Source organism: Nuphar pumila, chromosome 12 (genome assembly GCF_984573655.1).
Source record: "Nuphar pumila chromosome 12, dmNupPumi1.hap1.1, whole genome shotgun sequence".
In the NCBI taxonomy this organism is placed as follows: domain Eukaryota; kingdom Viridiplantae; phylum Streptophyta; class Magnoliopsida; order Nymphaeales; family Nymphaeaceae; genus Nuphar; species Nuphar pumila.
This window is the reverse complement of record NC_143260.1, coordinates 83,976,198-84,120,376: the sequence shown is the minus strand read 5'-3', so window position 1 is coordinate 84,120,376 and position 144,179 is coordinate 83,976,198. Positions and strand designations below refer to the sequence as shown.

General features: G+C 36.8%; 3 protein-coding genes across 8 annotated transcripts; 2 read left to right on the top strand and 1 right to left on the bottom strand.

Annotated features, from left to right (window-relative positions):
* The first annotated feature begins 5,491 nt into the window (after positions 1–5,491).
* Positions 5,492–16,759, top strand: LOC149821099 (protein trichome birefringence-like 34). Of its 2 annotated transcripts, XM_089983783.1 has the most exons (6): positions 5,575–5,659; positions 5,750–5,976; positions 8,142–8,313; positions 10,846–11,045; positions 12,089–12,247; positions 16,246–16,759. In XM_089983783.1, the coding sequence occupies exons 1-6, from the start codon at positions 5,603–5,605 to the stop codon at positions 16,604–16,606; spliced, it is 1,176 nt and encodes a 391-aa protein (XP_089839909.1). In that variant the 5' UTR covers positions 5,575–5,602; the 3' UTR covers positions 16,607–16,759. The 2 variants fall into 2 exon arrangements, with proteins under 2 accessions (XP_089839908.1, XP_089839909.1); XM_089983782.1 differs by having other exon boundaries at positions 5,492–5,976.
* LOC149821098 (protein trichome birefringence-like 35) lies at positions 16,312–20,620 on the top strand. Its single transcript, XM_089983781.1, has 6 exons — positions 16,312–17,097; positions 17,191–17,500; positions 17,612–17,783; positions 18,250–18,449; positions 18,820–18,972; positions 20,222–20,620. Exons 1-6 carry the CDS (start codon positions 16,893–16,895, stop codon positions 20,550–20,552), a joined length of 1,371 nt encoding a protein of 456 aa, XP_089839907.1. The 5' UTR covers positions 16,312–16,892; the 3' UTR covers positions 20,553–20,620.
* A 13,263-nt stretch (positions 20,621–33,883) lies between these two features.
* Positions 33,884–110,227, bottom strand: SLP1 (Calcineurin-like metallo-phosphoesterase superfamily protein). 5 transcript variants are annotated; one of them, XM_089983398.1, is made up of 10 exons: positions 109,721–110,227; positions 108,847–108,947; positions 74,129–74,242; positions 72,726–72,938; positions 48,546–48,681; positions 47,878–48,050; positions 47,678–47,766; positions 47,490–47,559; positions 35,755–35,860; positions 33,884–34,078 (listed from the first exon to the last, which is right to left on the bottom strand). In XM_089983398.1, the coding sequence occupies exons 1-9, from the start codon at positions 109,974–109,976 to the stop codon at positions 35,774–35,776; spliced, it is 1,239 nt and encodes a 412-aa protein (XP_089839524.1). In that variant the 5' UTR covers positions 109,977–110,227; the 3' UTR covers positions 33,884–34,078; positions 35,755–35,773. The 5 variants fall into 5 exon arrangements, with proteins under 5 accessions (XP_089839524.1, XP_089839523.1, XP_089839525.1 ...); XM_089983397.1 differs by lacking the exon at positions 33,884–34,078 and adding an exon at positions 34,085–34,431; XM_089983399.1 differs by lacking the exon at positions 33,884–34,078 and adding an exon at positions 34,085–34,329.
* Between the last annotated feature and the right edge of the window lie 33,952 nt (positions 110,228–144,179).

Here is a 144,179-nt window from a genome sequence, read left to right as displayed (position 1 = left end):
TAGACTAAAATTTTTCCTCAGTTTTAAAACCTAGAAAGGTTTTTGGGTCTGACCCAAAACACCGAAGTTTCAAATCAGGATCTCAAAAGTCCAATGGTTATGAAAATGCTGAGTTTTGAAATCAAAATGTTGAGATATGATCTAAATAGCGTAGACAGGTCAATAGAAAATAGTAGGAAAATATATTATTTTCTCATTTTTTATGAATTATCAAAAGCCTTAGATGCAGAATATGAGTTCACATTGAAAATGAGATATGTAGTCCCAATTGTTTATTTTCCAACAACACCTAGAACATGAGAATACGACTTATATATAGAGAGATATGGCATTGCCAATAGGGCAGGTCCAAGACAAGATTGGATTTTAGATCTAGGGTAGATCCAATATCCAAAAATACTAAAAAAAGGTAAAACTGACCTTGCAGCACTAAAATCCCAGATTTTGTTGATCTCTAAATTTTGAAAAGAAAAAGTGGGTTATCCAAAAAACAAGTTTGGATTTTGAAAATGGATCCAAATTTAAGATGACAAAGTTGTGGGTCTTTCCTCCTTTGCCAATCAAAGATTAGGCGCACCATAGACTCAAAATCTTTAACGTTTAGGTTCTTTAAAAAGAAGTGAGCTTGATCGTGTGAGCCACCACCATGAATCGAGAAAAACATGAAAACACAAATATATGTGCTAATATTAAGAAAAATCCACACTTATAATGATAAAATTCAAGAAAATAAAAACACAAAAAGTTGAATCTCACATTAGGCTTGGTAATCCTTTCTTATGACCTAGACGAATGTGGTGAGACTCTGACTAGGCGTGGGCTCTGAGAAGCTAAGTGAGACAAGAGATCTAGAGCCTAAAATGTCTTAAGTGGGTTCAACTGAAGTGGACCTACCTAAGCAAAAATAACATACTGGGCTCTAGGTAGGGTGAGTGTTAAGTGCGACAAGGCATCAGTGTTCTTAGATCTCGAGTGCCAGATAATGAGTTAGGGAGATCAGGGCCCTATTTATAGATTTTTTGGTGGATATGAACTTTAATCCTATATATTCAAGATCCAAATATCCAAATCTGCCCACAGGTAATATGGAAAAATCTTATTGGTTGAAGGGTTTTAGGCTTCTTTCTGATTGGCTAAAGGTTTCTATCTTAAGAACTAAGAAATCAAGATGACATGATAGACAAATAGGTTTTTGGGAGTTCCAAAATGAGATATAGGTTCATTGCTCGAGTTTTTTAGATTTTGGGGCTAAGAATGGGAAGGTTACGCAGGATTATCCCTTCCCCGCATGTGAGTCTACACCAAATGCGTCAAATGTCTTGCTAACAACACTAGGTATTAATGACAATGGTGCTAACAACACTAGGTCAATGCTGACAATGATCCCATTTTGGATAACTTCTAATGACATTTTGCAAATTCTAATGACATTCCATGGTCTGCTAACAACAATTAGTAGTTTCTACCGACATTTCTTATGTGTCGTTAGCAATTGAGCTATGATAGGTCTAACATGTTGACTTGTTTTGACTATAACTTTTTATCTAAATGTCAAATCAAAGAGCAGTTTGATGTATTGGAATAAGATCCTGATCTTTTGAGTACAAAACCAACTTTGATCATTTTAGTAGTCAAAATCTTATTCAAAGTAGTCCTACTTGAAAAACAAGGTTTTTACTAAATAAATCACCTTGTTTTGGTATTGAAATATTAGGTTGACCTGATCGTTGACTTATTTAAAAGTTAAAATCCTCTAGTTTATTTCATCTTTTGGGCAAAAAACTTTTGAAGATGCAATTTTAAAGGTAAAAACAAAGTTAAAGTTAGAACAACTATGAAATAGGTCGAGACATTATACTCTGACATAAAATGATTTTGTCAAAATTGAGGTGTCTACACACTTAAGTATGAGAATTTCTTATTTAGAGTCCAAGAATGACAAAAATTATAGAATTAAGACCAATTTTTTAATTACACCCAATTTGTCCATGCAGTAAGGTTGCCAAAAAAATCTATAATTTCCCCTTAAAATTGGAGTAAAAATGAGAGGTTGATTAGCACTGATGGAAGGTTGAAGCCCATTTTCGCTTAATCGGGAACTTCTTTTATTTGCTATATACTAAAGTGGATTAAAGACAACGTTAACTAAAAAAAATTGTACTTTCATATTTTTTGAGAAAAGTGGCTCAAGACGACAGCCACATGCAACTTTTTAGTGAACCTAACGATTCAGACTTAATTTCCTTGAAATGGGAAATGTGCACATCTTATCTTGCAATTGCAATAGCACCTACAAATGGGCACCAGTCTGGTAAGCCTGCTCGGGCCTGAGCCTTCATTTTAGACCCAACCCCGGTTAAAACCAGGCTTATAGCTCGGCTTGAAGTGAGCCAACGTGATATATATATATATATATATATATATATATATATATATTAGAGGCTATCAACCTATCAGAGCTTCCTGTGAGTGAACAAGGGGTTTTTGGGTTGCTTTTCATAAATCTGACCCTGCAAATATGTTTGACATAGTCGATTTGCTTGGAAACAATACTTGGATTATGTTTTTTTGATAAAAAATATTTTTTAAGCATTGAATAACTAAAATATTTATAAAAATTTTACACCAATTTTCAAACCTCATAAAAACTTGCCCGCATGTTAGAATTGGACAATGCAAGAGTCAATTTCTACATAATCAAGTATGTAGAACACATATGTATAGTCAGATTTAAAAAAACATGTAAACTAAGTCTTAAAAAACACGGAAATTGCAGTATGAATTAGTGTAGGCAGCTACTCTCTCTCTCTCCACTCTTTATATATATATATATATATATATATATATATATATATATATAGGGTAACAAAATATGTAAGCTGATATGCACCAAGATTTTCATAGTTTTTTTTCTAAAATTTTACCGTACAGATGTGATTTAGATGCTATAGTTTTATAGAAACAAATTCTTAGATCATCCAATTACATTGTTTAAGAAGGATCTTTTAAGGCTTGAAAATCAATGGCTTAGAATTTTTGTAAATATTTAAGCATACAAAATCATATTTTTTGATCTAATTACAATGATCCAATAGTCGATTTCAAGCAAATGGACTATTATGCTGAATGCGTCTGCAAGGTTAGATTTGCAAAAAAAAAACTATGAAAATCTTAGTGCATACTAGTTAACATATTTTGTAGGTTTACATATTCTACTTTTCATATATATATATATATATATATATATATATATATATAAAACAATGGATGGAAAATTCCTCCATTGTTACGTTGGACAAAAAGAGCATTGGCCATCGTGTGTGTGATCAACAATGCAAACATTTTTTCATTGAAACAAGCATTTACTAGCGGTTGCGACTTCCACTAGAGACCTTTTTTACATCCAGGTCCCTAGCAGCAGTCAAAGACATCCACTAAAAGTTGTTTTTTATAGTATGCGGCACACGATTGTGCACTTAACATTTTACCCGATGTTAATCTCCTTCACACACACACACACACACACACACACATATATATATATATATATATATATATATATATATATATATATATATATATATATATATATATATATATATATATATGTGTGTGTGTGTTATATGTGTGTGTGCAAGGGGGGGATTAAGATTTGCTATAATTGTTTCTATTTGCAATGGACTTAGAAAATGTGGTGGTACCCCCTTGTTTCATTTTTTTCTCACATCTAACACCATAGATTTGATCTATATATTTTGCTTAGTGGGAACCGACTTTTGGATAGCTGGAATCTGACCTACATATAGGTTTTTCCAATAATCCATAAATCAATGGCTACAAAGGTATTGATTTTTTCCTACTAATAAAAACATGTTTTTTCATCGAAAAAATATGATCCAAGTGTTGATTCATACTAAATCAAGCATATTGAACACATCTACGAGGTTAGATTGTTTAAACAAACAAGCATGTTGAACACATCTAGGATCACATTTTTTATGAGAATACGATGATCCAATAGTCTATTCCAAGCAAATAGACCACGTTGAAGCATCTGATGGGTTAGACTTGCAAAAAAACCCTATGTAAATCTTTGTTCATACTAGTTTACATATTTTGCTGGTTTACGTATTCTAGTCTTCCTATATATATATATATAACAATGCACGAAAAAATCCTCCACTATTGTTACATCGGACAAAAAGAGCATTGTTGATTGTGCATGCAATCAACAATGATTTTTTTTCACTGAAACAAGCATTTACCTACAATTGCAACCGCCGTAAAGACCTTTTTTTCGCTCAGGTCTTTAGCAGTGGTCAAAGACATCCACTAAAAGTTGTTTTTTGTAGTACACGACATACGATTGTGCACTCCACATTTTACTTGTTTGACATCGATCTCCTCCACACACACACACATATATATATATATGGGTTAAGATTTGCTATAATTGCTTCTATGTGCAAATGGGGTGGTATCCCCTTGTTTAGTTTTTTCACACATCTAACACCATAGATTTGGACTACATATTGTGTTTAGTGGAACCGGCTTTTGGATGGCTGAAATCCAACCTACATACAGGTTTCTTTGGTAATCCAAAAATCAATGGCTATGAAGGCATTGATTTTTTTTTACTTTTTTAATCAAAAAAACATGATCCAAGTGTTAATTCTTACTAAATCAAGCATGTTGAACACATGTATAATGTTAGATTGTTTTAAAAAACTTGCATCATGAGATTGAAAGTAGAGGGTAGATACAATCGATTGTACCCAATATAAACCATATATATATATATATATATATATATATATATATATATATATATATATATATATATATATGAAACAGTGTATCATCTAACATGATATTAGATGCAATGTGCACCATTGATCGCAGCGCTATCAACTACACACATTTTGTTTTGCTTCTAGAGGCTAAAGCTTTCAGAAGAGAAAAAAAAACATCAGGTGCGCTAGGGGTGTCCGATGGATGTCGGATGAGGAGGGGGTCCAATGATACCTCTCTCTCTCTCTCTCTCTTTATATATATATATATATATATATATATATATATATATATATATATATATATATATATATATATATATATAACATTTTCTACTCTCATGGATAAGAAAACCCTTAGGTAAGTAGTCCCTCTGTATATGGTTCTGTTCTTTGGAAAACAAGAAAACTAGAGACCGTGCACATGACGCCTTCACATATTATGACCAATGCAACCGTCACCTAACGTTGTTTTGATGCTTGCCTTACAATTTGGGCATGCCACCTTCGTCATATCCACGCAAAGGTACTTGTACAGTTGTACTATCACCTGCCTCCCTTGAGATGTGCTTCCCCTCGTTGGATTAAGAAAAATCCAAAGACTTAACCGCCCTTGATCAAATTCCAAAAAAGACATTTTACCCTTCAACGTATCCCAAAAAAGCATCGTATATCATGTACTCAATTGTCAACGAATCTTTGCAGCGTTGGACTGGCAAAAACCATAACCCATGTTCCATATTTGCCGTTAGGTGTGACTTCCTTGTAGAAATATGGTCATTAACAAAGAGAGAAGGTGAAGGCAATGAGAGATGGCGATTGCCAAGAGGTTGGCGATGAAGTGGCCAGTATTGCTGCGCATCAACAAGGTATGGGGAGTAAAAAAAGATCTCAATTCTCTGCTTATCTTCCTCATCATAGGTGCTGTTCTTGTCATAGCTAGCACCATTTCTAGACAGATTACAGCCGTGCCGGGCAACTCACTGCCTGGAGAACGATTGAACCGGTCACGCCGGACATGCGACCTATCTTCCGGCAGATGGGTGTTCGACAATCAGACCTATCCTCTGTATCCTGAACGGCGTTGCTCTTTCATGTCTGATCAATTGGCTTGTGAGAAGTTTGGAAGGAAGGACTTGAATTACCAAAATTGGAGGTGGCAACCACATGGATGCAGCCTCCCCAGGTAGGATATCCTTTGCATAGTTCATGTACGAGAAGCAGTTTTGTGTGTCTTGTGTTTATGCCAGTGTTTCTTGGATTGATAGGCTTAGATGGTCATTCTTTCCCCTTTTTCCCAATTGAGAGTTTGACTGTACAGGCACAGAACACAAGATTGGTTTTATTTTGAGAACTCACGAGGCCCGAGGCCCGAGGCTACCGTCAAAGCTGCCTTGGAAGCCGTTCATCCATGTGATGACAGCTACAACACCATGGATGAATAGGTTGTTTCTGAGATGGGAGTCAGGGTTTTTTTTTGAGAGCCATTTAAGTTTTAGATGAACGGCATCTACAGCGCAAAAATGATTGGTGCCCTAAACATAAAGAAACGAGATGGTGCTCTGGCTACCGTCGATCAAATGGATGAATGGCATCCAAGGCAGCTCTGCCTCTGACCTGATGCGCTCTCTTTTATTTTTGTGTGCTTTCCACTTTTTACATGTATACCATGGCTCCAAACTCCTATTCAGGGGTTTGACATGTACGTTTAAGCTCTGTTTGGGCTCTTGCATTGAGATGGAAACACCATTTCTCTGTGTTGTAAATAGTTTTGCCATGATGTGATGGAGTTGCAAAAAACATCTTGTTAGGGCTCCCAACTCCATTCTCAATACAGTGTTTTGGCAACACTATTGTTCCCAAACAGCAGATTTCCTGAGAACTTTGGTGGAAACTGCAACACACATCCAATTCAAGATTCCAAGATGCCTCTGAGTTGTTTCTTTTTCTGCAAAGCCAAAGTTGGGGGCTCCACTCGGTGGGCAGGTTGTCCCTTGGAGAGGTTTTAAGCTGAAGTCATCTAGAAACAAGGATTGGTAAATGATAGTACCTGCCAATGACCAGAAAATCAAGGGTTTTCTCTTCGGTTGTCCAACCAAAAAAAAAAACAATCAAACACTTGTTAGCCAATTGGCTCATATCAACTTCATAAGACTTGTCCTCGCTCCGCCCCCCCCCCCCCTTATATATATATATATATATATATATATATATATATATATATATATATATATATATATATATATATATATATATATATAGAGAGAGAGAGAGAGAGAGATGTTCCACCCCTTATCCTCTTTTTCAAAATAAATGTTCTTTTAGCAAATCTGACCACATAGATGTGATCACAATATCCTCTTGAATCAAACTTTTTCCATGTGCATATAAGATTTTACAAAGGTCCAAAAATCAATGGTTATGAAATTTTTTATATTATAAAATCTTACCTACACATCAAAAAAGTTTGATGGCAGAGTATATTCATATGTGTTCAACCATGAAGATCACATTCATATGGTGACATTTGTCAAAAAAAAACATATGGAAGATAAAATTTTGAGAGGAAAGGTCCATAGGTGAACTGTTTAGATGGTGGACCATGCCACTTATTATATATATATATATATTGAACCGGGCCTAGGCCCGCCTGTCAATTGACGGGCTGAGCTTTGATCGGGCCAGACCAGTCAATGCCCCCCCGTCCATTAACAGGCCCATTGTCCACCCCTATCCAAGACCCCTGACAAGAACCATATTTGTATTTTTTATAACATTACGGCCTTGCAATGCCACCGTACATTTGGGACATAAAAATGCATGAGGCCATGATGCTCCCATGGATTTATAAGATGCGGCCTTTAGATGCCATCTATTGTGAGGATGAACAACACCCGCGGCGCGGGCCTGAAATGGCATGCATTAATTCAGTTAAATAGAAATTATGGTACTTATTGTTTGTTTGTTGACGAGGAGCTCTTCCCGAGAGCTGGTTTACTTAATGGGCCTGCCCTCTTGTTAAGTAAACCTCGGGTGAGGTACCAACTGGGGCTCGGGTTGTCTGGTAGGAGCAGCTAGTGCACGTCACCTTGTTTTGGGACGTTGCAGGTTCAAAACCCAAGGTCTTAGTTGTATATAACTGGTAGGGGTGTGCCCAATCCCAAACGGGCGACCCAAACGGGTGCAATTATGGTATTTATCATTTATCATTTTTTCAGCAAGTTGGTTGTATAACCTGACATGATGCATGTGCAGAAAAAGATAAAACTTACTGACTGCTTCAAGGATAAGGTTTGGTTAAACAAGTAGTTTAATTTGGTTTTGTTGTATGGTGGTGCATGTGGAGAGAAGGTTTAATGGCACAAGGATGATGGAGAGAATCAGGGGGAAGAGGTTGGTGTTTGTTGGAGACTCGTTGAACAGGGGACAGTGGATATCAATGTTGTGTCTCTTAGAGACTTCAGCAGACCTTGCCAGAAGCCCCATGCACTCCAATGGCTCTCTGACAACAGTAAAATTCAAGGTACAAATGCAGTTTTTATTTTCTAGTTTCATTTAAAGGTTCATTGCAAATAAAAAAACTAGTTACAGTTATGTCCCTTGCCAAACATTAGTTTAGTTTGAATGTGCATTAAATCAAATTTAGTAGGTCTTCCTTCTAGCAGCTTAACTAAACAACACCTCTATGCCTATAGAAAAAGGAGGATTTTACTGTATAAAATTCATTTGTGAACTCTTGGACCGGGCAAAGGTTGTACCTGCCGTGAGATATTCGATTTGGACTTGTTAAACCTTTCTTTTTTCTCCCTTCTATTGTCATAAAAACATCCAACTATTTTTTCTCTCTGTTTTTGGCTGTCACAGAGACGCGCCATTTTGTGTCTCCCTGGTGACACGAGCAGGGACGCTGATTAGTACACAGATTTGTATGGCGATTATTTTATTATAAATGCATTTTAAGTATTAAACTATCGAGAAATAATTTTATTTATTAAGTAAAGAGCCTCGTATCTTATTCTTCAAAAAAAAAAAATTGTTCATGGGATTCGAAATTGCATCCCGTGTCCTCTGGTGACAGGTTTTTGGTGCCAAATAAGAGGGGGATGGCGCACCCTTTTTAAAGAGTCCGAATCGGGTGCAATCACATGGCACAAAATTTGTGCATTAAGCACCTGATCACCCTCCATCAGGCCTTGGGCCCCACAACTTACAGGCCTATCCCCAAGATGGAGGGTGATCAGGTGCTTAATGCACAAATATTTGTGCAATCATATTGCACTTGATATTTTTCACCTTTTTAAAAGGGTGAGGAATCTGAAAAAAAGGAGTAAAAAGTACACCTTAGCCAAATGGTTGTAACGTAACATCACTCTTGTTTTATAATTATTTCCCCTTTTCAAGGGGACCCTAGTGGACGGCAGATCAAGTGCCATCACATTGCACATTTGAGCGTGTTGCTCCACCTGATCTGACCTTTATCATCTTCTGTTGGCCCATACCCAGAGATGGAAGGAAGCAAGGTGCAGTCACACACTGAAAGTGTGCAATATGATTGCACCTGATCCACCACTATCCTAGCTATGTCACATGGGTGCGGGTGCGGGTGCGAGGATTCGGCACTTCCAAAAAACCCGGGTGCGGGGGTGCGGCAGGGGCCAAAATGTAATATATATATATATATATATATATATAAAGTGGGTTGGAGAATAGGCGGGGTTTTTTTTTTAAACTTTGCAGCTGTCAGCAGCTGTGCGTGAAAACTGAAAAACTTACTTTATGCTAGTAGCATAAAGTTTTTTAAAAAAAAATTCGAAGCCCATTTGGGCAATTTTTTTTTTTTAAAAATGAACATTAATGATCCTGGGTGCGGTCAACGCACCCAGGATCGAGTTGACCGCACCCGGTGCGGCACCCGCACCCGCGTCGAGTCGCGTCGATGCGGGTGCGGCACCCTCCTAGCCGAATCCCTATGACATAGTATCCTAGTGTAGGTGAAGTTATTCGAGGAACAAGTTCATTGACCCCACTGAAAATGGAAAGCTAGGCTTTTATTTTACTTTTTGGTGGTTAGGTGATCTTGTACAGAGAATGGGAGAGTCATTATCAAGTTACCAAGCAACTAAGAAAACACCATGAATTTGGAAACAGGTAGGAAAGCATCAAGTGGATCAGGTCATGTTGTATACAATCCATCAACCAAGTAAACAATTATGTGCTCAATTTCCACAGCACATCTCAGTTGGGAACCGTGCACCTCACATTGGAACTATGAGAGTGGGACCCACGCATATGTCCGTCAAGGGAGATGTGCCAGGTGGGATTGAAGGATAGTTTATATATAATATGACCTTGATCTGCTCTTGGTTATGAATTCTTTCTAACATGTAAACAATTAATATCGAAAGCTTCAATGAGGTAAGAAACACTTGGGAGGTGTATGGCAGCCTCAGAATTAGATCCAAGGGAACTGCTCAGAGATCCCCAGTTCTGAAATCTAAGCATCTTAAAATAGATGGGGGGAGTCCCCAGGGAAGATCAGGTGCAATGTGACCATCTGCTGTTGGGCCCCACAACACAACTGATAAGCTGTATCCTGAAGATGGAGGGTGATCAGGTGCAGCAGCATACTAAAATTGTTCAATCACATTGCACCTGATCCTCCTTCGAGGTCCCCCCTCCCTTTTTTTTACTTAACACTAAAAGTAAGGATCTCAAATCCTCCAACCAGCAGGTTTGATATCCTGCACTTGATAAACCAGGGATCATGGTGTGGTGCTCATGCCATATCAGCTCCCTCCAAGCCAGCTCAGATCCAGGACCTAAGATCCCTCGCTGTTAAACACACCCTTATATCATGTACTAAACTTAGGTAGTTTTTAAGTTTAAGTTCCAATAAAGTAAAAATCTGTTTTGAACAATAATGCTTGATTGATGTGTGGTGTGACACACCTATTTAGCACTCTTATCCTGGAATGTTACTTCTATTAGTATCATTAGAAGGAAAAAAGAATTCAAAGAAATATGACTTGGTTTACAAATGCAAATCTTCATGCAGGAATACAATACATCAGTTGAGTTCTATTGGACCCCTCTATTGGTAGAATCCAACTCAGATGATCCAATAAACCACCGATTGCCGGACAGAATAGTGCGCCTGGAATCGATAGAGAAGCATGCACAACACTGGACAGATGCAGACATCCTGGTCTTCAATTCCTATCTTTGGTGGAGAAGAGGTTCCAAAATGAAGGTCTTGTAAGTTCAATCCACTAAACTCTAATTTTCTTTCTTATTTCATGATTCACTAACAATAATAGCAAACCAATCTAATATTGGAACTTATAAACACTAAGGCCATGTTTGATATATTTGGTTATCTAATCCGACGGATCGGATTTCAGATCTTCGGTTTTGAGATCCAAGGATCCGTGGCCGGTGGCCCGGCCTCTGTGGGTCAGGACAAAGAACCATGAATAATTAAAGCACAAATATGTATCTTAGATCTTCAAAAAGTGAGGACCTATGATAGGTGTTTCATTACTTTAGATTTGGGCTTGAGGTCTCTGCCACATCAGCGCCTCCCCACCACGTAAGATCCTTGGATCTGAGATCTGAAGTCATCAAAAACACCCCAAGAATGCATTTGATATCCTTAGATCTTGAGATCCGAGGCTCCTACTCGGATGAAAAATCTGAGGATCCGAGGTGGTGCCCCAAAGGTCAGATCCCAGATCCCAGATCCTCTCCTCTCTCCTTTATGTTTCATAAAATAAGGATCTCAAATTCGATGTAACCTTGGATTTCAGATCCGAAGTATCCTTGGATCTGAGATCCCACATTTGGCACAACTCAGATCTTGGCATGCATGGGGCATGTACCACATCAGCAGACCCCATGCCACCTCAGATCTGAGGAGCCGAGGTCTGGACCAACGGTGTCTAAGGCACCCTAGTCTTCAAGAAGGGAGGATCAGGTGCAATGTGATTGCATGCTTTTAGTGTACTACTTCACCTGATCACCATCCATCTTAGGGATACAACCTGTCAACTGTGGAGCCCAACAACAGTTGATGGGTGATCAGGTACGGCAGCACGCAGAAATTGTGTATTCACATTGCACCTGATCTTCCCTTCTCTCCGTGAATATCTTTTAAGACATGATTTCTCTGGAGTAAGTCATCCAATAAAAGGTTTTCTCTTTGTAGTCAATCAGGAAGGAAGGTTGGCATAATGGATTACAATGATGGCTATTTTGGTTACTGTATGAAAGCCCTAAGCTAGGATCTTGTTTCCTATCAGGTGGGGGTCCTTTGAGAGCAACGACAAGGTATATGAAAAGATAGAGATGCTAGCCAGCTTTAAGATGGCACTCAAGACATGGGCAGACTGGTTGGAAGCACACGTAGACCCCATCAAAACCCATATTTTCTTTGTGAGCTTGTCACCGACACACCAATCGTAAGTCTCAATCTTTATCTTCACTGTTACCATGACTCTTTATCATCCTTCGAGCGGATGAGGTGAAACTGTGGGTGACAATTGGGTTACGTAAAACGCCAACACAAGTTCTGACTAGGGGTGTCAACGGGTTGGGTTTGGTTCGAATCCAGGTAAAAGCAGACTCACACTTGATTGGAGATGATAGTACTAGGTCCAAACCCAAGTTCAATTGGATTCATTATAAGAGAAACCATACCTGGCTCTTATGAGGATTGCATGAACCAGACCTGGACCATACCTGGACCATACCTGGTAAATAATTTTTTTTTTTAATCTTTTTTACATTGAAAAATTGCAGATCTTAGCTGGAACGCAGGTCAGGCCTGGGTATGGTATGAAATTTTATAATCTGTACCTAGATTCATATATTAATCAGTCCCTTGGATCCGAGTCAAACCCGACCCATTGACACACCTAGCACAAAAAGTTAGCTGTGGGACTCATGATTCAGGAAGTGTTGCTTTTGTGTCAAGCGTTTTATGTAAAATATTGTTTTCAGTTTTACCTGATCCCATCTCCATTATCCTGGTTTAGGTACGACCATTTAAAAACTTCTACTTGGCCTTTGCTTTTGGGCCAACATGGTGGCAGTCCTTTGTCCCCCACAAGCCCATATTGAGTGGGCTGGTAAATGGTATAAACAAACCAAACAGATCAGGGTGTTCAAGCATGTCTTACTTTCATGGACAGTCGAGCTGAACTCGAGCTCATGGTGATCCCGAAGCGAGTCGAGTTCGAGTAGGTTTGTTTATAAAAATTGTTTTTTTTTCAAAAATTGAGAAAAAATATAAATTTAATTTTATGCCTACTAAGCGAAGCTTGAACTGACTCATTTACATAATAAATACATTGTCCCAAGGCTGTAAGTAATAGGATTTGAACTCTAAATTATTATTTGTGAGCCAAATAAGTTAACCATATAAACTCTTAAATATGTTTACCAACCAAATATGTTTACAGGTATGAACCAAGATTTTAATAGTTTTTTTGTATTTTTTTTTTAAATTTCAACCTACGATGTGATTTAGACCCTTGGTTTTATAGAAATAGACTCTTGGATCATCCAATTATGATGTATAAGAAGAATCTTTTAAGGGTTGAAAATCAACCGTTTAGAATTTTCATAAATATTCAAGCATAAAAAATTATATTTCTTGATCTTATTATGATGATCCAACAGTTGATTCCTATAAAATAGACCATGTCGAATGTATCTGCAGGGTTAGATTTACAAAAAAACTATAAAAATCCGAATTCATACCAACAAACATATTTTGTTGATAAACATACTCCAGTTTTACTATGTCAATATATTTATTACTAGGAAACGAGCATATACATGCTGAACACTGGTTGTTCATGTTTGGCTTGCCAAGCCTACTTCATGAGTTCAAGCAAGCTCTTTGTGAGCAAAACACGAGCCAAACCATGAGCAACTCGTCTCATTTTCAGGAGGACATCATTAAAAGTGAATTTCCTTTTTTCTCTCAAGAAATAAAAAAAGTGAATTGCTTTTCAGAATTATTAGGCGTAGGGTTACATGGAACTTAAGACACAGACTAATTTGGCTTTAGTTCCAACTCAAAACAAGGTCTAAAACAAGTTCTGTTCTTGGTTCAACTCAGAACTTGACCATATCCTCATTTGTGGGCAGCTCATATCCAAATCCAGATCAGATCTTGGACCTATGACCACTATTGGTCAGATCTAGATCCAGAACTGAATATTTTATAAAGTTGGGTCCGGGTTGGAATATTTGGGTTCAAACCATCCGCCTGTCATACTTTTTATCTTATAGAAACAATGAACCACATGTTTATCCAGAACTGGTGCCACAATGCTCAGATTGGATCCAGACCTGGCCTTCCAAGGTGAGCTTGAAACTGGATATGGATTCAGAGTTAAAGGTTTAATTGTAAAAACAAAAAAAGAAAAAGACAGATATACTGTCGGTTCAAGTAGGTTTCTTTCCATATCTAGGCAGCTCTGTGACAAATATCGCGATATTTATAAAAATATCATCGATATATCATGAGAAATTGCCTGAAAGTTTAAAACGGCAATTTCGTGCAAGATTTTCAAACCGTGACAAATATTATGATATTTATATTTTTAAAAGATATTTATTATGAAAACCCCCGAGATTTTTATTTTTAAAAGTATTTTATTTATATTTTATTATAAAATTATTTTTTTATATTTGTTAATTTATTTTTTATTCCCAAAATTTTGCCAAAAAAATGTGAGATTTATGAAAATTTTCAAAATCTCCTGAGGTTTTTGCCTGCAGAGATTTTGCCGTTTTTAACTTTTGTCACTATGCTAGGCAGATTGGTACTTGTCAAGCTTGGCCCCCTGACTTGGCCTTAGCAATAATAATGAATGACAAAAACTTTTCTCTCTCTCTCTCTCTTTTTTTCCTTCTTATCAAGGCAAATAAATGATACCGAAAAAACCAATTTGCTGATGCTACCAAATTTTTTATCTCAATTGGCATAGCAGTGTAGATTTCAGGTAATGAGTCAGTTTTCACCAAAGGGTAATAAATGAAAGGAAAATTCTCATTTAAGAGCTAATATTTTGCCCTTAATCCAAAAACAGGCCTCACTTTACTGAAATTCCTGATATGGGCCATAGGTTTCATGAAAGTTTATAAGGACCCCAAGTTCACATATACATCTCAGGAGTGCGATTTTTTTTTATTTTATTGTCTTTTAGAAATAAATAAAAAATACTCATTCAACCTTAAGAAAAAAAAGGATGAATATTTTGCACATATGATTATAAGGTTATTATTGACCTTTTCTTTTTACAGTTTGCATAAAACAGCAGCTTATAACAGGAAATTCAGAAATATGAGGCACATTTTAGGAATTACAAGCAAAACGTTTCTCCTAAATGAAAATTTTCCTATGTAAAATGAATTCTAGTTAGTTTTGCAAAAGTAAAGTAGTCAGTTACAAACAAATAAATCGTTGGCTTTCAGCAGGAGTTGATTCATGGGGTTCATCTGCTTAACCAGGTCAAAAGTCTGAGAGGGTGTACTTAAATGAAGAGAAAACATTGAGGGGCGTTTTAGATAATCTGATCTCAAGGCCTTTTGGAGTTGAGATGGGAGGATCTCAAATAGGGATGTCAATGAATCGGATTTTATCTGATATTAGACCCAATTCAATTCCATTTAGTTGCATTTGGTAAGCCAAAACCATATCTGATTATAGTTGGATTCAAATATGGTTTTGATTATTGCTACCGAGTCCGAAAAATATCTGAATTTGATGGATATCCAAATCCATTTACTTGTAAAAAAAGTGAATTTGGTATGAGCTTTTCACCATCCAAGTCCGAATCTGAATTCTAATCCACTTAACCAACATCAGAAATATGGTATTGACCACATAGGATCCAAATCCAAACATTTTACTTCCCTTATATCAAGTCTTCATATTTTTTGTCCAACCGCCACTCATCGGACTAAAAGTATGAGGATCTCATGCCATTTTGAGGATTGAGATCCTATGTTTGGAAGGACGCATCTGGCTTGGACCCCACGCCAGATCTAACATCGATGGAAATGTCCACGGATCTCAAGGTGAGATCCGTGGTATTCAAACGCCCGCTCACGGTTACATTAAATAGGAGCAAAAAGTTTGGTGGTCATCTGAACTAAGATTAGTAGGCTAAGCAAATTAAAAAAAATGGAAAAGTCATATGAAGACTAGCAGACTAAGCAACTAAAAGAAATGGAAAAGTCATCTGAAGACTAGTAGACTAAGGCAAAAATAAATAAAATTAAATGAAAAATGAAAGCTCAGTTTACCCACTTTCCTGCCGTGATTATAGGGGCACAGAAAGCAGCCCAACATTCCCCACCACACAATACCTATCAAATAAAATAAAACAAGCAAATAAATGCCAGCAAATCCAATATGAAACAAGCAAATCTATTGAAACAGGGCCGGAGAGTGGGACCTGCATAGTGAAGGGAACTGTTACAACGAGACCGAGCCCATTACCATAGATGGGTTTTGGGGTCAGGGCTCAGACAGGGCCATGCTGCGAGCAGTAGAAGAAGCAGTGAACCAACTCAGCATCAACAACCCTCTGCTGAAGATCACATTGCTCAACATCACCCAACTCTCAGAGTACAGGAAGGACGGCCACCCTTCCATCTACCGCAAGCAGTGGGAGCCACTCAAACAGGAGCAGCTCTCTAGGCCAACCTCCTACGCCGACTGCATCCATTGGTGCCTTCCTGGTGTACCTGACGTTTGGAACGAGCTCCTCTACGCTGCCCTTTTCCAATCTCCCCTGTAATCAGCAACATCACTTGTTATTAACCACCCCCACATTAAGGCAAGGGTGGGTTTTTTTTTTTTCCTCTTTTTCCTTTTGTAATTTTTTGTTGGTCATTGATGGTTTGTTACTATTCTTGGTGATAAGAAAGATTTGAGGATGAAAATCGCGAAATCTACTTTTGTTACTGCGTCGGCAGATGAAATAAAACACTTGACCATAGTTTAGAAATGTGTTGATTTTTTGTTGTTTTTGTTGGGTACTTAGAGGGAAAGAAGAGGGCGTTTAGAGAGAGAAAGGATAGATCATGCAGAGTGTGAGTGGGAGAACCCCAATTCCAGTGCTTGCTGTGTTTCTCTGTGTTTTTGTTGTTGGGTTTTTCCTCTACAATGAGAATATCAGACGGATCCAGGAAGAGAAGGCTGTTGAGCTTCTGAATAGCCTGTCAATTGCAGTACCCACTGTGGACAGAAGCAGCAATGGCACAGATAATCGATCCAATATGAACTCAGGTGGAGCTTCTCACTCGGTTCTCTCGTTGCCCACTTCTTTTTTTTTTGTTTCTTGAGAGATGAGATCCTATGGTGGTGTTTTGGGGTTTTTAGGTGGAGAGTTCGACTGGTCGAAAGCGTGCAGTTCGATCCGGAACCGCAGCGTTGTGGAAGAAGGGAAGCTTTCTGGACTGGAAGCCGGTGATTTCGATTCGGGATATGAATTCAGAGATCGACGGGCCGGGAATCCAGACGCCTGTGATCTGTTTTCCGGGAGATGGGTGTTTGACAATGCTTCATATCCGCTTTACTCGGAGTTCGATTGTCCTTATATGTCTGATCAGTTGGCCTGCCGGAAGCACGGCCGGCCGGATTCAGCTTACCAGAATTGGAGGTGGCAACCTCACAACTGTAACTTAACAAGGTCAGAGTTTGGAACCGTTTGCTTTCCGGGGTGAAATATTTTATGGTTGTGGTGAAATGGAAAATGTATGTTTGTGCTTGAATACTAGATATATTGATTTCCATTGTGTAGGTGGAATGCAACGGCTATGTGGGAGAAGCTTAGGGGCAAAAGGCTCATGTTCGTCGGGGATTCATTGAATCGTGGCCAGTGGATTTCAATGGTGTGTCTGTTGCAGTCTGTTATCCCTGAAGGCCAGAAGTACATGACGCCCAACGCCCCCCTCACCATCTTCAAGGCTAAGGTACTTTTTCCTGCCTCAGATATAGGTCACAACGACAAACCACAAATACATGTACTTACAGAAAGAGAAATTGATAAATTAACACTTTTGCTAAAGCTATCCTGCATAAATTATAGAACATAAGGGAAAAGAAAAAAAAAACACTTCTAGGTATCTTTGCTCTTCCTATTGTCATTTTGAATCTGCTCTGAAGAAGGTTGGTTACATCAGGCTGGAAGCTGGTTAAAATCTAACCATGTCTAACCACACAAAGATCAATTATTGACAAACATATTGAAAATTGCTTCTTGAAACATAAAAGGTTGAATGCAATAATATTGAAAACTACTGCATTATGTATAGCATGCTATTTAGTGTTTTGAGAACAATATGTTTCAAATCTACTGTGAAAAACCAGAGTGGTCTGAAACTTCATCTAGTTTCTTCAAGAAGAGGTGATCATACTTTTTTCCTTGTGTTTGTGTAGAAATATAATGCTTCAGTGGAATTCTATTGGGCTCCTTTACTTGTTGAGTCGAACTCTGATGATCCAGTGAATCATAGACTAAGCAACAGGATTATCAGGCCTAATTCCATAGCCAAACATGCAGTTCACTGGGGAAAGGCAGACATACTGGTTTTCAATTCATATCTGTGGTGGAGAAGTGGAGCCAAAATAAAACTGCTGTAAGTCTATTTCGCTAAGGTCCTTTTTCTTTCCCCAAGGGTGACTCGGTGCACATGCTTATTCAGAAAAATGGGATGTAGAGCACAACAGAATCCCAACTTATCCCAGTTTTCTAGAGAACTTGATGCATCCGAAGTCCAAATTCCAAACACCACCCAAATGAAAAATTAAACTGTGGATCCAGGGATATGATGCTAGTCCACTGTTAATTTGATTGGATCAGTTATTTGGAAAAACATCTGTAAAAATAGATGTTGGGTCGAACACATTTCCTGGTTTGCCCGCTGAGACGTTGACAGCTCCAGGCATTCAGTATTTCCTAGCATTTACATTATTGGTAATCTAGGTGAAATACCTTATGCCATGCAGATGGAAAGATGCAGAAGATGGAGCTTGTGAAGAATCTGAAGGCTTGGAAGCATTGAAGTTGGCACTAAAGGCATGGGAAGACTGGATAGTTTCAAATATAGATCCTCTCTTGACTAAAGTATTCTTTGTTACCATGTCCCCAACACATCTCTGGTTAGTGCATTATGTCCATCCTTTGTTGTGTGACTTTACAAACAACAGAAGCCTATAACTATCAAAATTTTTAATTAGACCATATATCATGCTTAGAATTTTTCATGCAACATGGTGTTTTTTCCTATAACATACAAAGGAACAACATAAACTTTGAGTCAGGATCTCTCTCTCTCTCTCTCTCTCTCTATCTATCTATCTATCTATATATTTATTTATTTATTTATTTCACCCGATTTGGCACTGGAGGCATGGACAGACTGTTTAGGCTAAAAAATGTAAACCCTTTCTTGGCTCAGTTGTCCTTTTTACCATGTCCACAATGCATCTCTGGTTAACAAACTATATCATCCTTACCACACATAATTTGAGCTTCCTTTTTACCATGTCCACAATGCATCTCTGGTTGACAAACTATATCATCCTTACGACACATAATTTGAGCTTGTAAACTTGCAACATTATCAGCTTATCTCAGAATTCCATTACACAGAAATTTGGTTAGTTGTATCCTTCAAATTATCATAAATATATGATGTGTACTAGTTTCTGGTAATACTTTTGCTTAAACACACAGTTCTCTGATTGACTTTTTTCCTTCAGTAAAACTGCATATATGCAATAAGTTTAAAAGAGTTCTCTAGATTGGATAACCTAATTATGGCCCTTTCTTGATATATATGAAAATACAATTATTTTATGGGTAAAAGAATAATGACATTTCTTACAAAAATATAAAGAAACAATTAGAAAAAAGAATTAAGATATAAAAGAAACAAAAAAGATACTTATAATATATGAAAAAGATGTTTTCTTGAAAATCTCGGGGATACCTCAGGAAAATATCAGATATTTTTGGTTATGGAGATATTTTGAAAATGTTGGCTGATCTTGAAATACTGATAATATCGCAATATTTTCAAAATATCGGCGATATCAGTGACACTGCTGCACCCCCTGCCCTAACATATTTTTGTCTCTATCTAGAAGAAAATTAATGAACTAGCTCCTCATCCTAAACGGTTCCTTGCCTTCTGGTTACCAGCCTTGCCAAACCCAGAAACTTTTGTGCAACAAGATGGTTCTGTACTTAACTATAAGTTAATCTCATATTTTCTTTTTATATTGGCAATGCCTGAAAATATGATAAAAAGAGTGAGAAAAGGTAAAAATAAGTCATTTTCTCACCTATGTAGCCTTAACTGTCAACCCTTTTAAGCATTCTATTCATGTTAAGTGCAACCTGCAGGAACCAAGAGTGGGGACCTAAAAGTGGTGGTAATTGTTTCAATGAGACAACACCAATGGAAATGGAGAATTACTGGGGAAGTGGATCCGACACCCGTATCATGCGAGCACTTGACCGTGTACTTGCCAGGTTGGGATCAAGAGTTTCTGTTCTAAACATCACCCAGCTATCTGAGTATAGAAAGGATGGGCACCCCTCTATCTACAGAAAATTTTGGGAGACATTCTCACAGGAGCAAATGTCAAATCCTGTAAGCTATTCAGATTGTATACATTGGTGTTTGCCTGGTGTGCCAGACATTTGGAACGAGCTGCTATATGCATTTTTGTAAAATGTTCACAATATTTAATTTATTTTTCAATGGAGAAAGATGGTATTTCATTGGTTCCGTGAGTAAAACAGCAAGTTAAGCTATACTTGCCTGCTTGACCTTTCAAAGGTTGCCTTTCTGTCATTCGGCATCAAGGAACTAAGGATGATTATTGTTTAGTTATACTCACCAAATGCATGTAATAGTATCAAGCAGGGTTAATGGAATCTCTGCTTACATGTCAAACTCATTTCTTGGGTTTCCAAAATAAAAAACCAAACATTTCGGTAAACTTGTAAGAATTATGTGAAGAATGCATGGGAGACCTATCTCCCATTGAGTGAGAAACCTGTTTCACATCACATGGGAAACCTACTTTATGTAGCAAACTCATTTCCCGTAATTTGGGAAACATGTTTCCCATATGTTCCTCATATGTTTTCCTTAAAAAAAACTTTTTTCTTCTTCAATAAAACAGTTGAGATACATATGTTATCTAAAACTTTTAATTACTTAGTTGAAAAAAATTATGCTTCTGTTACATATTTTTAATGTCAAGGACGTATAGTGTTGGATGAAATAGAGAAATCTCATTATTTAACGTTACTGAATTATTTTAGCCTTATTTTTTTAATCTATTTGAATGAGAGGGTTATTCTCGTGTGATCGAAACAAACGTCCCCTGTATGTTGCATTTATACACTTTATTTATGGTATTTATATTTTATTAAAAATAGCCCGACCATGCATTCATTTAGGTAAAGACAAACAACTTGTGTGATTGTTTTATAGCTATAGTCAACGTATTCACATATTTTATGAACTAAATTGACTCATTAACTCTTACTAGTTATCATAATAATACTAGTTAAGTTTATGTAACCTTATAATATTATTCATAATTTCATACATATTGCTATATTTTCACTTCTCTCTCTCTCTCTCAGAGAAACCCATAACAGTGGATGAACATTTTGTCCACTGTTGGGTCCAACGTGCACCCGCCGCTGATCGTGTGCAATGCACATGAACAGCTGCGGGCACGCATTAAATGAAAAAACTGTTTTTGTGGTCGTGACCGCTGCTAAAAACAGTTTTGCTGCCCAGGGAATTAACGGCGATCAAGGACTGCGGCTAATTCACTTTTTTGCGCAAAATTGACATGCACGGTGTTTTTTTTTATAAATGACCAGGTATGGCCATGCTCATGCATGGGTTCATGCTTTGAGGAGAGAGGTGAGCCCATTGTCTCTCCAATGCATGAACTGCCTACTCATGGGTCTATCCAAACGAGGGCATATCCGAATATGCTTCATTTGAATAGACATGAAAAGTTGTTACACACACTCTAAGAGGGAAATCCGGAGCATTCCAAAACGGCTGGGCAACAGCTACCTTGGAGAGGCATAGTGATCCAGCCTCTACTCTTTTTGTCAAGAAGTATACAATTTGATATTAAACAAGGATTGGATATCGAAGAAACCCCCTTGAAGCATGCCCTGCACCATTGACAATATTTCGTCCCACTCTTTGCTTGCACTCTCTCTCAATCTCCTTCACTGCTCTTTGCGCATCTGTAATCAATCCTTAGTGGTATCAGAGCTCAAGTCTCAGCGGTGCGTGAAGACTCGTCAGTCGCCATTTGCGGTTGCAGATCGTCGCTCTGAGCCACCGATCGTTGATCGTCGTTCACCCAATACACCTGAAATCAAAACAAGGATAAGCGAAGAATAGTTAAAAGTTTATTTTTTTAATTTTGAGGTTATCACTAAAAAACCAGCCACCCTCTTGCTAGAATCTTTTTTCCTTTACCAGGTAATCAAAATAAAAAATTTATTTTTTTGAAGAAAACCCTATGTCTAAGGCAAAGGATTTTTTTTTTGGTTTTCTACCATCGATTTAGGGAACGAGCAAATTGTGAATCAGAACCCGAGGAGGTAGAACCCCCTTTGCACACGTGCGTGTGTGTTTTTCTGAGCATCAGTCTGCTTCTTAAATCGAAAGTGGAGGACGAAAATACCCTTCGTTTGGCGACCCCTATTGTCAGAAACAAAAACAGGAGATTTTTTTTAGGGAGGAAGCAACTAGAAAAAGAAACCCCTCACCTATTGCTGACGAAGGTGGAGTCATCACTCTCTAGCTTCTTCTCATTGTTTGCCACGGGCATCTAGAAGCACCACCTTCCTTCGCTGCTTGTCGATGTCGAAGGAGGTGGAACCACCATCTTTATTTTCTTTTTTTCTTCACCAACATAAGTCAGACCTAAATCTTGGGTTGTAGAGGAGAAAGGCAGTGAAATCCGCCATTTTTTTTACGGAAAGAGGGGAAGCCAAGGTCGGTATTGGTGGTCCTTCACCATCAGCCTCCATTTTTTGGCTAAAATCCTACCAAAAAACTCCAAGGGGAAGCAGCATTTTTTTAATGAAAGGAAAGAAAAACAAATCTTTTTTTTTCAACCTAGGGTTTCATAAACCCATTTTTCAGTTGTATACCTTTTTTAAGGTTAAATTATTGAAATGCCCTTCTACAAAAATTTCTAATTTTGTATGTCCCCTCTTTAACGAAAATTTCTATTTTTCGCATATGTACCCTCTTTAACAGAAGATTACTTTATTACCCCTACTCAATTGTATTAATTTTGGTTGTATCCCTATTTTAAAGTTAAATTACTTATTTGCTCTTGCAGTTTTTGATTAATTTTATAGTTTAATTTTGACTATTTATTCACTAAAAAGCCTCTTGAATTTTTTGAATATTATAAGACAAATGAGATCAGACCTCAAACTACAACATTTGAAACACCTCAACAAAATGGTGTGACTAAAAGATATAATAAGACACTTCTTGACATGGTTAGATACATGTTGTCTCATGCTTCGTTACCCAAAGTATTTTGGGGAGAAGCTATTTCTACAACATATTCTGAATAGATTTTCATGTAAAGCTATTGTAACGCCCCAAAATCCTGAACTTATAACTTTTCAAAGGAAACCCTTATGCAAAATTATAAAAAAATATGCTCAAGAATGAAATGTCAGAGAAAGAGTGGGATCTTGATATCATCACGTCATCGCACCATCGCCTACCATTCTGACCTAATCATCACTTGTACCCCACAAAATGGGTCAGACTTATAAAAATCTGGTAGGTACATAGATATAAAAATTTATAACAAAACTAACATATATGTTGTTCATCTCGTGATGTGCAATTCAGAATAAGTAAAATAAGCATGATAATCTTGTTTCAATATTAATTGTTTTGAGAGTACGCACAAAAGAAACGTAAAAATAACTGAGACTGCCCAGGGGTTTGTTATTCTATGTATTTTGATACCCCGAACAACTAGTTGAGTCCGCTTCTAAGGAGACGGTCAGTGACCGAGAGAGATTTTTCCAGAGGCATACATGGCAAGGAACGCTCAGGGGTTTGTTATTCTATGTATTTTGATACCCTGAACAACTAGTTGAGTCCGCTTCTAAGGAGACGGCCAGTGACCGAGAGAGATTTTTCCAGAGGCATACATGGCAAGGAATGCATCCAACTTCTGCAGAAGTCTATAAGATCTACTACCTAGGATAATTTTTGGTAGCCCTGTCCCCTAACTTCGATGACTAGAGACATTGAGTCAATTGCTACTTGAGGAGCGTAATTATTAACAACTTGTTCATCAAATTTGTTGTACCATCTCATTCTCTCCCTTGATGGAACCAAAGAGATGAATGGGTATGTCAAGTTTTATTTTTAACTGACGTCTCATTCTACACGTTCTGGTCTTTTAAACCAAATCGAGCATCTTGTATGTGAAGGTGAATTGATGTACTTTTTATGAAATATATTTTAAAGATGTATTTTGATGAAAATTATTTGTAAAAGTTAGTTGGAGATCAATTTTTTTTTAGATTTCAAGTTCCTCTTGGAGGGCTGCAACCATCCTTCAACAAAACACTCAGAAGCCAATACAAGAGAAAGGGGGTTGGCCGATTGATTGTTTGATATTGCTATTCTTATCGCAGGAAGCTCTAGCCAAAAGAATAGTTGTGACGTGTTTTGGTTTCCAGCCATCTGATCTGAGTTTGGACTGGTGAGTATGTGAGGTTTTCATTTTTTTTTTGTGTTTTAGCGATTTCTTTACAGGAATTGCTACTTGAGCATGTATGAAATTTCTGTAGCTTTTAGCATTTTGTGTTGCTTTATTATAAAAACCAACTCTAACTAGTGTGTGAACTAGGTCAAACTCAAGAAACGGTCTTTGATAAGCTTTGTATTCAAATCAATGCTATGATTATTGCCTTAAAAGAAAAATTAAAAGTAATTAAAAATCAACAATTAAATGGTTAAGAGCTTATTACAACCCAATCAAACTCAAATGAACTTAATTACATGTCTTGAATGTAGCCAAAAGGCCCTAATTAACTAGAGATTGAAAAGCTAAAAAATTGATAAATGAAGCTTTCGCCTTTGATCCTTCAATGGAGATCCAAATCCTTTTCAATTCAGCACACTCCACTCAGCAAATGACCTCTACCTGTTAAACACTAAAATAAAAACACGAAAATACAAAATTCTATATTAATGGGGTTAGCACACAAAATTACAATTCTGCCATTCACATTCCAGAATTTTCTCTCGAAACAGGTTTATATAATTTAGTAGAATGAAATACATTTGAATTCGAATCCTTCTAAAAATTTAAATTCAATTTACGAAATTAAAAAATTCCATGTGAAACTTCAGTTACAACTAAATGAACAATAACTAAGAAAAACATGAAATCTACTATCAATTATCTGATAGCTTCTTGTATTTGATTGTTTCAGTATAGCAAACTAAAATGGAAATGGATGAAAATTTTCAAATTGAAACTAGATTCATCGAACAATCCATTCCAATTTACGGATTCAAATTCGAAGTTTAGAATCTTCAGATAATTGAAAAACAAACTACAGAAAAATAACAGAAAACTACAGAGCAAAATTTCAGAGATTTTTTAATATGTCGCCAGAAAATTCTATAACAGACCATGAAATGGAATCAGATCTTACTAAATTTTCTACAAAGAGAAAATAGATTCAAGCAAGAAACAGATCCAATTTACGGATCTCGATTTGGATTTTAGAAACTTGATTTACACTAAAATCAAAATCAAACAAAAAACAAAATTCTAGAATTAACGATTTTTACACTTTGATTCATTGAATTGGATCAAAGAATGAGTAATTCAAAATTCATGAAATGAAATCTAATTCCTAAATCAACTAATGATAAAATTGAAATCACAAAATAAGAATCAAATTATAGAAAATAAATTTAAACTATTTTTGAGATTCAATTGAAGAATTGGAATGGATTTGTGTCAATTCCAACAAAAATCAATTGAGATCTATTATCTTTTTAAAATGAAATGAAAATGCAATTGAAGAAAGAACAATAACAATGCATAAACTGAAAATTACATAATTGAAATTCTAATTTAAGATCTAAAACAAAGATTAACAAGATCAAACAATAGAAATTGCAAATCAATTGTTGTTTTGGAGATTAAACACACGTTAATCTCTAAATCGTCAATTGAGATCTAATTTTCATATTTTTCAATTAAAAATTCAGATCAATAACATAAACAAAAATTAAAATTACAGAATTAAAATGCTGCAAATTTAAAAGAAATAAAAAAGGGGAAGAGAGTGAGTTCACCGGTTTTCCCCGATCCGACAATCTCTTTTGGTCTTGATTGAGAAAAGGGTGGTCTCCACCTCTCTTGATGTGTAGCACTACCTTCAGATCAGATCTCTATGCTCAGATCTTAAGTGAGAAAGGAAGAAGAACAAGAACAAGAAGATAAAAGAAGAAGAGAAAAAAGATGAAAAAGAATTGCATGAAATAGAAGAGTAGATGAAAAGAGGAGAAGGCTAGGCTTGAAATGGGTTGGAGATAACATTCACGTCCCCCCCCCCCCTTTGGTTATTTATAGCCACTTAAAAAATTATAAATTAAGTCCTATTATTTTTTTAATATTCAAAATGCTACCTAATCTACTTGAAAATTAAAATTACAAGTTGGCACCATTTGAGACGGGGTTTTTGGAAATTTAAAAAGTGGATTTGGGTTGGAGTGTTTGCTGAACACATTAGCATTAGATCCAAGATCCAATTAATGTGTTTTGGACTGGATCAAGATCCAAATCACCTCAAAATCTGCTTGAATGCCATGAAATAATCATAACTTCCTCGTTTTAACTATGAATTTTGCAAGATTCGAACCATGACTTCTTTATTCCTGAAACATCATAAACATGAAATGTAAACCAATAAAAGACACATAAATGCATGATTTTTTAATGAATCGTGAATGCATTGCCATGCATTAACATGAATCATCACCATTTATGTGACTTTCTTTTAATAATCGTGCAATTTTATGCTACGAGGTTACCATAAGCCTCTCATCCAATCATCATAGTACTAACATGTCGTGCATGTTTGATAGTACCACTATGATGAAAGGGATATCCGTTTCTTAGAAAGAAACCCCAAGATCATTTAAAATTTTTTAAAGTCCTGTGCTTTAGGCTGGAAATATTCAAGTCTTTTCGGATACCAAAATGAAGGACTGAATGTACCACTTAGGGCTACGTAGTCGAAGCCTTTCTGTTACGCAGGTTTGAGAGAAAGTTTTGGTTGTAAATACGCAAGCGCCAAATACTTTTTTTGCTTTTTGAGACAATGAATATTACGAGCTTTGAAATCTTGCATGTGAAAACTTTTAAAAATAAAGACTTGGCGAGGATGCGCAAATCTGTGTCTTTTAATGTAAGCATAATACAAAGTAGGCAAGAGTATGCAAAACTGTGTACTTTACAAAGTTATATATATTAAAGCATAAGCTTGTGCACATTACAACGTGACAACAAGGTAAATGACATAAAGTAAGGCCCAATGTGCGAAACCACACATTGAGCTAAATAAACCGTGTAAGCGATGCACAATGTATGAAACCATACATCGATTAAATAAATTGTTAAGCCATGCATGATGTACAAAATCGTATATTGGCTAAATAAATTGCATAAGCGATACACGATGTACGAAATCGTACATCGACTAAATAAATTGCATAAGTAGTAGCCTGTGCACATTACAACACGGTGGCAAAGTAAATGACGTAATTTAAATGGACATGAATATGCAAAACTGCATCCTTGAGTTAAAAGCTTATATATATATTACGTATAAGTTAGAAGTATTCTGTCATTTGTTCTCATATGCAACTTTTCCCTACCTTAGAGATGGTCGGACTCGCTGACGATTCTAAGCATAGGTTTTCAAGGGCTCATGCCTTGGTAAGCGTGTTATATCCATTATGTTGATGTGGTGCACTAAAAGATATTTTATTGTGTTGTGAAAAGAACAATATAATAACTTAACAGAATAAGTGACGCTTGTGTCGCAAGGGTTAAACTCGAACCTAGTTTGAGCCAGTCAGACCGAGTTAGGCTCGGTACAAGATGCAGGTAGTAAAGCTCGATTGTGCTAGGCTTGGTCTACTAACTGAGTTGGCCCAGTCTAAAAGCAGAGACCAAGCTAAGCTCGACTGGCTACACGACCAATGGGAGGGGGTGGGCTCAGTGGTCAGGTCGTGCCCGACTTGGTCCCCATCTTGCAACATGAAGGGGGGCTGGCCCTATTGGGGCTCAACTCGGCTGAGAGGGGAGCAAAAAGAAAGTGGTTGTTGCTGCCTTCGGGGAAACAGGGGAAGAAGAGCACAACGGCACCCGCGTGGTGGTGCTGCTTCTGGCAGAGCAGGAAAGAGCGGTGCTGCTGGGAGCATCCCAGCAGACCCACCAACTGATGGTGGGTGGTCTGAGGCAACAATGAGGAGGCACGGGTGCATGTTGCCTCCTTGCCAGAAAACTCAAGGGAAAAGGGGAAGGCGGATGAGGCTCGTTGTCAGGCCACTGTGGAAAGAGGAAGAGGGAGGAGCAGGGCCGAAGGCCCCTGCCAACCTCTAGTGGTGTGAGAAAGATGACGAAACCCAAGTCTGGCTTGGGTTTAAGATGACCGACCACCACTATTGAGGTGGCCGAAAAAAATACCTAAAATCAAAAGAAGGGAAGGACTTTCCCTCCCCTACCCCAACTAGACCACTGTCGATGGCAGTGGCCAGCAATGGCAGCTCCCTGCTGTCATTGCAGTGGTTGTCATGGGAAGCCACCAAAAAACAGAGAGAGAGAGAGAGAGAGCTCACCCGGGGAGGCCGGTGTACCTGAGGGGGGAGAGTCTTCGTGCACCGACAAGAGGGAGAAGACGAGGGGGGAGGAAAGAGGCGAGAGGGAGAAGAAGACGAGGGGGACGAGAGGATCAAGGTCAGGGATCTCTATCATGCGAGAGAGGGAGGCGAGAGGGTGCACCGACGAGAGTCGGGGGGGTGTTGTGACCTGGATCCGAGCCGGATCCAACCTAGATCCAAAATAATTTATTTATTTTTAAAAACATGATTCTTACAGCTATTATCTCTACATCCTATGAGTTATGAACTCGAAGAAAACCAGACATTAACCATATTCATAGATGGGGTTCAATAGCTCATATAAAGGTTATACGACGATCAAGAGATAAACTCGATAGTAGATTCTTAAGGTGTACCTTTATTGGATATCCCAAAGAATCCAAATGATATAAATTCTATCATTATGATAAGAGTTCAATTGAAGGTAGAGATGTTATATTCTTGGATAATTAAGACATGAAATCAGTTATTCCCAAAATAAATAGAGATGATCTATTTGATTTATTATTTGACTCTGATAATTCACAAAAACTGTTAGGTAATGATGAACCAATTGTTAGTGATCAAGAATAGTTAGGTAATATTAAACTAACTGTTAATGATCATTATTCTCATCAAACTCAGGTTAGCTGTAAAAGGTCTAGAGCTCTTCCTTCATACTTGGATGAGTATTATGCCTACTTATCGAAGAAATTATGTTATTCAATAGACCTTGATGATATGAGAGATAACCTGTTATATAATGAGGTAATAAAATCACTTGAGTCAACTGGTTGTGTTAAAGCTCTAGACAAGAAAATTGAGTCCATCGAGAAAAAACAAGTTTAGAAATTGACTGATTTATCTAAGAAAAGAAAAACCATTAGATGCAAATAGATTTTAACGAAGAAATTCAAGTCTGATGGTAGTATTGATAAATTTAAAGCTAAATTGGTAGCTAAGGGATTTTCTCAGAAAAAAGGGTTAGACTATGTTGACACATATTCGCCCATTACAAAATTTGACTCAATACGAATTATCTTGGTTATTGTAGCTCATTACAATTTAAATCTACATCAGATGGATGTTAAGACTGTGTTCCTAAATAGTGATCTTAATGAAACCATATTTATGCAACAACCTAAAGGATATATTGTTGAAGGCAAAGCGGATAAAGTGTATAAGTTAAAAAAATTCTTATACGGACTTAAACAGTCACCACGTTAGTGGTACTTGAAATTTTATAAGGCAATAACTACACTAAGCTTTGTGCCAAATAGATTTGACCATTGTGTTTATGTCTGAAAAAGTGGGAGCAAATTCTCTATTCTCTCACTATATGTGGATGACATTCTTTTAATCAGAAACGATAATGATATGATTGTCAAAACCAAGTCATATTTAAATTCTCAATTCGAGATTAAAGACATGGGAGAGGCATATTATGTTCTTGGTATTAAAATCACTCATAACAAGAATTCTAAACTTTTAAGCTTGAGTCAAGAGAGGTATATAAATCATATACTCAAGAAGTTTAAAATGAGTGATTACAAGCCTATTAGAATACCTATGATAAAAGGTGACAAATTAAACAAGAATGATTGTCTGAGTAAAGGACAAGAAATGTTGAATGTCTTTTATGCACAAGTTATTGAAAGCTTGATGTATGTTATGCTTTGCACGAGACTTGATATCAACTTTGTTGTTGACCTTGTTAGCCATTACAAGTGTAATTCTGGTTGGCCTCATTGGCAAGCAATAAAGGAAATCTTTCAATATCTAAAAGGGATTATAAACTTAAAATTATGTTTTTAAGAAGATACTTTAGAATTGACTAGATATTTTAATGCTGACTTTGTGGACAACACAAATGATAGTAAAACCACTTCTGGATGTATTTTTCTTCTTAGAGGAGGTGCAGTTTCTTAATCATGCAAGAAACAAGGTTGTGTAGCTCAACATACTCAAGAAGCTGAGTATGTTGCTTGCAATGCTGCTGCTACTATTGTTGTTTGGATAAGCCGCTTCATTAGTAATTTAAAGTAGGATAAAAACAATAGGCCAATACAAATTTATTGTGATAATCAAGCAATTATCGCTCTTATGAAAAGTTGAGCCAACTCTAAAAACAAGTACATAATGGTAAAATATCATTATATTCATGATATGATTGAAAAAATGAAATTGCAGTCAGTTACTTACCTACCTCTGATATGATTGCATATCCCTTAACAAAAGGTATATCAGAAGAGTTGTTCTAAAACCATATATCTTATATGGGATTAAGATATGTCTAATAAGACATCTAGTTGGATGAGTAACATAGAAAATAACTCATTTCAGGAACTTTTATGCAAGTGTAATACTCCAATAGTCGGAGGTAAAATTTTGCATCATGATGTGGTTCACATGGCCAAGTGAAAGATGTTGGTCATAAATAACCAGGTATGGCCATGCTCATGCATGAATTCATGTGTTGAGGAGAGAGGTGGGTCCATTCTCTCCCCAATGCATGAACTGCCTAGCCATGGGTCTATCCAAATGAAGGCATATTTGAATATGCCTCATTTGGATAGACATGAAAAGTTGTTACACTCCCTCTAAGAGGAAAATCCGGAGCATCTCGAAATGGCTGGGCAATGACTACCTAGGGGAGGCATAGTAATTCAGCCTATGCTCCTTTTATTAAGGAGTATACCATTTGATATTAAATAGGGATTGGATATCAAAGAAACCCCCCCAAGCATGCATTGCACCATTGGCAATATTTCGTCTCTCTCTGTTCACACTCTCTCTCAATCTCCTCCACTGCTCTTTGTGCATCCACAATCGATCATTCATGATGCGCCCGACATCATTCAACCATACACTCATCCATTGTTAACAGACATTATGTCCACTGTTAATGGATGCATGCCCACCCTTGACCATGTGTGGCATCAGCATCTAGCGCCAATTTAATCAAAATAAGACCTTTAGGGGCAATCCCGACCTCCACTAACAACAACAACAATGCCTTCATCCCAAAACAATTGGAGTCGGCGATATGAACCAACAAAGAAAATCATTCTGGGTCTTCCACATGAATCCTTCTCTTCCATTCATTTCTATCCAATGCCATGTCCTTGGTGAGGTTCAAAGCAATCATATCCTTTCCTATCACCTCCATCCATGTCTTCCTAGGCCTACCCCGACCTCCACTAAAGGTGATTTTTTTGCCCAGGGATTTAGCAGCAGTCAAGACCATGGCTAATGCCCACAAATGACACACAAAAAGTAATCGGATGTGCTAGGTGTGTCTGATGATTGTTCGATGGAAGACCATCCACTCTTACGCAATTCCATGTGAGTGTGTGTATATATATAGAGTGAGAGAGAGAGAGTAATGAGTAGGTGCTAAATGATACATGCTAAATGAGTTTTTCAAGGGTTTTTTTGTTTTATTTTTAAATTTTGAACGTACATATGTGATCTATGTACTTGATTTTATAGGGATCAACTCTTGAAGTGTTCGATTCCAACACATGGGTGGGTTTTTATAAGGTTTGAAAATTCAGCGGTCCAAAATCTTTGTAAATTTTTTAGGCTCCAAATAACATTTTTTCATAAAAAAAATACATGATCTAGGTATGGATTCCTTATAAATCGACCATGCCCAATATATTTATGGGGTCATAACTGCAAAAAAACACCCAAAGAGCATAAAAACCCATTTAGCAAGTATCAATTTCGCACCTACCCATTTCTCTCTCTTGAGTAATAGGTAGGTGCAAAATGCTAAATGCTAAATGAGTATTTCAGTTTTTTTTTTTTGTTTTGTTTTTTAATTTTTTACCGTACAGATGTGATCTATGTACTTGATTTTATAGGGATCAGCTCTGGAAGTGTTTGATTCCGATACATAGGTGGGCTTTTATAAGGTTCGGAAAATCAATGGTCCAAAATCTAAGTCGACCATGCCCAACACATTTATAGGGACGGAATTGCTAAAAAAACACCGAAAGGGCAGAAAAACCCATTTAGCACATATCAATTTAGCACACTCACGCTCATTTAGCACCTAACGTGTGAGCTACTACCAATCTCTCTCTCTCTCTCTCTCTCTCTCTATATATATATATATATATATATATATATATATATATATATATATATATATATATATATATATATATATCACATGTTTCTTGTTTCCGAACATGTTTCTGTTTCCGTTTCCATCTCCCTTCCTGGCAACCTTGGTGTCAAGTGAAAATCCAAAAACATGAGTTAGGAGCAGCACTTTTCAACATATAGATCAAGCATTGCCACTGTTATCTTGAAATGGTCAAGCAAAAAATACTCTTTTCATTGGTACGTACATTTATGTGTGCCTTGTGACCTTGTTTGGGTCTGTGAAGACAATCACTGGGATGTTCTCATAACCTGACCCAATGTCTCATGCGGCACTCTTGTTGGAAGGAGGCCCATTGACAATGACACGACTAGGATTAGATCAGTTGGTATACAAGAACCTTAATTACTTTAAACAAGGTTTTGCTCGTCAAGATCATTCACAGTCTGTAGACGGCTATTTTGGGCTCAATCATATTCATGTTGCATGAAGAAAATACTACTACATTGACAAAGAGAAACTGTATAAGCTTGCAATTGTGTGTGCTGGTAAACAGTAAATAGTGTATCACACATTTTGCAGTTCGAGGCAATGTTGTCAGTATCGTCTTGGGCCATGAATTGTTTTCCAAGTGATTCAGGTGAATCGGGAGAATTCCATTCAGGGCTGAATCATTTTGAATCACCCAACTTTTAACCATAGAAAGGCACGTGTCAAAACTAATATTAAATTTATTAAAAAAAAAGAAAAACTATTTTGACCATTTTTCATATTTTTATGAAAATTAACCAGTTCAGGCCAGTTTCTTAGCAATTTTCTGACAAATATGATACATATCCGGTGATTCAGGTTGATTCGCACTGATACTGACAACATTGGTTTGAGGTCAATGGTAAATATGTCTAGATCTATGTTACGTATAAGGTATGTATATGAACTTGTACCAGCATTGAAGTAATAAATGCATGTATTATAATATGAATAATTTTCTCTGATGTAAGATTTTGTGTCAAATTGAAGCAATTGAAGTACAGCAGTGGTATGCTACATCCTTTTCAAATCATGGTGTAAATCCTTGTTAACACCACCATGGTATTTATCTAATTTCAACAAATTCATCTCCTTTCGTCAAACAAGCTAATAGAAAGTATTCTCCTTATATTTCCTACACAAACTGTAGCTGATCAGAATCAAACTGCAGTCATATACAGTTCTTAAATACTTTACAAATACACATGAATGTATTGGAACAGGATTCAGCTTGCACTTTGTATTTGGATCAGTATGTGAGAAGCAGATTTTCAAAGCAGATTAGGCAAAAGTGACAACCTCACTCTGTCTTGGCCCACGTGAAAACTGTGGTTCTGCCTATTTTTGCAAATAATAAACTTATTTTGTCTACCTTTTAATGTACCCCTGCAACATAATTGGAATAGATTTAGTGTCCACCCTATGAATGGAGAGGTTTTTAACCACCATGGAGGCTGCACGAGTATTCACTTGTTCTTTTTCTTCAAACTGCAAATGACAAAATTCACATGAACCAATGCTCTTATTTCTCAGGAAGAGTAGTTTCAAATTTTCTAATCTTGATTGCTTTTATAAGAAGTCTATGCTCACCTATTGTCTTTTTCTATAACTGTGGGTTCTCAAAGTCTTGAGATTCTCTTTCACGGGAATAAGTATAGTCAGCTATGTCACATGAACACTTCACTTGTGTGTGGGTGTGCATGTCCTATATCGACATCACATGACACCAGATGCAACAGTGCATACACCATGACAGTTCATGTTCATAGTCAACCCTATGTCAGACGAACAACACCGTGTCCCTAGCTCCATCTATTCCTTTTATGATCTTGATCCTTTATTTTGCCACCATTTTTTTTCAATTTTCAATTTAGATTTATTATCTATTTTCTGTTAACCATAATGACTTAAAAACTTTTGTTCAAGAATTCGCACTTAAGATGGTATTCGTGGTTTGTTTACTTAATGTACGTAATCACGCTCTGCTGCGCATGCGAACACATATGAGACGTGCAGCACTAGCCCTTATGTGCTAAGTTTACAGAACTTGTGTTGTACCAAGTGTGTCTGTCATGCCCCCGAGTCATGTACGTGTCTATGTTACATAGATAGAAAGGTTCATTAATCTCTTTTCTTTGGATGGTTGTAATACGGTCCTCTATCATTCATCTATACTAGATAAACTAGAATACCTCAATGATAGATAAAACATGGATTTGGTAGCATTGGATAGAGAGATGTATGGAACTAAGAATAAAACTCCTGGATTCTGAATTTACTGGCATCACTGTTTTCAGGTTTTTCTTTATTTCTCCTGTTTTCATAGCTTTCAATGTAGTCATTTGATTTACCAAAGGTGTGAAGATTTCTTTAGTATCCGAAATCTTGATGGATGATCATGTGATTACTTTGCAGTTTGCATACTCATGGTTAGTATGAGAGAGATCATGTCATGTTTTTAATATATATGTCATGTTGGGGTTTTCCTGCGTCTTAAGGTGCAATATGATATGCATTATGGTTGTGCTTTGATTTTACATGGGAAACTATATGCTTATGGCCTTAGAAAGTCATGCACTTTTGAAAAAGGTTCTTGGATTTCCACCTTTAACCAGACTACATATCAAAAGGATTCAGTCTATGTTGATTTAGAGAAGTGAAAGTAAAGAAAGCTCAGAACTGACTACAATATTGATTTTACATATTTCTCAAAGTGGATCAATCCGTTGTTACAAAATACTATGCTATCAAATGTGAAAAGAGAATAAAAGGGTTGTAGCAAAAATCTCTTTTAATTTGTCATAGTCATACCTCAAATATGGTTATCAGCTCACACATAATCCACCACATGGAGGTCATGTAGTCCCATTGATTTCTTCTTTATCACTCGGGGTTGATTATCTACAATTTCAAGTACCTGATAGACACAAATCCCAATTTAGTTATTCCTACGTTATAGGTTTTACATTTACATTTGTATGCTTAGGAAAGACTGAAAGGACAATGTACTTAGGGATATTGAAAACCACAAAAAAAATTGTTAAACATCTATTTCAGATCAGACAGCATGGAGAATTATGTTGGTGCATCTAATATACAATCCAATTCATTAGCATGGAAAATGTTATGTACATGTGGAAAATTGTTTTAAAAAATCAGACAACATGGAGTGTGTCAAAAGAAGAAGCAAATACATGCTTCAAATATATAATGCATGTTAAGACTTATGTACTACTATATGTAATTAGTAATTACTCTACGTATACTACCCCCTTTATTATGAAGTCTTAGGTACATTGTATAATTGTAAGGGATAGTTTAGACACTTCTTTTCTTTTCTTTGTTGCCCTATTTTGTTCACATAAAAAGGGGGTCGACATTTTTGTATAGTGAACTCTTTTTGATAAAATAAACCAGAACATGCAGAGTTGCTCTCACCCTCTTGTGTTGCTCTAACAAGTTGAGTTCCAGTAGAAGAATTAACATGGTATCAGAGCCACGTTCAAGCTGTTAGAGGATTGGGTGTATGAAGAACAAAGGTAAGGGGCATTTTGTCTTAGAGAACATGATGCACATCATTGACCTTGGCTGAGGTGAGATTCAGATAGATGTTGACTTTATAAGCTGATCGAAACAAAAATCATGTGATTTGGTGGAATATTGGAATTGTTATGATTTTTTCAATATTTTCTGAAAATTGCTCCTCATAGTGCACAGATTTGGAGATTTCGTAGATTGTGACCAAATCAGCAGGTTTGAAGCCCTAAGATTGGTTATGTTCAGGTTGTTTTTACCCTAGAAAACTTTTAGAAGAGGTTTGGTGGGCTGTTGTGATTTGGAGGAGTTTCGTTATGGTTTTGGTGGGTTTCTATGTAGCAGTAACATGCAACACATGTTGTTTTGTGGTGATCAGTCTGATCACTTTGCTGTGCTGAAAAAGTGTGTAATCAGGTCATTTTCACCCTAGAAGATTGTTAAAAGAATTTTGGAGAGTTAATGTGGTGATTTGGAAGAGTTTTGTCAAGTTTTGGCATTCCTAAGTCTGGCGGTAACAGTGTTTTTCTGTTACACTTTGTTTTGAATCTTGGACTGTTGTGTGTTATTGTTGCAGCTGGTCAGTATAGGTGGTGTTTGGTCTTCATATCTAGTGGCTCATGTATGGTTTGAATTGTGTGTGATATGGAAAATGAAGGAATCCAGATTGTTCCAGTAAAACTAGATGGAACAAATTATTCATATCATATTGGGCTATTTTATGATAGTAGTAATGGTAGGGAAAAGTCTTGGAGGATATTTGGATCGCTCAAAGGTGAAACCCAAGCCCACCAGTACTGATTTCGATAAAGATATAGAGGAATGGGTTATAAATAATGCAAGGGTCAAAGCATGGATTTTGGGTTCAGTGGAACGAAGAATAGCTATGAATCTTTCTAAATTTCAATAGGCCAAAGAAACTTGGGCATACTTCAAACAAGTATACAAACAAGAAAATTAGGCAAGACATTATCAGTTTACTTAAGAATTAAGGAGTGTAGGACAAAAAAATAAGTCAATTGAAGAATTCTATTTTGATATGCAAAGAATTTGGGATGGTCTTGCTCTCATGGAGGGTTAAACAAAATGTAAAAAGTGTGTGAAATGTGAGTCGTGCTTCATGTCAAACTTGTTTGGGGATTTTTGACCAGCATAAGAAAATTGATAGGGTCATTGAGTTTTTTATGATGCTCATACCAGAATTTGATGAAACCAGGAGTACTATCTTGCATCGTTCTCATTTGCCCCCACTTTTTAGGGCCATAGTTGAATTGATAGTAGAAGATATCAAGATGAAATCTCTTGGAACTTATTCATCTAGTGACAGTGTTATGGCAATTTCTTGGTAGTCAGGTAGCAGATTTGGTGGCAGAGGTGGTGGTAGAGGTCAATGAGTTTATTATGATGCTTAGAATTTGATGGAACTAGGAGCGATATCTTGCATCGTTCTCATTTGACCAGATTTGGTGATAGGGTTGGAGAAAGAGGTGATTTGAGTGTTAGAGGAAGAGGTGATTTGAGTGTTGGAGGGAGAGGTGACTTGAGTGTCATTCAGTGTCACTATTGCAAAAATTTTGGCGATATGAAAAATTACTATCCAGTTCTCAAGAAAAAGAAAGGAGTCTATGCAACACCTTCTAATGGTGAGGGATTTAAGCCCAAGAATAAACATATCGACAGTAGTACTCGGTCTGGTGGTATTTCCATTGCAAGATCTTCAGAATCCTTAGGCAGTGGTCAGCTTCCGTTGTTGGAGAAGGTGCAACAACAAATTCAACAATTGCAACTTCTTACCCAGTTAGTCATAGTTCCTTCCACTTCTACTCCTTCTGGTACTGCTTTTTCAGGTATCTTTGGGTATGCTTCAGGTTGGTTAATAGACTCTGGGGCATCATGTTATTATTAAGTGTCGTGAAATGGGTTGGACCAGTTTGGGTCTGATCCAGACCCAAACAGGAATTGCATGATTGACGTGCTTACCAGGGCACGTTTGTAATATTGTGTTTTGTTGTAGGACAATCATGTCCATAACCAAATTACCTTGTAACCTAATACATAAATATAATGAATCAGGTCACATATGCAATTAAGAAAATCATGAACCTGTGCAACCCCAAAACGACTCAGTGTCACCTTCTTCTTCTACCTTTTTCTTCTCACTTTTTCCTCCTGTTGTTGATCAAGTTTAGTGGAAACTCAAGTTCTAACATGGTATCAGATCAAGGTTGGATCTAGGGCTCAGTATTGCTTCCAAAAGGTATGACCATAGAGAATATCTGATTTTGGTCAGGAAAATATTCTTATATCTCTGTTTTTTTATCTTTCCTCTCTTCTGCAATCTATGTTATAGTATTTTCTCCCAAAAGCACGATTTCCTTTTCTCGTCCCCATCTCTTCTTGAAAGTACTTTCGTGTTTTTATCTAAAACACGTCTTTTCTTCTTAAAATTTGTTATCTATTGCATTTTCATCTTGAAACCCTTTCTTGAAACTCGTGAATTCTGTGTTTAAGTCTTCATCGTGACCCATCTTCTTGAATCGATACTATGTTCCAAGCAAAACTCGTGATTCTTTTTCTTAGAATCTGTTTTCTTATTCTCCCATCTGAAAACTGATCGTTGATTAATCTGAAAACACGATTTATCGTGATCTTGGTATAACAAATTTTTTTTAGCCTATTAATGCTAATCGAACATCGCATGTTCAGATGGCTTGATTCATGAATAGTGAATTGATAATTCGAATATTAAAGTGATATGATATCTGTTAAAAAAAAAAGGACAGCAAATCTGAATTCTGTTATAATCAGTTCTCTTTTGGACTGAATTTAAACAGTCACATTATCTTGAAGTTTGATTAGTCATTCGATTGATCCCTTCTTAAAATATTTTCTACTTTATATCCATGTATCTCATAATCATGGATTCTTCTTCAACCCAGTCTGGTTTGTCATCAAACTTCCTTAGCCAACTTGTCTCTGAAAAATTAAATAATTCCAAGTTCCTGACTTGGAAGAGACAGATAGTTCATTTTATCAGGAACCAAGATCTCTTTGGTCATCTAGATGGATCAATTCCAGCCCCACCAGATTTCATCGCAAAGGAGGAAACAGACGCACAAGGGGCTGCATCTACCAAGCTTGTTTGCAACTCAGATTATGTATCTTGGATGAGAAAAGATCAGGCATTAATTGCCTACATCACATCTACCCTGTCTCAGGAAGTACTAGTTGCTATTCCCGACGACTGCACAACGATGGAATTATGAAACAGGTTGACACAGACATACTCTCAAATATCTGAAGCAAGAGTTTTGTTCCTCAAGCGTGAATTCCAGCTTCTCAAGAAAGGCAACCTATCTATCATGGATTATTTGAATAAGATGAAGACTATTACAGATTAACTAGCCATTATTGGATGTGAAGTGCCAGACAAGGATAAAGTGTAACAGACATTGAATGGTTTGGGCCCAGATTATCATGTATTGGTGACATCATTGTTGTGCTTGCCCATGATTCTCACATTTGAGGACCTCCGGGAAAAACTTCTACAATACGAAATGTCGTTGAAAGGCATTGCTGAAGATTCTGGTGCTCAATCTGATTCCCAAGATGTTTTAGCTACTAGGTTCTCCTTCGGTCGTGGTCGTGGAGGAAATAGCTTCAGAGGAGGAAGAGGTCGTGGTAGATTTGCAAGTCCAGGTTTGCTTCCCACACCCAATATGTCGTTCAACTCCAATGCGAAGAACAAAAATCAAAGAGATGTCCCGACATGTTACCTGTGTAATAAAAAGGGGCATATTAAGGCAAATTGTTGGTTTAATCCTCAAAATAAAGGAAAATTGCAAAACATTGAGAGCAAGAAGGAAGATAATGTTACCAAAACTGATGGGGAGGTGAAACAACTTTTGTTGACAGCATTGTCTAGGTTGCACTTGAAGCAAAATGATCAAGGATTATGGTATGTTGATTCAGGAGCAGCGACCCATGTTACGGGGATGTTACTCTCGAACTCGGTTCCTTACTTTGGTAAAAATAGTATTGTTACTGGAGATGGATCTCACCATCACATTTCTCACATTGGTGATGCAATCATCCCTTTGCCAAAATCATCTCTCAATTTGTCAAATGTTATTCATGCTCCTAACATAAAAAAGAACATTATTTCCGTGTCCAAACTTGTTGATGATACACATTCTTATGTTGAATTCACTCCCTCTTCTGTGTATGTCAAGGATCTTCAAATGAGGGAGACATTCGCTGAAGGAGAGCGAAAAGAAAATATGTACATCTTCAAGGAAGATCCATTTGCGCATACTAGTTCCGTCTTGAAGCCCTTATTGAAGTCTAAGTCTTTTCAGTCTGGATTATCTATGTCAGGTCCTGAGTCTGTTTTTAGCCTTTCTAAATGTAATAAGCCAAGTCTTTGGCATGATCGTCTTGGTCACTGCAATTATTCTTTTCTTGAGAAACTTGTATTAAGCAAATTAATCCCTAAATCAAGTTTAACTCTTGAGGAAAATAATAAAATGCGCTCCAGTTGTCAAATGCGTAAGAGTCATGTACTTCCTTTTGATTCTATAAATAAAAGAGCTTCTAGACCTTTTGAAATTGTTTATTCAGATGTTTGGGGTCCTGCGCCCGTCTGTTCTTCTTCTGGCAGCAGATATCATCTCATCTTTATTGTCAGTTATTCTCGTTATACTTGGATATTCTTTATGAAGCATAAGTCTGAAACTTTTTTCATATTTCGCAACATTCATGCCTTTGTTCGAAACCATTTCTCTACCAATATTCTGCACTTTTACTGTGATGGAGATGGTGAGTATAAATCGAAGGATTTTACTGATTTTCTCTAAAGTAATGGAATAAAGCGTAGAGTGTATTATCCACATACGCCACAACAAAATGAGATTGCTGAGAGAAAGCATAAGCATATTATTGAAACGGTCTTAAGCATGATGCATGATAGTAATATTCCCCTTAGTCTGTGGACAAAAGCATTCCATTCAGCAGTCTATATTATAAATCGTCTGCCTATGACAGTTTTACAAAATAGTTCACCATACTTTTCTCTTTTCGGCATTCAACCTGATTATGATGCTCTGTGTGTTTGGATGCACTTGCTATGTTCATATTGATGATTCTCTCAGGAATAAATTCCAACCAAAGGCTTCCAAGTGTAGATTTGTGGGATATGCCGATGATTACAAAGGTTATTGGTGTTATGACCCTATGACTAAACGTGTCAAAATTTCCAGGAATGTTGTGTTTGATGAAAATAAACTTGGAGATGTATCGTTTAATACCTGTTAAAGAATTTCCAGAGAAGAGGTTTATCATCCGTGGATGAGTGCAGGATTATTTACAGGTGTTTATGGTGATTGCTCACCTTAGTGTACTCAGAAAACACAGGCGGCTGACCAAGATGACATTGACTCAGGCCAAGCATGCTTGCCTCAATCTGGTGATCATGTCGGTGGAACTTCATATGCTGAAGAAGGGGCAGACCCACAACCTCATCCTATTGATAAATTTAAAGGGTATGTGTATGTGCGAAGAGAAAAAGGCGCTCCTCCTGCTCCTCACATTGAACCAGATACTTATGTGCCTGTTGGAAACCTAAGGAGTTCAAATAGAATCAGACATCCTATTGACAAGTGGGTCAGCTACAATAATTTTCTATGGATCTTCAACTCTTTTTATCTCAGGTTGATAAGCATGATGAACCCGTAGGGTTTTATCACGTCATGAAATCAAACAAATGGATTGAGGCCATGAATGAAGAAGTGGAAGCGCTTCATGAGTGTCAGACGTGGGAAATTGTTGTCAGACCTCCTAACAAAAATGTTGTTGATTCCAAGTGGGTTTATAAAATTAAGTACAAACCCGATGGCACCATAGAATGATACAAAGCAAGACTTGTTGCAAAGGGGTTTACACAGGAATATGGCCAGGATTATGATGAGACTTTTAGTCCCGTGGTCAAAATGGGGACAATAAGAATTATATTGTTTTTAGTTGTTCAACATGAATGGACATTAAGTCAGTTAGACGTCAAAAATGCATTCCTTCATGAAGACTTGAAGGAAGAAGTTTACATGGAACAACCTCCAGGATATGTTGAGGGAGACCCAAGCACACATGTATGGAGACTAAAAAGAGCCATATATGGTTTAAAGCAGGCCTCACACTCGTAGTTTGAAAGTTTCTCCTTAAAAATATAGAAACATGGGTTTTGTCAATCCCTCTTAGACCACTCATTGTTTATATTCAAGGATAAAGGCATCACTACCATGTTGTTGATATATGTTGATGATATTATTGTTATAGGGAACTCGATGAGTCACATTGAAGAAACAAAGTGACTCTTAAGTCAAAGATTTAAGATGAAAGACTTGAAAGATTTGCGTTATTTCCTTGGAGTCGAGGTAGACAGGAAGGATGGTTGTCTGACATTGACACAACATAAATACACACTAGATTTATTGAAGAAATTTGGTATGCAAGATTGCAAGCCTTTGTCTACACCGAGTGTCTTACATCAAAAGCTTAGTTCATAGGATAGAGATTTGTACCCAGATCCTATAAAATATCGAGGTGTAGTCGGTATGCTTCAATATCTTACCTTTACTCACCCTGACATTGTTTATTCTGTCAATCAAGTGTCGTAGTTCATGCATGAGCCGCAAACAGGACACATGGATGCAGTCAAGAGAGTGTTGAGGTATTTAAAAGGTACCATTGGAGATGGGTTGGTATATAAGAAAAGTTGGAAAAGAGGAGGCATGCATGATGTCACGGTCGACAGTGATGCAGACTGGGCAGGAGGTCCTGATGAAAGGAGGTCGGTTTTCAGATATTGCATCTTTCTTGGGGAAAACCTAGTATCCTAGAGCAATAGAAAACAAAAAGCAACAGCTAGATCAAGTACTGAGGCTGAATACCGATCAATGGTGTTGCAACTGTTGAAGCTACTTGGACAAGGCATTTGTTGAATGAATTGGAGGAACGGAAGTCAAAATCTATCTTATTGTGTGATAATAAAAGTGCCATTAAAATATATTTTAATCCCATTTTCCACAGTAAGACAAAACATATTGAGATAGATTAGCACTTCATTCGACAGAAGGTTGAAGACAAAGAGATTGAGCCTCATTTCATCCCTACGGAAGACCAAGTGGCAGATTTATTTACAAAGGGTTTGACGAAAAACAGATTTTAGTTCTTGAAGAACAAGTTGTCCATGGTTCAAGACCATGCACAACTTGAGGGGGGTATTAAGTGTCGTGAAATGGGCTGGACCAGTTTGGGTCTGATCCAGACCCAAACTGGGATTGCATGATTGAAGTGCTTACCAGGGCATGTTTGTAATATTGTGTTTTGTTGTAGGACAGTCATCCGACTGATCAGTTGGATCAGGATCCAGTTTAGAGACTCAAGCTCCTATGGATAGACAACTCTTGTTGGCAGCCCTTGTCGGACTCAATCTAAAGCAAAATGACCAAGGAGTTTGGTATGTGGATTCAGGCGCAGCCAATCACATCATTATAGATGAAGGTAAATTCCAAAACTTGGTCCCTTATTTTGGAAAAGATAGTCATTATCGGAGATAGTACTCGACACCCCATCATTGGCATTAGAAAGTATTTGTTCCCATGTCTAATTCCAATATTCAGTTGTCAAATGTATTCTTTGTTCCCAACATTAAAAAGAATCATGTTTTTGTTTCCAAATTAGTTGATGATACCAACTCATGTCTTATTTTTACTCCTTCGGTTTATGTGAAGGATCTTCACATGAAGAGGACGTAAACTGAAGGTCAAAGACAAGGAAATATGTACCTCTTCAAAGAAGACCCATCTGTCAAAGTCAGGACTAAATCTATCGAGTAGTCTAAGAGTCATCCTTCGTCCTTATGTCTTGTCAATGAGTCTGAGTTGAATAAGTCAAATATTTGGCATAGTCGTCTTGCGCATTGTAATAAAGCCTTTATTAGAAAGCTTAATTCTAGTAACTTAATTTTTGTTTCTAATGTAGACCAAGAGTTGGAGAGTCATGTTTGTCCTATCTGTTAAGTGTCTAAGAGTCATGTATTGCCCTTTACTTCTAGCAATAAAAGAGCTTCAAAATTGTTTGAAATCATTCATTTTGATGTGTGGGGACCCGCTCCCAATTCCTCTTCTTCTGGAAGCCAATTCTACGTGATCTTTATTGATAATTATTCTAGGTACACTTGGATATATTTTACGAAACATAAGCATGAGGTTTTTAATATCTTTAAAAACTTTCATGCTATGATTCGTAATCAATTTTTCATGTCTATCATAAATTTTCAGTGTGGTCATGGGGCTGAATACTCTTCGAATGACCTTATTGAATATCTCAAGATAAATGGGATCAATCAGAGAGTGTCTTGTCCTTGGACACCTCAGCAAAATGAGCTTGCTGAGAGGAAGCACATACACTGTAATAACCCATTCGTTAGTAGATGTTTTGGGCCTGGGATCCATATTTTGGATCCAAGACCCTGAAAGCATCATTAAGAATAGGGGCATTATGACCCTTATACAAGAGTTTTCGAGATCCACGATTGGATCCCTGCAGATCCAATCTGTGGATCCATACCGAGTGGGAGGCGCGAGTCCAGAATCATGACCGGGTTTGGATCCCGAGTCGCAGGTCGCAGACCCGGACCCAGCCCGCTCGTTAAAACGATAAAAAGGAGGGGAGGGGGGGGGGGTTAATAAGGCAACCTGATAAAGGTTGCCCAATTTTCTGTAACAGGCGTTAGGGTTCAGAGAGAACCCTAACCCCGATCGCAAGGAAGAGAGGGGGGTCGATGGGCTGCAGCCGCCGGAGACGTGGTAACGGCCTCCGCCACTTTCGGAGGGCCTCCTCCTTTTTCATAAAAGGTCGGTACCCTTGCTCTCTCCTCCCCCATCTCTCTCTCATCTCTCCCTCTCGTTTTCATGCACATCGTCAAAGCAACCATCACCGGCCTCCTTGAGCACCCCCTGTCACGACAGTGAGTGGAGCGACACCAGCCGGCCCCTGGCCTCGCGATTGTAGCCTCCGATCACCGGAAAATTCACCGGAGAAAGGAAATCAGGCAAGAGTATCGCCACGAGGATCAATAAAAAACTATGGTCCCCCCCCATTGGCTTCACCGAAAAAAAAGGAAATCAGGCAGGAGTATCGCACCTGCTTGTTGGTCGGGACAGAGGGGAAAAGGTCGGCAGAGGAGGGCCATCGCCCCCCTGACGGTCACAGAAAAGGTGGCAAGGGCGGCAGGGGTGCCGTCAGCCACCTGTCGACCCTCGACAAGCCCCAAATGGAAAAAGGGGAAAGGTGAAAGGCACGGCAGGGGCCTCCGGTCTCCTGTCGGCCTCCCAGCGAACACAAAGAGAGGGAAAAAGGGAGACACGACAGGTGGTCGTCGACCTCCTGGCAATACAGAGAGCGCACAGAGGGAGAGAGGAAAAGGCTGCGAGGTGCGGGCCTCCCCTCCCCTTGTGATGGTTTTGAAGAGGAAACACGGCAAAGGCGGAGCCGCTACGGGGAAGAAGAAAAGGGCACGGAGGGGGAGAGAGATTCGGGAAACCCTCAAAGGGTTTCCCTTTTCAATCGAGAGGAAAGGGGAAAAGCGGCGCAGAGAGTTTAAAAGACCCTCGCCCCTGCGTCGCATTCGTATAACCCTAATGGGTATTATGGATCCGGGTCGAATCCGAGTCTGAGTTTTTTTGAAAAACGTGGGTTTTACATGAACAACATTTATTAGGGACCAAATCAGTCACCAAATTCTTAGCACAAAAAGAATATTTAGAATCTTTGCATTTCACAGAAAGAATAAACATGAAAACAAACACTTTTGCACAAACACTTGATGATAACAAATAAAAATGAAAATGAGAAAGCCTTTGCATAAAGTAGTTTGGCAACCAATTTATGTTTTCCATGCAAAAGGAAAGGTGTTAAGTGCCTGAAACTGTACTTGACTCAATTGTTGAGATTATCTCATGTATTTTTAGATTAGATGTAAAAATAAAATTTTAAAAAAATCATCACATATCCCTATAGAAGTAAACATATGGGGGTGGTTATGTTAAAAAGAAAAAACCATCACAAATCACTATAGAAGTAACATATGAAGGTGCTTTTCTTAAGTTATATATGACTACCAAGTGATGTTAAATGAGTTTGTCTTTGTAATGAAATACAAAAACACAAGTAGATGCCTCTTATGGGCTTACAAAACACACAAGAGTGCACACAACCAAGGACCACTTATGGATCAATACAAGAACAAAAGCACAAAGCCACTAAAGGTCAAGAGAGAGCATAAAAAATATAGAATGGATTTCATATACATGCTTGAGACAAGCATAGAAATACAAGAGGCCTTGGGACCTTCTCCAACGGCTAGAAATAGAGTCGTTGAGAAGGTCTCAATGACTTTAATGCCCATTTACTCAAATGCCCTTAGCTTAAAGCTAAAGGACATTGTAATAAAAAAAGGGAAAAAATATAAAAAATACCATTGTGACCCTAATGGGCACAGCCTATTACAATGCTGTAAAAAGACTAAAACAGACCCAATGGATATATATATATATATATACAACTTAACAGCCTTAACCACAAAGAGAGTCCCACCCTTGGCAACATGGTGCAGTTTTTGGCTTTCATGTGCCCTAATTTTAGTAACATTTACAAAATATTCTTGTGTGTGATTCTTTTTCTTTTTTTCCCTTTGTGACTTTACGAGTTTATGCCTGATAAAGCCTGGCAACATGATAATGAAAGGGATATTGCAATCAGATGCCCAAATCTAAAGTTGGTTCTAGTATAGAGCAAACTCAGGAAGAGAAAACATGATGCTCAACCACTTCTCGGTTTATTTGTGTTGACACATTTGAGATTTAAATGCTATAAAAACCATACTGTACAAATCATTGTCAAAGCATACAACAGAGTATCAGGTTACTGTGAGGCATCAAAGACATTTCCAATACCTCGGGTGCATTGTTGAGGACACCACTTGACATTCCCACATCAATTCGCCACACAGTGTCATTATACTTACTGCAGTAAAAGAACTAGAAATGAATGTACAATTTAAGCTGAAAATGAATTTTAAAATTTTCGAGTTATAAGATAGATAACGTGTATAATCCATTACAATCAAAGGGCTAACATATACCAATTAGCTCCAGATAATTGAGGAGTATGACCAACCACTATTGCCTTTGCACCTAGAGCATGCAATGTCTCTTGAATAATGGCGCATATCTGATAAAAATAAGCTAGTTTTCTGAGAATAAAAATACTTGAAAGGCGTAGCATAACTTTCCCCCAACCTTATGAGCCCCAGGTAACTTCTGCAGTTAAAAGAATAATCACCTGGTGACTGCTGTAGCCTATCTCTTCACTGTCTCGTGAATATAGACGATTCCAAACCACACTATCATAACCTCTTGTAGCTATGAATGGAATTTCAGGATTCTCATGGTTTCCAGAGAACCCTCTCATCCAGTGAGACACTTCCTTGTTCATAATCTCTATGCCATACATAACTGCACAGAAGCAGAATATCAAACACCATACCTGAATTAAACATGTGCATGGCAAAAATAGGTGTCTCTAAAGTGTTCCACCTTTGAAGGTTAGTTAAACATCACAAAGTAGAGGTAATAAGATTGACATTTACTCTTAGAAACACCAGAGACTACAAAATCTTTCTGAACCAATAGCCTGTACCTTTATGTTCAACAATTTGTAAGTCACATATGCAGCCTGTTCTCTAAGGCTTATTTGTGTTCAAGTCTGCAAGGCATAAAATGTAGTCTTTTTTCTAATACTATGGCATTGTCAGTTGATATTTGTGTTGCCTATATGCTTATCCAACATCAAAAGGATTAAGCAGGCCCATAAATAGGATATTATATAACTTACATGATTAAAAAAAAATGTTAGTAGCTTCCATGGTGTGGCAAAGCAGCTAAAGCAACCTTTCTAAAACTTTGCCACAATATAAAAGAAATTTTACATGGAATATTTTCCCAGTTTACCATGATGAGGAAGAAGACCACCATGGCAAAATACCCAGTCATTGACCTTCAGAACTACAGAATGATGTGCCAGCTCACATGCTAAGGGGCCACCCGGTTTGAGAAGAAAGGATCTTGCACTTATCCCCTTTTGCCTCTGTTCTAGCATTTGGAGAAGTGTCAACGTGGTGGTCAAAACTTCAAAAAGAATTCATTTAGCATTGCAATGAGATTCCTCAGAATGGTATACAAATATACTGTTAAAAGCCGACCATAAGCTTGTTCTGTACAAATATGAGATAGCAACTATATTGAATAATCTAGCCTTCATAACAGCTGAAAATGCATCAGATCATCATTGCAACATATATGGAGGCACAGTCTTGACAAGAAAATTTATGATGGAAAAGACCATGGAATCCAATAAATTATTAAAGATACCAAAGCAAAAAGGTGATATGCATAACAAATATGCTGAAGCAGCTCAGCTAAAGCACATTTTAATGCACAATGGTTACTTATTCCTTAAAATACTAGGAATAAGAAATCTTATACAAGTCAAGTCTTCCTAGACATACTGAATATTGAATAGGATAAAGATGTTATCATAACTAATCAGTAATCACTTTGTGTGCAAGTAATTTCTTAATGGTGCTATCTTCTTGCCCTACATTTGGTCAGATTTCCAATAAGTCTACTTCACAAAGACTGTTTGGTCCCACATTTGATTCATCAGTAGTTGCTTCTTGTTGAACTTGCATGAGTTTGAGATGGAGAATTTTATATGGATCTTTTCTTATCATGTTTACCCTCATTAATTTGTCCTTTATCATTTGCAAGATCAACTGAATAACTCATCATTCAGTTGTCATAGGCACATACATTATCTTACGTTTAAGATAATTATTTAAGATTCATCTTCTCAATTTTAGAAAGAAACTCACTAAAGTTTCATCCCATCATCCAAATGAGCAAAGCAAAGATGTACCAACTATTTTTGTCCATTATTTAAAAAAAAAACTCATACTGACTTGTACTTAAGCTTCTCTTCACAATGCAAAAGCTTTTTCCATGTGAAGGAACATATGAATTTAGAACAACTCACCTCCTTGCTTGTGTTGTTCACAATCCCAAATCTGAAGGTCAGTTTGGTATCTGCCATGTTGAGGATGCAAGATGCTCTCTTCTAGCTAAAAGGGTTAGGTGCTTTACTACTTTATATAGAAGATAATCGTTGGTGCCACCCAGGGTGTTAACATGTCGGACCTTCACAAAATCTGTGCCCGACTCTGAGGTACTATGAGCATGTCCCAAGTTGATGTAGATGCATCGTGAGCTTCTTTACACGTTCCAAGCTTCCAACACCTACTCTTTTCGAATCTACACGCCTTCTAGAGCTACAAGTAGTGTTATTAAAAATGTGTCTCAAGGTACAAAAAGCACGCCGCGTCTCAAGGCGAGGGCCTTTTTGCCTTGAGGCATAAGCCTAAGGCTCACTTGCCCTGAGGAGTACGCCTCATACGTTATGAGGCGTATGCCTCAGGGCAAGGCACACCTCAAGCATGAGGCATGCACCTCATATTTATCGAGTCAAATGGGGGTCATTGGGGCTAAATAGCCCAACTTTGGGCTATCTGTAACGCCCCAAAATCAAGAACTTGTAACTTTTTTTGAAAAGTTCGAAAGCTTTGTAATCATTCGTTTATCAGAGTTTTAAAATAGTAATTCAGCGAAAAATAGTGTTTGAAATAGCAAGTCAATGGACCTTGGGCGCATTACAGCGCAAACATTCTTTCGCAACAGATTTGAAACTCCGTACATTTAATAAACCAAATAGATTCTGAAATGCACTTTATAATAATTTAAGACTTCTACAAAGAAAGAGTTTTCTAGAAAGCCTTTATGCAAAATTACCAAACTGTCCTGAAGAGCGAAACGTCAGGGAAAGAGTCTCATCTTGATTTCATCACGCCATCGTGCCATCGCAGTCCGTACAAACCTAATCATGACCTGTGCCCATAAAATGGGTCAGTTTCACAAAAAACTGGTACGTGCACAAGTAAGACAATGTAGAACAAAATTAAGTACTTACATTTAATTCTATTATACTTAGCAGTTTAAACAAATGAAAAACTACTATTAGCATCAATAGTTAATCAACGTAAGAGAAATGTTAAAACTAGCATTTAACAATTAAACAGTGTAGGAGAAAAGCTACAACTAGCATTAGCAGTTTAATCAACACAAAGAAATGCTACAACTAGCATTAGCAGTTAATCAGCGTAGAGTGCGCAACCAACAAGTAAGGTGAACCGTATAACTTTTGTTTCGATATTAGCTGGCCTGTGGGTACGTGCAAGGCACAAATCGTAGAAATAATTGAGACTAGTTCAGGGGTCTATTATGCCATGTATTTTCAATACCCTGAATAGTTAGCTGAGTCCGTTCCTAAGGGGACGGTCGGTGACTGAGAGAGGATTCCCCAAAGGCCACTTGTTTCACTTGTTCCAAAGAATACATCCAACTTCTGCAGAAGTGTTGAGTTAACTTTTGTAACCCCTTTCCCCTAACTCCGATGACTGGGGAAGCCAGATCCTTTCCCATGGGGTGGTTGTTAATGTAGAAGGAAGGTCGATGAATCAGCCACCTGTGTAGAGAGAGAGAAAGAGAGAGTCGGCTGCACAGAAAATAATCTCGTTACTTTTGGATTAGGGCTTCTCTCTATATTAAATAGAGAGAGGCTAAAATGAATAATTACATCTAAGTCCATTATGAAAACAAAATTTCAAAAACCTCTAATATAAAAGGACTTAAACTAAAAACCGCCTATTCTCAACACTCCCCCTCAAGCTGGAGCATAGATATCAATCATGCTCAGCTTGTCACAACATTTCGAGAAATTTGGCCTAGCAAGAGGCTTTGTAAACATATCTGCAACTTGGTCTTCCGACTTTAGGTATTTGGTAGTGATATGACCAGCTTGAATCATATCTCTTACATAGTGGCAATCAACCTCAATGTGCTTTGTTCTCTCATGAAAGACAGGATTGTTTGTTATATATGTTGTCGCTTTGTTATCGCACATCATGGTCATTGGAGAGGAAACCTTCACCTGGAGATCATGAAGAACAGTGCGAACCCACATCAATTCAGCAGTTGTTTGGGCCATAGCCCGATATTCTGATTCTGCACTCGACCTGGAAACCACATTTTGTTTCTTACTTCTCCACGAAATCAAGTTGTCTCCAAAAAACACACAGAATCCTGTGGTAGATTTTCTATCTACTACTGATCCAGCATAGTCAGCATCAGAATAGGCTACTATCTCCAGAGTTCCACCTTTCCTGAACAATAACCCCTTTCCAGGAGAGGATTTTAGATATCTGAGAATCATTATGGTTGTATTCTAGTGTACCTCAGTTGGTTTGTCTATAAACTGGCTAACTTTGCTTACTGCTAAAGCAATATCCGGCCTGGTCACAGTTACATACAGTAGCTTCCCTACTAGTGAGCGATAGCTTTTGCTATCAACCGGTTTTGACCCTTCTTCAAACAACTGAACTTTATGGTCCATTGGAATATTTGCTGGTTTAGCTCCCAACATTTCCGTTTCCTTTAATAAGTCAAGAACATACTTCCGTTGAGACAAAACCATCCCTTTACGGCTCCTGACAACTTCTATACCCAGAAAATATCTAAGTGAACCAAGGTCTTTTGTAACAAAGTGTTTTTTAAGATGAGCCTTTGTGGCTTCAATATCTTTCACATTGTCTCCTATAAGAATGATGTTATCCACATATACCACCATAACAAATATGCCTGAGTTAGTTTTCTTGATAAATAGTGTATGATCTGCCACTGACCTGTTTAAGCCAAAGCGTGACATCACTTCAAACAGCTTTTGAAACCATGCATGCGGACTTTGTTTCAAGCCATAAATCGCCTTTCTCAATCTACACACCTTCTGACACTCCCCCTCAACCTCGAATCCTGAAGGTTGTTGCATGTAAACTGTCTCAGATAGATCCCCATATAGAAATGCATTTTTCACATCTAATTGGCACAAGCTCCAACCATGTTGAACAACTACTGAAAGAACAAGACGGATGGTACCCATCCGTGCAACAGGAAAAAAGGTTTCAAAGAAGTCAATACCATATGTCTGAGTATACCTTTTCGCTACTAATCTAGCCATGTATCTTTCAATAGAACCATCAGATTTGTACTTTATTGTATATACCCATTTACATCGAACAATGTCAGCATCTGCTGGGGAATCAACTAGATCCCATGTATGCTGAGATACTAAAGCATTCATTTCTTCTTGCATAGCCAGCTTCCAGCGATTATCAAGTTCTGCTTGTTGATAGTTCAGAGGAATAGTTTCAGCAGATAAGGCTGAAATAAAAGACTTCATCTGATTTCCAATTCTGGCATCGGAGACAAAATGAGAACATTGTTGTGTCCCCTTTCGTAGAGCAATAGGCATGTTATCATCATCCTGAAGATCACTATTGTCAGTAGAACTTACCTCAGGAGAAGAAGAAGATGAAGGCTCTTGCGGAGGTAGAGCTCTACGCACATATACCAATGGAGGATTATTAAATCTGGAAGAGGATGAAGTTTGGTTCGATAATGAGGGCACAAATTCCAAAGGAAAAGGAGGTATAGGTAATGGAAAAGACTCAGTTGGATCAACCTGCAGCGGGAAACTAGAAATAGAGTAATATGGAGAGGATTCCAGGAAAGATATATCTGCACTAACATACTCTCGGCGAGAAATAGAATCATAACATCGATAGCCCTTTTGATTTTTTGGATAAACTATAAATATGCATTTTGTAGCTTGAGCGGCCAATTTATCACGGTCAGAGCCAAATTTGTGTACAAAACAGACACATCCAAATATTTTTGGTGAGAAAGAAAAAAGAGGGGCATTAGGTTTTAAGATATGTAATGGAATTTGATCACCCACAGAAGGCGAAGGCATGCAGTTGATCAGATAGCAAGCAGTGGTAATCGCATCACCCCAGTATAACGCAAGAACATTGGATTGAATCATAATGGTACTGGCATCATCAAGCAGGTGCCGATGTTTTCGCTCAGCCACCCCATTTTGTTGAGATGAATAGGCACATGAAGTTTAGGGTTGGATGCCATGATCTTGGTAAAATTGTAACAAACTTTTTTTATTTAAACTCGAGAGCATTATCAGTGCGAACAATCTTGACAATAAATTCAAACTGAGTTTTTATTTCAAGAATTAGCAATTTGATAATACTTGGAACTTCAGATCGTTCTTTTATTAAAAATACCCATGACAACTTAGAGAAATCATCAACAATAACAAGATAATAACAACACTGAGTCCTAGTAGGAATCTTACTAGGACCCCATACATCTGCATGAAGAAGTTCAAAAACTTTATTACTAGACTGACTCTGACTCGAAGGGAACAAACTTCGATGATGCTTTCCCAACTGACATGCTTGACACTGAAATGATGTGGTGGAATGAATTTGAGGAAAGACCGAACGAAGCTTTGACAAAGAAGGATGACCAAGACGACGATGCCACTGAAGAGGACTGAATGAGTGTTCCACTACAGCATGAACATTACTCATTGGATGATGTAGGTAGTAGACTCCATTTGCTTCATAGCCTCCACCAATCTTCTTCCCCGTCAGCAAATCCTGAAAATGACAACCCATCGGATCAAATATTACTCTACAGTTTTGTTCTTTTGTAAGGCAACTAACAGAGAGTAAACTTTGAGGAATGTTTAGAGCATGAAGAACATTTTGCAACTGTAATGAGGAGGATATAGAAATATTTCCCTGACCAACGACCGGGGAGGAACGCCCATCGGCTAATGAGACTCCTCGATGAGCATTAATATCCTTTATATCTGAGAAAACAAGTGAATTTCCACACAAATGTCTGGATGCACCAGAGTCAATAATCCACTTACTGTCAGTCGGATGAAGATGATTTCTGGTTGAATAGGCAACACCAGCTACAGGAGGAGTGGAACTCAAAAGGCGAAGAGTTATCAACTCATCATATTCAGCACGACTGAGGATGATACTACGGTCACTTGCAGAGGTATTCTCCTGTACATTTGTTGCCTCGATAGTAGTAACATTTTCTTTAGGAGTATAGGACTTTGATGAAGAAGAAGTTGGCCGACCATGCTTTATCCCAGCAACGATCTTCTAAATGTCCAGATTTTCCACAGAATGTACATTGAAGCTTTCCTCTGCCTCCCATACCACGTCCACGTCCTCATCCTCTGATATTCTGAATATTTCCACGCCCATAACCAAATGAGACAACAAGAGCAGATGACTGAGTCACAGGCTGAGATTGTGGTAGAGAGATCGCAAGTCTACTCAAACGATTGTATGCATCAACAAGAGTGGGAACATCTGATCCAGTCAACATTTGAACTTTTGCAACAGAAAATTCTGAAGAAAGACCTGTAAGAAAACGAGCAACCATGGTTTGTTCTTGATGATCCTTTTGCTTCGAGCAATAAAGAGGCCTGTGAGCATTAAGTCTTTCAAACGCAGCTTTGACAGAGGCATAGTATTGGGCCAAGGTCTGATCTCCCTGCTGCAAATTATATATCTCCTGTTCTACTTGCAGGATACGACTCACATTAGTTTCTTGTGAGTATGTATCACGAAGATTGTCCCACATCAGTTTGGCTGCATTATAGTAGATCAATCCATCTGCAATATGGGGTTCGACACTATTCATGATCCATGACATAACTATGTCATTATCTTCATCCCAAGTAACATATTTTCTCAAATTTTCAGGGGGTTCGTCTTCCAACAGAATATGTTTTCGACGATGTCCAGATACCGACATCATAAAAGTTCTGGACCACCTGGCATAGTTGGTTTCATTCAACCTTACGGAAGAGTCGTACGAGAAGGGGTTGGCAAAAGCCTTATACTCCCCAATATGTTCCATTTTAGAATCACATTTCGAAGTTTCAGCCATACTGCTCACTTGAACAGCAAGTATTCAAGTAGAATTTTCCAACACTGTAAGGAATCAGCCCTGTTGTTTCCAAAAAAAAAAACAGCCCACAACCAGCAAGGAATCACTCATGCTGCTTTCACGACAGAGGGATAGCTTAAACTAACACAACACGAAACAAAAACTCGACACAGCATGGAGTCACGACCATTGTTGCACCCAAACACACCACGACCAACGATAATATTCAGTTGCAAAACAGATGATCACGACAACTGCTGTTCTCCAAACATATAAGGCATAACAGCCAATAAGTCTTCAGAGGACAATTAAATAGATCAATCATATCTCGATCACACGCAACAAGCATAGGAAATAAATTTCAGAATCACGGCAGGCGCAATCAGCACAGAAAAAATGAAATCACGGCAGGCACGCAACAGTACAGATACTTGCTGCGTGACCCAAACAACAAGAACAACCAACAATACAACAATCACGGCAGGCACGCAACAGCAGGAACACAACTCGTCAATGTCCAAGAAATCACGATAGGAGATCACGAAGAAAAAAAAAACTCTAGATTCTAAAAGAAAAAAGAGGTTACGGCTCCAGGAAATCCTCGCTGGGAGCTCCATCCTTAGATCTGACGACAGATCTGGGTAACATCCCAGATCTGTTATCAGATCTTCCACAATCGTGCAACAGCAAACCTGATTTCATGCAGTCGGGTTTTTTTTTTCTCATTGGTGAAGATCAGTCCTCTCGTGATCACGCTCCCGAGATCGAGGGCTCTGATACCATGTAGAAGGAAGGTCGATGAATCAGCCACCTGTGTAGAGAGAGAGAGAGAGAGAGAGTCGGCTGCACAGAAAATAATCTCGTTACTTTTGGATTAGGGCTTCTCTCTATATTAAATAGAAAGAGGCTAAAAGGAATAATTACATCTAAGTCCATTATGAAAACAAAATTTCAAAAACCTCTAATATAAAAGGACTTAAACTAAAAACCACCTATTCTCAACAGTTAACAACCAGTTCATTGGAGTTTTTGTACCGATCCATCCTCTCCCTTGACAGAAACAAAAGGCGAATGGGTGTGTCAGGTGTTGCTTAACCGACGACTCATTCTACATGCTCTGGTCTTTCAACCATTCGAGCATCTTGCCTGTAACGGCAAAACATCACTATGTAACCAATTTCTACAAAGTTCCCTTTGCATGCTTCGAGGTTACATGAACCTCTCATCCAATCATCGTAGTATAAACATGTCATGCCTGTCTAAAAGCACGACTATGATGAAAGGGGTATTGGTTTCTCAGAAGAAACGCCAACTCGATGCAACAAATATTTAGTTTGACTTGACATGCTCAAGTCCTTTAAACCACTTGAACAACATTGTGCACTTTGCATGGTACAAGATCGCCATAGATCTCTTGTCCAATTTATCACAATATCATCATGCTGCGTATGTCTTGCGATATTGTTTAAAGATACAGGTCTCTCAACAGAAACCCCGCCCAACTCATTCCCATGCCCCTAATCGGGGTTATCCGAGTTGTGTCGAAAACGTAAAGAGAGTTAGCAAAAGCACTACTCTCAAATACGTCAATTTGGGAGACTTGGATGTTATTTCTCAAAAGAGGCTCTCAAACTTTACTTTGCAAAACTTTATATTTGGAAGATTGAACTCATGAATAGCGATCCTTTTATTAAGAATTTTAGCACTCACGCACAAACCCGTGTCTTTTGAAGAAGAGCATAATTAGAGTATGTTGAACCACATATCTTATTTTGAACATGATTTATCTTTCAAACCGTGAGTACAACACTGTGCAACTCGAACGAGGCGAGATCGCCACGGATCTCTCATTCGTTTATCACAGTATTCGTATGTTGCACATACCTCACGATACTGGTCTCGATAAACGGAGATAAGGATTTTTCAAAAGAACCATCCCAGAACACAAGTTTGTGCCCCTCATTGGGGTCATCCAAGTTATATCTGTAACACCCCAAAATTTTGAACCTTATAATTTCCTTGAAATAGTTGAAAAATTCTTTTTCTTTACAGAGTTTATTTTTAAAATCAGCGGAAAACGATTTCTTTAAAAGAAAAAGGACAAGTTCGACAACCTTGGGCACGTTAGCAAGAGAACAAAGATTTACCATGGACGATCTGCAATATCAAGTTTGTACAAAATTTGGATTTCCTCTAGGGAAAAACCGTATCAAAAACAAAAAATGTTCAGGAGAAGAGCTACGAGCAGAAACAGTGGATCCTTAAATCATCTCGCAGTCGCGTCATCGTCTGGTGCACCTATTCATCACCTGTACCCATGAAATGAGTTAGTTTTGCGAAAAACTAGTAGGAGAGCACAAAGACAGAAAGAACTAAATTAGGCATGAATAATTTATGCAACAGGTAGTAACGAACAAACTAAGCTAATAAATTGAAGAAGCAAGCTAAGTACAACAAACTGAAAAGGTGAGCATGCTCAATTTAGTTATTACTTGTTAACCGGCCATGCGGGTACATACATGGCACGTGAGTCGAAACAGTCGAGTCCAAGCCGAGTGTTCATTATGTTAAGTATTTTAATATACCTCGGTTGTCTGACTGAATCCTATTCCTATAGAGACGATCGATGGTCGAGAGAGTAAGTCCCCAAGGCCTGATAGGGATGTATCCAACTTATGCAAAAGTGTTAGGCTAACTTATGTAGCCCCTATCTCCCCTAACCTCCGATGACTGGAGAAAATGGGTCTTTTGCCCTTTAAAAAACCATAAATGGTCTGTCCATCGGAGTTGGTACCCTTCATCCTCTCTCTTGACGAAGCCAGGTTGAATTAAGCACGACGGGGTTTCTTAGTCGTTGCCTCATTCTTCATGCTCTGGTCCATTAGACCAAAACAAGCATCTTGCCTATGAAGGCGATCCCATTTTTATATGTGTTTTCAACAACGTGCACAAAGCACTAATCGAGGTCGTAAGACCCTCTTATCCAATCATCGTAGTACTAACATGCCTCGCATGTTCAAGAGTACACTTACGAGGAAAGGGATATAGGTCCTTAATAGGAGCCTCGGGAGTGTGTTTCGCAGAGATATAATGTTTTTAAAAGCTATTTTAACATTTCAAATCTTTCGAAACGACACACAACTTGCCAACATATGGCATGTGATTTTCTCAAATCTGACATTCGATGACGCAGTGTTTGGGTGCTATGTAAGTCACAACACTGGTTTTGGTAAATGGGCTTCACAAATGAACCCATCACCCAACAACTTGATCTTGCCCCAGATCAAGGGTTATCCCAAAATATATCGGGTAAAAAGTGGAATAGGTATTCCTCCCGAATACACTGAGTCTATGGCAAGGCAAAAACGAGAGACAATAATGCGAAAAGCAAGAGCCTGGGAGCGAAGCGCGACGGCAAACGAAAACAGGAAATACAAAAGCAAAGGACAAGGATCGCGAACCCGCGTCCTTGAATTAAAAGACAGTAAGTAGTAAATACGAAAGTAAAAGCCTGGGCGCAAAGCGCGACGACAAACTGAAACAGGAAATGCGAAAGCAAATGACAAGGATCGCGAAACCGCGTCCTTGAATTAAAAGACAGTAAGTAGTAATTGCTAAAACAAAAGCCTGGGCGTAAAGCGCGACGGCAACAGAAATAGGAAATGTGAAAGCAAAGGACAAGGATCGTGAAACCGCGTCCTTGATTTAAAAGTGTACTTATATACGTATATGTATATAAATATATCATTAAGTCCTTTTGATCTTTAATTATTTAAGCTTGATTTAATTATTTAAGTCCTTGTGCAACTTCTCCTACCTTGGGGTATTGCGAGAATGAAGTCGTCTACGAACGTAGGTGATCGTCGGTTTAGTTCGCGGGGCGCGAACGGGCTCCGTTGCGTAACACTGCAAAAGTACGTTGTTTAGCATGCATAAAATGAAAAAAGATAGGGAGAAAACTCGGTTTCTCCGCAACTCAACGAGGGGTCATTAGCCCCTATAGTTGCGAAAGAGAATGGGGTAGGGTCCAATGACCCATGCCGTTAAAGGAGATGGGTACAGGGGCCATCGGCCCCTGCCGGATATCTAAAGGAGGGCAGGGGCCATCGGCCCCTGCCGTGATAACAGTAAGAGGGGCAGGGGCCTTGGGCCCCTGCTGAGTCTTCAAAAGGAGGGGCAAGGGCCTTCGAGGCCCTTGCTGGGTTTTAAAGGAAGGAGGGGCAGGAGCCTTCGGCTCCTGCCAGCTTTTTAAAATTAAGGGACAGGGGCCGATGGCCCCTACCAATGAAATAGGGAGGGGGAGCGCAGGGGCCAAAGGCCCCTGTCGAGCCTTTACTCGACAGACAAAGAGACAGGAGCCAGAGGCCCCTGTTGGTTAAAAGAGGGGCAGGGCCATTGGCCCCTGCTCGGTTTCCGAGAGGTGACCTGCCTCCCTTCTTAAGGAGAGGGGTAGGGGCCATCGGCCCCTATATGAAAGGGAAGGGCAGGGGCCATGGCCCCTGCCAGAAAGATGAAAAGGGCAGGGGGCGGAACCCCTTGCCTGACAGAAAAAGGGAGGAAGAAGGCTCGGCAGGGGCCGCCGGCCACCTGCCGGCCTTCCGGCGAATCAGAGGAAGAAAAGAGGGGGGCCTACCTGGGCTGCTGAGGGAAGGGAGGTCGCCGGGAAGGGGGGCTCGCCGGAGAGGTGACCGCCGTGAAGGGGGGCTCGCCGGAGATGCAAAGAGAGAGAGACGAGAGATGGAGTCTGGGGGAGAGAGAGCAGAGACAGAGGGGAGAGAGAGAGTCGGGGGGTCGGGGGAGGCTCGTAAGCCCTCCCCTCTTGCCTTTTTATAGGGAGGGGGCGCACACAGGGCCCGCCCCCTGTGTCGCCGGAGATCCCCCTCCCTCTGCGGGCTGCCAGCCCCTCTGAAAAGGATTTTCGAGGGGCTGGCACGGGTTGGATCCGGGTCGGGTCTGGACCTGACCCGGGTCCGATCTCTTTTAATTTATTTTTTTTTAAACAGGGTTTTACAATATCGGATACACGAAACCAAAGTTATAAAGCATATCTCCCAAATACTCTGATTCGGGAGACTGGGTTGCAATCTTGCAACAACGACTTTCAAAACCTGCTTAACAAGGCCACGCATTTGGAAACACAGATTTGCTTTAGGAATTCCTTTTTGAAAAAAAAATGCATAAGTGTGACTCGTGTTGTTTTTAAACAAATGAGCGAAATAGGTTACGCTCCAGACTATACTTAAGCAAGTGCAAGTGCTAGTCAGCAGGGAAAAACGCGACTATGCACAATGTAATGCGACAACAGGATGCAAGAAATCCTTAAAGTGCGAAGACGCGCATTGAGCGCAAGAGTGTGTAACCTTGGTCAAATAGACGTATCATGAATTGAAAACATAAGCAAGGCTCGTTACTGGCCTTGATGAATGGGATATAAGTTTCTCAACAAAACCCCCGCCAAGAAGTTCGTTCGAGCCCCAATTCGGGGTTACCCGAGATGTGTCGGATGCACAAACTGAAATAGACAAGCACCCCCCTTCCAAATACATAGATTTGGGTAGTCTTTGATGTTTTAGCGTAACTCCCAAAAATCCTCAAGTCTACTTTGCAGGACTGCTCACTCGAAAAGCCGAGATCCTTGCTAGGGATCCCTCTCCTTAGTCAATGATGTATCGTTTAAGCCCCCGACTCATCTTTTATCGTAAGAGGGAGAGTGGTAAATGCCTGTGCATACTCCAGGAGGATGCATCTAATAGTGCATGCGATGAGCAAAATTATGAGCGTCATGTGCAATGGCAAGGCGGTAATGACACATTTGCAAAAGCAGGAACCTGGGCGCAAAGCGCGATGGCAAAGTAAAGACTAAAAGCAGGAGTGCAAACACAAAGCCTGTGCGCAAAGCGCGATGGCAAAAGAAAGACTGAAAGCAGGAATGCGTAAGCAAAGCCTAGGCGCAATGCGTGGCGGCAAAAGAAAGATTGAAAGCAGGAATGCTTAAGTAAAGCCTAGGTGCAATGTGTGGCGACAAAGGAAAGACTGAAAGCAGGAATGTGTAAGCAAAGCCTAGGCGCAACACGCGGTGGCAAAAGAAAGACTGAAAGCAATGCTTGATCTACAAAACTGCGTATCAAGCTAACTAAATGCATAAAGCAAGAAAGCATGTGCACTAAAGCGTGACGGCGAAGTAAATGACACAATGGGAAGGACAAGGATCGCAAAACTGCGTCCTTGAATTAAAAAGCATACTTCTCTCTCTCTCTCTCTCTCTCTCTCTCTCTCTCTCTCTCTCTCTCTCTCTATATATATATATATATATATATATATATATATATATATATATATATATATATATATATATATATATATATATATATATATATATATATATATATATATATATATATATATATATATATATATATATATATATATTTAATTGCTTTAATTTCTATTTTTAAATAATTTAGCTTAGTTTAGTTCATCCAAAGTCCATTGCATGACTTTCCCCTACCATGAGGGTTTCGAGTTGCGCTTGCCTTTGTGCGTATGTAACGAAGGGCTCGGGCCGCAAGGCGCAAGCGGGATCCTCCGTGCAAACTGCGAAAGAGCAAAGCATGAATATCTATGTCACATGGGTGCGAGTGCGGGCGCGGGTGCGGATGCGGGTGCGGGGATTCGGCACTTCCAAAAAACCCGGGTGCGGGGGTGCGGCAGGGGCAAAAATGTCAATATATATATATATATATATATATATATATATATATATATATATATATATATATATATATATATATATATATATATATATATATATATATATATATATATATATATATAGGGGGGGTCGGGGTTCTCCTCCCTTACGAAAAAAAGATCAGCTGTCAGCTGCTCGATTTTTTTTTTAAAAAAGCAACTGTCTGTCAGCAGCTGACAGCTACTGTTGTCAGCAGCTATCTTTCAGCTGCTGTCAGCCAGCTGACAGAGCTGCTTTTTTAAAAAAAAAATCGAGCAGCTGACAGCTGCTGTCAACAGATTTTTTTTTTTAAAAAAAAATTGCAGCATAGGGCAAATTTTTAAAAAAAAAAATCCAAAAAAAAATGGACCTAAATGATCCTGGGTGCGGTCAATGCACCCAGGATCGGGTTGACCGCACCCGGTGCCGCACCCGCACCTGCACCCGCGTCGAGTCGCGTCGACGCGGGTGCGGCACCCTGCTAGCCGAATCCCTGTGACATAGATGAATATTCTAACATAGAAAGAAGCATCGACCCACGCTAGGGGTCGACCTAAGGAAAAGAAAGAAAGGGGGCAAGGGGCGCAACCCCTGCCCGCCTGATCCATGATTGTCTTTGATTTTTGCTTATATTTGAATTTGTTTGGTTTTATCAAAATAATGTTATTTTTTGTTGTTTAACGTACAATCAATATGGGCAATAGGGAGTCATCCCTTGATGGAATAGCATTCATATCTCAATTTTTTTCTATTGAAATTCATTGTAATATATGTTGAATATGAATTTGAATTCATTGGATTAGATAAAGCATTGAATCAATTTTTTTAGGGGTGCCATGTGACTCTTTGAGTTTTTATGTAGATCAAGTTGTTGCATTAATGTTACTTTTACATGTTAATAGCATTTTTTCGGTATTTATTTGAGATTTTTTTATTTCTTGTTGGTTGTTGCTTCATCAATAAAGCATTTTTTATTTATTTATAATTTTAGATATTTTTTATAGTTTTTTTTTAAGTTTTCAAAAAAAAAATTGAAGCTTACGTTTTACGCTTTACGCCTCACCTTAGTTTTTGGTGAAGTGCCTTGGTTCGCCTCAATGCTTTTTACAACATTGGCTATAAGGCTTTGATATCATGTAATTAAACAATAAGTGCACTACCATAATGCCACAAGAAGTTATAAATGTGCACACACACAAACACAAATGCCACTTATGGGCCAAATACACAAAAGCCACAAAAGGGCTAACACATAAACCTCTCAAAAGAGAGGAAGAACACCAATATAAAAACAAATATATAGTCCAATATACTTAGAACAAGTATTAACTAAAGAAAGGGCTAACAACCCCTTTATATACAAGAGGGTGTATTGGGGAGCTCCCAATATAGACGTTGGGAGCTCCCTAACGGTCATATCTATGACTGTTCGAGAGCCAAAACAGCTCTATGGTCATATTGACCATAGAGCCCCTAACTAAAAAGGGAATTTGCGAAATTAAAATAAAGAATAAAAACCCCAAAACTGTCCCTAATGGACAACACCTATTATATATACTAAATGACCAAAATACCCCTAATCAAACACCCAAATTATAAGGCCTAATATATGATATTTTTTAAAGTTTTTAAATACCGCATACTTGTGCCTAAGAAAATATATCCAAAAAATCTAGTATAATCATCAACAAATATCACATAATAAGAGAAACTACCTTTAGATAAGGTAAGGAAAGGTCACCATACATCTGAGTGCACTAATTAAAATGGTTTAGAGCAGTGTTGTGAAAAGCATTGAGGCGTAGCGAGGCGCTCCACCAAAATCTGAGGCGAGGCGTAAGCCTAGAGGCGCAAAGCGTAAGCCTCAAAAAAAAAATTAAACTTAAAAAAAAACTATAAAAATTATCTAAAATTATAAATAAATAAGAAATGCTTTATTGATGAAGCGCCAACCAACACGAAATAAAAAATCTCAAATAAATACGAAAAAAATAAAAGATTAACATGTAAAAGTAATATTAATGCAACAACTTGATCTATATAAGTATCTAATTGCATAAATATGAGCATTCATACAATAAAAAACTAACATTAACAACAAAATGCATATTAGCACTAACAACATCATGTCATAATTAAAAAATGCATGTTAACATTAACAACCAAATGTTAATGTATTTGTCCAGAATTCTTCAAAATGAGAGTGTTAACATTCACAATTACAACTGAAAGTCCCAAAAAACATATAAATGGCCAATAGCTCTATGATATGAATTAGAGCCTAGGCTCTTGTTGTGTCTCGCCGTCATCAATATTTAAGTCTTTAATATCATCATTTGAAGAATCCATATAAATAGGTTCTTCTTCATCTGACTCTTCATCTGACTCTTCATCATCTACACTTTCTTCATCCACATCCACAATTACTTCTTTTGCTTTTCTTTTTCCTTCAATAAAAAATCATGTATTAAATATTTATGTTATGTAATTAAAAAAATACATTTATATTCATAGCTAGGTAAAAGGAATATAACTTTACCTCGATCTTTTGAAGACATGTCTTGCCTAGAACCACTTTGTGAAACATGAGGTGAAGTGACTTTTTCAATAGGCACATGCTCAATGGCATTTATGTCGAAGTTCGGATCCAACCATGAATCCTCCAACCAATTGGGATCACTTGGCAACACTGGATCTTCCTTCTCCACAATACACTCATCGTCTGAGTCTATATGATCTAGACATATAGGGTCTTTGGTAGCCCTCCTCTTCATAATTCTCTCTCTTAATTTCATATTGTACATTATAAAAACCAATGCATTCATCTTCTCTTGTTCAAGTCTATTCCTTCGTTTTGTATGCACCTATAATTTCAAATAATTGATAATCAAATATAAGATAATTAAACATATAAAAATGTATTTCAAAAATAAAATACAAAGTCACAAACCAATGAGAAAGTACTTCAATTTCTCTCACAGCTCGATGCACTGCATGCCAAACTTAAAACTCAAATTGCAAAATTCATCAACTCAGGATTTTCGTGCCCAAATGAACTCCACCAATCAGCTGCATTCAAATAAAATAATAAAAAATTGATAAAAACATTAAGAATGTCATAATTAACAAAAACATAAAAAATTTATTGAAAAATAACAACATAATTGCAAACTTACCAGGACTTTTTAATTTTCTTATTGTAACAGTTGCCTCTCTGCCAAACAAGCCTGCCTTTTTTAAATGCATCGATTTGTGTTGTAATTTTCAACCGAATATTTGCATCAGAAACTAATTTTTCAACACAATCATAAAAGTCACTCATAACTTCTCCATCAGAGTTGAAGTTGTCAGCATAATGAAAATGTGGATTTAAATAATAGGCAGCTGCATGCAAAGGCTTATGAAGTTGCAAGTCCCATCGTCTATCAATGATATCCTAAATAGGTTTATATTTTCTTTCGACATTGTCAAGGTTTGAAGCAATTTCCTCTGCTCTATCCATTGCCTCATACAAAAATCACATAACAGGTTCGTCTGCATCAACGAGTCGCAACACTTTCACGAGAGGTAGTGTAACTTTAATTGCATATGATATGGCAGCCCAAAACTTATGATCATTAAGAACAATATAAGAAATGTTCTTAGCAGCAAGATTTCTTATAGTAATTAGATGTTCTAAAATTTGAAGATAAGAACATCGACTTTAACTCTTTCTTATAACATCCAATACTATGAAGTGTAAGATATGTTATGGCAAAATGAGTGACGGCTGGACGCAGAAGTTCTTTCTTCTTTGTGAATTTTCTCATTAAATTTAATACTCATGCATGACTATAAATGTATCTTGTAATTTTTTTTGCCTTTTCCACTGTATCTTTAAAAATTGATATATTTTCAATATCTTCTAACATAAGATCCAAGCAATGGGCTGCACATGGTGTCCAAAAACATGTTTTTTCTGCTGTTAGCATATTTCCAGCTACCACATAATTTGGTGCATTATCTGTAATGAATTGCACCACATTACTTTCACCAACTTCTTTAACAACTTCTTCAAACAACTTACACAAATTTGCATCAGTTTTTTCCATATCACTGATGTCAACGAACTTCAAAAATATTGTCCCAGATGAGCTGTTCACAAGAAAATTAATTTTCTTCATTTTTCATCTGTCCAACCATCTGCCATAATACTACAACCAACCTTTGGCCACTCTTTTTTGAACTCTTTCAAAATTTCATGAGTACAATCTACCTCGTCCTTCAAAATCCATGTTTTGATCTCATGATAAGAAGGCGGTTTGAACCCTCGCCCATAATTTGCAATAGCTTCTACCATTGCACCAAAATATGGATTGTTGCAAAGATTAAATGATAAGGCATTTGCATAAAAAAAACTACCAATGGCACGACATACATTTTTTCTTTCATCCCTTTTAAAAGCAGTGTTTATTGTGGTTTGTCGTGTTTCTTTGTTCACAAAAAGGTCCATAGGACCAGCTGTACTTGTTTTTGCATCACTACATGATCCACTAGTTTCTTTATTCACATTATCGCCGGTTGATGATCCAAAATAAACACTTCTCCCGATATCCAACTTGTTTTGTTCTAACTCTTCTTTCTTTAGCCTCTAATCCTTTAGATGATTCTGAAAAAATCTTTTCATGTCAGGTAGAACCGCTTCGCACATGCTTACACCATGCTTTGTGTCAGCTAAGTGATGTTTTAGCCTATAGATGCCTCCTGTAGTCTCTTTATGACAGTAATTGCAAATTACATGTCCTACGAGTTTGGGATCTTTAGTAGGATTTGGAACTTTAACTCCATGATCCCATCCTACATCTTTTGTCATTGTTCAACTGCAAAAATACATAACACGAAATATATATTAACATCATGCATTCTGCTGACCACATTACATGAAAACAAATGCAAAACAAACCCTTTCTCATTTAACTAAAAAGCAAACCCTTTTTAGGGTTCGCACAATCTTCTCTTTTAACCTTACATTTTTTTTATCGTGCTTTCATTTTAACACACATGTGCGACTTTAGATCGACTGCAACCCGCGACCCATTTAAACTTTGGGTCCAACTTAAAACCATCCGGATCTAAGGATCCGAATCTTTTGATTTGGACTACGCCCTAATGGATGCTATGGGTCTAGGACCCAATACATTTATGGATCCTATTAAGCAAATTCTGGATCCGCACAAGGATCCAAAACATTATAAAATTTTCGGTACGATTTTGAATATGGTTTCCAAGGTGCAATCTCCATTAAAATTTCAAAATATCTAGTATCCAAGATCCAATTAGAATTTTAATTGGACCCTTACCATATTTAAATCTATGAAGTCTAGGATCCAAATGGAGTAGTGTGGATCCAAATGTCACATAGGCTACTACGGATCCTAATAAAGTGTTATAGGTCCAAAATAGAAATTTTCTCATTAATATTTAATTTAAACTTCGTGGACCCGCTGAATTCATCTTGGATCCAATATCCAATATAACCATGATATTGAGGATCCAATATCAGAGATATGATCTATTTGCCTAAAATCCATTAATGGTTGTCCAATTAAAAATGCTCGTGATTCGATATCTAAGATCCGAACATGATATTGAAGGTTCGAACTGGATATTAGGGACCCAATCATTGAAGATCCAAATACGAATAACAATTATAAAAATAGCTTTGGATATAAATTGCGAGTTTATTTACCTAATAAAATTCACGGGTATTACAACATCTCTTAAAGAATACATATCTTGGAGATATTTCCAGGCATCACTAGCAAATTCAAATTTTGCTAAGCTAAAACATTTCTTTATTTCAACACTATTGATGAGTCATCCCATGATTTTGGAATGACCCATCTTCCACTCCTTCCACCTCTTTTCATAGTCGGCAATGGCTTTATTTATCTCATATTCTTGAAGTGCAATTTCTTTGCCATTTTCATTCTTTGAGTACAAGCTTTGGTTCATTCTCGGATCCATCCACCAAGCCCCATAGGCCTTTTTCTCAAATTTTATGCTTCATTATGGATGCCCATATCGCATAGTTTGTGTCATTGAGCCTCAGGTATGGTGGTGATCACTTCTCATTCATCCTCCATAGGAACAAGAAGAGAAAGAGAGAGAAAGATAGAGAGATAGAGGGGAAGAAGAAGAGAATGAAGGTGAAATTCTATTGGTACACGAGTCTGCGATCATACAATCCATGACCTCACGTTCACATGAACACACTTTTACCATGATTAAAATAGCAATGGCTTTGATACTATGTAATGAAACTAAGAGCTTTCCATACACCTCAAATAAGAGGCCAATACAAACTTCCTCAAAGAGGGCAAAGCATAATGCCACTTAGGGGCTTAGCCAACACACAATATAAAAAATATTTTTATTCACATCAAATGCACAAAAAATGCATTATGTTACAAGAAGCACAATGCCTATATATATACAACAAAAAGAGTGAGAGGCTCCAAGGAATATAGCTGTTGGGGGCTCTCCAACCGCTAGAAATCTAGTCGTTGGGAGCTTCCAACAGCTATATAGCTGTTGTATTGTCAAGGAACAAAAATGCCTTGACAATACAACAAAGTATATTTTAAATAAAAAATAAAAACTTTACAAAAAGTCCTCCTAAGGGGCGACACATGTTACAATGGTCAAAAGACTAAAATACCCCTAAAAATACAAATGTATATATATATATATATATATATATATATATATGTATATAACAAATATATATATAACAACTGGAAGATGGGACTTTGCTCAAAGATCCTACACCTTGCCGCCAACTTGTTGGGTCTCTTACTTGTCTATCACTCAGTCAGATATAGCTTATGCAGTTTACTCTGTCAGTCAGTTTCAACATGCTCCGACCACTATGTATATTAGTGTTGTATTAAGAATTGTCAGATATATCAAAAATACTAAAACAAATGGTCTTTTCTTGTCCTCGACTTCTTTATTAGATTTACATGTTTATACTGATGCAGATTGGAGAGGAAATCCCAATGATAGAGTCTCAACCACGAGTTTTTGTGTATTTTTAGGTGACTTTGATTTCGTGAAGATACAAGAAGCAGCAAAAATTATTCATATCTTCAACAAAAGCTAAATATCATGCGATAGCTACAACAACTATGGAGCTTATATGGCTAAAAAGTATCCTTAGAGATATGGGGATAATAATCTCAAAATCTTCGAAGATATGTTGCATAATAAGAGTGTAATTTATATTACAAGCAACCACACTTTCCATGAGCGAACCAAACACATTGAGATGGATTCTCATTATGTTCATGATGAATATCTAAGATGGATTATTGAGTTGTCGTATGTTATATTACCAAAGCACTTCCTGCTCCTAGGTTTATCTTTCTCTTTAACAAACTTTTGGTTACATCGCCATAAGTTTGAAGGGGAGTGTTAAAATATATGTATGTGTATATATATACTTATGTATTTATACATATATTCATTTCTCAGTCTTGTAATAGTTAAATGCCCTATAGGGACATTTTTGTGTTTTCATATGTAATAAATACTGTTTATTAAAAATAATATATATTTTTTATTTTATAATTAGGGAGACCATTGGGGGCTCTATGGTATTTTAAGACCATAGAGTCATTGGGGCTTCCAATGACTCTTTTGGGAGCTCCCAAGGGTCTCCCTCTCTTGCCTTTCTTTGTGTATAAATAGGGGGTCTTCTCCCCCTATTCCTTTCATGCTTTTCCAAAGCATTTATTCAATAAAGATTCTATTTTTTACTTTCTTGTGTTGCCCTTTGTTGTCTCTTTGTATTGTCCCATAGTGGACTTGTGCTTATGCACTTTTGTCCTTATCTTGTGCCTTCGTGCCTTTTTATTGTCCAATCTTGGACTTGTTATGTGTTTTTGCACTTTGTTCTTATAATTCTGCATACTTCATTAAAGGGCTCCCAATATAGACGTTGGAAGCTCTCCAAGTGTTGTATTTATGACCGTTGGAGAGCCCCAACAGCTCTATGGTCATATTGACCATAGAGCCCCTAACTAAAAGGGGAATTTACACAAATACAATAAATAATAAAAAACCCAACGCTGTCCCTAATGTACAACACCTATTACATGTATATAATGACCAAAATATCCCTAGTCAAATACCCAAATTACAAGGCCCAATATATATATATATATATATATATATATATATATATATATATATATATATTTTAACAGTTCGTGCCTTGGCTTGACAGACATGACACAACACTTCATGGATACAATCAAACTAGTTTCATATATAGTCAACATTGTGTCATTAACTTTGTCTATTTCCTTTTATGATCTTATTTACTTTGTATTCACCTGAGTTCTTTTTCTTTTAAAATTTGTCATCAATTACATCAAATTCCAGTTTCAACCTAGTTTCTTTGTTTGATGTTACTAGCTATAGTGATTTACGATTGTTTTTTTATACACATATATACATCTATGTGTGTGACCATGTCCACGTATCCTAGTTTTTGAAAAAAAATCATATCGTATGAAGTGTATCCTCATTGTGTCTCATTTCTGCATCCATATCCATGTGACATAGGAGGTAGTGTACTGGGTCAGACAGGATTTACTATAGGAAAAGTAATATCGAGGTCCTATAAAGATTATACAAACCAGACCTGGTCCATACCCAGTCAAATCATGTGTTTTTGTGTTATTCATAGTGAAATTTGTGGATCTTAATAAAAACTCAGGTCAGACCCTGGTGTGATATGAAATTTTTCATAAACCATACCTGGCTCCCTATGCTAATCAGACCTCGCGGGTTTGACCCATATGGTTAGTCGGATACCTTCCTTTGTTACCAAACTCTGACCTTACCAGATCCAATATGGGTCAGGATCAAGTCAAAACCAACCCGTTGACCCTAGGGCTGCAAATGGATTGGATATGGTCGGATATCCGATCCAAATCAGACATGTTATTTCCAGATTTAGATGCTTGAAGTAAAATCCGAATGTGCATTCGGATTAGATTTGGATCTGTTCAATCATACTACTTTCAGATTCGGTTCGGATAAAGATCAGCATTTTAGGTAAGATCTAGAATTGATCCGAATCAAAATCTGACCCGATTGCATTTTTACATGTAAATAGCTTGTTTTTGTTCTATTTTTTTTGGATCCAGTATTACATATGTATTCTAGATTCAGATTCAAACTCATCAAATCTGATTCAGATTTGGATCCAAATTCAGATCTACTGTTTACATTTCAGTTTTGAATTCAGATCTGGAAAGATCCGACCCATTTTCACTCCTAGTTGACGCCCCTAGTGTTATCTCATAATGTCTAAAAAACAATCAATAACTTTGGTTTGACAAAAATAAATAATTTTGTTCTTAGCATCCAATAAGCATCATCAGGAGTGTGTATATTCTTCAAAATGCAATCCAAATGGGAAGTTCATGCCCTAGATCCCATGGATTATGTCTAACCTAGTATACAACAGGTGTTCAATTCCTTAAGTTCAGATAAACATGTAGGGAGTTAATCTCAAGTGACATATATAGCAGCTCCAACAGATAGTACACAAAATAAGAAGGCTGATTGCATTCTTGCTTTTGCCAGATAGCATTTCTAATGTGGGAACTATTAATACCTTTTTGACAGATTTTTGAGAAAGCTAAAGCCATCCAACGCAAGTTATAGAAAGGGGCAGTTTATTTAATATCTAAGTTGCAAAGATATGTCTTCACAAATTCTAGAATTGTTTGTAAAAGAAGAGTTATGTGCAGAAGTTCACATAATCATACATTCATATGCATACAAATGAGAAGTGTGTTTCCTATAAATGATCAACGATTACAATATAAGCAATGCAAACTAACAAATAAATATCTTATATTCAACAATAAACATATGCGTAGTTGTATATGCACGAATTTAATAGTTAAATTCCTTCACGCTCATTATGTACATGGTAATGTATAAGGAAGTTTAACTTGAGCAAAGAGAAGACTTAAAAGTACAGTAGTATAAAAGCAAAAGAATTATATACAGCTAAATGATACTGTACATGGAGAGAAGTCCTAGAAAAGATGGTTAAGTTGGAAAGAATGGGATTGAAAATTAGTCAAAGAAAATGATAGAATTGTGGTGTTGCATTTGATATCAACTTCTTACACCCTACTTACAAGGCCTTCTTATAGATAATGCTTGCATTCTTGGATCTATGAAGGTGAATTTTGAGATGAATTTTCAGATATGGCTTCAGCTACCCACAGTTATCACATTTCACTAACAATTATAGGAAAGAGATCAAATGGAAGTAAAAAATGGCATGATGACCATTTGTTTTGAAAAGCAGATATATTTACTTTGTGATATAGTCTTCTGCACAAAAAAATATAAAATGAAAAGGAGCAGAGACAGCTCAAATGTTTTAATACCTTCATCAGGTTAAAAGCACTCCAATGGCTTTTGAACTTTCGTCTATTCTCTTTCCACATTTCAGACACCCTTATCCATCCAATGAAAGCATTCTCCCAATCGTTATCACAATCATGCAGGTACTCCAAGAAGTCTATGCATTCATCAAATCCCTCTGGAATAACATATCTAAAATCACCTTCAACATTCATTGATTCATGATTTCCATTTACCTGGTAGAAAAGGTAAATCAAATCAGTAAACATTGATGCTGGACTACAACTGTATTGGTACAAAAGTTTGCATAGTAAGAAATGTTTGCACTGTTGTGACTTGTGAGAATACGATCTTAATGTGTTGAACAGTAGCATAAGGTATGAAAATATTTTATTTTTCCTCTTTTACTCTGAGAGAGAGAAAGAGAGAGGTGTCATGTCATGTCATTAAGAAACAATTCTTATTAACAGTCAACAGCAGCATACTAAAGCAATAAGTTAACCTAAAATGGAAGGAAGCATTTTGTGGCTGGTACTAATATTTAGTTTTCTATCTTTTTGGTCGCTTTTTTTATGCTTCTCTGAATGTTCTCCATTCTGTAAATTAATGAAAGAATTCAAATTTAAAGATACTGAAAAGATTCAAAAAACAGATCATCTAGAATCCTAGAAGTAATTCATAAACCATGTCAAACTAGGACACAAATTCTACAATGGCTTTGTTTCAAGATCCGGCTAATGGATCATCTAGAATCCCAGAACTAATTCATAAACCATGAATCTGAATTCTGTAACAGCTTTGTTCCTAAAATATACTGTGCTAGTTGGATGTTTTCCATAAATACAGTTAAAAAGTAGTAAAATAATGAAAAATGCAACCTTTGCAGTTCTTACTCAAGAAACTATTTTGGCCATGCATATATTATATGAAGCTGACACCATACCCAAGCAGTCTTTTTCTAGACATATTGATCTAAGATCAGCATAAAATAATTTTTTTTTCTGATTTGTGTCCATTTACAACTAAGGAATACACATAAGACATTTCCATTGCTCATTTTGCTACATCATCCTATAATTTTGCCTGGTTGTGGACTAAAAACTTTAAAGTTATGGTAGCAAATTGAAGAACCTACAGTTGTAGCATAGAAACTACATTAGACTAATTACTGATCAAAGCCATTAGAAGTGAAATATTTTGCATCTTCATAATCTTGCTAACACAAATAACAAATAAATAAAGTATGCACACATTATAAATTTGTGGAATAATTAATTTCATAAAGAACATTGGAATTTTTTTTACATTTTCACCAAGTTGGCCCATGAATGTAAGTAAACTATATTAAGTATGCTGATGATAAAAAACGTCAGTCAATATTCAGGTAATAAGATCATCAATATAATTCTTGGTTCAGCATCCAAACCTGGAAGACAGCTCCTCCTCTTTCTTTCGCCTGAATACTCAAAGATCGCAACAATGACAAAATGGCAATTTCATCCTCACCCCGGTCTAAAATATCACCAAGCTGAACAAGTACCTGAAATATGCATCATTATTGCAATATTAAAAACACAAGCTTTGACATTGTGTGTGTGTAATTAAACCTATTCATGAAATTGCAAAGTTCAAAAAGTCACATAATATGTTTATGAAGCACACAGTACCAACTAAATATGGAACAGATAATAGCAGTTAGCAGTCAAAATTAACTATTCATCATATTTAGAATTGATTGGAAATAGTTCAGTCACAATTTATGCAATAACTGTTAAATAATATGTAATATCCTAGATAATCTCCTAGACTAACTAGGAATTAGTCTTTCTTTTACTTGAGTTAGTATAGTTTAGTTAGGATAACTTTTTCTACTTTTTATTTTTCATTTTTGACACTTGTAAACCTTTTTGACTAAGTCAACTTTTGACTAAAGTTAAAAAGGTAGAGAGACGTTGGACTCCCAACAACTCTATTTAGAGTCGTTGGGAGCCCAACGACTCCCTCCCCTTAGCTCGTATTTCTTGTATAAATATGGGGCAAGTTCCCCTTACAATGTATTATTGAAGTGTGGGTTTTTCCCAACCATTTAATATAATTTTTCTTCCTTATTGCATGCCCTTTTTCGGGTATTGGAGTTGAACCTTTGTGGTTCTTTTTGTGTAATCTTTTTAAGACTATTTGTAGTCTTATTTGGTGATGATACGTAATCTTACATGGTATTAGAGCAAGGTTGAAGCGATCAACCAAAGTTTTTGTTTTGGTGCATCAAAAAGCGTGTCATTTGAAATTTTGAAAAAGAAGTGAAGTTTTTTTAAAGTGTATATGAAGTTGTGATCGTGTGAAAGCTTGGAAGATTGGAGGAGCACTCGAAATCACCATCCATGGTAAAGTAGCTTTATTCTCTTCTCCCTCCTCTTCTTCTCTATTCTTCTTAGTTCTTCTCCTCTTTATTTCTTTTCCCAAACCTTGTAAAATGGAAGACAATGATAATGTCACCATTAAACCCATTAAACTCAACGATTCAAACTATGTTTCATGGGCTTCAATTATGAAGCACCTTATATGGGAAAAGGGGTTGTGGGATTAGTGGATGGGACTGATTTGGAACCTACATTAATCCTTACAAAGATTGATAGAGAGAAATAAATACCTCTCACGGAGGTTGAGAAAACAGAAGCCATTACCACTTATAAAAAAAAGTGGAAGGAATGGATAATGGGACATGCCAAGATTCTGTCTTGGCTCATAAGTAGTGTAGACATCAAAAAATGTTCAAGTCTTACAAAATTTAAACATGCCAATGATGCTTGGGATTATCGTAAGAGAATGTATTCTCTTAAAGATATTGCACATGTGTACAACTTACAAAATAAAGTTTGAAATATGGTCCAAGGGAACAAGAGTATTAGAGAATAATATAATAGCTTGTCCGAATTATGAGAAGAGTTGGCTCCTTTTGAACCAAAGTGGCATTTTCTACACGATATAGAACTCCGCCAAAATCAAATAAATGCGGAGCATTTCTTTTAATTTATTAGTAGACTAAGATCAGAGTTTGAATCAACCAAGTTCGTTCTTCTTCATCGAGGAAAGGTGTCTTCAATAGAAGACACAATAGAAGAACTAAGCATGGAAGAGAATAGGCTTAAGAATAGAATCACCAAGTGTGATGATGACTTGGTTCTAGCAGTATCCAAACCGAAAAACTATATTCGCACATACAAACCCCCAAACTATGGAAAAACAAATGATGAGAAACAAGAAAATGAATTTGAGAAAAGGAAAGTCATTTGTTACTGTAGAAGGTAGATGTGATGCACAGACACCTAGGTAAAGAGAGAGAAAAAGAGAAAGAGAGAGAGTCGGCTGCAAAAATAAGAGAACACGTTAATTCTGATTAGGGCTAATCTCTATGTTAAATAGAGAAAGGCCAACAAGAGAAATTACACATAAGTCCCTCATTAAACTAAAAATTCAAATAACCTCTAGACTAGGAAAACTTAAACATCTTAATCTCAACACTCCCCCCCAAGCTGGAGCATAGATATCAATCATGTTCAGCTTGTCACAACATTTTGAGAAATTTGGTCTAGCCAGAGGTTTTGTAAACATGTCTGCAACTTGGTCCTCCGACTTTAGATATTTGGTAGTGATATGACCAGCTTGAACCATATATCTTACATAGTGGCAATCAACCTCAATGTGCTTTGTTCTCTCATGAAAGACAGGATTGTTCGCTATATATATGGCAGCCTTGTTATCACACATCATGGTCATAGGAGAGGAAACCTTCACCCGAAGATCATGAAGAACAGTACGAACCCACATTAATTCAGCAGTTGTTTGGGCCATAGCCCTATATTCTGATTCTGCACTCGATCTACAGACCACATTTTGCTTCTTACTTCTCCATGAAATCAGGTTGTCTCTCAGAAACACACAGAATCCTGTGGTAGATTTTCTATCTACTACAGATCCTGCATAGTCAGCATCAGAATAGGCCACTATCTCCAGAGTTCCACCTTTCCTGAACAATAACCCTTTTCCAGGAGAAGATTTTAAATACCTGAGAATCATTATAGCTGCATTCCAGTGTACCTCAGTTGGTTTGTCCATAAATTGGCTAACTTTGCTTACTGCTAAAGCAATATCCGGCCTGGTCACAGTTACATACAGTAGCTTCCCTACTAGTGAGCGATAGCTTTTGCTATCAACCGGTTTTGACCCTTCTTCAAACAACTGAACTTTATGGTCCATGAGAATATTTGCTGGTTTAGCTCCCAACATTCCCGTTTCCTTTAATAAGTCAAGAACATACTTCCGTTGAGACAAAACCATCCCTTCACAGCTCCTGACAACTTCTATACCCAGAAAATATCTAAGTGAACCAAGATCTTTTGTAACAAAGTGTTTTTGAAGATGAGCCTTTGTGGCTTCAATATCTTTCACATTGTCTCCTGTAAGAATGATGTTATCCACATATACCACCATAACAACTATGCCTGAGTTAGTTTTCTTGATAAATAGTGTATGATCTGCCGCTGACCTGTTGAAGCCAAAGCGTGACATCACTTCAAACAGCTTTTGAAACCATGCACACGGACTTTGTTTCAAGCCATAAATCGCCTTTCTCAATCTACACACCTTCTGACACTCCCCCTCAACCTCGAATCCTGAAGGTTGTTGCATGTAAACTGTCTCAGATAGATCCCCATATAGAAATGCATTTTTCACATCTAATTGACATAAGCACCAACCATGATGAACAACTACTGAGAGAACAAGACGGATAGTGCCCATCCGTGCAACAGGAGAAAAGGTTTCAAAGAAATCAATACCATATGTCTGAGTATATCCTTTTGCTACTAATCTGGCCTTGTACCTTTCAATAGAACCATCCGATTTGTACATTATTGTATATACCCATTTGCATCCAACAATGTCAGCATCTACTGGGGAATCAACTAGATCCCATGTATGCTGAGACACTAATGTGAAATTGTCTACGAAAAGACAATACGCATACAAGCATAAATATTTTATAAAAGAAGTGCACGAAAGCACTCTCACAACACTTGAACAAAATACGCAAAAAACGTATAAATAACAAACATGCAATAATGCATGTATTTCATAAAATGGAAGCAAATGCTTGAGACTCTCAAGCTTATCATACAACAAGGGGGAACACCCCTATTTATACAAGAGCAATGGGGTGCAAAGGGGGGCTCCCCAAAGGAGTCATTGGGGAGCCCCCAACGGTCACAATTGTGACCGTTGGGGGGGGCCCAACAACTCTATTGGGGGACCCCCAATGCACCTTTTACAAAAAATAAAAAATTAAAAATTAAAAAGAAAAGAAATACAGCATATTCCAAATGGAATATGCGCAAAATGTGAAATGACAGAAAAACCCTTTTTGGGTAAAGAGAAAAAGGGAAAAATATATAAATATATATACTTATATATAGAGATACGTATACATATAATATATGTATATGTATCTCTATATATATAAGTATATATATTTATACTTACAATAATGTTTTTAAGTATACATTTTAACAACTAAAGCATCTATTTCTTCTTGCATAGCCAGCTTCCAGCGATTATCTAGCTCTGCCTGTTGATAGTTCAGAGGAATCATTTCAGCAGATAAGGCTGAAATAAAAGTTTATATCTGATTTCCAATTCTGACGTCAGAGACAAAATAAGATATGGGATATAAGGTACATTGTCGTGTCCCCTTTCGTAGAGCAATAGGCCTGTTATCATCATGAAGATCACGATTGTCAGTAGTACTTACCTCAGGAGAAGAAGAGGATGGAGACACTGGCGGAGGTGGAGCTCTACGCACATATACCAATGGAGGATTATTAAATCGTGAAGAGGATGAAGTGTGGTTCGGTAATGAGGGCACAGATTCCAAACGAAAAGGAGGTATAGGTAATGGAAAAGATTCAGCTGGATCAACCTGCAGCGGGGAACTTGTACTAGAGAAATATGGAGAGGATTCCAGGAAAGATATATCCGCACTGACATACTCTCGGCGAGAAATAGAATCATAACATCGATAGCCCTTTTGATTTTTTGGATAAACTATAAATATGCATTTTGTAGCTTGAGCGGCCAATTTATCACGGTCAGGGCCAAGTTTGTGTACAAAACAAACACATCCAAATATTTTTGGTGAGAAAGAAAAAAGAGGGGCATTAGGTTTTAGGATATGTAATGGAATTTGATCACCCACAGAAGACGAAGGCATGCGGTTGATCAGATAGCAAGCAGTGGTAATCGCATCACCCCAGTATAACGCAGGGACATTGGATTGAATCATAATGGTCCAGGCAACATCAAGCAGGTGCCGATGTTTTCGCTCAGCCACCCCATTTTGTTGAGATGAATAGGCACAGGAAGTTTGGGGTTGAATGCCATGATCTTGGTAAAATTGTAACAGAAATTTTGATTTAAACTCAAGAGCATTATCAGTGCGAACAATCTTGACAATAGATTCAAACTGAGTTTTTATTTCAAGAATTAAGGATTTGATAATACTTGGAACTTCAGATCGTTCTTTTATTAAAAACACCCATGACAACTTAGAGAAATCATCAACAATAACAAGATAATATCGACACTGAGTCCTAGTAGGAATCTTACTAGGACCCCATACATCTGCATGAAGAAGTTCAAAAACTTTATGACTAGACTGACTCTGACTCGAAGGGAACGAACTTCAATGATGCTTGCCCAGCTGACATGCTTCACACTGAAATGATGTAGTGGAAGGAATTTGAGGAAAGACAGAACGAAGCTTTGACAATGAAGGATGACCAAGACGACGATGCCACTGAATAGGACTGGATGAGTGTTTCACTGCAGCATGAACATTACCCACTGGATGATGTAGGTAGTAGACTTCATTTGCTTCATAGCCTCCATCAATCTTCTTCCCCGTCAGCAAATCCTGAAAATGACAACCCATCGGATCAAATATTACTCTACAGTTTTGTTCTTTTGTAAGGCAACTAACAGAGAGTAAACTTTGAGGAAAGTTTGGAGCATGAAGAACATTTTTCTACTGTAAGTAGGAGGATATAGAAATATTTCCCTAACAAACAACCAGGGAGGAACTCCCATCAGCTAATGAAACTCCTCGATGAACAGTAATATCCTTTAGATCTGAAAAAACAAGCGAATTTCCACATAAGTGTCTGGATGCACCAGAGTCAATAATCCACTTACTGTCAGTCGGATGAAGATGATTTCCTGTTGAGTAGGCAACACCAGCTACAGGAGGGGTGGAACTCAAAGGGCGAAGAGCTATCAGCTCATTATATTCAGCACGACTGAGGGTGATACTACTGTCACTTGCAGAGATATTATCCTGTACATTTGTTGCCTCGAGAGTAGTAACATTTGATTTAGGAGCATATGACTTTGATGAAGAAGAGGTTGGCCGACCATGCTGATCCCAGCAACGATCTTCTAAATGTCCAGATTTTCCACAGAATGTACATTGAAGCTTTCCTCTGCCTCCCATACCTCGTCCACGACCTCGTCCTCTGATATTTTGAATATTTCCACGCCCATAACCATATGAGACAACAAGAGCAGATGACTGAGTCACAGGCTGAGATTGTGGAAGAGAGATCGCAAGTCTACTCAGACGATTGTATGCATCAGCAAGAGTAGGTACATCTGATCCAGTCAACATTTGGACCTTTGCAACAGAAAATTCTGAAGAAAGACCTGTAAGAAACCGAGCAACCATAGTTTGTTCTTGATGATCCTTTTGCTTCGAGCAACAAAGAGGCCTGTGAGCATTGAGTCTTTCAAACGCAGCTTTGACAGAGGCATAGTACTGGGCCAAGGTCTAATCTCCCTGCTGTAAATTATATATCTCATGTTCGACTTACAGGATACGACTCACATTAGTCTCTTGTGAGTACGTATCTCGAAGATTGTCCCACATCAGTTTGGCTGTATTATAGTAAATTAAATCATCTGCAATATGGGGTTCGACACTATTCATGATCCATGACATAACTATGTCATTATCTTCATCCCAAGTAACATATTTTCCCAATTTGTCAGTGGGTTCGTCTTCCAACAAAATATGTTTTCTACGATGTCCAAATACCGACATTGGCATAGTTAGTTTCATTCAACCTTATAGAAGAGCCGTACGAGAAGGGATTGGCAAAAGCCTTATACTCCCCAATATGTTCAATTTTGGAATCACCTTTCGAAGTTTCAGCCATACTGAAGATGTAATTTTATTTCAGCAAAAAAAAAATCAGATTACATCACTTGAACAGCAAGTGTTATAATCACGCGTCAGGCAATATGATAACCAGTAAAGAACAGTAGCCCACAAACAGGGATATTTTCCAACACGGCAGGGAATCACGCCTGTTGTTTCCACGACAGAAAGAACAGCAGCCCACAAACAGGGATATTTTCCAACACAGCAGGGAATCACGTCTGCTGTTTCCACGACAGAAAGATCACGCCTGCTGTTTCCACGATAGAAAGACAACTGAAACTAACATGCTTCTTTCACAACATGCATGTAAAAAAAAAAACACGACACAGCAGGGAATCACGACTGTTGAAATCCATATTCTGAAATAAAACAACCAACTAAAATCCTGGGAATCACAACCAACGATAATATGCAAACGCAGAAAAAGAATCACGACAGTTGCTGCTCCCAGACATATAAAGCTCGATAGCCAATACGAATATCAGTTCTTCAGGGCACGGTTAAACAAATCTGTCATATCTCGATCACACGCAACAGCACAGGAAATGAGATTGTTGTTGCTCCCAAACAGCAGGAAAGAAAATCACGGCAGGAAATCACGGCAAAAAAAAAACTCCAAAACTGAGGAGCTCAAGGGTTACGGCTACCAAACCAAATACACGCATCCACATCTGCTCCCTTAGATCTGATGACAGATCTGGGTCATGACCTTGGTCAAATCCCAGATCTGTTATCAGATCTTACACAGAAAACAAAAGCAAACCTGATTTCAATATAAAATTTTTTTTTTTGGTGTAGATCAATCTCTATTGATCACGCTCCCGAGATCTGGGCTCTGATACCATGTAGAAGGTAGATGTGATGTGCATACACCTAGGTAAAGAGAGAGAGAGTCGACTGCAAAAATAAGAGAACACGTTAATTCTGATTAGGGCTAATCTCTATGTTAAATAGAGAAAGCCAACAAGAGAAATTACACATAAGTCCCTCATTAAACTAAAAATTCAAATAACCTCTAGACTAGGAAAACTTAAACATAAAACATCTTAATCTCAACAGTTACTATTGCCACGAACCAGGATATGTGAAAACCTATTGTCCAAAATTGAAGAAACCTTATGAGAAGAAGGTTGCCTCAATCGAACCTCCACAAGAATCAAATGAGCCATCCATTGGAAGCATGTCGTTGGCACAATTGGTGGAGGCACTTCAACCACTACTCAAATGAGCATCTTCTTCCACTGAAACCACAGTCTCTTCCTTTAGCACCTCCGATCCTCGTAAATCTCTTTGGCTTCTTGACTCAGGTGCCTCTTTTCATATGACACTAAACATTAATATGTTATCCGAATGTTACAACTCAAATGGGTCAAATGCTTTTACCACTGATGGAACATCGCTTGAAATCAAAGGAATAGGGAATTTTAAAAATATTTCACAAAATTCAAAAAGTTTTTACATTCCACAGATTAGATATATTTCCAAACTTAACCTTAACTTTTTATCTGTTTCCCAATTATCTAGATATAACGTTTCCTTCTCCTCTTGTGGTTGTCGAGTGCAAGATCACCAGTCAGGGAAGATAATTGAGGAAGGCCATAGAGAATGAGGCCTATACTATATGGATTTTTTGAAAATTCTCAAGAATACATTGGATTGTAATATTCAGAAAATGGACTTGGAGCTATGGCACAAGAGACTTGGCCATCCTAGTGTATCCAAGATCCAATTTTTTCCAAAGATAGAAAATTTTTGTAATTTTGAGACCTTTATATGTGAAGATTGTATTCTTGAAAAAATAAAACGATCACCTTTTCAAGAAAGAAATTTTGTTTCTTCTCGACCACTTGAGTTAGTACATTCGGATGTATGGGGCCCCGCACCTGTTATATCAGATGGTGACTTTTCATATTATGTAATCTTTATAGATGATTTTACCAGGCATACTTAGATCTATTTTCTTAAACATAAATCCAAAGTTTTTTTACATTTTTAAATATTTCATAATCTGCTCAAAAATCAGTTTAAAGATGATATTTCAATCTTTCGCACTAATTCAGGGAGAGAGTTTTTATCAAAAGAATTTAAAGATTATCTGAATTTACATAGTATTACACATCAAAGATCATATCCTTATACTCCACAACAAAATGGTTGGGCAGAAAGAAAGTATAGGCATATTATAGAAACAACAAGAATTCTTCTACTCATGACACAAGTACCAAATTTTTTTTGGGCCGAAGTTACTCTAACTACAGTTTATCATTAACATAACGCCATCATCTTCATTAAACAATATATCTCCTATTGAAAAACTTTTTAAACAAATTCCAGATTATTCTAGGTTAAGGGTCTTTGGATGCAAATGTTGTTTTTTCTAACAAAAATGATAAACTCTCCCCTCGTGCTATTCCATGTGCTTTTTTTAGGCTATGCAAACCATCAAAAAAGTTTAGATGTTTTGATCTTAAAACTAAAAAGTTATGTGTCAAGAAATATATCTTTCTTGGAAAAAGAAAGTTTTTTTTAAGATAAGAATTCTAAAGAAATAGATGAGTACTCTTTTTTATTGGACTTAGTTCCAAAGATTGATGAAGGCAATATTGATGAAAACCAAGAAGATCAAAATGACATAATAAGTATCAAATCATTTCATGATAGTCAAGACTGTATTCAATACTCCAGATGGGGGCAACTTAGAACAATAATCTTGTGCTCTAGAAAAATATACTAAAGAACAAGATCAAATATTGTAACGCCCTAAAATTTCAACTTGTGATTTCGAAAACATTGATTAAAAACCTTTCAAAGATTAGAGTTTTTACTTTTAAAATCGACAACAGAAGCAATTTAGAAAGGATCACAAGTTAACAAATTCTGGGTACGTTAGCCGTAAAATCATCGTTACTTATGAAACAGCTACTCAAGGGAAGTGAGGAAACAAAACAATAGATTATTAATAAAATGTGCAGTTTATTACAAAAATAAGTATTCTTTCCCATAATCCAAAAATCTAAAGAAAACTCAAACTCAGAGCCAAGACGCCAGCAGAAATAAGGGAAAATCTTGAGCCTTATTGCATCGTGCCATCGGCCGCCTGTAAAGTCCTACTTGTTACTTGCCCATGAAATGGGTCAGTTTCATAACAAACTAGTAGGTACACAAATAGACAATGTAAAATAAAATAAAGCAGGACATTCATGAGATAAGCAGTTTATTCATTACAAACAATAATTAAAATGTACAATCAACTCTAGCAGGCGCAACATATGCAAAGATCTACTATCTTGAAACAGATATTCTTTACAAGATACAAACAACATTGTAAGCGACTGAATAAACAATATCAGGCCTAGTGAATTAAGACAAAAAGTTGAAGAAAAAAAGATTAAGCCTGAGTTCGTCAATAGTAAGATGTATGAATCTCAATTACTCTACAACTATGGTGAATAGGATATTCTTTAAGTTCTGATATTAACTGGCTTGTGGGTACACACAGACGCGAAACGTAGAAACAACCGAGACCGATCCGGGGATTTATTATGTCAAGTGTTTTTCATTAACCCGGATGGCTGACTGAGTCTACTCCTAAGGGGATGATCAGTGACCAAGAGAGTAAATCTCCAAAGGCATTTGTGGCCCATGGATGCATCCAACTTCTGCAGAAGTACTTGGGAGTTACCACCTAGGATAATTTATGGTAATCCCAATTCCCCTAACTCTGATGACTGGGAAAGCTGAGTCTTTTGTCAGTGGGGTAGTTGTTAATGTAACGATCCCAACTCATACCCCTTGAAAATGTGCGGAATTTTTTTTAAACAAGTGCGGAAACAATCCCAGAGACCCGGGGTCCTTACAGTTCTAATTTCAGTTGGATAACCACACACCACAATAGAACTTATATTTATCATCACAACCCATAGCAACTCATTATTTATTAATCATGAAAGAAAGAGCATCTAATAATAATTGCAAAAGACATATCAGAGCTATTTTAAATGACATAAAAGTAAATAACGAAAAACTGAGCCACATTGTCCCTCTGTGAACCGTTCAGCAAGAAGGTGACACTCGTAACTCTCTCAGAAACCAGTCGCTTCACTGCTCACCTGCAACTGCGAAAAATCATAAAAGTAAGGTATCAGAACCGAAATCCTGAGCACAGGTACTTCTAATGAAACAAGTGAACATAACGAATACAAATAAGATTTCATACAATCATTTAGAGGGAAGCAATTATGACAACTTCATAACTTCAATTAAGTATCCATGCAATAGAGAATAATTTCTAAGTACGAAGAATCAATAAACAACAGCATGAATCACAATTTAAGTAAGCAAGATATTAGAGATTAAACATCATGCATCCACCAACATGTAACAATTAAGGGAACAGATAACACATGCATGTTCTAATGCATAGCAGACATATACATGATTTATGTGCAATGCATGAACACTTTATTATCTTTCATTAAAGTTTTTCTTTCCATGTGCATGCCCTATTAAATGCATACAATTTAAGTTCCTCTTTTTAATTACCGTTGCCCGCGGATACACCAAACGGGTAAAATCCCCGAGGTCAAGTTAGGTTCCCAGGATAGCTTAACACACAATTTGTATTTTATTACTGGGTTTCAAACTTAGCCCTTGACCGATATCAGGAAACAACACCATCTATCGGAATATTAGACCTACACATCTAATGTCGAGGACACAAGGGACACCCATGCCCATAAGTGTCACTTTCTTGGTACCAAAACAATAACAGTTGTGTCAAATACACCACCCCCAGGTAAAGTGGCGGACTCTCCCTAAAACCGTGGTCAGGAGAAGGAACCTCAATATCGGGTTTAGGGGACAAAATAAAGCACACGGAGTTTTTGTATCCTCACAGTCTCCCTAAGATCGGACCTCTAAGATTCTCATTTTTAAGACGGGAGATCCCAAAATGTATATTACACTGTTCTTATTCATTATCTTTTTACTAAAAGCCAATTATTGAGTTTTGCAATTCAGCATGCAAAAACAAGGCATAAACTCGCATCCACCCCTGCGAGAACCATCACGGGACTCCCGCCCGTGGAAACACAGAACAATGCAATATAGTGCAATAAAATTACATTTGCAAATCAACATACAAAATTAATAACATAGGCTTGCAAATCATGCAACCATAAGCTCGCAAATCAGCATGCGCAGCTCTTCATGGTCTACCACCCATGGCAAAAATAAAACAGCGCAATTAAAACCATAATATAAATGTAATTTTTGTGATGCATTTAAACAATTAAAAAAAGAGCAAACAAAGCTCAAGGCTCTCCAAGCCTGTGATGATTCATTTAGACCATCGATGCATTATACGCAAAAACCATAACAACTTGCAATATATGCAATGTTGTCAATATGCTTCCAAGTGCATATTTATATATGTCAATTTAATCATGTGCATTATATGTCACATTCATATGCATCTGTTCACCATTCATGTGTATGTGCCTTTACGAAATCATTCCACATGCATGCATTCACTCATGAATCATCTCAATTAAAACAAGTGAACAACTCATGCATTTATGTACACACATCAATTCATGTATGTGCATGCATTTGAAACAATCTTCACATAGTATGATGCCTAAGCATATCACATCAAGTCAAAGCATATAAATAATTCCAAATCTTAACATGTCTCGAGAACCAAAATACATGTACACCACACCTTTTGGAAATTTATATGCAAATTTAGAAATGCAAACATGTATAATGTGCATGTCACAAAAATATTCATAAGCATGTCTTTGTTCAATTCGGATGCATACTCAAGTCAAATGCATACTTTTATTCTACCTCACGAGGTGGCGGAAGTCCAGGTAATTCCTTGGAAAACACGTCAGGATAGTCGTGAACCACATTCAGCTCACTGATGGGAATAGGCATCAGATCCGATTGGATAACACTAACTAGAAAGGCAGTGCATCCCTTCCGCAAGTAGTTCTGCGCCTTCAGTGCCGAGATCATCCGACTTGATCGCACAGGTCTGGCAATTCTGAATTCTACTCTCGAAAAGCCTGGTGGGGATAAAACGATCTTGCCATCATGGCAAAAGATCTTGGCATGATACTTGTGTGAAAATATCTCAAAAAAGAGATAAAATGTGCTATAAGCACACCACCACCAAGAGGTATGTGCACAAATGTAATGAAGTGCCAAATGAAAAGAGCAATGTCTCCAAGCGAAAGCACGGAAGCACGCACATACACAAGAGGCCACTAAGGGGCAAAATAAACCACAAAAGTGGTCAAGCACAAAAAGAGATAAAAAAATATATTTCACTTCATAGAATGCTTCACTAGAAGCTTAACAAATACATGGGGTTGTGCCCCTTATTTATACACAGCAAGGGACCCAAGGAGGGGCTCCCATAGAGTCTTTGGAGCCCCTCCAACGGTCATATTTATGACCGTTGGAGGGGTCCAACGACTCTATGTGGACCCCTCTCCAATGAATAAAAAAAAGAAATTAAAAATCAAAAAAGAAAAAGACTAAAAGGAAAAAGAAAAAAAAAGAAAGCATATCAAAGATATGCGTGTACATGTGAAATGACAGAAATACCTCTATCGGGTTTTACAAAAATAAATATATATATATATTTATATATATAGATAGACACATAGACATATATATATATATATATAATATATATGTGTATGTGTCATAATCTATATATATATATATAAATATACATCATATTTTAACACCCCCCCTCAAACGCATGGTGAAATCACCGAGAGTTTGCTAAGGAGGAAGTAGAAGCGAGGCGAAGGCAAAGCTTTGGTGAAGAAGTCCGCCAACTGATATTCGGTAGAAACATATGGGAGTTGAATGGTGCCGCGTAAGAACTCATCTCGAACATAATGACAGTCCATCTCAATATGCTTTGTCCGTTCATGAAAAGTGTGATTGCTAGCAATATAAATGGAGCTCTTGTTGTCACAACACAGCTTTAAAGGAGTTGAGAGTGAGACACCCATATCTTTAAGTAAGCTTCTTAACCATATAATCTCAGTTGTGGTAGTGGCCATCGCACGATATTCGGCTTCAGTAGATGAAAGAGAAACTTTACGCTGCTTTTTACACCTCCAAGAGATAAGTGACTCCCCAAGAAACACACAATAACCTGTGGTAGAAATACGATCATCGGGGTTACCCCCCCAATCAGAGTCAGTATACGCAAGTAAAGTAAGAGGTGAAGAAGAGGATAAGAATACTCCCTTAGTTATGGAATTTTTTAGGTATCTGATAATTCTCATAACTGCGGCCATGTGAGTAGTGGTAGGGGCAGTCTGAAATTGGCTTGCACTATGAACTGCATGAGAAATGTCAGGCCTGGTGATAGATAAATAGGTTAAGGATCCAATCAATTGACGATAAGGCGTGGGATCTACTAAAGGAGTGCCATCATTGGCTCTCATCTTGGCATTGATGACTTCTGGAGTCTCCACCCTTTTGTCATCTGTCAGCCCAGACCTAGCAATAATGTCAGAGGCAAGCTTCATCTGAGATAGGACATACCCCTTGGGGGAGTATACAACTTCAATTCCTAAGAAATACCTTAGAAAACCCAGATCAGACATATCAAATTTTTTCTTAAGAATACTTTTAATAAGATCAATACCTTTCTTATCATTACCTGTGATAATCATATCATCAACATATAATAACAAAATTGTTATGTATTCATTAGAAGATTTAACAAACAAAGCAGTATCAGTGTAACATGAGGAGAAGCCATTATCAAGAACTACTTTGCTAAAAAGATCATACCAAGCTTTTGGTGCTTGTTTTAACCCATAAAGAGCTTTATTTAATTTTAGAATATTACCTTTCCCAATTTCAAGACCCGGCGGAGGATCCATAAGAACTTCTTCACATAAAGTTCCATTTAAGAATGCATTTTTAACATCAAGTTGGTATATAGGCCATTGTTTGATGGATGCTAAAGCAATTAAGGTTCGTACACTAGTCATTCTGGCTACAAGAGCAAAGGTTTCTTCATAATCAATCCCATATTCTTGGGCATAGCCTTTTGCAACCAAACGAGCTTTGTATCTCTCAAGAGTCCCATCACATTTGGTTTTAACTTTATATACCCATCTACACCCAATTGTTTTTTTTCCTAAAGGTTGAGGAATAATGCTCCAGGTTTGGGCCTTGTTAAGAGCCTCTAATTCGATTTTCATAGCTTCAATCCAATGTGGGTGATCTTTAGCTTCCTTGAATGAGATAGGTTCGTGATAAGAATGTATTAACATGAGACAGGCCCTATAATTTGGAGAAAAAGATTCATAGGACACAAATTTTTGTGGTGGCCTACTAGTACGAGAAGATCTCCTAGGTAGATTGTTGTTAGTAGATTCTTCTAAAGTGAAGTCTTGAGAGTATCTGTCAATAGCAGGTTGATGTTCATTTCCTATCCGCCGGGTATAGACATTTATATCATTAAGATTTTCATTTTGAGAAGTATTATCATGTTGTGGTATATCATTATAATATGAAATTCCATCACAACTAGTATCACAAGTAATATCCTCAGGAGACTCAATTCTAGGAGCTAAGTCAAATAGAAAAGAATAATCAATGTCTTCCTTAGATGTGTGGATATCGAAACCATTTTGTTCTTCAATAAAGTTTACATTTCTTGACACATATAATTTATTGTTTCGAATATCATAGCATCTATAGCCTTTTTTATTCTCACCATAGCCAATGAACACACATTCAATAGCTTTAGGTGACAACTTATCTTGTCCTAGACTAAGTACAAAACATTTGCATCCAAAGATTCTTAGTCTATTAAAATCGGGAGTAATTTTAAATAATTTTTCAAAGGGTGAAACATTTTTCAAAGAAGAAGAGGGCATACGATTCACAAGATATGTTGCGGTAAGAAGAGCTTCGGCCCAAAAATTTTTAGGAACATTTTTAGATACAAGAAGAGTTCTTGTGGTTTCGATTAAATGCCTATGTTTCCTTTCCGCAAAACCATTTTGTTGCGGAGTTTTAGGACAAGATCGTTGGTGTAAAATTCCATTTGTTTTAAAATAGTTTTGAAAATCTTTAGACATGTATTCTCCTCCTGAGTCGGATCTAAAAGTGGTTATATTGTGTTGGAATTGATTTTGAACAAGAGCGTGAAACTCTTTAAAATTAGTGAATACATCGGATTTATTTTTTATAATATAAACCCATGTGTATCTAGAAAAATCATCAATAAAAGAAACATAGTAAGAGAAGCCTCCTTTGGACATAACGGGTGCCGGTCCCCATACATCGGAATGCACAAGTTCAAAAGGCCTTTTTGACACAAAATTGCTATGAGAATATGGAAGAGAGTGAATCTTTCCAAAAATACAATCATTACATGTAAATGTATTTGTATTACAAAATTTTTCCAAAAATGGAAAAAGATACAATTTGGAAATACTAGGGTGTCCAAGTCTCTTATGCCAAGTCTCAATATCTTTGGATTGAACATGATTACAAAATGATTTGGATGGCAAAGACAAAAAATCCATATAGTAAAGGTCCCCTCTTCTATGGCCTTGCCCAATCCGCTTCCCGGACCGGAGATCCTGCACATAGCAATGGGTTGGTGAAAACGAGACATTACATTCAAAATCGATAATTTGAGAGACGGAAAAAAGATTTAGATTAAGTTTTGGGATGATCCGGATTTTGGGAACAAAAAATTCTTTGTTTTGGTCATAAATTTTCTCAAGGTTTCCAATACCCTCAACATTTAAAGATGTTCCATCGGCAGTGGATACATATGATTTAAATTTATTGAGACTTGGTTTTGATAAAAGTGATGCATTTGGAGTCATATGGAAAGAGGCACCCGAATCAAGAATCCAAGAAGTCATACCTGGAAAAGAAGAGATGGCGGCACCGGAAGTGGAAGGTGAGGATGATGATGTAGAGGCGTTCATCTTTATAAATTGTTGAAGAGTTTCGGTTAGATGAGCGATGGAATCCTTTATGTCACCATCCTTTTTTGAATCTTCATTGATGATTGGAGGAGTTTCTCCCACGGAAGCCACCTTCTTCTTGAATTTAGGGCAATCGGGACAGATATGGCCCGGTTCATTACAATTATGACAAATGATTTTTCTTCCTCCACCACCATTATTCTTCCAAAAATGTGGTGGTTTATATGGTCTTACATTGTTGCCGGGTCTAGACACGGCATGCACTTCATCAACATCTCTTTTCAAGGCCAAGCGGGTTTCTTCTTGACATAAGTCGGCCAAAATATCGCTTAGAGGAGTAGAGGCCCTATGAAGTAGAGATCCTCTAAGTTGTTCAAATTCGGGACGAAGCCCATGAATAAATTGAAAGAACCTCTCTTTTTCCATTTGCTCTTGTCTCATAGCAATAGCACTTCCTTCCCATTGCGGTTCAAGAAGGACAAGTTCATCCCATAAAGAAGATAGGGCACTATAGTAGTCCCTAATACTCATATCACCTTGCTTGGTAGCTCTTACCTTTTCTTGTAAAAAGAAATGCCTAGCAAGGTCTCTTTGAGTGTACATACCTTTCATGAAAAACCATGCTTCATTAGCCTTTTTGAATTTTGCAAGGTTTGCACAAATCTTCAATTCGACATTATTCATGAACCATGCTAAGATTTTAGCATGTTCACTTTCCCAATCTTCCATTTTAGAAGAGTAATCAAGAATAGCCTTTCCCTTCTCTTCTTCATTCAAAGTTTTTTCTTCACCTCCTTCAAATTTAGTTAGCTTTAGTTGTGGTTCCGGAATGGTTCCACATACATAACCCCAAAGCTTTTTACCTTTGAGATTATTCTCCATAGCGGCCGCCCACATGCGATAATTGGTCCCATCCAATTTGAATGAGAGATCGATCTTTGCATCTTTGTTGGCCATTAGAAGAAAAAATTTATAAGACAAGAGAGAGGAGAGGTATTACTTGTCAAGGGAGAATCCGATGAAGCCTTCTTAACCAAGGCTCTGGTACCATGTAATGAAGTGCCAAATGAAAAGAGCAACGTCTCCAAGCGAAAGCACGGAAGCACTCACATACACAAGAGGCCACTAAGGGGCAAAATAAACCACAAAAGTGGTCAAGCACAAAAAGAGATAAAAAAATATATTTCACTTCATAGAATGCTTCACTAGAAGCTTAACAAATACATGGGGCTGTGCCCCTTATTTATACACAGCAAGGGACCCAAGGAGGGGCTCCCATAGAGTCGTTGGAGCCCCTCCAACGGTCATATTTATGACCGTTGGAGGGGTCCAACGACTCTATGTGGACCCCTCTTCAATGAATAAAAAAAAGTAATTAAAAATCAAAAAAGAAAAAGACTAAAAGGAAAAAGAAAGAAAAAGAAAGCATATCAAAGATATGCGTGTACATGTGAAATGACAGAAATACCCCTATCAGGTTTTACAAAAATAAATATATATATATATATTTATATATATATATAGATAGACACATAGACATATATATATAATATATATGTGTATGTGTCATAATCTATATATATATATATATATATATATATATATATAAATATACATCATATTTTAACAACAAAGGCACAAGAAAACTTAGAACAAATGTACACAAAGGTACAATAGAAAAATGCAAATGCACAAAGGCAAATAAAATATAAAGAATCTTTATTGAGAAGAATGGAGAACAAAAGCTCCAAAAAGTAAGTTTTACAAAGGGAGAACTCCCCTATTTATAAGCTAGCAAGAAGCCTTGGAGGGGCTCCAACAGCTAGTGGAGCCCCTCCAACGGTTAGAATTCTAACCGTTGGAGGGGCCCAGCAGCTAGTGTTGAGCCCCCTCCAAGTTGACTTTAGTCAACAAACAAGAAAAGAAAAAAGAAAATGAAAAGAAAAAGAAAAGAAGAAAAGGTAAAATAAAAATACAAAAATAAAGAAAAACATTACAACATATTCATAATTATGAATATGCACAAAAGAGGTGAAATGACTATAATACCCTTGTGGGTTTTACAAGAAGAGAGAGACATATATATTTACATATATATAAAGATAGATACATATACATATATATATATATATATATATCATATGTATATATGTATATGTATCTCTCTTTATATATATGTAAATATATATACATAAGAGAGATACAATTTAACACCCTAAAACTTAGGGTGCAATGACCGAAAGTTTGCCAAGGAAAAAGTTGAAGCTTGGTGAGCAAAGCGCCTTGGTGAAGAAATCTGTCAACTGATATTCTGAAGTCACATAAGGAAGGTCGGTGACTTTTTGAAGATATGCTTCTCTAACATAATGGCAGTCCATCTCAATATGCTTTGTCCGCTCATGAAAAGTGTGATTCTTAGCAATATAGATTACACTCTTATTATCACAACACAATTTTGTGGGTCCTTGATTTTGAATTCTCATGTCTTGCAACAGCTGATGAATCCAGACAATCTCTATAGTTATATAAGTCATGGCTCGATATTCTGATTCGGTGGATGATAAAGACACATTCTGTTGTTTCTTGCATCTCCATGAGATCAGGGATTCACCTAAAAAAAATGCAAAAACTTGTAGTGGAGTGACGATTATTTGGGTCACCTCCCCAATCAGAGTCAGTATATGTAATTAAATTTAACTCAGAGGATGAGGAAAGAAAAACTCTCTTGTTTAAAGTTCTCCTTATGTATTTGACAACTCGGAGAACGACGCTCATATGAACGAAAGTAGGAGCATGCTGAAATTGGCTTGCAGTATGCACGGCATGAGAGATGTCTGGCCTTGTGATGCTAAGATACATTAGAGACCCCACAAGTTGCCGATAGGGAGTGGGATCCTCCAAAGGCATCCCATCATCGATCTTCATTTTTTATCCCACAATTTCAGGGGTCTCACAAATTTTATCGTCAGTAATACCTGATCTGTCAAGAATCTCACATGCAAGTTTAGTTTGAGACAAAAAATAGCCTCTATGAGAGTAGGCTACCTCGATACCAAAGAAAGTAAGTCAGATACCCCAAGTCTGACATTTCAAACCTTTCTTTTAAAGTGGTTTTAATGCTTTTGATGCCCTTTATGTCACTACCTGTTATCAACATATCATCAACATATTCCTGCATCAGACTTTTTGACAAACAGAGCAGTGTCAGTGTAGCATGAAGTAAAACCATCTTGAACCATTACTTCATTAAATCAATCATACCAAGCCTTAGAGGTTTGTTTTAAACCATAAAGTGTTTTTTGCAAACGAAGGACTTTTCCCTTTAGTATGTCCATACCAGAAGGAGCATCTATGTAAACTTCTTCATTAAGGTCTCCATTTAAAAAAGCATTTTTAACATCCATTTGGTAAATGTTTCATTTTTTAATAGATGTAATAGTGATCAAACATCTTACAGTGACCATTCGTGCAACGGGGGCAAAGGTTTTTTTGTAATCGATGTTGTATTCTTGACTATATCATTTTGTAACAAGGCAGACTTTATATCTTTCAAGAGTGCCATCACTCTTGGTTTTGACTTTAAAAACCCATCTGCATCCTATTGATTTCTTTCCTTTTGGAAGATATTGAAAGGCCCAAGTTTTGGCTTTGTTGAGGGCTCTAAGTTGATTATCCATGGCATCCCTCCACTCTATCATTTTTTTAGCTTCTTCAAAATTCCTAGGTTCTTGATATGAGTGAATGGCACTAAGACATGCCCTATGTTTTGGAGAAAAGGACTCATAGGATATAAATCTAGAAGGATTTTTCCTAGATCTTTCGGTTCTTCGAGAATGGTTGGAGGGTTCACTAGAGTCATTATACTTTTCTATTGCACTTCTAAAGGTATTTTTATCTCTATGTGTGTAGGTAATTGGTTCAACTATCATTTCTTCTTCAAGTTTGATAGGTGGTGGAATACTTTCACTTATATCCCTATCCTCATTCAATTCATCATCGCTAAAAAAATCCTCATTTCTAGATAATAATTCAAACAAAAAAGAGTAATCGGCATTATCTTCATTAGTTTTGTGTTCTTTAAAACCACTCATATTTTCTAAAAAGGTTACATTTCTTGAAACATATAGTTTGTCATTTTTAATATCATAACACCTAAAACCTTTATGTGTTTCCGAATATCCCAAAAACGCACAAGAAATAGCTTTGGAAGATAATTTATCGTTCTTGTCGGTGAGGACAAAGCATTTACAACAAAAAATTCTTAGTCTATTGTAATCGGGTTCTTTTTTATACAATGTTTCAAAAGGGGATATTTGATTCAAATTTTTGGATGAAAGTCGATTTATGAGGTAAACCGATGCAAGAGTTGCTTCGGCCCAAAATCTTTTTTGAATTTTTTGAGAAATGAGTAGGGTCCTTATAGTTTTTATTATATGTCTATGTTTTCGTTCGGCTAATCCATTTTGTTAAGGTGTTTTAGGGCAATACCTTTGATGAACAATCCCATTATTTTCAATATAATTTTTTAAATCATTTGAAAGATATTCTCCCCCGGAATCGGTTCTAAGAATTTGTAATTTACTATTGAATTGATTTTGTATCATTATATGAAAAACCCTCAAGGTAGAGAAAACCTCATGTTTATGTTTGAAGAAGTATATTCAACTATATCTTGAGAAATCATCAACATAAATAACATAATACGAAAACCCTCCCTTAGACACAACGGGTGCCTGTCCTCATATATTCAAATGCATAATTTCAAAAGGCTTAGTTGAAAACATAGTTCTTTGTCCAAAAGGTAAGCTTCTCATTTTACCTAGAATACAATCATTTCAATTGAAGTTGTCTTTACATAAAGTTTTAGCAAAATGTAAATAAGAAAGGTTGACAATATTTGGATGTCCAAGGAGTTTATGCCAAACATTTATATCTTTATGTTGGGCAACATTACAAAAAGAGTGTTTTGAAATTTGAAGAAATTTCATAAAGTATAGATCTTCCTTCCTATAGCCTTTCCCCAATCAACTTCCCGTACCAGCGATCCTGTATCCAACAATTATTTGATGAGAATTTGATATCACACCCATGATCCGATAGTTGAGAGACGGAAAACAAATTTAAATTTAGTTTGGGGATAAATCTAACTTTAGGAATAAAAAAACCTTGTCTTTCAAAATCTCCAATTCCTTTTATTTTAAGAGAAGCTCCATCTGCAGTAGAGACAAAAGAGGGTGACAAATTTTTTGAGTATTTATAAAGTGCAAAAACATTTTGATTCATATGAAAGGATGCACCCGAGTCTAAGAGCCAAAGAGTCTTACCGAGAGGAGAGAAGGTGGTCATGGCGGCTCCAAAAATGGATCCCTTGAGAAGAGGTTGAAGAGCTTTCATGATTTGATTTAGAGGCAAAGTGGCACTGTTGAAAGTTGAAGGTCCTTCCTCCTTGTTTGGTTGGAAAGTTGTAGTCATAGCCACCATCTTTTTCCATTTAGGACAAACTGGTTTAATGTGTCCTGGTTTTTTGCAAAAGTGGCATATGATTTTACTATAATCTCTTCTTCTATATTGCCCACCATTTTCTCCTCCTTGATTTTTGTTGAAGTGAGGGGTTTATATGTTTTGACATTATTCCCCGGTCTTGAGACGGCATAAGCACCCTCATCCTCATCCTTAGAGGGAACGGCTAACACGCTTAGATTTATTTTATTCATCCCCAATCTAGTTTCTCCTCCACTTAGTTTGGTAAGCACATCTTTCAACGGAGGAGAAGAAAAAGAAGACAAAAGAGAGGACCTTGTTTGTTCAAACTCGGGTCTAAGCCCATTTAAAAAATTCGAGAAATGATCTTCTTCTAATTGTTTGGCCCTCAATTTAATTGCCTTTCCACTCCATTTAGGTTCTTGGAGAGCAAGTTCTTCCCAAATAGTGGATAGCTTGGCAAAATATTCTCTAACGGACATTTTCCTTTGTTGAAGAGTTAATAGCTTCTTTTGGAGATAATATTTATAGGACAAATCTCCTGAAGTACACATTATTTCAAGATACTCCCAAACTTGAAAGGCTTTCTTGAACTTCAATATGTTTGCATTTATTTTCGTTGCAACAGAAGAGAAAAACCATGAAAGGATTTTGTAGTTTTTCATCTCCCATTCTTCATGCCTTTTGTTGTATTCTTCAAAATCTTTTTCTCTCTCTTCACCATCTAGAACCTTTATTTCACCCTTCTCAATAATGGTGATCTTGGGTTCGGGTTCGGGAATGGTTCCTTTGACATATCCCCAAAGACCTTTTCCTTTAATGTGAGCCTCCGTATTTCTGGCCCAAACATGGTAGTTGGAGTCATTTAATTTAAAACTGAGTGAGAAATGGAACTCTTTTTCACCCATTAGAGAGGGAAGAATGAAAAATATATACATACCACAAAAAGAATTTTAAGTCTTTTTGTAAAAACCTTCCAAAATATTGAGGAAAGAGAAGTCCCCACTCCAATCACCAAGAGGCCAAAGGCATGTTTTTCGAGGCACTTGCAAATATGAAGAATCACACGATCTTCAAACTTCAACCTTGCTCTGATACCATGTAAAAATATCTCAAAAAAAAGATAAAGTGTGCTATAAGCACAACACCACCAAGAGGTATGTGCACAAAGGCACAAGAACACTTAGAACAAATGTACACAAAGGTACAATAGAGAAACGCAAATGCACAAAGGCATATAAAATATAAAGAATCTTTATTGAGAAGAATGGAGAACAAAAGCTCCAAGAAGTAAGTTTTACAAAGGGGGAACTCCCTATTTATAAGCTAGCAAGAAGCCTTAAAGGGGCTCCACTAGCTGTTGGAGCCCCTCCAACGGTTAGAAATCTAACCGTTGGAGGGGCCCAATAGCTAGTGTTGAGCCCCCTCCAAGTTGACTTTAGTCAACAAACAAGAAAAGAAAAAGAAAAGAAGAAAAGGTAAAATAAAAATACAAAAATATAGAAAAACATTACAGCATATTCATAATTATGAATATGCACAAAAGAGGGGAAATGACTATAATACCCTTGCGGGTTTTATAAGAAGAGAGAAATATATATATTTACATACATATAAAGATAGATATATATACATATATATATATATATATGTATCTCTCTTTATATATATATATATATATATATATATATATATATGTAAATATATATACATAAGAGAGATACAGTTTAACAACTTGTGCAACCAATCCATGCCTAGGATGACGTCAAATTCTGTCATCTCAAGCAGGATGGCACAAGTAGGCAAGTGTCGCTCCGCCACAACTACGTCCAACTCTAGTATGTAAGTGGCACAAACCGTGTTCTTCCCAATAGGGTTATACACGTCTAAAGCATTGTCAAGTGGTTTTACAGCTATATGCAATTGTTCTATAAATTTTTCCGAAACAAACGAGTGTGTGGCACCACAATCAAAGAGTGCAAAAGCTGCTTGATCAGCAACAAGAACGGTACCTTGTACGAGATCCCCTTTGGTCAATTGCTCGACCGTGGCTACGTAAACTCGACCCAACTCCTTCTTGACACCACTTGACTGAGCTCATTGCTGCAGTTGCTGAGGTGATCGATGAGGCTGAGGTACGCCGCTGGTTCGCTTGAGGTCATCCGCTGTTTTTTTTTGACAGTCATGTATAAAATGGCCCATCTTGCCACAATACAGACATCTGCTAGTCTCCCGGGGATAGGGTTGTCTGCCATAGAGCCTCTTGCACTTGAGGCAGCTATCTCCAGAAGGTTGCCTGGGCGGTGGGTGGTCCTGTTGTCGTTGGCGCTTCGCTGAAGGAAACCGCTTCTTTCCTCCTTCGGTCTTCACAGGTAATGGTGGTCGCTGCCCTGAGCCGCCAGACCGGATCCTCTTCTAATTACCACCTGTCGCAGGTGGCTTCTTTGCCTGAACGCTCTTTGAACGCTCCCAATGCTCATTCAGTAGGGTGGTTGCCGCTACAGCCGTAGAGAAAGTCGCATGCATGCTGGTAAGGACCTGGTGCCTGAGTCCTTCCTTCAATCCACGAATAAACTTTTCAGCCCGTTCGTGGTCATCCCCGAACAGGTTGGGACAGTAGCGCTCCAACAACTGAAATTTGGCGATGTACTCACCCAGACTCAAGCTGCCTTTACACAGCTCCAGAAATTCCACCTTCTTTTCCCTCGCATGAGGAGGGAAGTAGTTTCCTAGGAAAGCCCTCCGAAAGGCCTCCCAAGGAATTACCTCAGCACCCGGGAACTACATTTCCTGAGTCATGTCCCACCATTCGCGTGTGTCGTCCTTCAGTTGGAAGGACCCGAACATCGTCTTCTTATAGTCGAGGATGGATAAAACTTGGAACACTCGTTCCACCTCCTTGACCCAACTCTCTGCCATGTCAGGGTTAACCTTGCCAGAGAAGGTAGGAGGGTCGAGCTTCAGAAATTTTTTATAGGTAGTTGTCGGTGTGGTCTCAGTAAAGAGAGTTTGGCCCCGCTACGTGTGAACCTGGCTCTGAATCGCCTCTGTCAGGGTGTTGAGGGTATCCATCACGAATCCCATCTGCTCACACCACTCATTACCCGTATTGTTACTCGAGCTTCCCGTCATCCTTGAAAAGTAGCCAAGGTTAAAGGTCAATATGCCGAGAGAACACAAGAAAGTCATAAGTAGGAAACACAAGCAAAACATAAGTCTTTATTAAGAAAGTCGTTCATTTCAAATCCAGCAATTCTGGTACATAAGCATAAATGTTTTATTCAGCAACGATAAGGGAGTTCGCAGACTCCATCAAAACTTGGCAGGTGCTACCTCCCTTTAGGGACGGCTAAAAAACTGCCAAAGATATTCTCTTCTATTGCTTGTATGCCTGAATCTGCGCTTAGGGGTGAAGAGAGGTGACCCCTCGTAGAAGGTTTCCTGCCCGTAGAGGGGCGTCGTCGGTGTATATTCTGGTGAGCCAAGACTATAACTTGACGAATCAGTTACAGGCATATATGTGGGTGATACACCGCTCGCTGGGTCTACTGGAGGTGGTGGTTGTTCGCCTGCAGCCGGAATTGCGATCTCGCCGCCGTGCTCTGCCTTGAGAAGACAGACATCCATGGCGTGCCCTGAGTTCCCGCAAAATACACACTTCTCTACTACATCAGGGGTAATGTATTCTCCTAATGACTCTTGTGGTGCCTGTTGGTGCACCAGAATATGCGAATCCACCTTCTCGAGCATACACTTTAGCCCACGTCGCTGCAAAGGGTATCTGGTAGGCGGTCGGTAGTGAAAAGCCCTGCTCATCTATAAAGGTGGGTAGAGGTGGGTGGTTAGAGCAGTAACTAGCCCTGGACATCCTATGTCCACCCCTTTCCATGAAGGAGCCCCTCCCCCTTACGAAACGGCCCTGCAACCTACGCGCACCCCTACTGTGACTACCACTAGGACCAGCGAACGAATCCATCTTTCGAATCGTACTACAAATAGAAACAAGAATACAATTTAATCTAAACATGCTATAAAATATCAAAGACGTATAACACGATGGGATGCTCAATGGTCAAGATTCACCTCTTTCTGAACTGGCTCTAATACCAAGTTGTAACGCCCCAAAATTTCAACTTGTGATTTCGAAAACATTGATGAAAAACCTTTCAAAGATTAGAGTTTTTATTTTTAAAATCGACAATGGAAGCAATTTAGAAAGGAGCACAAATTAACAAATTCTGGGTACGTTAGCCGTAAAATCATCATTACTCATGAAACAACTACTCAAGGGAAGTGAGGAAACAAAATAATAGATTATTAATAAAATTTGCAGTTTATTACAAAAATAAGCATAATTCCCCACAATCCAAAAATCTAAAGAAAACTCAAATTCAGAGTCAGCAAAAAGAAGGGAAAATCTCGAGTCATGTTGCATCGCGCCATCTTTCGCCTGTAAAGTCCTACTCGTCACATGCCCATGAAATGGGTCAGTTTCATAACAAACTAGTAGGTACACAAATAAACAATATAGAATAAAATAAAGCAGGACATTCATGAGATAAGCAGTTTATTTCATTACAAACAATAATTAAAATATATAATCTACTCTAACAGGCGCAACATATGCAAAGATCTATTGTCCTAAAACAGATATTTTTCACAAGATACAAACAACATTGTAAGATGCATGAATCTCAATTACTCTATAACTATGGTGAACAGGATATTCTTTAAGTTCTGATATTAACTGGCCTGTGGGTACGCACAGACGCAAAATGTAGAAACAACCGAGACCGATCCAGAGGTTTATTATGTCAAGTGTTTTTCATTAACCCGGATGGCTCACTGAGTCCGCTCATAAAGAAACGGTCAGTGACCAAGAGAGTAAATCCCCAAAGGCATTCATGGCTCATGGATGCATCCAACTTCTGCAGAAGTACTTGAGAGTTACCACCTAAGATAATTTATGGTAATCTCAATTCCCCTAACTCCGATGACTGGGGAAGCCGAGTCTTTTGCCCGTGGGGTGGTTCTTAACAACCTGTCCATCGGAGTTTTTGTACCATCCATCCTCTCCCTTGATGAACCGTAAAGGTCGAATGGGTACGACGGGGGTTTCTTAACCGCCGCCCCATTTTACATGCTCTGGTCTATTAGACCCACTCGAGCATCTTGCCTGTGAAGGCAAATTGTCACCATTTATGTGATCTCAGCATTGTGCTATATGCACGCTTCGAGGTTGTCACAACCTCATCATTCAAACATCGTAACACCCATGTGACGTGCTTGTTCAAAAGTATGGTCGTACCTGCCTAAAGATACGACTACGATGAGAGGGCAATCATTTAATACCTTGAAATTTATTTAGTTCATACATGACATGCATTGCTCTTTGAGCATTTGGCCTGTGGAGGCGAACATTATTATTTTTATTTATTTCAACAAAGTGCTCATTGCACACTTCGAGGTACTCAACGACCTTTCATACTACCTATCGTAATGTATATACCGTATTTGTCTCAAGGTAAGGCTATGATAGCAGGTTATGGGTTTCTTGAAGGATAACCCAACACAGTATTTCATAAAATCAGTAATATACTTGGCATGCTTAATCACTACGAAACAGGAAATCTCAAACCAGTCTTGGGATCGCTGTAGATCCAATCATTTCCTCTAAGTAACCGACTCGAGGTACATTTAGTTGCATCTAGCAACACAAATAAAATATTCGTTTTAAAAGTAGGATTTCATGATCGAGAAGTCAGGCCTTGCACCAGGAAGATCCTCTTCTCGAGATTTTGGTGCATGTACCCAATTTCGCACCTGCACACCCTACGAGGCTTGCCTGAGGGTGGCAACAAGATCCAACATGTAATAACAAACTAAGCATTTACACTGCAATCATAACAACGAGCAAGTACAGAAATGCAGTAATAGGAATCACTGTAGAAATGAGCCTACCCATATAGAATACATCAAACATGTAATTTCAGAAGAGTAAGAACGAGGAAATACAATACAGGCAATCACAAGTTATATTGCTCTACATGTACGCATGTATGAAATATAAATTATTGTATCTCAGAATCCTTATACTTTATTTAATTCATCCAAAATCCTCGTGCGACTTTTCCCTACCTCAGGATGTTAGGTCGTTGTGTGCCCCTACGAGTGTAGGTGATACGCGGCTCGGGCCGCGGAGCACGAACGAGACCCGTTGCGTAAATCTGCAAAAGTGTGATGGTTGCAGCCATACTAAAGAACGGAAAGGGACAAGGGTACAACCCTTGTCCGCCCATCAATCATTAGCGAAGGGACAGGGGCGAAACCCCTATCCACCATTCTACTAGTTACCCTAAGAATGGGGCAGTGGCAAGGCCTGCCCTGCCGACAAAGAGCATGAGCGGCAAGGGCCGAGGCCCCTATTATACAGAATCTGACGAGTGACAGGGGCCAAGGCCCCTGCTTACCAAAAAAATATTGAACGGCAGGGGCCCAAGGCCCCTGCATGACAAACCTCGAATGGCAAGGGCTGAGGCCCCTGCCTGACAGAACTAAACGAACGACAGGGGCCAAGGCCCCTGCCTGACAAACAACAAATGGTAGGGGTCTCAACCCCTGCCTGACAAAACGAACAGCAGGGGCCAAGGCCCCTGCTGATGGACATCGAATGGCAGGGGGAGGGGGGGGCTGCCTAACAAAAACAGTAAAGAAGAGGGAGGGAGAGCATGGCAAGGGCCGTCGGCCTCCTGCCAGCCTCCCGACAGCGCAGAGAAAAGGGGGGGGAGGGGGAAGATGCGGTAGGAGGCCGCCAACCTCCTGCCGACCTTCCGTCAAAGCCAAAAAGAGGGGGAAGGTGTGGCAGGGGCCATCGGTCCCCTGCCGACCTTCCAGTAGGCACAGAGGGAGCGGGAGGGAACGACAGGGGTTGTCGGCCTCCTGTCGGCCTCCCAGCGAGACAATAGAGGGAGAGGCAGGGTGCGACAGGGGGTTGTTGGCCTCCTGACGAGCCAACAGAGAGAGGGGAGAGAGAGAAGGCGCGACAGGGGTCGTAGGCCTCCTGTCGGACTCTTGGCGAGCCAACAGAGAGAAAAGGGGGAGCAGGGGAAGGCACAACAGGGGCTGTCAGCCTTCTGTCGGCCCTCCAACAGCCCGAAAAGAGGAAGACGAAGAAGAAATCAAAGAAGAAGACAGAGAAAAGAGATGAAGGGCATACCTTCGAGGTCGTCGACGATGGTGGCGGCGGCGATCGAACCAGAGGGAGGAGACATCAGGGTTTGGTCGCACGCCGGGAGCGAGAGACAAGGAGAGAAGAAGAAGACTCAAGAGGGAGGGGAGGAGGAGCTGCGAGGTGAGGGCCTCCCCTCCCCTCGCAAGGTTTTGAAAAAGGGGGGGAAACTTTGAGCCGAACAAGGAAACCCCAAAGGGTTTCTTGTTTTAAAATGGGGACGGGGGAGCGCAACTGCGGGAGGGGGAAAGGGTTTAAAAGAAACCCTCGCCCCTTGCGTTTTAACCCTAACGGGTCTGGGTCGGATTCGGATCCGACCCAGATCCATTTTTTTCTTTTTTTTATGTGGGTTTTACAAATACTAATAAGAAGATCATCTAGGGTGTCAAGAGTCCCCAGAAAATTTGTGTCTTATGAGTCTTTTTCACCAAAATATCAAGCTTACATTGCCTTAATACACTCCTATATAGAACCTTCTAATTATGCTACAACAAAAGAGCAGTCAGAATGGGTCGAAGCAATGACAACAGAATTAAGTGCCTTAGAAAAGGTGAATACTTGGACTATTCAAGATATTTCACCAGGCAAAAAGCCCAAAGGCTGTCGATGGGTGTACAAAGTTAAAACCAAGAGTGACGGCACTCTTGAGAGGTTTAAAGCCCGATTAGTTGCTAAAGGTTATTCCCAAGAATATAGAATAGACTATGAAGAAACTTTTGCACCAGTCGCTAGAATGACTACATTTAGGATCTTAATAGATCTTGCCTCTTTAAAGAAACGACATATATATCAAATGGATGTCAAGAATGCATTTCTCAATGGAAGCCTAACCAAAGAAGTGTATATGGAACCACCACCTGGCATTAGTATTCCTAAAGGGAAAACTCTTCGTTTACACAAGGCTTTGTATGGCCTTAAGGAAGCCCCGATGGCTTAGTATGATAAATTTAGTCAAGTTATGCTTAATTTTGGTTTTCAATTTTGTCTTACTGACACAACTTTGTTTGTTAAGAACTCTGATGCAGGTATCATTATTCTTCTCCTCTATGTGGACGACATGATCATCACTAGAAGTGATAAACAGGGAATTGACAACATTAAAAAATTTCTTAAAACAAACTTTGAAATGAATAATTTGGGTTTTTTAAAATTCTTTCTTGATATAGAAGTTGCTTATTCTTCTAGAGGCTATTTGCTAACTCAATCTAAATTTTCTCTTGATATTGTTGACAGGTCAGAAATCTCGGATGAAAAACAGGTTGACACTCCTGAAGTTGTAAATATCAAAATCAAGATTGATGATGAAGAACCACTTTAGAACCCAATACCTTATAGACAACTTGTCGGAGCATTATCCTATCTCTCTATTACAAGACATGACACTGTATATGCCGTTTACACAACAAGCCAATTTTAGCATGCTCCTACCACTGTTCATATGAAAGTTGTTTTACGTATTATTAGATATATTAAAACCTTCATTTTTAGAGGACTTTTCTTGTATGCTTCTTCTTCCTTAGATGAATCATTGATCGATTGGAGGTGCAAAAAGCAATAAAAAGCCTCTCTTTCATCCACTAAAGTTGAATACAGAGTCATAGCCACAACCACTATGGAAGTAGTATGGCTAAGGCGCTTACTTCATGATATGGGTGTTCAGAGCAGAGGAGCATCACGACTAAGCTGCGATAACAAAAGTTCTATCTACATTGCCAGCAATCGGACATTCTACGAACGAACCAAACACATTGAGATGGATTGTCACTATATACGAGAGGAATTTCTACATTGTACCATTGATCTTCCGTATGTCCCTTCAGAATATCAATTGGCAGACTTCTTTACCAAACCTCTCGCGACTCCTCGATTTCACTTTCTCCTGGACAAACTTTCGGTTATCCAACCGTAAGTTTGAGGGGGAGTGTTAAATAATATGTAATCTCTTAGACTGACTAGGAATTAGTCTTTCTTTTATTTTAGTTAGTATAGTTTAGTTAGGATAACTTTTTTTACTTTTTATTTTTTATTTTTGACACTTGTAAACCTTTTTGACTAAAGTCAAAAAGGTAGAGAGACATTGGACTCCCAACGATTCCCTCCCCTTAGCTCTTATTTCATGTATAAATATGGGGCAAGTTCCCCTTACAATGTATTATTGAAGTGTGGGTTTTTCCCAACCATTTAATATAATTTTTCTTCCTTATTGCATACCCTTTTTAGGGTATTGGAGTTGAACCTTTGTGGTTCTTTTTGTGTAATCTTTTTAAGACTACTTGTAGTCTTATTTGGTGGTGATATGTAATCTTACAATAACAAATGGCAGAGCCAACAAGTATCTATTTTTTGCAAAAAGGGTCTTAGTGCAAACCCAAATGCATCTTCATCTGATTTGTATCTTCCAATCTTTGTATTATCGCATTGTTCACAGGGAGGTGTATAAAGCTGACATAATCTCATAAAATAAATTATCTCAAAAACATAAAATAGAAATACTAACAGAAATTTTATATACTGACTGGAGAAATATAAAATCTAAAAAAAAAAAGAGAATAGAAAAATGTGGAAAAAAGCAGACCAACATACCTTTATCTCAATGGTCACATATATGTGAAAATATAATAGACATAAACTATAGGGTTTTCAGCACCTTCCCTCCATGGAGAACAGTTTGCAGTGACCTTTGAACATGACTGTCAAAGGGAAGTCAATGGATGACAAATATGATGGTGAACATGGAGCATAGTTTGACTTATATCCATTGCTGTCAGTAGGACATTGCAGTTCGACGATATACAACATCTGATCATCCTTCTCTGGGATTTGAAAAGATATTGCCCAACAAAACTTAAGATGAGTGGCAGACATTTGGACTAAAAGGGACAATTGCTGAAAGTGCTATGTGAATCTGCATCAGCGTAATGTAGGGTGTTTCTGGAAACCAGTCAATGGGACCTTAATTCCATATCATCATAATGGAGTACGGATGGCTACAAAATGAACTAACCTAAGTCAACTGCATGAGACCTTTATGGAGTTCTGAGTCTTCTGACAAGCTATAAGTATCAGTCATGTTAAGAACTATTAATTAAGCATAATATGTACAAGTACATTAGGAAAAAATGGTACCACACCTATTGCTAACAAATGCAACCAGGAGATTAGCATATGTACAACATCAATGGACATGCAACGTGATCTGTTATTGATAGCATTCTGATCACGGAAATCATGAGTGAAACTGAAAGCAAAAACAAGGACCAATGGAGACCAGTGTTGTGAGAGGCGTACGCCTCAGTACTTGAAGCGTACGCCTCACAGGCGAGGCGCACGCTCAAGGTACTGAGGCGCACACTCAGTACCTGAAGCGTTGATATTTCTTTTAGCCTTTTTATATTTCATTTGTTCATAAGATGACTTTTATGACCTCCTAATACTTTGAGAATTCTGTCACAATAGTAGATTTTCATAATAAAAAAGATCAAAAGTTATATATTAAATTTAAGAAATATATATCATCATTGTGTTTGACCTTGCATAAAAATCATATAATGTACTCATGTCTCGAATCCATATATCACATCCATGTTTGTATACGTATCCATGTGACGTCACCTGAGATATAATAAAAAGAACAAAGTGTACTTGATTACCGATATGGTAGCATGCACCCGTCTGGATGCGTGTGTATTCCATAGTCATAAATCTAATTAGCGATTTTCTTGACAAAGGAAAATGTTATGATAATCTGTAAAATTTATTTTCCTCAGGAAAATCTCAAAAAATATTGGTATTTTTAAAATTTTAATATATATCAGATAAACTGTGTAGAAAAATATAGGCAAAAAATATAAAAATGCCAAGATCACATTATAACAAGAAAATATTGTGATAAAAGATGTGATATTTTCAAAATTGGCGATATTTTGAAATATCACATTTTTCTCGAGATTGTGTCAGTTTTTTAAAATCTCACAATAAAATCACGATATTTAAAAAAATGGCCGGTATTTGTGACTATGGTGTGCACTTAGTTTGGCTATCAATGCAAAATCCTCTTGCTTTTCCCAAGCACAAACCAATAAAATATTGGAGGCCATGTAAGTTACATTTCTCTTCTTGCACCATATTGGCTCCCTTAGGATGTGTTTGGATTTAGGGAATTTAGTGGAATTGTAATCCAATTCTACTAAATACTTCATTCCAGCCACAAAGAGGAATTAAGTGGATATGAATTCAAATTCCACTGAAATCCTATATTCCATATGCACCCTTATGGAGAGTGTAAATTCTCTATCATGTTTGTATAAGATGAGAGTTAGATATTGGATCCATACCACTGAGTATGTATATGTGGAGTGGAGATCTTTCTAACAACTATTCTGTGTGAGATTCTCTGGTATGGTGGAGATCTTATATAATTTACCCTGAACCTGGCAGATCCAGAATCTCATCCTATAGGTCCTGATAAATGAGAGATCCAATGTGATAGTTCATTACTTTGTTATCCAAAAGTATATTCTGAATAAATGTGGATTTGATCCCATCTGTTTTCAGGTTTGGATCTAATCTGATCCATTTGTAGCTTTCACGTAAAAAACAATAAATTTTGGTCTTATTTCAGAAGTTCCAGAATTATCATGTATGTTTTGGATCCATATTAAACTATACCTTTATCAAATTTTGGATATGGATTTGGGTTGGGATCTTGTACACAAAAGTCAGATTTGGATATGGATCTGGTGTGTTCAGTTAATGGCGGACACAGAGATCGGTGATGAATCTTTATTTTATTTTCTTATGATTTTGTACTAAAATAACTAAAAGCAAATTAGTAGTTCTTATTTAAATTTTTCATTATTTTATTAATATTATATATTTTATTATTCTGATCATGAAGCTTACGCTTCAACGCCTCGAGGCTTATGCCTCGCTTCATAACATGCTCAATGCCTCGCTTCGCCTCATCGCATTTAACAACCTTGATGGAGACAATCCATGAAGATGCTAAATTAACAGACACCCACAGGCAATAAGAGCTTTGGTAAATTAACATAGCAACACCACTTGGAAACAGACTAACATTCTCAATGACATAAGCTTACTTGAAGTTCAATTTGATATTTAACATGAATGATAGTGCTTAAACATCAAAAGAAATAATTTGAAGACTATACCGTCTCTCCACCGATCCACAAATCATTACCACCAGAATCCAAAACCTCAGCCATTTCAAGCGCAGATCTTGCTTGTGCAATATCACCATGGAAATCACCAACTAAATTTAAACAGTAAATATGAAGCTTTTAGCAGATCACATATAGGTGATTAGAGTGTAATAATAAAAAGTAACCAACACACACACACATGTACACACATGGGTAAATTTTGAGGTAGTGCATATTATCAACAAGCATGACCAGGGATTTCTATAAATTATACCTACTTTTATAAAATTTATAGAAATCCCATCTATTTGGACCTAACAGACTACTATATGACACTTATTACAAATCCTAAAAATCCCATGAAGAATTTCTCATGAAAACTAACAGAGATAATTTTTCTCATCGACTAATTTGGGATTTTCAGCACTTCATAATTTCCCCCGAGTTTAGGTCAAACCCTCAAATACCCTGCGAACATACAGTTCTAGAGCTCGGATATATCCTCTAGTCGATCAAAAATCCCAGTTTGGACTAGGTAGTCATGCCAATAACACCATCATTACTGCAAAATAAGATCGTGCTGCAGAAGCTATACTGGAATTCTTGGTTCCCTTAATACCCATTTCACCTTCCTTTCCATAATTCGATTCAAACCCCATTAATGAATCTCTCGGTTCTCTTCATACCCATTTCTGTTTTCCCGAGAATTCAGGTGAAAATCCATCGTCGTATACGTTTCCAACATACAGTTCCAGCCTCCAAGCCTGTAGCTATCGAAAGTTCCAGTTTGGACGAGGTGGGCTTGCCAATAGCAATATCATATTTCAAAATTGTGTATGAAGCCTTAAGAAAACAATCACAATGAGAGAGAGAGAGAGAGAGCCTGCTACAATTCGACGACTAGGCGCAGAAACGAAAGTGGGAGGGCATCCTTGGACAACAATCGGCTTGAGCTGGGCGCCACCGTTCCTTTTTCCAATCAGAGCTCCGTCTCTTTGCGGTTGAGCAGGAACAGATAAGGAATTGAATGAAAGCAACGCCGTAGCTTTGATGGTCATCGTTGGTGTTGCAGGAAGAGACGGTGAGACAGTGTAGGTGATATGCAGAGCAGAGTTCAAAGGCAAAGGAAGCCAACCCATCACCCTGCAACCTGTGGCAAGTACACAGTACTAGAGAACCCACAAGTACTAAACCACATACATAATTTTGTCGGTTTGTTCTCAATCTTGAACTCCCCACGAGGTGTTTTCCCCATCAGAGAGATGGAACAGAACGTGATTCCTTTCTTGGTGAAACCATTTTCTTGTTTCCCAGATCTTTAATTAATATACACGCAATAGACAGTCTTACCCACTTTAACCGGAGAGAGGATACTGCATAAGACAATCTTATCATTTGAATGAAGGGCTGGAGACGAAGGTGGGAACGTACATGCCTTTGCCTCCAGTGCTGCGAGGTGGGGCCAAACTAAAACTGAACCTATCAATGTCTCAGCAGTGGTCTCCACCGAATTGTTTTGGGACATCGGTTGGACAATGAAAACAAGGAGGAGACCGTATCAGGTTAGACACCCCTGACTAGGGATGTGAACGAGTTGGATTTAGGTAGGATCTAGGCATTACAGAATCCGACTTAATCAGATCCGGCATAACCAGATTCAGAAAAGGACAAAACTAAATCCCGATCAATTTAGTCTAAAACTGGATATTTACACTTAATCGGATTCAGGTTTTAATTGTATTTGGATTAAGATTTCAATGCAAAACTATTACCAAACTCCAAATCTGATTTTCAATCGGATCAGGATTTGGTTACCGGCTAATCGACATTGGATTCAGGTCAGATACTGGGTTCCAACCTGTTGACATTCCAACTTTGACAATACATGTCTGATTCCAGGCTGCCTGTATGCCATGGCTATATGTTATGGCATATACCAGCCCGTCACGTGTAAAGGCATTGAGTGTTGTAAATACGAGGAGGATGCTCTTGTTGTCCTTTCATATCAAGAAAATCAAATAAAAAAGTTTATAAAAAATATTTTCTTCTTGAAAAGAGTCTAGTTCTAAGGAGCAAACGTTTGCTACCTGAATACCGGTCAGCTTCTGGGAGTAAACCAGTCCGGACATTTGCTGTCAAAATACCGGCTGGCAGGGAGCCCGATTTGTTATTGACTGACATAGAGGTTGCAAAATAAAGGTTTTCCTTCTCTTTCTGGGAAAAAAATAATTTTTACTATTTTTGCAATGATTTTCATAATGAACTGTGCTCGTGGTTTTCGTTTTATGTTTCTGTTCTTTTTTTTTTGGAATCGTTTGATTCTGATTGAAATCTTGTATTGCCTTTTTTTGTTGGTGGGTTGTTTTAGAGTTGTAACAGCTCGTTTTATTATTTTTGATGTTCTCATAGAGATGTGGCATTGAAGTTAAAAAAATTGCATAATTTTTATTTTGTGGGGTATTGTTTATTAAAAAATTTGGAGTCCAATGCCTTCTTTTTTTTTGTATTCCGGCAGCAATAGGCTGGACGGGTTCGCTCCCAGCGCTAAGTTTTACGTCTTTAGCCAAACAAATCTCTGGTTACTCTTTATCGTCCATGAGATCAATGGACTCAAGGTCATGCTCAATCAAGAGGTTTGAGGTATATGGTTTCATCTTTTGCCCTGTTCACTATGTGTCTTAAAAGTCTACCTCTCTGGACCTTAAAATGACTCTTTTCTTCGCTATAAACAAGATTAGCCCCCACACCTATTTGAAAATACTTTTTTGGCACTTGTGGGGACGCTTCTCAAATAATGAGCCATGAACGGAAACATCATCTATGCAACTCTTGAACTGTGATGGATCGGCTTGCTTCCATTGAGGATTAGTGTCCTCCACATGGAAACATTTATCATTTTTTGTTGTTCTCATGGCAGTATCAAAGATGTTTAAGCACGTTCACTTGTTGCCAAATGAGACGCCTATCTCCTCAGTACGACAGTTAATACAAGCATTGGCAATGGCCAAGAATAGTCTGCCCAGAATGATGGGGGTCTGGTGAACGACATTCGTACCTTCTATATCTAAGACAATAAAATCAACAAGGAAATAAAAATCCTCGACCTTGACTAACACATCTTCCAATATTCTCTGAGAAATCTTGGTAGACATATCGGCCAACTGTAAAATGATCGAGATAGGTTTTAGATCCCCAATCCCAAAAATGTCATATAGGAAACCCAACAATATGTTTACACTAGCCCCAAGATCGAGCAAAGCATGCTCGATGATCATGTTCCCTATGGCACAAGAGATGATCGGTGTTCCAGGATCCTTAAGTTTAGGTGGAGCTTGGTGCTGAAGCACTAAGCTCGTCTGCTCAGTCAGAAAAATCTTTTTGAGTAGAGATCTTGATTTTCTTTTCTACATGCAAAGTTGTTTAAGGAACTTTGCATATGCAGACACTTGTTGGATGACATCTAATAGGGAGAGGTTTATATGAACATGCTTCAATATCTCAATCATCTCTTGCATTCTGGCCCCTTGCTTGCCAAAAAAATTCAGCTTCTCAAAAGTTTCAGGAAAGGGGGACTTGGGTATATATGATCTGACAGGATCAGGTAGAGGAGCCCTCCCACTTTCCTGGGGTAAATCTATGGGGACTGACTGATCACTCTTCTGCCTCTGAAACTTTTTAGTCGTCTCCGTGGTGCGATAAAATCCCTTCTCATTCCTAAGGGTAGTAATAGCCTGAACCTGCTCATGGTGTGAGTCAGTCATGTGCAGGCATGGATTTCTTGCCTCTCGAGTTGACGACATGCAGACTAGGAAGGCTCCTTTTGTGGTGCATGCTCAAGGCCTGAGTCTCTAGCTTGGCTATTGACTACGTATAGGAGTTGAGGTTGACTTTCATGTCAGAAAAGGCCTCAAAGAGCTTCGCTTGAAAGGATTGACTCGATGTGGGTTTTTGAGGAGGAGGCTGTCTAAACTGGGAAGGGGCTATTTCATTTGAAATAGCAAAGGTGTTCAAGGTCATCTTTGACAATTCCATATCATTTTTAACAATTTTATAGACAATCATGCTCGATTTTGTTACCCTTACATATTATATAACCATCTAGATTCATTTCTCCTTTGTTGAATGGCTTCCTAGTAGGGTCACACTGTCAGTGGCAGAGTTAAATGGCAAATCTACTATATTTGATCATAGTTTTCCTTTGGTGGTATTATAAACAATTTCTTCATAAAATCTGTGTTTTCACTAGCTCTATTACTTACCATGGCCATAAGCTTTAACAGTTCTGCCAGAGAAAATTTTTATGACTGTCTATTGTCCATTTCATCTATAAGCAGAAGAACTTATTTATATGAGGAACATATGGATTCTAATCTACTGCTCAAGTATCCAATACAAATTGATAAACTACATTAGCTATTCTGATTCTTTGAATTCATGGATCTATGTTTTAGGCAAAAATTTTCCCTAAGGTGGTGAAGTGCATGAATGCAGAATCCACAACCAAAAATTTACGTTAGATGTTGCAAGTGCACTTCACAAGTTGGTGCAGAAGTCCTGAGGAACATATTGATTGAGTCAGAAGATTCCCAACTAAGTTGTAGCAAAGAATATGATTGCTTTTTTTTTTCTTATTCTGTGTTAAGTTCTTAGAACCTGACTTGGAATGTATTACTGCCTTTCTGATACATGTTTAAGCAAATAATGGTTGCACTAAATATTTATTCTAAGAAGTTTTCACGTTGTCATCATATTGTTTAAATTGAGGAAATTGTATCAAGAAAAGTTATATAAGGAAATCCTACATATAATAAGCAAGCTTAATCTATAATCATATTCATTTAAGTCATATATTATCTCATAAGTGCAGCCAGTGGTGGATATTTATAGCCATATAGGGTAGAAAAGTAACTAGGAAAAAGTAAAGGGCACACTCTTTGGGAAAATAAATGAGTTGGGAGAAACTATTCTTGATGCTGATATAGCATTTAATCTTGCAAAAGTGCATAAAATTCTAGAATAATTGCCAAATTGGAGAATTATGATATTATAAATAGAGGGAGCAAAGAAACTCAGATGACACAAGTAAAACATCATGTATGTCGTGTGCCTTATGACTAGAAGCAAAGTCAAAAAGTTCCTATGGATTAGGTGGAATAACATGAGTGAACATGTAACAAAATGTTGAAATTAAATGATGAATTTGTAGCAGTACTTTTGAAATGTGGACTTATGCAATATATAATTGTACCTAATATTACATCTATAAGGTTAATAGGCAAATGTCTTGATGGTTAATATTTGTACTCATGATTATCATGTTCCTTTTGTTTTCTGTTATTTTTTTTTGCTGCCCTCTCTCTGTTGCTCAAATTCTAATAACTTGTCTCTCCTGGGCTAACAGGTAGACTGAAAACTTCTCTTGAAAGGTACTATCCTAGATGGCACCCCTTTTTTGGGAAATTCTAAGACAAGTCATTTGCTATAAGACTTTTCAGTTTAAATATAATGTTCACCTCTTAAAAATTTTCTTGTTTTGATAGTACTGCTGGAGCATATATAAGTGAGAAGTAAATCATGGCCAAGAAAATCATAGTGGGTAACATATCGTGTTCCTCAATGATGATTTCATGTATTTCAGCAAGTCTCCTACTCTACTAAAATAGTTGGAACTTTAGATAGAGATAAGGCTATAATCAACAATTCAACCCAAGGTTGCCAAACTAGGAAGCGAAAGCGGGAAACGATAAGAGAATCAGAAGCAAGAAGTGAGGCATTTTAAAATTTATAGGAAGCAGGAAGCGAAGTACCAATTTGAAAGTGAAATAGGAATAAAAACTAAAGCAATATGGTAACTGAATTGGAATCGAACAAGAACCCAAGGTTGTTAAATGCGATGAGGCGAAGCGAGGCGTAAGCCTCGAGGCGTTGAAGCGTAAGCTTCATGATCAAAATAATAAAATATATAATATTAATAAAATAATGAAAATTTTAAATAAAAACTAATAATAAATAATAAATGACAGTATAAAATAAATTATGTCCTCACAAGATCAATTAAGTTCCAAATCCATCAAGAACCACTGGAACTCCACCCTCAAGCGCAAGTGCTCCGCTGCCGGCAACCCTCCGGCCAAGCGATCCAACCGCTCCAAAAAAGATAAGTAAAAAAATAAATAGACAATTTCTTCTTTGAAGCACGTAAATAAACCGGTAAACAATCCCCAAAAAACAAAAGTGAATAAAAAAATGAAAGGATGAGTTATTCGAGTTCACTATGAGGGTGCACGCACGCACACACGCGCGTTGCTCCTGCCACCAGACCACACTTTTTCTGTTTCGGAATAGAAGAGAAGGTGAAGCACCAATTATACATTCATTTCACCATTAGCAATTGCATTAGAAGACAAACAAAGCCAACCATTCACTACAAGTGGAAAACCCTTAAAATCAATGGAACGAGTTTATACATGCACGCTAAGAACTAATTTGACTAAATTTTCCTAGCCCAAGGAGCATGGGCTTACAAACAAAATATAAATAGACAACCTAACATTGCATATGTATTAAATCTAAAGAAGCAGATTGGTTAACCAAGCAAACAGATACAACAATGTCTAACTTCCTGAGCTTGTTTGTTTGGCATGTCTACATTACATATCTTTTGGCTCTTACTGATATCTATCTGAATCTATGCCACTATTTCAGAAGCATTTATTTAGATGTCTCTCTTTCAGCTCTTCATACAACTTTTACCTGAATTTAAACATGTTAGGAGATCTTTATCCTTTGTAGCATATTACTATTGTACTCAGATAAATCATGGGGGAACTGATGGTCAAAGAGACCAGAGTTTGTTGTTTCCAAGAACTAGATGAGCTCCTAGGTGAACAATTTTCACTGCATCATCCAGTTTGAAAGGTTTTAATTTATGTTAATGTTCACATGGTTGTCACCTTACTTCCCAAAAGCTTATTTCATATGGCATATTTTCTTCACAATTTGAAAAGATAAAAGCAAGGTTGCCAAGAAGGGAAGTGGAGTTGGGGAATGAGGAAGGAGTATTATTTAGGCCCACAAAGTTAGAATTCAAGAAGCAGAACACAGATGGCTGGAAAATCACTTGATTACTAATTTACTATAGAGCATCAAGAGGAACCATATCAAGAAAATGTACAGAACCTTTGTACAATTTATCAAATAACAAGAATCCCACCTGAAAGATGCATCTGAATAACTCAATGTAAAATGCAAACTTGATGATTTATCTACATGCAAAAAAAATATATGGATCTCATTTGCAACTACAACACCCTTAATTCATCACATTAGGCCATCACTTCCATAGACAATGTACCCCTTTATAAAAGCTATTTCCATGACAAGATAAAACAAGCAGACATCATGCCAATCAATCCTCAAGTAAAGCAAACACTCTATAACACTAACCCATATGAACACGTTGTTTCTATTCTTTGCCAGAGACATATATGAACCAAAATAAATAAAAGCCAAAATCCCCAAAACAATGATCAACTTCGACCCATGTTCTTCTATTACTTGCTCGAGAACACGCACGAACCAAAATGAAAAAACATTTATTGATGTCAACTCGTAGAATCTTTTCGATTTCATAAGTTAAATGCATGAATGAAAACATTTACTGCCAAACATTAACCGACAGCAACCACTGAGCAGTCTCTTTTGAACAAAAAAGACTTCATGAAACTTCTCCCCTTCCCATTAAATTCTAGATACACCACTCACAATCTAAAAACAATTAACTGAATCTTTCATATTTTGCCTATCGGATAAAAAAGACTCAACCATGAAAGATGCAAACACAATTCCAGACAAACACTACCAGACCCTCAAGAAAGAAGAAGCAACTAACTTTAAAAGAAGAAATCACGTCGTTGATGCCTCAAGAAGAACAATCAAAAGCGACAACTACCAAGGGAAAATCAACTCCCCACACTGACAAACACCCAAAATGCCTCCACGATCGACCAAAAACACCTGATTCTCATCGTCAAAGCAAAACCAATTTGCACGACGAACATAAACAACCGAACACTGAATACACAAAATCGATTTCCACGCCTACACAGGCAACAAATTGAAGAACCGACAATCATCCACACAAGAAAAAACAAAAAATCAGATGTTTCCAGGAGAAACGACAACTCCCACATAGAGAAAACACCAAAATTCCTCAACAATTGAGCAGAAAAGCTCTTTTTTTACAAAATAAGCAGGAGTACGACAGGAGCAATCGACCAGGAGGTCGTACAACCACCCACGCAAGAAAACACAAAAGAAACAAAGGTTTCAAGAGAAACAACAATTCCCCACATAGAGAAACACCCAAATTTCTCTGCATCAAACAGAAAAAATGCCAGTTCGTTCGGAAAATAAATAGAAATACGCAAGGAACCATCGACTAGGAGGGCGTAAGGCTGAGAGAGAGAGAGAGAGAGAGAGAGAGAGAGAGAGAGAGAGAGATCACCTTGAACGGGCGACGTTGCCACATTTGGAGCACTTAGGCTTGTTGAGACCCCTGAGGCTGGTCTTGGGCGCGTCCAGGCTTCATTTCAGACTATTTACAATGCTTTGATAGCTGGAAAGCGGCGAAGTGCCAGCCATGGTCGGTAAATAACACGCCGGACGACGATTGGGATGATAAGACCAAAAGCCCCACCCAACAAAACACAAAAACGGAGTTCTGATCTCTTTCGAAACAAAATCGAGAATCGGAGACGACATTCAACATGATGCACACGCCTTAGAAGCGAAGCGCGTTTCGACTTGAGGTGTGCGCTTCACATGAGTGAAGCGTGCGTTTCAAGCCTGAAACGCTTCACTGCAACGCCTCAATACCTTGAGCGTGCGCTTCGCCTCTGAGGCGTACACTTCAGGTATTGAGGCGTACGCCTCTCATAACACTGCAAAAAACAAATAAAAATAAAATAAAATTGATTATTCTTATATTTCATGATTTTTTAGTAAAAGAGTTCATTTTTTGTTAAAATCTAACAATGATGGCTATCAATTTAGAAAAAGTACATGAAAAGTGAGTGAAAGCATGAGAAAATACATGAAAAACATGAAAAAAATGCGAAAAAACATATAGAAAGCATAGACATACATGTGAGAAGCATAGAAGAAGTGTGGGGGAATCAAGATTCCTATGAAGTTTCGAAAGCAAAGAGTATTGCACTTTCGAAGTGAGTTTTCGGAAAGCGTGCTTTCCACCTACCTAAGATGCTTCTGGTAACTCTTATTCAACCTCTCTTGGTGATTTAAATAATACCATCAAATGTGAAGTAGCTAAAGTAGAACTGGCTGAAAGATGGAGAGAATATGACTTGTCCTATAGGATATTCCCATGCATAAATTAATCTAGCTGCTATTAGTTGTCTTTATTTGTGTTTATGTAAGGGTTTTTTTTAGTGTCATTTGGATGTGCTTTAATTAACACAATTTTATTTAGAAAAAAACCTTATTAGAATGGAAACTTTGAGTGCTTCATGATACCATATGTTATGAAAATTAGTTTCTAAATAATTAATAAAATTATTATGGGTTGTCTTGAAAATTAGTTTGAGGTTGAATTCAAATATATTTAAAAGTTTTTATCTTTTATTTTGTCCATTTTGTTTAGCATGGACAATCACAAAGGTTATAAACACTAAGATCTTATTACCATTATAAGGGGTGTTGCATGGACTTTGACTTGACTATTGAAAGTCACATATGTCTGAGTACGGTATCTCTCGGTAAAGAATGCATTATACAAAGTTTGACCATTAAATGTTAAATCTGTTCATATTTGTGACTTTAACATTTAAGTATGCATAGAGATCCAATTGTTGGAATGAAAGGTTGTTTCAAATGAGACACACCCTTTGGTAGATATACTTTTATGGGTTTTTATAAGATCAAAAGAATGGACATTCAATACATAAGAATATATCTCATGCTTCAACTCATGTTGCTCTCATTCCTCTTTTTCTAAGCCATTTTTTGCGTCAACTTGAAGTGATTTTGGTCTCTCAATTATAGTAAAGAGACTTTATTTTGTAATATGATATATTTTTATAATCAAAGCATTAACAAATATTTTCAACGTACATTTTTACACTTCTATAAGTCATGCAAGCATAAAAGAATAACAAAAGGGTTGGCATGATGAATCCTTAAGGTAGGCATGAAAAACTTTTTGCACCATAGTGGGGGATGTTCACTACTTTAACTACAATAGTTTAAGGTAGTGAAGAGTAAATAACTACTATAACTTTGTCAAAGCACATTAGTCATGAAGTGGATTAGTTGGATTTTGAGAGTAGTAGCTTCAAACATTTGCAACAAAAGTTAATGTTTAAATTGATGAATTGGGAGATTGCATATGTCTTGAAAGATCCATGCCCCATGGTGCTTACCACACTAAATCTTCTTGTTAATGTTGGCTCTACATTCTCAACACCCACATTCATCCTTCTTTTTTACCTCTTACTCAAGCATGACAATGGTGAAGGACATATGAGAGGCATTGCTGAACAAATATAAGATTAAGGACTATGGAAACCTATGTCACATGGGTACGGTTGAGGTTACAGGGATACAATCATTTTTATAAAGTTTTCAATATGACTTATATATGAGGAGATACAGAACAAGAGACAAAGTGGAGTATCTGTGTGACAGATGGAGACACAAAATTTCCAGTGTGTTCTTCTTTAGATTTTAAGATGAACGGCGATGAGTTAATTCTAGTACAATTATGTAAACTCCAACTTATTGCTCGATGGTCAAATGTGAGGGCACACAACTTGATGAGACTTTACAAGTTTCTATGTATTATTGGAAAATTGCCTAAATTTCATAAAGACTACACAAATATTGTCAAACATCATATAGAAATTTTTACTTTAGAAGAATTGCTCCACCACATAGGAATTGAAGAAGAAATCAAAACTCATTACAAGAAGAAACGTGTAGTGGCACGATTCATGTTGTCGAAAGTAATGTTGAAAAGAATTATAAGTCTAAGCATGCTAATTCTAAGTTCTCTAGTATGCCTAAAAAGAATTTAAGTTCAAGAAAAATAAACAAAAGAAATGACCATGCTATGTTTGAGGAAAGAAAGGGCATATTTCCAAAAGTTTATTTCCACTGTAAGAAGAATAAAGATCTGGAAAAGCCACAATAAGAAAAGTTGCTTGTTATGATTTCCATAATAAATATAGTAGGAGGGAAAATGAGTGGTGGGTAGATTCGAGATCCACTAAGCATGTATCCAACAATAAGGATAGGTTTAAGACATGAATCAGATGAAGATGGTGATAATTTATTTATGAAAAAACTCATCTTTGGCAAAAGTGATTGGAAAAGAGTGTAAATTTGCATTTCACCTTTAGAAACATCATTACCTTAAGAGATATGTGTCATGTATCCAATGTCTAAAAGAACTTGGTTTCAAGACACTTATGAAAAAAGAATGGCTACAAAACTTGAATTTGAGTTTGATGAATTTGCATTTTCTAAGAACTTAGTTTTGGGATACTTATTGAACAAAAATGACGTCAAAAATATATTTGAAATTACACGAAAATAAGTGTAAGGATCACACTTTTCAATATGGGTTATGGTCCAAGGAACGTTATGCGGTCACTTATTTAGGGTAGTGAATGTCCTACTATGTCCTACCATGATGCAAAGAGGTTTTAATGCTTACTTTAGGGATTCAACAAGTCATCTCTTTTTGTTTCAAGTGTAAACATATACTTTGGTAATACTTATCAATGCCTTGATTATAATGATGTATCTATTAAGATATATGTAGCATTTTCCTATGTTATATTTGTCTTGTATATACCAAAGTACACCTAAGTTTATTTTAGGTAATTTTTTCTTTCTTTCTTTTGATGTGTATTCTTGTATATTTAATTTAAGTCATATTCAAGGTATACTTTAAACATACTTTGTTGCCTACTTTATGTATTTTAGAATAGATATACTCTAGGTGCACCTATTAGATTAGTAAGCATACTTATGGTATACTTTAGGTTATATTAGGCTTTTTTGTTATTATTAAAATGATTAAATATTTTATTTTGTTGCATAGGTGAAAGATGATGGATGCACATATGGTGTGTGTTTGAGTGTTTTGTAGTGAGGTTCATTTTATAATTTTTGTTTATTTTGTTATTAATAAAAAATATTTATTTTATTTTTTGGCATTCTATAAATATGTTACTTTATTTTTTGGTTAAATAAATTATGTTTGAGCTTTAGTTTCTTTTTTGTTTGACTGTTGGTTGTGTCTTGGGTTTTGTGCCACTTTGTGCCACTTTGTGCCACTTTGTGCCACTTTGTGCCATAGTATTAGAGCCAAAAAATACTTTCTTGGTATCTTGTCCCTTTAGATTCTGAGATTCTTTGGTTCAAGTATGTGTTTCATAAAAGACTCGTGATTGATGTATGGCTTGGATTCAAGAAAAATCTTGATTGAGTAAGTTTGTTAATTATATATATATATATATATATTTACTTTTGCTTGTGTTGTCTATCTCATGTCTTATGAATGAGAAAATACTTATTTATCACATATTTGAAAGACTATTAAAATTGTTTGTTACTTTTTAATATTTTTTTGGAACTTTCTTGTTTTATGTTTGTTAATAAGCAAATGTTTGAACTTTTGAAATTATTTTGTTATATGTCTTCTTGGGTGTCATTTAAAAAAAAGGTTTTAAATGTTTTTTTTTTAAACTTAATTGAGCATTGTCCTTTTCTTGGATTTCATTGCATTCTTATTGATGTTGATTTAAGTACTGCAAAATATTTTGATATAATTTACAATGTGTATTTGTTTTTGTGCAATGTTTTCATGAGATATGCATGTGTGTTTCTAGGAGATCTAGTTTGATTCCTATTTTTTGAATTAGGTTTATTTAATATATGCTTGAGTGATTTAGTTTATTTGAGCACAAGTATTTCTTGGTATTTAGAATTTGTATGTATGCATACTCTTAAATTATCTTTTCAGTGTGAGGTCTTCAGTGGCCTTATTTGATAATGTATGATGTTATGAGTTTTTGTTTAAAGTATTGAATATGCATATTAATATTTTCACTCATGAGTGCTTTATACACTACAAGAATTCAAACCTTTACGCGCTAAATTAGTGTCATTAAAAGTCGGCCTAGTGCTAGTAAAGACGGGTCTTTACTGGTGCTAACGTAGTGCCAGAAAAAATGTCACCGATAATACATTTACTAGCACTAATATATAGCATTAGTGAATGGGTTTTTAATGGCGTTAAAATAGTGCCACAGAAAAGCTTTTTCTAGTGCTAAAAAAGCACCAAAAAAATATCTTTTCTGTCGCTAAAAAGGTGCCTAATTTTTTTTCTAGCACTAAAATGGCATTAGAAAAAATGCCTTTTTGGCAATAAATTAGCAAAAAAAAATGCATTTTTAGGGCTTTTTAATGCAAGAGAAAATGCTTTTTAGTTTTTTTTCTCATGTATAACGTTATGCTCATACATTCATTTAATAATGAATATGCTAATACATATATTTTTTATTAATTGAAAAATGAATGTGTTTATACGTATATTCATTTATTTAAAAATAAACCAGTTCATACATTTATTCATTCATTCAAAATGAACTAACTCATTTATTTCATTCATTCTAAAATGAACAAACTCTTATATACATTGATATTTTTTATTCAATATAAAAAAACTCTTGCAATTATTCATCCATTCATCACCAAACACTCCATAACTCCAACCTTCTATAACTTCAATATTCATATATAAAACTTTGCAAGAAACACTGCATATACACATACATAAATACAACTATCTTCATTCAATACTCCATAACTTCAACATTCACATATGAAACACAACATATATATATAAACACAATTATCTTGATTCAACACTTCATAACTCCAACCCTCCATAACTCCAATATTCACATATGAAACTTGCAAGAAACACAACATATACACATACATAAATACACAACTATCTTCATTAAATACTCCATAACAACCCTCCATAACTTCAACATTCACGTATACATATACATAACTCCAACCCTCCATAACTCCGTCATGCACATATTCAACCGACAATGAAAAAATTCATGCATAAAAAAGAGATAGTTTGAAAGTTCATGCATATATTCAAATCAATATGAAAAAATTCATATATATATATATATATATATATATATATATATATATATATATATAAGTAATGTTAGATAACAAAAAAATAAATTTTGTTTCAAATATATAGAGATAGTTTGAAAGTTCATGAATTACATGGCAAGAAGACCGTCTCAGAACTGAAGATACACCATGCTTGTATATGAGACATACAAATAAACATAGATAAAAAAATTACACACACATTACACATACAAACATATATATATAACCAAATACAAATTCATTACAAGACTAAAATCTTTAGTTATATCAACTGACCTATGGAGCTTGTGAGAAACTTGATTGGTTATTGGCCACAATTCTCAACAATAGTTCTTTCAACCCTACGACATCAAATTTCAAAAGAAAGTGCTAGAGGCAGAGGATTAGTTGAGGTGAATGGAAAGTCTGTTAAAAGGAATTCAGAGCTCATTCTTAAAGTTGGGGATGAACTGGTTTTTAGTTCACCTGGCAATCATTTTTACATTTTTTATTTGCATACAAATGAGAATGGGCCTACACTTGCACTATCTTCTCCCTTTGAAGTACCAGAGGACTCAATTCTTGTGATTGATATCAATGACAATGAGGAAAGACAGTGCTGATCAAAATTTTGGAACTGATGTACCATTAAATGATAATGCACCTTTGCATTTGCACATCATTCATTGTAGTTCATTTATTATGTTGCGTGGCGTGGCATATTAGCATATATATATATTAATCCCATCCCCTACATTCACTGCATTTAAGCTTACAGTATCTTGGTTTGATTCCATCCTTCACAGCATCATATAGCATCATCCAGCATCATGCATCATTAGTTCTCGTGCTTTTGCATCGTGTAAATTTTTTTTCATTTCCTGCATCATTGAATTTTATTTTTCTATAGCATTTTGATTCACTCTGGATCTCTGTTTACATGGCTTCTGCATCCTCGTAATAACACTCATATGCATCGCATATCTCTCTGCGTTTATGCATCCTATTGGCTACACCTTTGCATCTTCCATTTTAATGCACCTTCGGTATCTTGCATTTCTCATGCCTACCCCTGGGACTACTATTGATGCTTCAACAATAGATGATCAAAGGTATAATCTTGCCGTCAAGTGTGACTGCCCAGCGAATTGTCTCTTATGTAGCCTATTGCTATTCCCAACAATAGATGATCAAAGAATATATGCTTTCATGTTCTATCTATTTGCTTAGCCTTGCTGGCATGGTGTCCATTGGCTTTAATTAGAAGTCTTCCTTGTTCCCATGAGCAGTCTTCAGAACCACGAACAAGTGAAGATGGCATGTTTTACTGCAGTCTTTGCAAAGTAGAGGTATGCAGTTGACCTTTTAGGAATACAGATCTAATTGTTTCTCATTGCAAGGGACCTGTTGATATAAGTGTTTTATACTTTTATAGGCATAGATGTACTGGCTTAGATTTTATATATGTTAATCCATAGAATTTTCCTATTAAGAGCACGTGCATTCACACATACATGTATGCTTTATGGCGATGAATAATTATATCAGTGGCTTATCCATGTTCTTTGAAGTCTGTCATATGGACAAGCCAATTTTGCTCTTGCACAATACTCCTGTGTATATTATTTTTAAACGTGTTACATAATAAAAATGGATATATACTTTATTCCATCATTTTGAGATAGATTCAGGGCAATTATCTGATATCATCTGGCTATTGCTATTCCCAACTCCTATTGTAGCCTATTAAGCCTCCTAAGCTTGCTTCAACAATAGATTATCAAAGGTATAATCCTGGCATCAATGGTCTCTCTGGAATTGTCCCAAAGGAACTTGGAAGTCTTAAAAACCTTATAGTACTGAGTCTTGGCTCGAATCCTTTCTCAAGTCCCCTGCCTCTTGAGTTCAAAAACTTGCTTAGCCTGGAGCAGTCGTACATAAATAGTGCTAGGCTGAAAGGGCAAATTCCTTCAAACATTCAGGAATCTACAGAAACTATAGATAAAAGGGATGATTCTTTTGTTGATGCTTCTCCTCAGTGCAGAATGTGCAATTTGCTAGGTCAGATGCAACTGTGCCTCCTCACTCACAGCAGCCTATTCCTTCATTTGGTTCTGCTCAACAATTCAGTTACTACTCAACAATGCAACCTAATTCATATACTCCCTCAATCTTTTATCCTGGTTAGGCCTCCCATCCTTTAACCAATGTTTAGATTACTCCTGGACCTTTAGCCTCAAGATATAACTTCCTAGTTAGTCATGGTAGAACTACAATATCTGTTGTGAACCCTGCTTCACACGATATTCCCTTACTTCTGACCAAATCTGGGCCACCAATTCAAGCTAGCATAGAGACAGTTACTGCTCAGGTTGCTTCCATTCAGGTAATAGTGAAGCCTTTTCTAGCTTCAATTTTGGTTGCTTCCATTCAGGTAACAGTGAAGCCTCTTCCAACTTCAATTTCAGTTGCTTCCATTAAGGTAACAGTGAAGCCTCTTCTAGCTTCAATTTCAGAAAAGGTTGGGAGATCTTCTTCAACATCATATGTTCACTCTTCTTCTTTCAGTAGAGGTGCTGATGATCTTCAATATGAACTTGTTAAGCCATCAAGACATCATACTTAGGTAGATGCATATGCATTCTCATATGTATTTTCTCATTAGCATAGGCATTGCATATGCATTCTCATATGCACTTTCTCATTAAGTATATGCATTGCATTTCTCCATTAGCATTGCATAGCATTCTCATATGCACTTTCTCATTAAGTATATGCATTGTCTTTCTCCATTAGCATTGCATATGCATTTTCATAGACATTTTCTCATTAGCATAAGCATTGCACTTAGGCAAATTCCTATGCATTTCTTCATAAACATAGGCATGGCACTTAGGCAAATGCATCTCATTCATGCATAGGCATTGCATCTTCACATATGCCTATGCATTTTCATTAAAGCATAGGCATAATCATAGGTATGTTGGTTTTAACATGACATTTTCAATTCCTTTTTGTATTTTGTATTTCTATTGCCGTGTGCTAATCTTGTAATTGCAGGGAAGCTTGGAAGATCCTGATTCTCTTTCCTAGAATAGGAAGTTTTAATATTTCAATTTCAATTTCAATTCAAGACTGTAATAATTTCATATTAATGGGAATTTCTACCTTTTCTGTTTGGAATAGAATGTATGAGCATATAGTTGCACTTTAAATTCTCATAATTGCTTGTGACATTTCATTTTATATGGCACTATGGTGAAACACAAATGACACGTGCACCATTCTAATAAAAGGTAAATAACCCTAAGTAAATAATTCACATTTATGGCTATAGTCGAAATGCAAACAATACTTAGGATTTTTATCTTTTATGGATTAAAACTTGACCTACATTTTAGGTCCTTTCTGAAAATCATCATATTTTAAAAAAAATGCTTTTTCTTCTTTTATCAGAATTTAAAGTAAAGATTAAATTGAGATATATTTGTGGCTATAGTCATAAATATATAGAAATTTAATCTTGTTTTAATTCTATAAAAGCACAAAAATTAATTTTATTCTTTCTTAGAATTTAAATGAATATTAAATTAAAATATATTTGTGACCATAGTCATAAATATATTAAAATTTAATCTCATTTCAATTTTATTAAAAAATAAAATTTGCTTTTAAAATTTCTAATTTTAAACCAAGACACATTCATCATTTTGCATCATTATTTGCCATATTTTCAAATTATTTTAAGTTATTTTTAAAATTCCAAGTGATTTTTGAAATAAATTTTCAAAAACACAGTTTTTATTTCTAAATTTCAAAATCATTTTTCAACTTCCATTTATAAATTCAGATTTTTCTTTATTTCCTTTTTTTTATTTCATCTTCTATTCCATTCAGTTTTAAATCTTACTTCAAATTCCAACTTTCAATCCTTATTTCTGAACTTCACAATTTCATATTTTGACTTAGAATTATATTTCAAATTCAAATGTTAAGTTCAAAACCTTTACTTCTCTTCAAAATTTTAAAATTTCGAATTCTATTTTCATTTTCAAATTCAACTTTAAAATTCTGAAGTTTATTTCAATTCTCAATTCAATTCTAAATCAAATATTTGAAATTTATTTCAAAATCCCATATTAAATTTCAAATTCGATTTCAAAAATTGATTTCCAATTTGAATTCAATTTCGATCTCAAATCCTGAATTCCAATTTCGAAATCCAATTTCAAAGTTTACTTTTAGATTCCAAATGTTTCAACTTCTAAATTCCCATTTTAATTTCAATTTCAAATTTCAATTCCAAGTTTCAATTTCCAAATTTATTCCCAATTTCAAAGTTAAGTTTCAATTTCAAAATATAAACTCAATTTTCAAATTTTTAAATTTCAAATTCCAAATTCCAAATTCAAGGTTCAAAGTCAATATCAATTCTAAATTCAAGTTCAAGTTCAAAATTCAAATTTAATTATGATTTCAAAGCTTAGAATCAATTTCTAAGCTTGATTGGCAATCCAAAATCAATTCAATATCGATTTTCAGTCAATTTTAGATTTCAAAATTCTTAAAATTTCCAAATTCTCGATTGCAAGGTCCATTTCAAATCTCAACCTTTCAAAAATCATTTTCTGAACTTCGAAGACATTTCTAAAAGGATATTTTCAAATCCATTTTCAAAATCACTTGAAAAAATCCAAATTTTCAAAATATTTCCAAGAAAAGCCTACACATTCCTCAAAGTTCAAAAATCATAGCACAAGCCTGATTCCATGTGCACTTAGGATTTTCAGAATAATTTCTCAGTCAAATTTAGGCAAAGTAAAAGCATGAATTCAACCCTTGGTTCAATTACCTCTGGTAAAGGCGCCAGGAACGATTGAACCTCGTACCAACGAGTGAATCCCGTCTCTCTATTTTTCTCACAAAATTTTAAAATAGAGGCGAGTAAATTTCAAAACATCTTTTTCAAAAGGTCAAGTGAGACCTTGCAAAGAGTTTTTCTTTATCTTCTTCTTTTTCCCCTCAAAAGAAAAAGATGAAGAAAGAAAGAGAAAAATTTTGCAACGATCACACTAAGCTAAAATCTCTATCCGATAGGATTATGCTACCTCAAATCCCTGACCAATCATATTGAAGCACCTACATAGCATCTAGATCGAGATTCTGTAGCTTAAAATTCACTAGACTTAGGTCTAGGATACATCTCTAAACCTATAAATAAGGGCACTATCCCAAAAATTCAAGCATCTAATATCTATCTATGATTTATGCCCCCTGGTCCAGCCCCCTTATCCCCATCTATGATCTTCAATCCTTCAGACCTAGACTCTGTCAAATCCATCTTATTCTAGTGCACTCATACTTGAAAAATGAACCTATAACCCCTTAGATCTAGATCCTTGTCTCACCTATCCCATAGCCTCTACCTAGTCGAAGTTCTGCTCGTCAATTATTGCGCTCATCATTGTCATCGTAGAAAGGGCTACCTAAGCACGAGGTGAGACTCTTATTCATTATTTTTCTGGTTTTATTTTTTATTTTATTCAAAATTAGTGTGATTTGTCTAATAGATCATATACTTGTGTCTTTTGTAACTCTTTTGAGCCTTGGTGGTATTTGTACACCATCAAGCTCATATTTATGTGGTGCTATGCATTAATGTAACACCCAAAAATTTAACCCAAAAAATATAGAATTAAAAAAATGAGGTCTTATCGATGACATCACCATAACTAAATTAAGTTCTAAGGATTCAACGTGCACAAATATCAGGGTTTAATAGCTCCTTAGAACAAAGTTCAAGAAGGGACATCTAATTGACAAAACCTTTTTTCAAATAAGTTTGAAAGTGGTGTGAGTATTATGAAAATGCTTTTGAAAATGATATTTTATATAAAAATAATATGAAAGCCAGACACCAAAATTATAAAAACCGGCTCGCACGAGTGGTGGAGTCCAGGTCGATCTCAGGGAACGAGAAATACTCGTATTCAAACACACAACTACGCTACTCTTTATTGCCAAAATAAAGAAAAAGAATTACATAAATAAATAAATCACTAAAGAGTACTGCCCTACGCAAAGGATTTAAATAAAATAAATAAATGGTTTTATTACATACCCAATTAATAAAATAAAATAAAACTCTAAAAAAAAAGGCTTCAGTGCTTCGAGTCTTCTTGTCCCTTCTTGAGGTAATGTATGCTCTCTTGAACTTTTGCTTTTCTAAAGACTCTCTGAGGGCACTTCTGAGGGCCTGATGGGACCTCAGAGGGTACTTTTAGGGCATGAAAAAGGCTCTATCGCACTTTTCAATGCTTCCCTGCAAGAATAAAAAACACAAAACTCAGCAAAATGAAGAAAACTAAACTAATTCTAAACTTAAAAATCAGCAAAAACAAGAATCAAACTACTATTCTAATAGACCACTATGCACTAAAAGATGAAATAGTGTCACTACTTACAAACATGAAACAAATTCAGAAACTAAAGTATGACAACTATTGACAACTTACTAATTTAAAACAACTAAATCAAGAACAACTGAAGTGAAACACTAAGAAAAAATAATACCCCTAATTAGACTATGACTACTTCTGAATCACGACAACTGAAATTAATTATTAAAACCTATAACTAATGAAATCAAATATGGCTAATAAATTCAACGTCTAATGCTATAACTAAGACAAATGACATTCTAATGAAATCATGGCTAATACAATAAACTAAAACAATTAACGTCTATTGTTGGATCAAATAAATAAATCAAATAACTAACAAAGATTAACTAAAACAAATAATTATGAATGCTGAAATTAACGTTTAATGTCACCACGGTATTGAAATAACCTAACGTCTAATACAAATAAACTAAATAAGCAATGCAACGAATAACTACTACAAATGAAATAAATAAGAAAAACAATGACTACGTTAAATAGAAAATGCTGATGCTAACCTATATGATAATGTTATTTACTAACCTATTAAAATCCATTAACCTAACTATTAACCTACAGCTATTCTAACTAATAAATCGTACTGCTAACTAATATATCACACAAAAATTCTAAACGTTAACTATTAGATACCTCTGTTACTTACCTATATGCTAAACTGACTGGACCTTATCATTTGTTGAGTACCTAAATCTATTAACTATCACTACATCACGTAAGACACCATGCGTTAATTAACTAGTAAATAAAAATTCAAATGACTATCTATTTAATTTGACTAACTTGCTAACCTAAACTATAGAAATCATAACACTTAAACGTTGCAAGTTCAACCACGGTTCAACATCTATTACGATGAACTATGTTTTATGTTGTTGATGGAGAATGCCAGGTTTTACCGCATGAGTTGAAATTCTTTGTTACGATTTAGCCAAAGATGAACAACACAGCTTGTTGATCACCCGAATCAAATTTTAACAATCATGCGAAACAGGGTGAATTTTTGTGATCTTAAATCTGCTCCTTCAAGCTACATGTGTTCCTCTAAAATATTGAGCATTCTATCAGATCAAACAACCCTGCGTGAATATTTCATTCACGCAGGTTCGTTGCACGCCCACAACAGGCTGCTGAAAAATATTATTCTCTATTGATTAAACTTGAACTAAAAACACACAAACTATTGCTTACGGTTTATATAAGCTATTCTAGAATGCAAGAACGCAGTAAATAAAATCCAGATTACACTAGATGCAATAAAGATACGAAAATCAAAGACAATGCATGCGATGATATGATTCTAAGCTACGAAGATGGGAGAGAAAGAAACGAACCAGACGATCCACTTCTGATGAAAGGGTTGAGAAGAGAAGATGGTTGATCTGGCTCCATACACACTGCCCCGACGAAGAAGAATAAGTTGCCGATGACAAAAGGGTTCGAAGCTTGAAGAAAAAGAAGAAGAGGACAACAAGGAGATAAAGAATCGGCAAAAGAGAGAGGAGAAGCAAGGGAGAGAGAGAAGAGGGAGATAAGAAGGAGGGGAAGCAAGAGGGCTGCTGGAAAAACATATTTTCAGCCCTTGATATGACTATTTATATTAGAATATTAGGTTAAAACATATCTTTCAAAACAAGTCTGATAATTTTTCAATAATTTCCAAAAAAGGTCTTTTGGAAAATGTGTTTCATAAAACCAAACTTCCTAAACTAACTAGGACTCTTACTTGAACTCTTCTAAACTAATTAAAACACTAATTAAAAATTCCTAAATTAAATAAAACACTAAAAAATGCAGGGCAAGCTTTAAAATATGTGATTTTTCGATAAAAATGATTTCAATACAGTTTCTCAAAACTAACGATAAAAATGGGGTTTTAAAGCAATTTTAACACAGATCATGCATAAAAAAAGATGAATAAAATGCCAAATGTATGCATGATCAGAAAGCATAGCCAAAATTTCTAAATTAAAATTGGTTAAACATTCTAGGTAGGTTACATGTATTTAAATACATCATATTTATTCATAAAGTAAATCAAAGTAAATTAAACGGTTCATCACATAAATAAAATTCATATATTCAGTCTTAAAGTTTAAGAATTCAAATATTGAATAATCAAATCATGTCGTCAAGATTCTTAATCATTGATTCATAAGGCACCTTCGTAGCATCCCACAACCACTAAAACTGCTCACTCATTACCTATATTTATTTAAAGTAGGGGAGTTAGATTTCACAAGTCTCAGTAGATTACACATTAATCAAGCATACATACATAAAATTCAGCATGCACGTAACCCTATATATTCAAAATGAGAACATGACAATCACATTGAATAAATTCAGATAGCACATCATCAAAACATATCATAAATTTACGTAAAAACAATAATATATGCATGCTTTTAGTAACAAGTATGATATGAATGCGATTGCATAATTGAAAAGTGTTTCTATTCAATTAATGCATTGTTTCTCTTGATTATAAAATCTCATCGGTACACATGAGTATAAAACAAAAAAATGCAGACCACTTGAGTGTTTATTATGCTTATGTATTTTAATTTTGCTCGAATGACTGACTGAGAAAAGCTCTCTTGGTTAGTTGTGGCCTCAAAAAAAGATTGATCATATACTTTTGCAAAAGGTTGAACATACCACTTAAGATAATATTGATAGTTCAAGACCCCTAACTCCCCTGGACCTAGGGGCCATCTAAGTTATTGCCACTCACAACATGTTTCACAAATTCAAGGGTCCAAAAAGTTTGTACCACCTACCCACTCCAAGGTGGACATGGGTCTTCTACTTCAGCATACTCTTGTAGGGCATACCTGAAATCTCAAAAAGGGTTATCTTTATTAGGCCATGAATCAATCCAATTATCACACAAAAATAACACATTATATCAATTTAATTATGGTTTCCCTTCAGAACCCCATGTCGCACATGTAATATAATATGCATGTATAACCCTGAATGCATTTCATGTGCATATTGCATGTTATCTAATTATATGCATTATGACATTGCATGCACATCATAAACACATGCAGTAGAACATAAACATAAGTTGAATATTAAATGAGGATGCATACATGATCACATGCAATATAATATCGTCACATGCTTAACAACATAACATAAAAGCATGTATAATCTTCATATTGTATGACATAAATATTCATGAAAACACATGGTCTCTAACAATTAGTGTGTTCATTTGGTTCAGTTCTAGAATCAAACCATGTCCCACTGGTCCACTTTTAGAACCAGGAGATCGAAATCACAAGAGATCCAACTCGAAACTTCAAGGACAAATTTAGCAGTCAGCATAAATTTTGTCATAGGCAAATCACAGTGAGTAAAAAATCTAAAATTTTTATAGTAGATGCACTGATGTGTTAGCTAAAAATACCCACAAACCTTGCCTCAATCAGAATTTAAAGCAGGGAGAAATAAATAATTACCAAAATTGGTTTTTCTTCTCCTCAATAGACCCATCTGATTCAATCCACTTGAAGAAGCCTCAACCAGTAACTTTACAGGGGAATAAAAAATCCTATAAAAATTATTTTAGGTAGATGGACATGTTTGAAACAATCTTCCACAAAGATCATGTTTAAACTTCACACCAACTTTGAATTAAAATTCATGAATCCTAGCCTATTTATGTTCTTAGACAGGCAATGTTCTAAAAATTTTTAGGTTTCAAAACCATCTTTCATGATTTTTAATTCACAAATCGTAATGAATTTGTCTCAAATTTTTATTGGAGGTTCTTCAATATGTAAACTTATACATATAAAATTTTTATCTATAAGCATAAACAAATTAAGATAAATAAATTTCACAAGGCCATGCAGTCGTATATAAAATTTTTGTCAGGATAGAAATTTTATTCCGACTTTTGGAGGTCATATTTTCTTATCCAGAACCCGAACAGAGTAAAAAAAAATTGAAACTTTCTATATGAGTTGAAAACGTCTCTATAAAATTTAAGATTTTTTTGGCAAACCATTTAGGTATACAATAAGGTTCTTGAAAAGTATCTAGGCCCATAAAAACATGACAACATGCCTTATCACACAAAAACTATATTTATTGCATGTTTTTATGAAAATAATCCACATAAACATGATTTTGCATGATTTTATTAAATATAACATCATCAATATCAGTCTAGGTATGAAACAATATGATTTCATGTTGTATAAAATTTAATTCGATGCACAAAATCATCTTGAATCACACAGAAACCATATTATCCAAAACAAGCATTCATACACTGAAACATGTACTATAAAATTAAATTTTATTTCAAAACAACCCACAAATAATCCACATGTATATCAGTTCTAACAAAAATATATTAAACTTAGGTTGAGCATAAATTAAATCAAGCACAAACCATAAATAAAGCTATGTAAACCGATTTTCTTGAAAAAGCCTCCCATAAACCTTAATCAATATGACTTACATGAATTTATTTATGATATTTAATTTCAATCATACGTAAAATCATGCATCTAACATGGATATGGTTCAAATTATATAATACATGAATCTCAGCATGAAACATAAGCACATATATTCTTGAAACCCATTTTCCAAAAAAAAAAACCATAAATCCCCCAAAATTGATTTTCATTATTTAGGGTTTATTTTACTTTTTTGAATTCTATTTTAATAAACATCATAAATATTGATTTCAAAAGGATTTTTACATACGGATCATGCTAAATACACATCCATCACAGATTTAAAATATCAAACATGAAATTGATTCCACAAAATAAACATGAATCCCTCCAAAATTGTTTTTTTTCAAAATCATTTTTGGAGAAACCATTCTACCAAGAACCCGATAATATCAGCCTCATTAATATGATTGACTGATAGACATGTGTTGTTGAGCATGTGTGGATCATCCACAACATGCACATGCATCCCAATACTATATACACATGCTAGAGTAAGTGTACCTACCTCGAAAAGGCAAAAAACATGAAACCAAACACTGAAATGAGATTCCTAAACTGTAGAGGATCTCCCCTCCTTCCCTACGCTGCACTACCATCGGAGGTTTAACCACACCAGCTACAAACCTCCAAGCTCCTTAAATGGAGGTCTGGACCTATGAAAACTTGAGGTAGGAAGAGGGAAGAGAGAGATTGTCAAATTCATGTGATGGGACGTTATGTTCTATTTATAATGTTTCTAAGATAATCTCTTTTCATATGGGTCTCGGTCCTCACCTCAAACTCTATCCTTCCAACCTTACATGGGGTTTGGTGATAGGGTGATATTTTGGGAGGCTTATAGACACAAAAACTCAACCGAATTCGATGTTTAAATAGTCAATTAAATAGCTCTAAAAATGTAGATCATCATAAAGATATTAAATTTAATTGTACGTGCATGGATTAGTTGAAAAAAAAAATAGTCAATGCCAAAAAATGATGATTTTTGTCCTACCATTAGGCATGGATTTCGACCGATGATAAAATGCTCAAATCAATACCAATTTGGAAGTGTAGATAGTCGATTCCGATGTCCTAAAAATGAAGAGCGTCAAGGTCAACTCCGATTTAATTTGTGAGCCACTGACCGACTATAATGTTCATCAAAATAATATTGATGATTTTTGGAGCATCCTATATTTGGGTCTTCACTAGGTCCAAATACCATATTTGACCCAATTAAGTTTTAAATGAATACTTAAACCTAAATTAAAATTAAATATCAATTTAAATACCTAACATAATTTTAAATCGCCATTAAGACCAAATCTTATTTTTATTTATTTAACAATCATGAAATATTCATAAAAAATTCTATGATATTATAGTTAAAGTCAAGATTGATGAGAGCCAATGTTCCTGATGAGGTTGATCCCTTCTCACTAGAGAAAGAAAGACGCTCGACTTGCGAATGAGGATCCCATATCTTATTTAACAAAACTAGATTTAGTTCAAAATACATCTTTGTCGAAACCCCATCAAGGAATCTGATTTTCGAGACTTGAGGAGAATAGGAATCTCTTTCCATTGGTATTCAGTGAAACCAAATAGGAGAATGTGGAATTATGGGGAATTGGATTCCAATTCTCGACAATTCCACAAATCCAAAGAGGCCCTAAGCGGCAATTAAGCATATGCTAATTTCTTGTGAGAAACTAATCTTATGAGAAAATGAAATTTCTAATATTTCTTACATTTTCTTTAAAAAAATGTCTAAATAAATATAATGAAAAAACAAAAGAAAAAATTCATAAATTCAATTTTCATATATTTTTTCCAGTCAAAATGTAAATATCATGCTAAGATACTAATATCTTCAATTAAATGAGAACATTATTATATTTTCAAAATAGGGGAATTTTGCCCCTTTTTAAACAAGTGACCAAATATCATAAAACTTTCAAAAATATGATGATATATGTGACAGTTAGGGTTGTGAACGGGTCGGGTACCTAACCCATTAGGATGTACTAGAACCTGCCCAAATAACAAGTGTCGGTTTCAGGTTTTTTTTAGATCATGAAAATGTAATCTCAAACCTGGATCCATCTAATTTCAAAAGTTTACTTTTACTTAAAATACATATAGAATACTCGGGTCAGGTACCTGGCAAAAATCACAACCCAAATCCGGCCAGCATATTTCTCGGGTCGAGTTTGGGTCACCCCGAATATTATTCAAGTCGACATTTTTTATGCTCATAGCTGGGAATTTGGGTTCGAGTCACAGATTGGGTACCTGGTACAAACTCAACCCATTGACAGCTTTAGTCACTGTACTTCTAATCTGGTAGAAAAAGGGCGATGATGGGTCAAATGAGGTTGGAGACAGATCCAACTCAAACAGGTTCAATCAGTGAGTCCATTTTCTTTTCGAAAGTCAAGCTGAACAGATTATATTTCTTTTCAAGGGCTTCATTTTATATGACCCGAACCCGCTCATCAACAACACATTGGTTGTCCTTTTTTTTTTTACTAGGCCAAGGGAAAACCCTATATCACTGACCGCCCATTAGCAGGCCTTTGGCTTGTAAAATTCTTAAGGTCTCCTTCCCCTATTGGGGAGTACACCCAGCTTCCATTTTGGGACACTTTCTCTAAGTTTTAGATTTGTGGGTCAAGGACAAGGTATGCTGGAACCAACTTAGGTTTCTTACCTTTTTCCAATTCCTAAGTCTGGCTGGGTCCCCTTCGGCGCTTAGGTCAAAGTCATGATGTCCTTCTGTAAGGACTCAATGGTATGACATGAGCCATGACCTAGTCAAGTCAACCCAGTCGGCGTACCCAATGGTTGAAAAGTTACAGCATCTTGACCCACTTGGGTTGCAAAGTGTGAGAACATCCATGTTTTGCTAGTTGAGCCAAGACTTGGTCGAAGTGGGTTGAGCCTTCTTAGAGACCAAGACCTCAAAGACTCGGACAAACTGTATACCTTCCTCAAACAAAATGAATCAATTTATACAGTTGAAATATGAACCTTGGTCCATTCAAAGTCAAAGGTGATGCTAATGAAGTTCAAATGAGTGGGATCTTGGTACCATATCCTAATATGGTCATAGGTTCTTACAAGAATAACCCCAAGAGACATAGTAGGGTGGGCTCCTTAAGAACTATAATGGGGCCCATTAAGTAGAATTAATATAAATATTAATCTTGGTTTAATGATAACATGTATAACCTACCTAATGGTTATGGAAGGGGTTATTGGGTTTAATTGACACTATCACTAAGTTAGTGGTAAAATTAATTCAATTCTCCATAAGTTGCATATATATATATATATATATATATATATATATATATATATCTATATATATATATATATATATATATATATATATATATATATAAAGATCATGACTATGGCATATAAGAATATAAAGCCATCTTTGAGTTCTTTTGGAGAATTCTGAAGAAACCCACTTAGAGATGAGCTAAAATAGCTCAATCAGGTACAGTGTATGGCTTCACTAGGTTGGAGGTTCAACCTCTCCTTCTAGCGCACGTGCCCCCATTATCCGGTAACCCTTCACGATATCTGGGACAGGGACCTAAAAGAATCCTACACTCAACTGGTTAGGTAGGTGGGGATAAAGCGTTCAAGTTGAAGGATGCTGCATGTTTCATAATAGGGAAGTAATTCCCTTGATATAAGGAGGGAGACCATGAAAGATTACGTGATTGGCATGGTGAGTACCCATGAAGATTTACACTGTGGAAGGTTTTAATATATTTATATGTAGGTAGGATCTATAACTACCAGCAGATAATATAGATAAAAAGCAGGAGGTATGCATGAGCAACTAGCCACAAGCAAACACTGCACAATGGATCTAGTTAAGAAAATCATTGCCTGCAATTCAAAATGTCAAAACCAATTTTATGATCTACCAAACATATTATGGAGTTAGAAATACCATGAATCACAACTACTTGTTTTTGGCAACAAAGGGAAACCTCGTTTCCGTCCCAACGCAAGGCTCCCACATATAGCCTTATTGCACTTGCATCAACAGCATCACTTTCAACAATGATTGTTTCATTACTGTAGATATTGATGATGTGCTGGAGGTTATTATAAGTACATTCTCATGCTAATTAGGATAGCCAGGGGAAATAGAGAAACGATGTTATCAAGTCTGTGAGCACAGAACCACAACGATCACATTCTACGTAAAATGGACACTTTTGACAGGTCCATGTCGCACTCGCACCAATACGAGGCCCATGTCGCACCCGCACCCGCACCAATGTGAATGCAACACTTGAACATAGCTTCCGTTGTATCAGGTGAAGTGGTCAATTTCTGTCTGAAAGTGAATTGAATTGACCATAACTAATTCTAGTTTTATCTATATTGTATACATAAATGCACACAGACATATACACGTATGTATGCATGTGTGAACCCTCACACCTAAGTTTTTTGAAATTGTCGTATTGTGCCCTCCACAGTCGCACCCGTAATTAAACGCATCTACACCTGCACCTGCACCTGCACCTATGTGATACGACCCAAAGGCCGACCCACCAAGCTTTGGCTATAGTTGCATGCACAAGGCCCAGCTCGGTCTCAATAACCACAGGCTGTGTGCTCAAGCCAATTCAGTTTAATTCCAAGATGTTTTTGGGATTTTAATAAACATGTAAAGGGTGTTCTCAGCAAGCACGGTCCAAACTACACCAAAGGACAAAGACGTCCAACTAATGGTAGTTTGAGTAGGTTGGTCTTTCGGACTGTAAGGGACACAATGAAAATTCATAGCATTGTAAGGGAAGGGATTTTAAAGTGAGGAAAGTTGGGGTCCAAGTCTTGAACTAGTTGGGGGTTTACTTCGGGTCTAAGGGGGAATACACAGGTCTGAATTGTGGGGTCTTTTGGAACTGGATCCAAGATCCAGCTTGAATGAACCTTAAAATCCAAGTGGTGACAAATTGTAAGGGGGTCGGAAAAATGAAATTGAATTGATGGGATTCCTCTCCCTCTCGTCTCTCTCTCCTTCTCTCCCTTCTCACTTTCTCTTATTTTCTTCTCCCAAATTCCTTCTCTCGTTCTTCTTAGAAATACAGATCTAGTGAGCTCTCTTAAGCGCTCTCTGGTCCGACTACAATTCGGAGTTACCTACTCTCTTTTGAGCTTCTGTTTGTGTTGCTGAAGCACTCTAGCATATATCGAGCTTGCAGGTGCCCATTTCAGCACACTGATATACAAACGTCGGAGCTCTCTATGCAACAGTGATTCTTTGAACTTCTGATCATCGATCAAACACAGATCTATCGTGCGTAAGACGTCCATCGCCTGGTTGTAGTGGCTCACCCATTCCCGGCGCGTCGTAACACCTTCTATGATATCTCTAAGTGCCAATCGTGGTTTTATATCTTTGGCTGACAAAGATGCCTAAGGGACAGGAAGAGGGGCACAGACGTGTTCCCAAACACAAATGTATGCAACTAACGAATATACGCTAACACAGGATAACGGAAGTGATGCATGACCTATCATAAAATGCAATGTGTCCTAAACAGTTAAATTCTAATGCATGCAACATAAATCAATACAACAAACTAGGATACGCTAACGACACTTAAAGACTAAAAAAATGACTAGGCCTAAGTAAAAAAAGACTATGTGCCGAATTTCAGAAACCTATTTGGGCACTCAATCGTTCTGAAATTAATCACCAAATGCATGCAAATATATTATTAAATTAATTTAAGAGTACAGAAAAATTCAGATTTATATAACACATTCAAACTCGTTGAGGTGTTTCACCGAACAATTGGTGAGTGCCTCAAAAGCAAAATTTTAACATGGTTTTTTCTAATTATTTCAACATGAAAAATTCATGAAATAAATTATGAACCATGTTCCAATAATCAAACTTCATGAAATTAAAATTCAAAAATATCAATTAATGTAAACACATCAGTCATAGGTAAATTGATTATTGGAATCTTCATATAAACGTCAAGATCTATGAAACACAAACACTTCTAACAGGATACCACACCTGTGTCGCACCCGCAATCATGCAGGTGCAACACTTGGACACGACTTCCTTTGTGTCAGGTGAAGTCAATTGCAATGACATCCATTTCTATCCAAAAGTAGATTAAGTTAACTCTAACCAAGTCGAATTTTATCCATATTATATATATAAATACATAAAACACACACACACACACACACACATATATATATATATATATATATATATATATATATATATATATATATATATATATATATATATATATATATATAGAGAGAGAGAGAGAGAGAGAGAGAGAGAGAGAGAGAGAGAATATATTAGGCCCCATTTCTCATTTTTCCCTACATGTTTTAAGTATTTTATGATAGATATGAACCATTAGCATGCTTGATTTAGTAGAAATAGACTCTTTAATCATGTTTTTTGATGAAAAAATATGTTTTTCTAAACCAAGAAAAACTGGTACCTTCATAGCCAATGATTTTGGATCATCAAAAAAACCTATATACAAATCAGATTCTGGACAAAAGTGTCATGGAGAGCGCCCGTCAGTGGACAATGGTGGAGAAATTTCAAGCACTTGTGTGATATTTATTTGCAAGCAAATGATGATATGTTTGAAGCCGATAAAATTAAGTTTTCATAACATAAGAGTTACTATGACTCCAATAAAGCGAGGAGGATAAATGCAAAACTATCGTGTATTGGAGGAAAGGGCAGCAGTAGAGTGGAGAAGACAATGAGAGCATTCTTGATATACTTTTTTAGCTCATACTTATTCATCGATAGTGATGCAAAGTTAGTTCATGCATCGTACATCAAACTGTTGGAAGACCTGGATCATGTTGATCAATATGCATGAGAAGAAGTCACACTTGCACACCTATATGCAAGTATCACGAGGAGCAAAAAAAAAGTTTTGCCGAGATGTTGGTGTTGTTGAATGTATTTATTTCTTCATTGTACATAAACTTTTAATTTATAGTTATTCTTATACAGTGTTTTGATACATATTGTGTATTAATCATTGTTGTGCATATTTGAATATAGGAGCACATATCCATTGAAAGGCCGCATATGCATGTTATTTACTCATGAATTTTCATGTACCGTAATGTGGAGTTGGTCATGCAACAAAGAGGGCCGTAATCGAAGATTGGTGGGTTCTCGCATGTCACGTGCTGAATGTGCTGCATCGCTTTGCAGGTTGACTAGGACAAACATAAATATTGTTATTGATATTTTGTATGTTTGTTTAATAAATGCATGTCTATAGGCCTAATCATAAAAGAAATGTAGGTAAACTGATAACCATAAAAGAAATGTCTTAGGTAAATGATAATGGTCAGTCGAGTCGTACGACAGTTTGGATTTGTTCAACAACTAATTAGACATCCTCGTGCAAATAGAAAATTTCTATCGCATGCCACGAAGGATCAGATGAATGATTATCCCCACGATATTCCTTTCTGAACTTCAAGACTGGTACGAGGGCAGTGAAGACATCAGTTTGTCGTCCATGACACGTGCCACTAATGATGATTTTATAGTCGCCCACCAGGTTGCATGTTCTTCAACAACAAAGAGAGTCTTTCAAGGATAGGAGAAAGTTAAAGAGAAGCACAAAAGAACCATAAATGGATTGAAGAAAGAGTTGACTATTGTATTTGAAGAAATTTGCATGCTAAAAAATATGATACATATTCAAGAGGATATGATACATACTTAAGCTAGCCTTTTGGAGAATACAAATAAGGTCATTGAAGAGCTTGCAATCACGACAATCACAACATCCTTAACAATAGAAATTCATTTGATTGTTTTTTATTTTTTTGTATATATTCAAAGATCAACATTATAACTCATTGATTTGTATATAATGTCATTTAAATGTTTTTATGAATGAATTTTTATATAGTCATTTGAATGCCATTGATTTATATATAATGTCACTGTTTAAACGATTTGAATGTTCAAACTAAAAGCACCGTTGAATGTTTAAATGATTTGAATGTTTAAAATAAAAATATTATTGAATGATTTGTATACAATATCATTGTTTATATGTTTATATATTTTCAAATCATTTGAATGTTTAAATGTTTTAAATGTCTATTTGTTTACACACACTGTTATTTAGATTGTTATATGCGAAAAACCACTTAAAAAATTGAAACCACTAAAATCACAAATACTTCATATATTTGCTTAAATATATATCCACTTAAATTGAAACCACTAAAATTGCATATAACATACTTTTTCACATATAACTTATAAATTCACAAAAATATATTTACGAAAATCCCACTGATTCTACTAATTCACAACAATTTGACTGTTTCACAAAAATCCTATTGTTTCATATAATTGTTAAAACAATTAAAATTGTAAATACCCAATTCATTTGCGAAACAGAAAGATTTTTGCAAACCAATATGATTGTCATAAAAATAGTCATGTAAAATTCTGAATTATACGCAAAAATATATAATATATGCAATTTTAGTGGTTTCAGTTTAAGTAGAGTTCCACAAATATATTTATGCAAAATATTGACATATGCAAAAATGTAGGATATTTACAATTTTAGTGGTTTCATTTTCACAAAAAATCATAAATAAATTTATACGAGTTTGTGAGGTCCGCATAAAAAAACCCGCAATTTTGGATTTAAGTGGAGTTGGACTTAACAGAGGAGCGGTACAATTTTATCATAATAAGGCCTCAATTCACAGTTGCAAAAAGTAAAAAGTTCCTAACCATGTCGGATATTTGCAATTTTGAACATCAAGAGAACATAAAAAATTATAAGGTTTTTAAGAAATCGGGTCAAATTATCCGTATAATATGGTCATTTGTGTGGAGAAGTGAAATTAGTAGTAGAATGGGTAAAATGTTTTGGAAGATAAGGCCAACTTTGTTTCAAAGGAGACATTTTAATTCTGATAGACTAGGCATATGCACGTTGTTTGATCGATACATTGCTTTCATCAGTATATGAGCTGAAAGGAGCTGTCTTTTTTTAGATACAGATTGCAATATGTAATTTTGTGGGTTATATACTAGTTGGCTACAATGTGTTTTGGGAATTGGTTGGGATTAAAGACAAAACGTAAGCAACGACTGATACAAGTGGCAAAATGATGTGGATTGGCAAACCGAAGCCTTGTTTCAAGTATTGGCCTTATTGCAAAAATAATTTCGAGTGCTAATAATATATGTGGCCTGCAGTACCAAAGGATTATGCAGAAACTGAGAAAGAGGCATGAGACCATAATGATACAGGTATCGAGACTGTGCAGCAGATCGAATGTATAAATGATTCTAACAGAACATCGGTTTGCTACAGTTGATATCCCACTTCAGCTGAGAGTAAGAAGCAAGCCTTCGAAGTGTTATAGCTGCTGTGAGTCTGGCACATATGTACATTCCTATGTGATAAGACAACACAATCAGTTGCAGGAAAATACGACGACAAAGGTGTGTTACAGTCACTAACTGCAGAAAGACAATGAGATTGTGGAACTCACAAAAGTATGGTTGTTGAGCTTATGCTGCTGAGAACAGAGGTAGAGCTAAATTTGCTATTAGAGTGTTGGAAGAATTCTACCACATTCAAAATTGCAGTATGAATTAATGAAATTCAGTGGTGCTACATTTGAACAAAGGGTGATCTGGTTCCATAGTCACAAAATAAAACTGATAACAGGGATCCCCTGTGATCATGTTGATAGAATGGAAATAGGCTGTCAAATTTCTTTCTTTCAGCTATAGTTTAATCACTGTGAGCATACCCCAACCCACGACTGCAAAATTGACAAGCTCCAGTGGGTGTGACCCGAAAATGTGGAAGCTTCAAATTGAAAAAGGAGTTGGCAACTGTCGTGAAGAGACAAGGAAAAACACATTGTTACCTGTTGTAAGAAACAACTACAGAATTAAAGGTGCAATCTTTCCTATTATTAAGATGCTGCAGTTAGTGTGTAATGATAAGAATGGTGCATTTCAAATGTCTAATATTTCACAAACCTATAGAATCAAGGAATTCGGATGACACCTGTGGACAACACTCAAAGCACAAAAAAAAAATTGAACATCAAATTCTGCTAGAGCCCACAGTCCATTCAAATGGGACAGAACGACCTTTGG

What these genes read in the sequence shown, in the direction of transcription:
- SLP1 (XM_089983398.1), bottom strand. Translation starts at nt 109,976, where the DNA reads ATGGGTTGGCTTCCTTTGCCTTTGAACTCTGCTCTGCATATCACCTAC. An exon ending in GTGCTTTTAACCTGATGAAG is followed by an intron (nt 48,682 to 72,725) that starts GTATTAAAACAT and finishes ATGCTAGAACAG; the next exon opens with AGGCAAAAGGGGATAAGTGC. An exon ending in CAATTATCTGGAGCTAATTG is followed by an intron (nt 47,560 to 47,677) that starts GTATATGTTAGC and finishes CTTTTACTGCAG; the next exon opens with TAAGTATAATGACACTGTGT.
- LOC149821098 (XM_089983781.1), top strand. Translation starts at nt 16,893, where the DNA reads ATGCAGAGTGTGAGTGGGAGAACCCCAATTCCAGTGCTTGCTGTGTTT. An exon ending in CACAACTGTAACTTAACAAG is followed by an intron (nt 17,501 to 17,611) that starts GTCAGAGTTTGG and finishes TCCATTGTGTAG; the next exon opens with GTGGAATGCAACGGCTATGT. An exon ending in TCACCATCTTCAAGGCTAAG is followed by an intron (nt 17,784 to 18,249) that starts GTACTTTTTCCT and finishes GTGTTTGTGTAG; the next exon opens with AAATATAATGCTTCAGTGGA.
- LOC149821099 (XM_089983782.1), top strand. Translation starts at nt 5,603, where the DNA reads ATGGCGATTGCCAAGAGGTTGGCGATGAAGTGGCCAGTATTGCTGCGC. An exon ending in CATGGATGCAGCCTCCCCAG is followed by an intron (nt 5,977 to 8,141) that starts GTAGGATATCCT and finishes TGTGGAGAGAAG; the next exon opens with GTTTAATGGCACAAGGATGA. An exon ending in GGTTCCAAAATGAAGGTCTT is followed by an intron (nt 11,046 to 12,088) that starts GTAAGTTCAATC and finishes GTTTCCTATCAG; the next exon opens with GTGGGGGTCCTTTGAGAGCA.